Here is a 141,829-nt window from a genome sequence, read left to right as displayed (position 1 = left end):
CATTTGCTCTTCACTAGGTGTGAGAGCCATGCCCAGTAGAGGGCAGTCTATGCCTGGATGGTGCCACTGCTGTAAGGATTTACTTTACCCAGGATGCCAAGTTACAGCTGATGTAGTTTAAAACTATGCACAAAGCTCTGTGGTGCAAGGACTGCTCAATAATTTGATACATTAACATCAACAATCTCAGTTATTTGGTTAAATAATTAAATGTCAAATAATCTCAAACAATTAACGCGGTTATTCACAAAAGGCTCCATGTCATGTAAAATCACCTTTTATAAGATTATGAGATTTTTCTGAACATTTAATTCAAATGAAAATTAAAGAGAAAGAAATGGTATTAAATTATATTAAATTATTAAATTCCGGTTCTTTGCATTCTTTACGGCCAAAAAAGGACACAGCTCAGAAGTGGTCTTATTACTTTAAAAATGATCTTTAATTTTACATATCCGGATATGGAGACTGAGCACACACAGAAAAGCCTGCTCACATCAGCCAGTCTCAAGCAGTACAGGAAGCCAAGTCATTTATATACTCGCTCTACGTCACATACACTTTAAGTTTCGATCAAATACTCTGCTTGGTTTCACTTTGCGCCTGCAAAAGCATGCTCTGCAAAAACATGTCATTTCCTGTCAGGACCTTTGGCACAGACTGTACTCAAAGTTGGGCCTTTCTTATAAAGCAATATAATCAGCATATAAGCATTTAAGATTATATATTTGTTACCTAACAGACCCCCTCTTTAACTAATTCTATTAGTTAAACTAATTAACTGACTCCCTCAATAACTACTGTTTACTAACAACAGATATAATTAGCTTTTCCTGGTAAAAGGACCTACTTATGTTTATCACTCTTTGGAAACAGCCTCTATTTTTCACCCCCTCTACGGGTAACATAAATCCAGTCTTTCTTGGGCAATTTACATAATATATCAATCCTGCAAACTATTCCTAAAATCCCTCTCATTACTCTTTATTACTTTTATGCTCACATTTAACCTTAACAAGCTTTTAATCTCCTAAACAACAAATTTTATTCAACTGTGGTGCTCTGTGCTTCTTTTGGGTGCCCCTCTCTGGTGGTTCCGTTAAATCTGGTGCTCCCTGGAGTCTCACCACCCCTGTGGTTGCTGTGGTCCCAAAATCTCCTGCAAAGGAAACAAAACACCTTTCCCTACTATGCCTCCCTCACTTATAATATTCATCAATTGTTCTCTTAATTATTCAAACTTGGTTCAAGCTATCATGTTCTAGGGTCTATCATTTATACATATATAATCTTCAATTTTATTCATTTGGGTAAGCTACACTTTTAACAACCTTTGACACCCTTTTAAGAAACTCTCTTCTTCTCTTATCTGATCATCTCAAGCACGTCCTGTACTCAACTTACTTCCTCTTTTTGACACATCTTATGTGTCACTGCGCAGGACCTTCTGGTATGAAGTTAGGCCCATACTCGTGGGTCCATGTAGCGTTAGCTGGGGGCAAAAAGAGGCCCCGACAGAAGTGGACTTGCAGAGACTGAAAGGGACAGGGAGCTGAAACTAACCAACAAACTGGCCACTCACAGCCAGAAGAAGAGGAGTTGCCACAACAACCCCCCCCCCCCCCCCCCCCCCCCCCCACACACACACACACACACACACACACACCCCTTCCCTTTTTTTTGGTCTTTTTTTAAAAGAAATCATTCATTGACAAGTTTTTCAGTTGCGGTACATCCACAGACATGCCACTGCACATCAGTGTGTTAGTTCAGACTGCCTGCAGCTACAGTCTCAACAGCCTAAGCCTATCCTCCACCTCCAGGTTACAGAACTCAGGTATATGACATCTCTCGTAGTGACATTTCATTCCCAGTGGTCTTCTCGATTGAACTGCGCCATGCTAATCAGAGCCGCTATGAATTCCCTGAGTGTCAGTGCTCTGTACCAAATAGTTTTCCCATCTTTTGCCAGAGCAGATCTTACTGCTGTGCTTGAACTGTACCTTTCTTTGCTGCTGATCCTTTAGAACATCCCTCTCCGTTCTCTGTGTGTGCCCTATCAGTATCCAGCAGTGAAGACTTCGAATGTCAAATGATCACAGAACTATGACAAATTTGACAAACAGCAGACCGCGTTCCTTTCTTATCCGCTGGTCTTGACAGCCGGCTGACAACACTTACCTTCTCCAGGTCGATCCTCAGCCCTCTGTGCTGTCAGCAGGTGTCCAGATCCGACATGCAGTGAACTCAGCTTTCAGCTTTTGATGTCCTTCGCCTTGGAATGCCCAGGAAGTGTTACTCATCACCCCACTGTTTGACTGCTTCAGTGTTCCTGTCATCTGGTCACCTGCAATTACACATGTGTCAGCTAAGACCCCTCAGTGCTGTCAGAGCTGATTTCACACAAAAACACAAGATAGCTGTAAGGGAATCGAATACAACGACTCCACCAAATCTTTCACATTTTCAGTCTTTAATTATGTTTTTAAAAAAGATGATGTGATATGATATGATACATCATTACATTTAAAGTTCTCCTAATATTCAATTACCACACACAACCAATGGGAATGGTCCCTACTTGGTTCCATCTTGGTCATCAGTGACTGTCCCTGGTTGATGATTTTTCTGTCCTTTTCATTTCTTGATAGTATGAGACAGACACACTATGCTGTCATTTATGTATAAGGATACACTGCTGAGATTGATTTATTTAGAATTCATTCATGCTTTAATAAATCCTTTGAGTCTGAGCTGAAAAAATACAACATTCAAGAGTTTTTAACATTAGAAAGCTAACTAACATTAGAAAGCTAACTAACATTAGAAAGATAGCTAATATGTGCCTGTCTGTGAGGACGATAACACAGCAAAATTGTTCAAATGGCAACAGTTACATTTTTATCAAAATGCAGCTCTGCCCACACACACGGACCAGGACCTCCTCTTTGACTCCCATCACCCTCTGGAACACAAACTTGGAGTAATCAGGACCCTACACCACCGGGCAGAACATGTTCCCTCTAAGCCTGAAGGGAAAAAAGAAGGAACACACACACATAAAGGAAGCACTCAAAACATGTGGTTATCCTAACTGGGCGTTCATAAAGTCAGCAAAGAGGCACAGAAAAGAAGATCAGACACCAGCGAGGGAGGATAAGAAAGACAGACGCAACAACGTTGTCATCCCCTATGTAGCCGGTGTATCAGAGAAACTCAGGAGAGTTTTCTCCAAGCTCGACATCCCAGTTTACTTCAGACCCAGCAACACACTCAGACAGAAACTGGTTCACCCCAAAGACAAAACTCCAAAACACAGACTGAACAACGTGGTGTATGCTGTACAGTGCAGCGAGGAATGCCCAGACCTCTACATTGGAGAGACCAAACAGCCACTTCACAAGCGCATGGCACAACATAGAAGAGCCACCTCCACAGGACAAGACTCAGCAGTCCATCTGCATCTTAAGGATAAAGGTCACTCTTTCGAGGATGCCAATGTTCACATTTTGGACAGAGAGGACAGATGGTTTGAAAGAGGAGTGAAAGAGGCCATCTATGTCCACTGTGAGCGACCATCTTTGAACAGAGGCGGTGGTTTACGACACCAACTGTCTGCCATCTATAATCCAGTTTTGAGTTCCCTCCCCAGACGCCTTAACGCCCACTCACATCCTGGGCTATCTGACCTCAAGAAATCACATGACAAGGTGGGGCCAGGTTTCACAATGAGCTCACCCGAAACCCTGGCTGATTAGGTCCCACACCCGCTTTCACACCTTGGCTTATGTGATTAGAGGATCACCAGGGGGTCCTTTGTCCCTCCTTGGGGGGATACTCCCACTGAGTTTAAATCTGGGACTCTCGGCCATTTGACCTTAGAACTGAAGAAGCTTCTCGGATGAGAGGTGAAACGTCTTCAAGCAACTTAAAGAAGTCCAGACGCTTTTCTTTGCAAACTCCTTTGACTACGATGACCTGGATGACTGAGAACCTTCACAGACATTATTATTATACACACACACTGTCACAGTCTGGCTGAAGCAGACTGTGTGGAGTGAGGAGGACCCAAGTGCAGACACAAAAAACCCCCACTTTGATTCAACTAAGGACGAGCCGTTTATTTGTGGCTGGGAAAAGGTACAAAAGAAAAGGCAATGCATAGGTGAAACTAACTAGAACTAAACTGGGGAAACTAAATGCTAAACACAATAGACAAACAACAAAACCTTGAACATGGTAAAAACCTCAACATGGAAAAACCTGGAAACATGGAGGCATGGAAACATGGCATGAACTCAACAGACAACCCGACACTGAACAAAGGAGGACTTAAATACAAAGAAGGGTAATGAGGGAAGTGGAAACACATGGAGAACACAGCTGACACAAAATTAGAGATTAGAAATCAGACATACAAAATAAACTCAAAGTGCTGACACACACACACACACACACAAAGAAAAGAGTTACCGCAATGGAAGAAATCAATATTAAGCTTTAAACAAATATATATCGTGTACATTTCTTTACAATAGCAATATTAATGTGAACACAAGATAAAGGCTGCATTATTTCAGTTTAACCGAGGCTGTGACAGCAGTTACACACATTTATGCATATACAACCAATCATGTTTCAGGTAGTGACACCTTCCATACAAAAGCTAAGCTGTCCATGACTCCTTCTGTCTGTCCTCACTGCACAGAAAAACTCTGTGATTGTGTCTTCATCCTTAAATCAGTGCTGGATTTGCTTTTCAGACAGACTTTTCACCCCCACTGCTCTCACACTTTCTGGAGTTCCTGCTTTGACCCCGACTCTTGGCAGCTAGGTGCAGTTTTATTTCTGTGCAGCACTTTTTTACTGTGTGCTGTGTCAGGACTCAGGGAGCTGCTCTGCTTTTCTTCCTGGAATTTGACTGGCTATTTGCCAGAATATTTACAGAAGAGCTATTTTTCTTTTCCTTTTCTTGTTTATTTCATTTCTTTGAGATGCTGTTTGTGTCTCTGAGGCCACAAAACCATCAACACATCTGGCAAACTGCAGATGTGTGGAGAAAAAAATCCAACACATCTCTGATGGGCTGAGACAGTAAAACACTTCATGACTACAGATGTGAGGGCGATAGGTCTGTAGTCATCGAGGCTGCCAGTCTTTTTGGGGATGGGAATGACAGTCGAGGTAGGGGTGTCCTCAAACTGAGCAAAGAAGGTGTTGAGCTACTCTGTGAGTGTGAGGCTGCTGTCAAGAGTTGGGGGGTCTCTGTCCTTTGTAGTTAGAATTTGGACACCTCTCCACACCTAATGGGGGTTGTTGTCAGTGAGGAAGCCCTCCATCTTCCTGTTTGATACCCCTCCTCAGGTTGGCTCTGGCAGTGCAGAGAACTGTCCCTCCGCCTGAAGGCTGAGTTACGAGACCCGAAACCAAAAAACGTAATCGAAACCCTGGACTCATCGTCCAATGTTTTCGATTAGGAAAAACCCGGATGGTTTTGGTCTCTACACAACACTTTATGTAGAAAAGGACAGACTGAGTGAAGGTCTCCACGTCCTGCTGTTCGAAGATGGACCAGTCCATCAGATCAAAACAGTCCTGTAGCTGGAGGATGTTTTAGGGACCAGGGTGCACACACAACAAGGAAGCATGAGACAAAATACTGAAGGAATAAACAAATCAATAATAACAACAGAGCAGTGATTTCAAAAGTGCTCGCTGTGGTCCCCTGGTGTACTTTGAAGGCATTGCAGGTGGGCCAGTAATCACAGAAATTCAGTTTGAAATTACAACTATTTACAGTTACACATTTATATAAATATATTTATTTATATAAAAAATAAATTAAAACTGGTAATAGGAAGTGTTTAAATTGTGATATTACTCATTACTCTGACAACAGAGAATTCACAGCATCATGTAGGAGAGCAAAGTTATGATTTGTGCACTGTAGTGATGGTGGCTGGAAAAAAAGCATTTTTAAAACCATGTTGTTTGCAGAAATCTGGGACAGGAAATCATCATCTGGAAGGAAGAAAGTGAAATTCAACCAGCCAGCTGCTGTGACTGTGCAGGGATGCTGGATTCAGCTGTGGCAGGTTCACATTTTTATCAATAAAACTGATGCAAACATAGCTGATAGTAAGACTGGAGCCTTTGGTGAGCCAGTTGTGGCCCCCTGGCCATATGTTTGACACCCGTGTGTGAAATGCTACTGTGAAGCTGCTAATGGACGAGGGAAAGATGAATGTAACCACAGCTATAAGTTCATGCTAATATGAATTTATGTGCATGGTAACAGAGACCAACGCTGAAAAGGTGGCCTGAAAACCACAAAAACAACCAGGTTTTCAAAATGAATCTCACAATCGACGCTTCTTCCATCAGTCTTAAACGCACCATCTACAATTGTATGTCCTACACAAATCTAATGGCACAAATTTTGAGACTTTGTTTGTGTGACAGTGAATCACACTGGTTAATTATTTGCAGAGTAAAGTGATGTGCTGAAAGACTAAAAGATCCCTGAGAGCACAGGCTAATGAGCCTTTGTGTCTTCATCATTTTCCCCTGAATATAAATTTCATGCCACAGATGGTGGAAGTTTAAAATATTTCAAGTCAGTAAAATTGAACAAATTCTTCAAAGTTTTTCTTTCCTTTTCAGAGAAAGCTACTTTTGCAAAATAGCCCTTGTTAGAAAATTGACCTTGTGTGGAAACTGTAGAAGGACAACATAGCTGCAGTTGCCTGTTGCTCAGCAATTCAAGTAATACCTGGATTTGGTACATAGTGAGGGTGTGTGTGCACGTGTCTCTTTGTGTGTCTCTGTGTGCCATTAGAATGGCAAGTGTGTGTGCGCGTCTGGAGCTTGCTGGAGCCCTGGGACAAGACCAGGGTCTGACCTCTAACAAGGTCGGCTGCCTGTCTCCTCTGGGACTCCCAGCCTTTGGCTTTGAGTGCCCCAACTAGGCCCTCCCTCCTTCTCCTGCTGGGATGGGCTCGAGATATCGCTGAGATGTGTCGACTCAGGTCTTCAGTACTCATGCGGGGCTGTGTATGGCCCGGTTCTCCTGGATCCATCTCGGTCTGCCTCTTGCTCCTGGGGGCCGTTATTGCGACTTCCCTCATGTTTAAATACATTTCGTAACAAAGACACACACAGACTCTCATATCTTAGTGAGGACATCTAATTAACACTTATCCTAACCGTAAAAATGTATGCCTAACCCTAACGCTAACCTAACTGTAACACTGACACTAAAACCACATTTTGAGTCTCAAAAATGCCTCAAACTTGTGGGGACTGGCATTTTGTCCCCATAAGGGACTGATAGACCCCTCAAGTATAGCAGCATGCCAATTTTGGGTCCTCACAAAGATATATAAACAGGTACACAGACACACACACACACACACCACTAGAAGATTAGGGATGGGTATCGTTTAGGTTTTATCTGATACCGGTGCCAAATCGGTACTTTTGAAACGGTGCCGGTGCTTTAACGGTGCTCAAACCGGTGCTTAAAGAATGGAGAACACAAACTTTGTCCAAAAACCTCTTATGTTTTTATTTTTAGCAGTCTCTTTTTTTCTGCAAAATGATAAGAACCGTCCAGCCCCACGCACGGGGCGATCCGCGCTAACTCGCTAATGGAGATTTACCACACCCGCAGTAGATGTGCTCGGTGTGAGGTCTTGCACCAAGCTATCAAATACTGTGCATTTCTCTGCTTTTAAAAAAACGCTATGCGTCGCCAGGTCTTTCATCAGATTTGAGGTGTTACCTCCTTTGCACAGTATCACCTTAACCTCTTAAGCCCCAAAGGGGTTTCTGAGCTTCCTGCTCGAAAATGCAATGCCCAAATTTAATTGATTATTTCTCTGCAATTACAAACTCTGTGCTTACAACCTTGGTATCAAAATAAAGCTAACACTTGTGAAATTTCATCAGAGGTGTAAATATTGAAGCAGATATTAGTGTGTCAAAGTTACTGAGACTGGAACACAGAAAAAGAAAGTAGATTTTATCCTCGCCTATTTTTAAAAACTTTTTTTAGCATATAACCCTTTTAAAAATATGCCTCAGTTCACATTTCATTACAGAAATTCAGTAACCAACATATAAACATCATCTGTGCAAAGATTTATGTTTTTAAAGTGAAACAGTGAAGAATTACAGCGCTGTCAATACATGAATATCCAGACGTTGTACAAAAATGTCCAATTTTGGCACACAATTGGACACCATGCCAGTTGATTTTTTTTAGTTATTTAAGAGCAGAAATTAATTAATTTTATTAACAGGCCTAAAAAGACTTCTTTTTTAAAAAAATGCGTTTTTGAAGAATTAACCACACATTTACATGGTAATGGGCCTTTTCTGCCATGGAGCGCTTAATTGGCCTCTGGCCCTTTAAACTCTGAGGGGCTGTAACTTTGGTTTCTTTTGGTCAATTTGCATGATTGACACCTCTTTTTAATTGTTTGAGCCAATAGAATCACAGTAACGATGCCACGTTCACGTTACTTCAACCAATCAGACATTCCAAGGCCAAAACCCACGTGGGCCCAAATTTACTGCATATGACATCTGTCCAGTCACGTGTCTGTAGGTGGGTCTAAAATGGAGGTTGTTGACGGAAAACGGCTCTGATGCGGCTAGGTAGGCGTGGTAACTGCTGATAATCATGTGGCTACCGGCTACCGGCTACCGGCGAAAATAACGGAGGAAATCTGGACAGTAAGCCAATTTCTGTCTTAGCGCATTTGCGCCGCTGTGTGTTTTTGCGGTCTTCTTTTGCGGCTCATTCAGTGAATTTTGGTCAGAGGTCGTGTCCAAATTCATGGGCTGCATCCTCCTGAGGACGCATTTGTAGACCGATTACATCACAGCGGCACGCCGAAGGCTGTCCAAATTCGTAGACTCCTCCGAATGCAGCCGACAAATGCGTCCTCCTTTTCCCCAGATTCAAAGGATGGGTCGGGTGTGTCCTTCGTGGCCCACCATATCCCAGAATTCATAGCGCGGCCCAGCCAAACTCCAGTTTCCAGCAATGGCGGCTGCTACTAAGATTTAAAATTACTCTTATTAATCTTTCTGGGTCACAAAATAAACTTTTAACATATTTTCAGGCGAGAATGTAGCTGTGTAAACTTCAAATATCTGCTCGGTTTATCAAGGTATCGCATATTTGCAAAAGTGGTTCGATGTTTTCGGAGACGTCTGTTACCCACCAGCTCGATAGCTAGCCGAGAGCTCGAGGGTCACTGAAGCCATCAAGAATGGCACAACTCCCGGCACATCATTTTCAGATCACAGGTGTGTGACTTTCGCTACTCAGGTTAAATGTAATATATAAGTCACTTAGACAACCTAAAAATGTTATTGTTTGGCTTTTTTCAGTGTTTTATTTGTTCGTGAGTAAATCGGTTTGGCTGAGATTAAAGTTATTAGATTAGATAAAATAAAACTTTATTAATCCCCCGGGTGGTTTTCACACAGCTGAATAAACGTCAAACAGAAAACTGATTAAACAGAAGTGTGAGACGGTCGAGAATTTGCGCCAGCGTCCTGTTATATTTTAGATAGCAAGGAGCAGACGGCCGAGTTTATTAAACTCCACCGAGACAGCGGTGACGCTAATCAGAAGGCCAGAGCGTCCAATTTCACAGCCATTTACTTCCGGCCTACCCGACCTTCTGAGGACCCGGCCCACGTAGACCGCGAAGGCCGGGTCCTCAGGAGGATGCAGCCCATGAATTTGGACACGACCAGAGTGTGGTGAAACTTGGTGATTGGTGATAGCTCTGGAAGATAACCAGCCTATCTTTAGCCAGTTACATGAAGTCTGGAGAATTTCTGGTTCGCCTTGTTTGTTTAGCGGACTTGTGCGCATTTACATAACTGCTCGTTTAATCATGGCTTGTTTTCGTTGAGTTTGGTGGTTGTAGAAATGGTTTATATGACATTTTAGCTGAGATTCAGAGGTTTCTGTGGATACCACACATGTCTGGACTTATATTTCTCACCCCGTGTTATAGACGATTAAACGTGATCTCCTCCTTTTTGCTCCTGGTACCGGAGGCGTGGGGCTTAAAGCACTTGTTGCAGGCTGCTGAGTTTGCATCTTTTGCTGTGAAATACAGCAACACTTTTGACCGCTTTGCCTTGGGCATTTTTAATCTGTAGCTCTGCTCTAAAAGAACGTACGTACCTGGGCCCGCCTACTATCCTTGTAAAGGTAAAATGATTGGCTAGAATCCAAAGTGTATGACATCTCAGGAAAAAAAAAAAGCACAGACATAAAGCACCGAAATGTGCACTGCTTATCGGTCTGGTTACTACCGTTTATGTCAGTACCGGTGCCATCGATACCGGTACCCATCCCTATAGAAGATTGTTGATTTTTGTACCTGTGCCTGTCCTGCCTTAGACATTGTCATACTGTATACCACATTTAATGTAATAACTGGAATAACATGAATAGAAATGAAGAAATAAGCAGATAAAAGAAACACATGAAGAAGAGGGGCCTGTGGAGGATTCATAGAGCTGCTATTGAAAAAGCGAAATGTGTTTGGCACAACAGTGCGTTCAGATTATTCAGAAAGGATTTAAAAATAAATAAATAAGTGGATTTTCCCTCCATTACTACCCAGCTATTGTCATGACACAAGGTCTTTGCTAATGGCTTCATACTTTAACCACAGTGAGTGGAGTGAGATGTTAAATAGCATTCAAGGACACTAGAGTTGTTACTAAAAGTCACTGAATATCTTTCTCCTCGCTTTTATCACTAAGTGATTGTTGATTACTTGGATGAGAAAAGTCAGCCAAGATCATAAGCATGGTTTGATTTGCTCAATGACAAGAGGCAGAATATTTAAAGTGAATGAGCTCAGTTCAGATGCAGTAAGTGAACCTCTTGATCTATACTGCAAACAGCTGGTGTTTCACTGAAGCTGGTTATTAAAGCTCCGTGATTGAGCCTTGACTGGACCATGGAGGTGTTTTCTGTTCACGTTCAAACTCAGCTTTGTTTTCTATGTTTATAGTTTATAAGTCAGTCTAATTTCAAAGATTTCCTGGATTTTGTGAGCTGTGGGTTTGCGCACTACTGTCTGTTTTCCCAGGGACACGCTGAGCTCGCCTGCAGTATGCTGTGGTGAAGCCTGGGCGTTCGGATTCGGCCACAGACCTGTACAAAACCTCTCCCAAACATGTTTGCAGGGGATGCGGTGGTAGATGAAACCTGCTGTCCTCACAGTCTGAGCAAATCAAATCAGAGCTTTATCTTCAAAGTTATGGCCACAGGCCCTCATTGTGTTTCTTCAGACTGGGTTTCTGTGCTGTGCTGCTACGGTATTTGATTCAGCCGCCTCAGTGTGCTTCTGTCTTTGCAGGAATAGCACAGGTGTAATTTAGAGTACTGCATTTCATTTAGCAGAGCTGGCTGTGCACGCTGATGGTAACTGCCATGGCTCACACAGACTGTGAATGCGACTAAATCATTGTAAGGAAATTTTGCCCCAGCCTCTGCTGTTTTTACAACAAGCCAGGATATCTGCTTTGAAAAAGATTTGCTGACTTCGGGTAATTTTTGTAACACATTACATATATATGAGATTACATTTTCAGGATTACTTGCAGTAAAAAGCTGTGTGTATGTGGAAACTTACCCTATACTTTAACAGCCAGTTTTAACTGTTAGAAGACACAAAAGGAGGGAAAAATGGACTCAGTGGTCTGGACTGTTAATAATTCAGTTCACCACTGATAGACCTCCTGCACAAGGCTGAATACATAGTTGAGCAGTGTTGAGTCACTGCCACCTAGTGGCTGCTGTGGGAAAAAGCAGATCAGGCATTGATACAAAGTAACCTCAGAAAAATCAAATGAAAACGCAGAAAACTGTGAACTAAACGACTCGTGCTCTAGTTCAGGTGCCACAGAGCTTTTAGAGGCAGGAGCTTACTGTGCTGTCCAGTACAAGTGACGGATCCATTCTGTATGGATTGTGGATAACAGAAGAGATTAAAGCAAAAACCTCTTTTTCAACAAGTGTAACCTCTGGGCAGCTTTGTGTAAGCTGTTAATTACCACTCACATGCCAGGATCAGTTTAACTGACTGAAAGGAGGACACAAAGGAGGCATTACTGCTTGTTTCCTGGACAGGAGAGTGCTGGAAAGCTCGTGTAAGAGTGCCAGTATTTGAAAAAACGTGTGTATTATTGTTATTTAGAATAACACAACAATGCATAAATTGAAAATGTAGAATAGCAGAGTAACTTATTCTACCTCTATTTGTACTATACAATAACTTAGAAGCAAATTGTCCTCCATTTTTAAAAGCTTTGATTTGTTCAAGTTTCAACTTTCACGTTTGTTCATTTATATAGCACTTTATAAAACAACAGTTGATGACCAAAGTACTGTACAATAACATAGTCAAAGCAGAAGACATACCAAATAAAACAGAATATAGATTAGGAGAAAATAGAATCATGGAAAGAACAATAGAAACAACATTGGTCTCAGATTATTTGTTATTAATAGATTTTGCTGTTATCTAATAGAAAACAATACTCAGTCACCTCCAGCTCTAAGATCAGCGATACACACACATATAATACAACATTTTAATGTGAATAATTTTGCATATTGAGTATTAATACTACATGGATGCCATTATTTAGGTGGAAGTAGTAGTAGATGGACCTGTGGTATCAGTTTGAAAATCCTGGGTGACTCCTTCTTGGGTTGTCGCATTCACAGCCTCAGGTGTCCACCATGTGCCTGGCAGGGTGACAGTAATGCCCCATCAGCCTTTTATGACTGACAGGTAAAAACTAACTGATAGGTTTGTAGCATCAACCTATTTGCTGGAATGTTGAAGACAATGTAATTACACAGCAAAAGCATTGAACACCAAGTAGGCAAAGTTCGTACTCATGCATGAGGGAGACCGGACCGGAGCCAGATGTCGTTCCGCCCACTTGGCCTCCGTCAGACTCTCAGCCAGGTTCCCCATAGCACTCCTTTTATTGTGGTTACATGAATATGCATAGGGTCATTAACATATAACATCTTACATAGGTATACATGTGAACAAAGAATACCCGTGTGTGTGTGTGTGTGTGTGTGTGTGTGTGTGTGTGTGTGTGTGTGTGTGTGTGTGTGTGTGTGTGTGTGTGTGTGTGTGTGTGTATATGTGTGGGGTCAAGATGTGACCCCGTGAAGACTTCCCAAAGCTGGTGCCAGGAGTCTAGCGGTACATCTGAACAAAAGGCCCTTAGACTCAAACATATATACGCGTGTTTGTTATACCATATATCAGCAAGAGAAGATACGACCTCTCCTAGGAGGTGTGTGATCTATGCCAGAACACTCTGAAGAGGAGTGAACGCACTCCCCTCTTCATGCTACACAGAGTTGTTACAGACCTCCTAGGATGAGACATTCTTTCAATCTACAAATGATTATATACTTCTATGCATATATATGAGTAAATATTTCTAAGCATAAATGACAATCAACAATACAAAAACCTAACACTAACCAAACAGGACAAGAATTCAGTCCACAAACCAAAACTTCTGTGTCTGAAATCCAGGACCATGACAGTACAGGCTAATAAGATTGTTTCGTTTAGTGAGACATTTCTAAGATTTTGCTAATGAGGACATAATAAATAATTAACTATAACTATCCCGCACCAGGTCTAAAAACAGTTTTTGACCCAGTTTAGTCCAAGCTCCAGCTGTGGGACACACGGCCTCACACTGACGCTACAGAGGAGCTCATGGTCCACAGATCATCATCCCTCCTCCTTGCAACCCTACGCTGTGCTGCCATGTTTGCTTTTTAGAGAGCAGTCTTCCTCCTGATAACCCTTTCAAACAAACCACACTTGTCCAGTCTGTTTTAAATGTGCTGTCATGCACTTTCATCTTTAACATGCAAACTGGGACGGTAGAGTCTGAGCTGGAGTTTGAAGTTCATTGCTGATGCTTTTCCTCGTTGGTGTTGTGTCACACACACCTGGAAGCTCCAGACATGCAGCTGCTCACACTTGCTGGTGACCAGTTAATCAAATGTATGTGATCGCAGCACCCGGCTGCTATTCTCACTCTTAACTCCTATTGAAACAGAAAGGCTGGACTTTGTTTTTTCCAGGCTGCTTCTCCATTTTCTTAAATTATTTGTATGAGAAATTACTCTGAGATTGCATTTACCTTATTTTAAGACCAGATTACTTTAATTATGGTCTGATATGTAAAACCTTATTTAAACCTACACTTTAAAGAAACTTTCTGTATACTGTGTCGCCTTATTAGAAAGCTCAAATGTTTTGCAACTCCATTCAGATGTTTTTGATCAAAAGTTGCTCAGTAATGGCTCTCGTTAAGTAAAGGTTACCAACTGCTCCGGGAGCCTCTTACTAATAATGACAGATTGATTTTTATCAAAAGCTCGGGGAGAAAGCAAATAACATCACTTTCAAAGTAATTTTTTATTGAGCCCAGCTATGGTTGATTGGTTGGCATTTGGGCTGCATCGTTCACTTGAAACCACTTGGAATTCACTCATAATTCATGCACAATTAGCTCCAGATAGATAGCACCGCTTCAGCCGCCTGATAGCAGCTCTATGATTTATCCGCAAAGAATAGAACCTGGTTGTTTCCACCTCATTATTCACCAACACACACACACACACACACACACACACCTCTGTGCTGCACTAAATCTAATAACTCTAAAGTCCCCCTCCCTCAGACAGGTGTCCCACACCATATTATTTCCCCCACGTGTGCCCGCCTTGCCTCTCCGAGAGTATACTTGACATTAAAAAGTTTGAGAAGCCTGTAATTCCGCAGCCTTCCAATTCACACGCCGCCGACCTGATTACCCATTCAGTGTGAAATGACATTTTGAAAGAGCCCCGGCTCTGACAGGTGGCTCTTTGTCATCATTATTCCAGCGTAACACCCACTCAGCCCTGCTCACTGTGCTGTGCTGCGGCTTGTGCCAACTGTTCCCACAGAAAAAAAACTCACGGTCTCTCAAGACGCCCATACAAGCACACGCATATCGGATTGTTTAAATCAACACAGCCGGTATGAGGATGAAGTCCTAATCATCAGAGCAATTAGCCACCGACTCAATGAGAGCTTTCTCACAAATACATAAACAAACATAAACAAAGGTGCACGTTTGCACACGCAGCATCTGAAAATGAAACAAAATGAGGTATTGATTGGCTGTCGGAGGGGCAAACAACATCATTTATCCCCCGCGGGACGACACGGAGCACAAAGGAATCAATCCAGAGGAGAACGAGAGGGGAATACACAGACGAAGAGCAAAGGCCGAACAAATGACAGCAGGCTGGCAGTAAACAAAGGGTTTAGACTGAGCTGCACTGCAACACACAATTTCCTTTTGAACTTCTGACTTCATCATTTAGAGTTTTAAACTTTTGATTCGTAAATAATGACTTAACATATCGTACTTTCAGCCCCCTTACTTATCATTTCTGAGACGTCCATAAACAGTTTTAGAAATGTTTTATGGGACTTCTGTAGTTACCTGCTATAAAGATCTTTGACCACCAGGGGGCAGCGTTTACCAGAAAGGCTTAGCGTAATAGTACATGCAGTATTTTGTCTAACCTGTGTTTGCATGTGTCCATGCTTAAACAGTGATTCTACAGCTGGGAGAGGTCCTCTCGTGTCTGACAGCCCCACTCTGTGACCTAAGTTTATAAGTGGATGGAAGTGCGACTTGCTATGCCATCTTGTGGTATGATTTGGAATTACACAAAAGTGCAGCCCATTCCTCATTCAACTTCAGCCGATGTCTCACACCGTACATATTACTGAATGATATTTACTGACTAGAAGTAATAAATAGAGTCATCTTTTCATTTTAACTTCAACACTGAGCGTCTGCAAAGCAAAATTTAATTTAAAATATGCATTTGCACTGTGGAAGACTCCAACCTGAGCCGGAGACACAAAAATCCATCCAGAAAACAGAAGTGCTTATAGTCTGAAGCACATTAATATCACTGTGTGTCTCATAAATTGTAATTGGTAAATTAAAAAAGAGTGTTTTCATTTTAAGTTTTTAATGAAGTCCTCCTTTATTCTGAAAGTGGGTTCATATCCTGACTGCTTTCATTTTTACAGCAGATTTATATAAGAAAATGTGGTTGGTGAAGGGAGTTACAGCGAGGCACTGATGGGTCCCAGTATGTTTGTCAGTATTATTATTATGCAGATCCATCATTGTTAAGCTGCAACGGTGACTGCACAGCCGAGGCTGAGGTTCAATCTTTATTGCTCCGGTGGCCAGCTTGCTTTGTTGTGACTGGAGTACCAAACAGACTGCTGGAGTACTGAGCATGCAAATGTAATTGTTGAAGTCACGGTCATAGCTGTGAGATGCATGGCTTCTTAAAGCAGTTAAAGTTATTAATTTAGAAAGTCAAGTTTACTGCACTCACAGTTTTTTATGATTTTAATGGATAAAAACTCAAGTCCTAAATATATACTTTGGATGTATGAAATACAGTGCATCATGAATAAACACAATACGTTCATGACTGAAATTTTTATTTCACTTTTCCTTTGTAAAGTCTGAATCTAGCAACACAGGTAAATCTGATGACGTGACGACTTCAGCGACATTTAAAGTATTAGCGATCTACTTTATTTGGTGACCAATGCGCTTCAGCTTGTGGTCTTCATCAGGGTCATAAAGTCGGAATCTAGACAGATTTTTTTGGCCTTCTCTGATTGGATTAAACCTGCCAGGCCCTGGAGTAACAGTTTATGTTTGAGCGAAGAACAAAATGAACATGTATATGTAAAAGAAGTGAGCAGCTGAGCAGAAAGCCCTCTGCTGTCATGCATCACATCATATCCTCTGCAGAAGACAGGTAAGTGCTCTCTGCTGGAGCAATCACATCTAGTGGGCACACCTGTGTGAGGCTGCCTCTGTGTGTGTGTGTGTGTGTGTGTGTCCCTCACACTTGTATGGGGGAGGGGGGTTGACCTGTTGGGTACCTCAGTTCAACTTCTCATTAAAGAAACCTGATTGGAAACACCTGCAGTAGGAAGGACCTATAAAGACAACAGCATGTCCTGAACTCTTGACTCAGAAGCACACTGGTGTTTGGTTGGAGTAGCTGGTGTGTGGGGACTTGTGGATGTGTGAGTGCTTTGCATGCACAGTCCAGCTGGAGGGTTTGTGAGGACACAGCAAGTGCAGCTGCAGCAGTCATGGCTGCGTGGTTCCTAATTGCAAGGTACAATGTTTACATGTGCTTTTATGATCTGCACTTACTGTACTTGAATGTTACCTTTAGTCTGGTTTTATCTTGACTGTGTTTGTGCTGCTTGACAGGTTTTTACTGCTTTATGTTTTGAGTGATGTAGACTACTCCTCAGCTTTTCCAAGAGGTGAGCATGCTGAAACCTGCGCCAATGATGTTTATGAAATAACTTACTGTCTGACCTGAAGAGTCCAGCGAAGTCATGCCTGCACCCAGAGTCTGCAGCATCTCTTTAGAAAATACTTGATTATTCTACAGACTTATGTTGGAGCTTGAGGGAGAAGGTCTGACTGGGTACATGTGGGCATAGGAGATGCAGTAGCCTTGGTAAAAATTGTAATATTATGTGTAATAAAATCTAGAGCACATTAATAATTTGAGTTGTTGGAAGGAAAGGTTTAAGAGTCCTTTTTATTATTTAAACTGGTGCAAATTATGTAGTATGTTATCTAGACAGTTTAGGGTTTTGGTTTTGGTTTTTTTCCGCTCCCCCACTTCAGATGATAAAGTTCACTAAATCTGTACCTTTTCAGGACTTTACAGATCCCGGGGTAAAGCTGGTATGCTTAATGTTCAAATCAGCAGGTTTAATTCAGTTGAAACAGGGTATTTAAACAGACTGCAGTAAAATGAATTTACTGATTTGTTAATTGCACTACCACCCTTTCTCTGCATTTCTAATGTGACAGCTGCACACTTAGAGCTCCACTGCTTTAACGTCACAGCTGGGTTTTATTCAGTGGGGTAAACTCTACAGGTTGCATTTATGATGCATTGTAATCAGTCATCATAAGCGTCGCTGTTTCACTGGTGTTTTATTACCTTTTTACTCCAGTAATCACTTTAAAAGGTCAAGTTCTTCCCTGTTAAATTTGGAAAAGAACAATTCAAACTGGGTAACTGTAGATGGTATAAAAATGTGTGAATATTATGCTTTCTGTGAGTGGCTCAAGCAAGTGATTTCTTCTCTCATGTTAAAAGGGTATAAGAATGCAAATATCTTTGACACTGGCTTAAACTGAAGACTGAAGTTCTGTCCAAACAATGCTGACAAACTGAAGATGTAGATGTGTTTTCAGTTTTACCAACCTGATTATAATCTGCATTCTTACCCATGTTCTCTCTCTCTCTCTCTCAGCCACAAGTCCTGTGCAGCCTAGAGTATGGCAGGGTGGAAGAGGGGAACACGATGTGTATGGAAACCCTCGTCCTTTCCAGTACATGAGGGCTCTGAGGCCGACGGATCCAAAGATCTACCCTAATGTGCGTGATCGGGTCCAAGTCGAATCCCCGAGATCGTATCAGCCACGCTCTAATATTCCCACCCACAGATCCATGGAAACATCTCCGCTCCAGCCTCGAGCACACAGAAACCACCTTGTGGCCAAGCCCAGGAGCTTTGACTTAGCCCTGAGGATCCCTTTTGCTCATTCTCGTGATGGTGCTAATCCTCCTCGGTACGGACCGAGTGGCCTTATTATTGACAACAGTTTTAATAATCCCCGCAGACAGCATGGCCATGATGCTTCCAAGCTGGGCTACCAGTTCAGCTTATCTGTTCCCTTTTCACGTGGTTCTCCACGCCACCCAGGTGGCCACAAACATCACGGTGGACATCAACACAGGCCTGAGGAAGACTATTTGGGTCATCAAAGAGGGCCGGTTCATGTGCCAGTTCGTCCAAGGCCATACCCCGACGAGCATCATCGTGAGCATGATCGCGAGCATCGTGATGAAGGCCGCCCTGGGCGGGAGTTTGCATTTCCAGAGCCAGATGGACCAGAACACCCATCATGGCTGCGCCATCCTCAAAGATATGTCGACCCTTACAGTGGATACTACAACTCCCAGATGAAGCCTACGTGGAATGACTACTGGTGGCATTACCGTGGACCTCACTGGGGTCATGTAAAGCATCCATCTTCTGACCCTTGGCCAAATTTCCATCGGTCAGCTTCAGACTGACATGGATGGAAGAGACAAGCCAAACTCGCAGGGCACAGGTGGGTCATTAGTTTTCGGGTATTAAAACGTGGCATTTCATGATGGTTCAAACCTGTTCCTCACAAGTGTTTCCTCCTTTACAGCTTTACAGTGCAACAAGGATGATCTCCTGTATTTATCTGAAATAAAGTGTGAAAGCTCTCCTGCAGTTTCTCTTGTCTTCTGTCAGGTTGAAAGAATAGCTGAACACTTGGCTTGAGGTTAATCTTTCAAGAGCTAATCAAGATTCATGTGCTTGTAAGCAAGAAGCAACAAGTCTATGCCCAAATGTTAGAAAGCCACTGACTCTGCAGCTCATTAAATTTATGGGTGATGTGCATTTTGAGCCAACTCTAGCCCTCACTGTCACTAGAGCTGTAGCAGAGCCATTAAAAGTACCTGAGACTTTAGAATGAATCAGTAGTTCCATCCTTCAATAGTTGCTTGCATACAAACTTGAAATAATTTTGGAACTTTGAATGCCTGTGATTGCTTTTCATTAATCCAGTGAATCATTGTGGCTGAAGTATAAAATGGTTAAAGTATTCTTTGCTGGCAGTGGAACTAATGGTAGGGGAGGTGGCAGAACGTCTGTAAAGATGTGCTTGAGTTTCAGAGGGTTTTGTTGATAAAAGCTGGACTTCCCAGGTCTGCAAAAGTCAACAGCAATGCTAATTCCTTCAGTATTCAAATAGTTTGTTTTAAAGATGTTGAAGCACCACAGCATAAAGGGAATGTGCAACTGACCAGAAAAATGCTTTAATGCAGCAGTGCACTGGCACAGTGAACAGTCCTCTAGGCGACAGGTAAGTGCTCTGCAAGCGCAATCACATCAAACATGTGTTTGGTGGAATTGGTGAGCACAAACTGGTTTAAAAAGAAGCAAATGGAGTATTTTGATGTTGGTGCTCTTTTGTGCAGAGAGCAGCAGGTTTCTCCAAAAATGTGAGAGATCCACCTAGAACATCTGATCTCAAACACTGTTTGTTTAAAAAAAAAAAAAAAAGTGACTCTTGTGGCTAGGTGCACTGACTCAGTAGTCTGTGATACTGCACTGTGTAATATTTGACTGTTGACTCCAGCCTGTAGCCCCCAGTAAAGTCAATCTATAATTTATACTTCAGTGAGTCAGATGTTGCACTTTTTGCTAATATGTGTTTATATATGACTAAGTTTTCCCACTAAACTTTCTTACAGTCATAAAGTTTTTGCAAATGATTCTAACAAATCTGCACTCAAAGGAGTTCCGCCCATTTGAGGTGTCTTGCCACAACGCTAGCATATAATGTGCATGCTGTGTCGTCATCACCACACATATGACGCTTCCTTCTGCACTTTGTAATTGTTTTTGCTTCTCTTCCTTTTTGATACAGATGTGTATGGAGGACCACAAGAGCCACGCGCATCGAAATAAAATCGAAATAAAAATCTCTGTGCTTTAATAATGAATTGTAGAATAAATTCTGCAATTGTAAATTCATTTTTGAATTCCAATTTAATAAACTGCATTTCAAAATCCTTTTTCCAATTGCATTTCAAAATCCTTTTTCCAATTGCACTTTAATAAACTGCATTTTAAAATCCTTTTTTCAGTTGCACTTTAATAAACTGCAGTTCAAAATCCTTTTTCCACTTGCAATTTAATAAACTGCAGTTCAAAATCCTTTTTCCACCTACAATTTAATAAACTGCAGTTCAAAATCCTTTTTCCACCTGCAATTTAATAAACTGCAGTTCAAAATCCTTTTTCCACTTGCAATTTAATAAACTGCAGTTCAAAATCCTTTTTTCACTTGCAATTTAATAAACTGCAGGTCAAAATCCTTTTTCCACCTGCAATTTAATAAACTGCAGGTCAAAATCCTTTTTCCACCTGCAATTTAATAAACTGCAGGTCAAAATCCTTTTTCCACTTGCAATTTAATAAACTGCAGTTCAAAATCCATTTCCCTTTCCTGTTCGCTCCGGGATTAGCTGCTGGATTAGCTCCTGGATTAGCTGCTGGATTAGCTCTTCGATTAACAACTTGCTGGAGGCTATTCAAATTAGCCACACCGTGGGATGTAAGGAGCTCTCTGATTGGTTGGTCAGACACAGGCTGTCTGCCAGGCTGGATTTTTCTAGCTCATAGCTTCTCCCTGCTACGAAGCGTGTGTGCTTGTACAAAGGCCGTTCAGCCTCGGGATTTACACTCGGCTCGACACAGATATGTGAAGAATGAAGGGAGCCTGCAGCGAAACGGAGAGCCAACCTCTGACTGAGTGCCTGTCTACACAGTCTGACCACCTGTTGAAGGTAAGGTGCTAACGTGGCTAACGCTAGCATCACCGCACGTAGCCCCGTTATTTTAAGATCGTCTTAGCTAATGAAAGTTTTACGTCGCAGCTGTACGAGCTCGCTACGTGTTTTGTAAGCTGCTGTGCTCTTCACAAATAAAGCTGGAAGCAGCTCAGACTGTTAGAACCAGCACTGAGGCCTGTTACATTTATACAGTGTTAGAGCAACGGCTGCAACCTACAGCCTTTAAACTAGCGATTACAATGCTGACAGTAAACTCGTCAGTCCAGATGTTACCACATTACTCTATGGTACTTAGAGTTAAAACAACTGAGACAGGCTGATTAAAATAACAGCTGTCAGTTCTCTCATTCCTTATATCAAGACTGGAGATCACACTACTGATTTCAGTTCATTTAATATGTGAGAGCACAGATTCATTCTCAACTGGACATAAATGATGATCAAAGGTTGTATATATGATGAATTCATCAAATCCCAGCCTCTAACACAGCGTGCTGAATCTTAGCTTTGAATGTCCAGTATATTCTAATCAGTGCAATTTAAGCATTCACTGAACCTACAGTATCTACACCTGTGTGGCAAAGATACAGATAATGAAATTTAATTATTAATACAATATACATCATGAAAAATGAAAGCTGAAATTGATTCAGTTTAGTACTTTTCTCTGTATGCTCTGTGATTATAAAGGCCTTAAATTCTGTGATATATACTGTAAATGATGTTCACAGAGGTCTTAAAGTACTTAAATCACTGCTGATAGTCTGGTTGTTTACATTTTCACATGTTTTTGTGTCTGTAGGGCTGTTTGATGACGATTTGGACTCCTCTGGGAGATAAGGACACACCCACATCTGTTCCATACTGCAGCCATTGATGGTGTTACAGCTCTGAGTCAGCTTTGGGCCATCAGACGCACACACTGGAAAACCAGCACCTGGACTTCATGCAGGAGAGATGGCCTCAGTGATGTAGGTTCATAAGCGAGTTCAAACATTTCTGGCCTCTTATCACTTAGATTTTGAATGCATTTAAAGCAGGAACTGCACACTAGGGGTGGGTTTTAATAATCGATTCATCGATTAAAATCGATTCTGGCTTGGATAACGTGAAATCGATTCATTAAAATCCTGAATTGATTTTTTTAATATAAATAAAAATTTGCCCGAAACGCCAGAATCTCGAGTGAAACCTCACAAAATTTCAACAACCACCAAACAGCTAAGACAGTAAATGAGAGCAGGTACACGGATTCTGCACAAGGACGTAAACACACAGCGCGGACCCGCGGATCAGAATCAGTGAGATGTCGCCTTTCTCACCCGACGGGCGCTGCAGCTTTAAGCGTCTGCGCGCTGTTACGGGTTCGAAATTGAGGATGAGAGCAAAACAATGATAGTCCAGAAGAGGTCGTTCAAACAATTGATTTTAATGAATGCACGCTGCGTGGAGAGGCGTAAACTGCAAAACAGTTGTACATCTCTACCCAAAATACACTCTAGATTGCTTTTATAACATCAGGGTATTGTAACGCCCCTTCTTGCGTTTACAAGCACATAATTTGCATGTACAGAACATTCAGGTATTTTAAGAATTAAATGTAACATAGAGGTTCCTCCTTGTGGCATACTCTTCCGAATATGGTGATGACCTAAGGCCTTTGAGGTCACCATGGGCTGGACATCCTTCCGTCACCTGTAACTAGGCAAACTCAAATACCACAAGAAGCTGAATACATTCAGGCCTTTGCTCAGCTACTATTTTACTATACCAATATACTCAGCATATGAGTTATGATACATATATATTTAACTCAATCATTTTAAAGTAGTTATAACTGCACCTGTAATAAACATGTTAATATTTAATTATGATAACCCCTATACTATAAATTATAACATAATGCCAGCAGCTTCAATAAACACTTTGATGAAATGATAATTAATGCAATGATAAGATGATGGTTATGTAAAATAATCCATGTAATTCCACAGCGCATTCCCACGGACGGCAATCACTTTCTGGCACAACAACTGCACGGACACGGTCGGTGCTGAAAGCCGACAGCTCCCTGATTCTGATATTTCGGCGGGTAGCACTTTGTGTTCACGCCCTTTTTGCACTGATTCTAAAGCTGTTAGTTTTATCTCTCTCCAAACAATATTGACCGAACCAGCAGCAAAAGAAGATCCAAACTACGCTTCACATAAACATCGTCATGAATTCCCTCTGACTTTTACTGTTTTGCTTCACCCACGATAAAATCACACTTCATGCACAGCTCTCTCTCTCTCTGTGTACTGTTTTCTGCATTATTCGCTTGGTTGTTACGCACAACTCTACTGTTGTTTACAGCGCTGTCGGCCGCTGTTTTTTTTTTTTTTTTTTTTCGTTTTACATTCTTCTGAAAAGAAAACTGAATTTCTGCCGTTCAATACTGAACAAATTTAAACTTTTTAAAATTATGCAAAACGCTTAGCCGTGTCTGTAATAAAACCACTGTAACGTCAGAGGTAACGTTCATATGTTGATTAATGGTTTTCTTTCGTTTTTGATGTACTGCAGAATATTTTTATAAAATCCCAGGCCAGGAAAACCACCTTCATGTTTTTCTGTGTTTTATCTTCAGCTACTTTGACACAAAGGCATCTGCTGTGACGCTCACACCTTTGATAAAGTCTTGCGTGTGTCAGCTTACTTTTTATAGATACAAAAATATGTCAATATACTGATCTGAATTATATTTCTGACTGTCAAAATTTCCCAGATTCAAATCGAATTTAATCGAATCGTGGATCGAATCGATTCGGGACCTTGTGAATCGGAATTGAATCGATTCTAGAAATAAGTGACGATACCCAGCCCTACTGCACACCTAGCTGTCAAAAGTTTGGCAGCATGAGTACTGTAAAGTTTTGTAGGGTCCTTGTTAAAAATTCCACAAGCACCACACCACATTTGTCATATACAGTTCCATTTTGTACAGGACATTTTGAAATTATATATATATATTATATATTCTAGTTATCCACTTGTCAGTAATTTTTGAGTAAATGGATGTCACTGATAAATCAGTGGTGATTCACCTGCAAATGTTTTTAACAAACTTTGTTTTTTGTAGAATTCATCAGCAGCTGTGGAGAGAAGCATTTGAATATCTTCTGGTTCCACTTTTCCTTACCTGGAAGCTGAGGATGGCTGATTTCTGACAAGGACACAAACCTCAGTGCTTATCATGGGTGTTACATCCTCTGTGCAGCAATTCCAGAGAAAACAAGAGAGCAACGACCACTCATTAAGACCAGACAGAAATCTGTCCCTTTCTGGCAGCTGTGGAAACTTCCAATAAGAAAGTTTGCATTCTTAGAACAATGCTGGATCATGTGTGATGTGTCATATGAGGATATTACATTTTGCCTTAATTCTGCTCAATTAAGTGTTTTGATCGTTGATCCAGTATGGCAGCTTTGTGTTGTGCTGCAAGTTAAAACCCATTGTCCTCATGAGCACAGCATCTAACAACTCTCCTTAAAAAAAGTCGATTGACTTTAACTGGACACAATGGTTTCCAGTGGGAGATACATTCATCAGTCATCCGTGACACTGGAGAAGTCACCTGGATGAGTGATAAAACAATTTTCCATGGAAAATCAAGAGGAACTAAACTTTGTTTCTTTGGGCTCAATTTTGCCTGAGGCTGAAATTGAGCCCAAAATGTTTTCTTCTTTCAGAAGAAAACATTTTGCCAATAATCAGATAAAAAGATTGTTGAACCAGGTGGTATTCTCTGGAGTTTAAGACCAAAACTGAACTCAGTGAATTGACATTAGGCTGGAATTCATAAGATGAATAGAAATACTGCTGAAGCTGAATGATATATATATATATATATATATATATATATGTATATATGTGTGTGTGTGTGTGTGTGTGTGTGATCTTTTTTTCCCCCAATTCACCAGGTCTGTAAAGTTCAGTATGACTGTGGTACATGATACAAAAGAATAAATACAGAAGAATAAAAACTTTATGTGAATAACTTTACTCTTCTTAAAAATAACTCATAAAACAAGTAAATGTAAAAATGTGTACAAGTTAGAGACTTCCTCAGTAAGTTTACACTCTTTTGGAGTGATTTTAATTGTGTGTTAAAAAAGAAAGAGATTAGAGGTAAAGTAGAGGATGCAGAGTCCATCACTGAGGCCATCTCTCCTGCATGAAGTCCAGGTGCTGGTTTTCCAGTGTGTGCGTCTGATGGCCCAAAGCTGACTCAGAGCCGTAACACCATCCATGGCTGCAGTATGGAACAGATGTGGGTGTGTCCTCATCTCCCAGAGGAGTCCAAATCGTCATCAAACAGCCCTACAGACACAAAAACATGTGAAAATGTAAACAACCAGACTATCAGCAGTGATTTAAGTACTTTAAGACCTCTGTGAACATCATTTACAGTATACATCACAGAATTTAAGGCCTTTATAATCACAGAGCATACAGAGAAAAGTACTAAACTGAATCAATTTCAGCTTTCATTTTTCATGATGTATATTGTATTAATAATTAAATTTCATTATCTGTATCTTTGCCACACAGGTGTAGATACTGTAGGTTCAGTGAATGCTTAAATTGCACTGATTAGAATATACTGGACATTCAAAGCTAAGATTCAGCACGCTGTGTTAGAGGCTGGGATTTGATGAATTCATCATATATACAACCTTTGATCATCATTTATGTCCAGTTGAGAATGAATCTGTGCTCTCACATATTAAATGAACTGAAATCAGTAGTGTGATCTCCAGTCTTGATATAAGGAATGAGAGAACTGACAGCTGTTATTTTAATCAGCCTGTCTCAGTTGTTTTTAACTCTAAGTACCATAGAGTAATGTGGTAACATCTGGACTGACGAGTTTACTGTCAGCATTGTAATCGCTAGTTTAAAGGCTGTAGGTTGCAGCCGTTGCTCTAACACTGTATAAATGTAACAGGCCTCAGTGCTGGTTCTAACAGTCTGAGCTGCTTCCAGCTTTATTTGTGAAGAGCACAGCAGCTTACAAAACACGTAGCGAGCTCGTACAGCTGCGACGTAAAACTTTCATTAGCTAAGACGATCTTAAAATAACGGGGCTACGTGCGGTGATGCTAGCGTTAGCCACGTTAGCACCTTACCTTCAACAGGTGGTCAGACTGTGTAGACAGGCACTCAGTCAGAGGTTGGCTCTCCGTTTCGCTGCAGGCTCCCTTCATTCTTCACATATCCGTGTCGAGCCGAGTGTAAATCCCGAGGCTGAACGGCCTTTGTACAAGCACACACGTTTCGTAGCAGGGAGAAGCTATGAGCTAGAAAAATCCAGCCTGGCAGACAGCCTGTGTCTGACCAACCAATCAGAGAGCTCCTTACATCCCACGGTGTGGCTAATTTGAATAGCCTCCAGCAAGTTGTTAATCGAAGAGCTAATCCAGCAGCTAATCCAGGAGCTAATCCAGCAGCTAATCCCGGAGCGAACAGGAAAGGGAAATGGATTTTGAACTGCAGTTTATTAAATTGCAAGTGGAAAAAGGATTTTGACCTGCAGTTTATTAAATTGCAGGTGGAAAAAGGATTTTGACCTGCAGTTTATTAAATTGCAAGTGGAAAAAGGATTTTGACCTGCAGTTTATTAAATTGCAGGTGGAAAAAGGATTTTGACCTGCAGTTTATTAAATTGCAAGTGGAAAAAGGATTTTGAACTGCAGTTTATTAAATTGCAAGTGGAAAAAGGATTTTGAACTGCAGTTTATTAAATTGCAGGTGGAAAAAGGATTTTGAACTGCAGTTTATTAAACTGCAAGTGGAAAAAGGATTTTGAACTGCAGTTTATTAAAGTGCAACTGAAAAAAGGATTTTAAAATGCAGTTTATTAAAGTGCAATTGGAAAAAGGATTTTGAAATGCAATTGGAAAAAGGATTTTGAAATGCAGTTTATTAAATTGGAATTCAAAAATGAATTTACAATTGCAGAATTTATTCTAAAATTCATTATTAAAGCACAGAGATTTTTATTTCGATGCGCGTGGCTCTTGTGGTCCTCCATAGATGTGACTCTACAATGGGTTGTTTGAAAGGTTTCCACATCTCAGCCAACTCAAACAAAGCAGTGTATTTAAAATACAGAAAAGTTTTCCATATCTGTAAACAAAACCATCCCAGTGTGCACAAAGCCTCAAGCCTGCAAACCCCTTGCAGCCACGATCTAATGTTGCCAGCAAATGGCCAAAGGAAACTGTTCTAACCCAGCCTCCACCACAGAAGAATCTATCACCCAAACGCAAAAGCTTTGAATTTACCCTGAGAATTCATCAGACTTATCCTCATCGACTTATCCGTTCCCTCTTCATCTGTTTCTCGATCTCCCAATATCACAATGACCAGCTATGTTGACCATTCAATAAGTCAACAAAATCAAGTTCAGCTATGATTGGATCAAGGCGACCCTTCTTGAACTCTGCTAGTAGTAGTTACTCAGAAACACAGGAGCGGACTCATGAGCCAGGTCATGTAAAACCACCAAGTTCCACTCTGCATGAAACAGAGGCCTTTCTTCAACTATGAAACAACACTGCAATAGACTTTTGAGCCAAGTCGTGTTAAACAGAGCTAAAAGAGTCTTGCAGTTTTTGGCAAGTGCCAAAAGTGTCAGCATATCAGCAAGGGTGATAAAAGTACAGACATTCTAAAATTAAACACAAGTACAGCTACTAGTGTTAAAAAATACTCTATTAAAAGTTAAAATACTGAGTCAGTGTCTTTACTCAAAAGTAAACATGAATAGGCTCTGAAATGTGCTCAGAATAAGAAAGTAAAAGCTCTTTGGACACTTGTTCCTGACTAACTGAACCTTGTGCTATATTAATGTATTAATATTATTTATAAATGAGGTTTCAAACTCGGCTCGGCTTGAATCTGTTCAGTAGAAAATGAGTTAAAGGAAAATGAAAAAGGAATATGATGTTCTTTGTGTCAGGCTGGGATCAGCTGATCTGGGCTACTGCTGCTCTGAGGTTTACTGCTCTTTGTGGATTTACACAACCGAATTTAACAAGATGTCAGCAGGTGTTTTACGAGTTGTACTATTCCATCCTCTACACTGACAGTTTGTTTTTCCGCACGTTTCACAGCATGAGAAAACATAATGTCACATGTACAGATCAGTATCTCATTTAAAACCACGAGGCTTTAAATTTCCAGTTTATCAAGTCCCACTGAGCAGAGGTTAATGATAACGTCTCTTCTTCCTCTCCTGTCCCGTCTTACTTATTTTTCTGCATCTGTGAGTGAAGTTCGCTCCCTTTCTTTTCTCTCCCTGTGAAATACAGCAGCTGGACCTTTAGCTGCAACACGCTGTGTCACTGTGTTTGCTGAGCTGATAGAAACGCTGCATTTGAAATTACCTGACACTGAAAAACTGTTCCTCCCTTTATTTGTACTTTGTTACTTCAGTGTAAAGCATGTCTTGCATTTTTTTCTATATAAATCTCATATAGATAATCCCTTTATTTAAAGGTTAATGAGAAACCAACCCTTCAGGTTTCTTGACCATAGTCAGCCAGATCCAACACCCTCATTGATCATGTTCAGTTTCAAAACACCAAGAGCTGGTCGTGAGAAATATTGAAGTTAAGGGTTCAAGACGGGACGGGGGACATCACAGAGGCTACATTTATTTTTAATACGGGATCATCTTTTTTATTGTGGCTCCTGATGTCAATATAAGGTCTTTAATATAAAAAAATGTGTATGAAGTGTGTAAAATTCTAAAAGAAAGAAAACCCCACTATAATACAGCTCTGTACTTAGACAACCAGGTCAGAAGTTGGAATCAAATGTGTTCTTATTGTCCACATCCCCTCTGGGGAATAGATTCAATAATTCTATTATCTCAGCCAGGCCAATCACATCAAGTGATCGCACCTGTGTGAGGCAGAGTTTGCTTCAGCCCAACTTTTTATTAGGAAGTTAGAAAAGACACACACAGACAGACACGTGGCTTGGACGCTCGACTTTGAGGCTCGTGGGTGTTTGGTTGGAGGAGCTGGAAGTTGGGCCTTCTGGATCCACGGCTGACAGGGCAGCTGTGCATGCACAGTCCCGCTCAGCGCTCGTAGCTGTGAGGACACAGCGAGTGCAGCTGCAGCGGTCATGGCTGCTGGCTTCCTAATTACAAGGTAACACATTAAATATGAAACCAAATAGGTTTTATTAGGTTCATTTTCTTGAGCCTTTGTTTGTCTGGGTCTACCTTGACTGTGTATTTGTAACTGTTTAACAGATTATTGCTGGTCTGTTTGTTGAGTGAGGTGAACTACTCCTCAGCTTTTCCAAGAGGTAAGCCTGACTCACCTCCTGCTGTTTGGAAATGGGGCTAAAACTCTTCTTGTAAATAAGAGAATAGGCCTTTGTTAAAATACCTGTGTTACTATAACTGAAGAGTCCTGCAAATTTAACCCTGCCACACACGTGTGATGTTAAGAACTGAACCATTAGCAACAAATTAACAGCTCCCCTAATTAATCTAACACCAAACACTAGGCCTACGATCTGATACACAGCACTGACAATTCAAGCAAACTGTTCACTGCTTCATTCACATTGGCTTCATCTGCAGACTTACAGGCACAAGAGGGCTCTAAAAATCTAGAATTTTCTAGCAGCTGTCAACCAAACTGAGATTATTAAAGTGTGCTTTAACATGTATAGCGATGAACATGGGCAGGGTGTCTATGGAAGAAATCTCCAAAAGAAATCTGGCCTAAATCTTTTTTCTTTGTTTTTTTTTTTTTTTTTTTTTTTCAACCCTGCACAAATCGCTAAAGAGTCCTAACAATTTGCAGATGCAGGGGAGTGTCTATAAAGGGGACTCGAGGTGGCACTCTTCAGTCCTGAAATGTAATTTTTACAATCTGAATCTAATAAATAGTAAGAAATGTATGTTATTAATTTTTCAAATGTATATGGTCTTAAAGCGGGACAGTGTTCAGAGTATATCTGCAGTATTTTACTGCTATGGAGTATTTGAATACAGGGTCTAAACGCTCCACACTATTAAATATGAGTTGTCCTGTGTTTCATGTTATGCTGCTTAAATTGTTTCACAGGGAACTAGACAAGAGCCTTCTTTAAGCCAACTGCCAGGCAGGTTTATTCTTTATGATGGCTCATCTCTGCTTTGTTCTTGTTCCTCCCAGAGAAACCTCATTTGAAAAAACGGTAACGGCACCTAGGTGCATTTGGAAACTGTTTCTGTGCTGCTGATCACCAATTATGAAGTCAATTAGTTCAAATTTATTAGATTGTTGTTGAGATTCTAGAGATATGTTGAAAATGTATTTTTAATGTCTAAATTTTACTTTCTTCTTCTTTCTAACCTTTATTTAACCAGGAAGATCCCACTGAGATTAAAAACCTCTTTTTCAAGGGAGACCTGGCCAAGATGGGCGGCAGCAAGTGTCTCACAGTTGGAGAAATTACTCAATTAAACACAGGCAGCAACAACACACATGCAAAAATAAATGAAAAAAATAAAATAAAGATCAAATTCAATAAATTTCAAATAAAAATTCAGTTAAAATGACAATCAGTCTAATTGAAACAGTTGCATGTTATGGACTTGGCCTCAGGGATTCTTAGTTTAGATTTAAAAGCACTTAATGAAATGAATTCAGTCGTTTTCCAGTCGCTCTGCAGTTTGTTCCAAGCAGAGGGGCCTAAATGGACAAAAGCTCTTTTACCAAATTCAGTTCGGCCAAATGGAACAGAAAGCAACAAGTAACCATGCGGACGAAGAGAAAACCGACCAGCATGTTTCACTGCAAGCAGGGAACATGCATAAGAAGGCAGCAACCCAGTATTGCCTTGTGTATATAAAACTGTATAGATGAGAGTTCCTCTGACTTGCCAAAGCAGGCCGTCCTACCTGAGAGTATAACTCACAGTGGTGAGTCTGAAATTTACGGTTAGTGATGAACCTCACAGAAGCACGATACACAGTATCAACCATTCGAAGACATTGAGCAGAAGCATTCATATATAGAATATCTCCAGGCAAAAATGTTGCAGCAACAAGCCGCTTCTTTGTATTAAAAGAAAAATACAACTTATTTTGAAAATAAAATCTGTTTTAACTTCAGATGATTCAAGAGATTCTCTACATGTGGTTTGAAGGTGAGCAAGTCATCAATCAAGATTCCCAGATATTTATACGTGTGAACCAACTCTATTTTATTACCTGCAAGAGTGGTTACTGATGGCATTGTTTGGGCCCATTTCCTTGATTTAGAAAACAACATGAGCTCTGTTTTGTCTGCGTTGAGGACAAGTTTAAGCTGAAGTAATGACTCCTGGACAGCAAAAAAGGCTTTCTGCAAGGAGGCAACGGCTTGGACAAGAGTTGAACCCCAGCTATAAATAACTGTCATCAGCATAGAAGTGCAAGTTTGCGTCTGGCACATTTAGGCCAAGATTGTTTATGTAAATGATAAATAGAAGGGGCCTCATACAGAGCCCTGTGGCACTCTGTTGTGCACTGTAACAAATTCAGAACATAGACCATCAGATTTAATGCACTGACACACATTACTGAGGTAGTTTGAGAACCACGCCACTGTTCTCTCAGAGTCCTGACTGGAGGAGTCTAAGTTTTAAAATACAATGATCAACAGTGTCGAATGCTTTTGACAAATCGATAAAAGAGATGCACAGTGTTGCTTATCAAGTGCAACAGCAATATCATTTGCCACTCTCATTGCAGCTGTGATATTACTGTGATATGTTTTTTCATTTTTTTTTTTTCCCCCTAAAGCCTGATTGATATTCAGATAAAATGGCATTGGTGTGTAGAAACTCATTTAACTGCTCACACACAAGAACTATGGCACAGCACAGATTAGATATTGATAGATTTCCATACTGAGGGAATTTTATTCGTATCCAGTGTGAGGTTGAAAAGTGTTGTGAGAGGCTCTGCCACAAATTCAGCTGCCAGTTTCAAGAAGTAAGGATCTAGTAAGTCTGGCCCTGGAGATTTTCTATGATCTAACACTTTAAGAGCTTTACAGACCTCCTGCACAGAGAAATGAACAAAGTTAAATGGCTGACCAGTGTACATGAGACGGGATTAGGAGAGTCAAACAAAGAGCCAGAAGATATAAAGTGCTTGTTAAAGCAATTCATAATCTCCTTCCTGTCATAAACAGGAACAGAATCCTTAAAAACATAGGTGGGTAGAGCATGGGAGCTTTTAGTCACTGAAAGAAACTTAATGATTTTCCAGAACTTCTGTGGATTATTTAGGTTCTCAGAGGTGACAGACAAATAGCTGTCTGATTTAGCTTTCTTAACAGAGGAAGTACATTTGTTTCTTAGTTGTCTGAAAAGAAGCCAATCAGTAGGAGAGCCTTTTTTCCTAGCTTTGGCCCAAGCCAGGTTACGCTCATGAATGATATCTGCCAGCTCTGGGGAGAACCAGGGGTTTTCACTACCTTTTATCCTACATGTCCTTAATGGAGCATGTTTATTCACAATTTGCATAAACCCATCCCTAAAGAATGTCCATGCTAAGACTGCATCAGGGATCAATCCTATTTTCTTCCAATCATAGATGATAAAATGTATGGGGCGCCGTTTGTAAAGTGAAACATGCTGAAATTAACGGCAACATTTTTCCACATTTAGCTCAAAACCTTACAAATATTTTACTAAATGTTGTAAAAAATGACTAAAAGAAAAACGTGTTTTTGTAACTTTTTATATTTAAAACACAATTTTAAATGTTAAATCTAAATGTTAAATGTAAATATTATACTGCATCTTAAATGTTAGATCTAAATATTATATTTAACTCTAAATCTAAATGTTAAATCTAAATGTTACAGGAAACTAAATATTTAGCTAACATGCAAATTTATTGTACGGGTCACCGGAAATGCCAAAATAAAAGCTTTACGAAAACTTCCGGCACTAAAGTGTGCCGGTAGTGGTCAGGTTGTCTGCTCTCCCCTGGTATTCACTTCTCACTGCCATAAGTGGCTTCACTTCTTAACTACCAGCACGTCCAGCGATTTAGCTGAAATAATTAAAAGATCCGTTTTGTCGGCCATCCAAAGGTTCAGCAGTAGTTCATCCTCAGCAGCTGCAGTCTCCACTTCACAATCGTCGCATCGGACATGCTGGTAGGCAAGAAGTGAAGCCGCTTATGGCGGTGAGAAGTGAATATCAGGGAGAGCAGACACAACCTGACCACTACCGGCACACTTTAGTGCCGGAGGTTTTCATAAAGCTTTTATTTTGGTATTTCCGTTGATCCGTACAATAAATTTGCATGTTGGCTAAATATTTAGTTCCCTGTAAAATTTAGATTTAACATTTAGATATAATATTTAGACTTAACATTTAAAATTGTGTTTTTAAATATAGAAAGTTACAAATATTTTTACTAAAATGTTGTAAAAAAAATTACTCAAACATGTTTATGTAAGGTTTTGAGCTAAGTGTGGAAAAATGTTGCTGTTAATTTCAGAATGTTTCGCTTTACAAACGGCGCCCCATAAAAATGCTTGTTCATTAAAATGTTTAAGAGTCCTTTTAAAAATAATACGGTGTTGTGACTTGGGCACCTTCGTGTTTCTAATAACAACAACACAATGGTCACTTAAGTCGTTACAAAAGACACCAAGGATGAAAATTTTTGAGGACCATTTGTCAAAATCAAGTCAATCAAGGTAGACTTTTCGGGGCTTTTGAAATTTGGCCGAGTAGGTACATTAACCAGCTGGGTAAGACTGATAGAATCACAGAAAGATTTAAAATCATCTGAAACGGTTTTGAGCCAATCCCGGTTAGTCACCAGCTAAAACAAGCTCACCATAATTTAGTCTAGACAGCAAAAGGTTTAAAGAACGCAGAGCTTCTGTAGAGGCAGGAGGTCGATGGCACCACGCAACTGTTATGCAAAGACCCTTTGCAATATTCACATTCAGAGCCAAAAAGTCAATTTGTTTGCAAATGGATTCTGATAGGACTATTGTAGCATCAAATTTTGACTTAACATAAGCAGCAACACCACCACCTTTCTTAAGCCCATCGGTACGATAGATGTTGTATACAGCCATGCTAATATGTTCATCAGATATATATATATTTAGACAACCAAGTTTCAGAAATTAGAACAATATCTCAATCTGTTGATTGAACCCAAATCTTGATCATATCCATCTTGGGTAACAAACTGCGCACATTAAAATGAACAATCTTCAGCCCAGGTGAGGATTTAAATTCAGATGGTGTCTGACTACATTGCAGCTCAGGGCCTGGGCTAGGTCAAACATCACCAGATAAGAGCAGTATTAAGACAATCAGAAGTCTCTGCTTTGAGACTTTGAGTTTGACTTGTGAAATGTTGAAACTAAGCAGAATTTTTCATAACTAACTTTGTAATCATACAAAACAAGAAGGTTTTGAAGATGAGGTAATGTAGGTGTACATTAAATGAAGAATTAATGTATTGTCCAAATACATTGTACAGGATGTACAGCAGCATTGATGCATGTAGATCTGGGGACCATGTCTCGCAAAGTGAGCACACTGTTAAATGTGCTTGACTTAGAAAAATTGAGTGTCCCAAAGTCCCCCACAGCCAATAAGCAAAGTAAAGTTATTTAAAAAAGCCATTAACCCAAACACAGGATTGTTGATGCTGAATAATATATGTCATCAGGCTGCACAGACCTAGGATGGCAAGTAAGGTGCCAGCCAGAAGCTCAGGTTCTGGTGGCTTGCTAGCAGATGGCTTCTGCTAGCAATACATGCGCCAACGTGGTGTAGAGGGCTTCAATCAACAGCACAGGCCCCGATGTAATGCAGATGAGATTTTGCTAGCAGCACAGGCCCTGGTGAGGCTCAGTTGGTTTCTGCTAGCAGCGCAGGCCTTGGTGTGGTGCAGACGACTTCTGGTAATAGCAGAGGACCCCCCAAAAAATAGCCAACAAATTCAAAGCAGACATTCAACAAGGAGACATGCTGGTGCCATCTTGGTCAGCCATCTTGCCATCTAATCTTGCCGAAATTACAAATTACAATGAAACTGTATATTAACCTTCATCTGTTTTCTTTCATAGGCAGGAGTTTTGTGCAACCGAGAGTGTGGCAAAGTGAAGGAGAGGAGGAAGAAGTCTATAACTATGAGAACTGTCATCCTTTCTACTACATCAGTGCCCAGGACAAAACATCGGAAAAGCAGGGAGGTTTTATGGCAGCCCCTATCCATATCTGTAAACAAAACCATCCCAGTGTGTACCAAAAAGCCTTAAACCTCAAGCCTGCAAACCCCTTCCAGCCACGATCTAATGTTGCCACCAAATGGCCAAAGAAGACTGTTCTACCCCAGCCTCCATCACAGAAGAAATATCTATCACCCAAACCCAAAAGCTATGAATTTAGTCTGAGCATTCCTTATTTTGATCTTTTGGTCAGAAATGAAGGGGGGGATTTGGCCAGTGAAGGACATGATGGTGGAAATTATACTGCTCCTGTCTCCAAACCAGGCTTTCAAATCGATTTATCCATTCCCTTATCATCTGTTTCTCAATCTCCCAATATCCCAATGACCAGCTATGTTGACCATTCAGTAAATCAAGAAAATCCAGAGAACACTGAGTTTGTCAATTACGGTAACATAAAGCCGGAAATGCCACAATCAAGGCAACCCTTCTTAAACTCTGCTGGTAGTAGTTACTTAGATGCACAGGAGCAGACTTATCAACCATATTCCATCGAAACACAATCAAGTTCAACTCTTCTTGGATCGGCAAGACCTTTTCTAAATTTTCAAACACAGGAGCAGACTTATGGACCAGGTCACGTTAAACCACAAACTTCCACCCTGCATGAAACTGAAAGGCCTTTCTTCAACTTTGAAACACCACCACAAGAGACTTTAGAGCCAAGTCGTGTTAAACCCCAATCAAGTTCTGCAATAACTGGATCAGAATGGCCTTTCTTTAACTCGGCAGCAACACAGCACCAGACATATGAACCAGGTTATCTTAAACCACAATCAATTTCAGGCCCGGGAGGATCAGATTGGCCTGCTTTAAACTCAGCACCAACCCAGCCACAAACCTTTGAGGCTGATGGTATTAAACCGCAATCAAGTTCAACCCTTGGCACATCAGAATGGCCTGCCTTCAATTTGGCACCACCACGGCAACAAACCTTTGAGGGAGATGGTCTTAAACCACAGTCAAGTTTAACCCTTGGTGGATCAGAATATCCTGTCCTAAACTTGGCACCAATTCAGCAACAGACTCATGAGTCAGGTTATCTTAAGCCTCAATCAAGTTCAACCCTTGGTGGATCAGAATGGCCTGCCTTAAACTTGGCACCAACTCCACAACAAACTTTTGAGCCAGGTCGTGTTAAACCACAATCCAGTTCAGCAATAGCTGGATCAGAATGGCCTGCCTTCAATTTGCCACCAACTCTGCAACAAACCTTTGAGCCAAGTCGCGTTAAGCCACAATACAGTTCAGCCCTGGATGGATCAGAATGGCCTGCCTTCAACTGGGCACCAATTCAGCAACAGACTCACGAGTCAGGTTATCTTAAGCCTCAATCAAGTTCAGCCCTTGGTGGATCAGAATGGCCTGCCTTAAACTTGGCACCAACTCCGCAACAAACTTTTGAGCCAGGTCGTGTTAAACCACAATACAGTTCAGCCCTGGATGGATCAGAATGGCCTGCCTTCAATTTGGCACCACCACGGCAACAAACCTTTGAGGGAGATGGTCTTAAACCACAATCCAGTTCAGCAATAGCTGGATCAGAATGGCCTGCCTTAAACTCAGCAGCAACACAGCAACAGACTCATGAGTTGGGTTATCTTAAACTGCAATCAAGTTCAGCCCTGGATGGATCAGAATGGCCTGCCTTAAACTTGGCACCAACTCTGCAACAGGCTTCTTTACACAGGCTTCTTTAACTCAGTGTCAACTCTGTTCAATCTGTGCCCATTTCTGCCAAGACTGTAACTCACCATGTAAATAAATATACAATTTCCTTCTTGCATCTGATGTCATCATTTATATTTTTATACTTTTGACTGATACATCTCTGGTCCCTTTAGGGTAGAAATGACTTGGCATTCACTTATAATTTCTGAAATGTCCATTAGCGGTTTTAGAAATGTTTAACATTTTATAGGACTTCTGTAATTGCCTTCTACAAATATATTTGACCACCAGCAGGTTGCTTTGCCAGAAAGGTTGCGTCCTCTGTATTAAGAAATGCAGGATTTGATCTTCCATCAGGGCATGCTGTTTGTGTTTAAATAGTGATTCTATATTGGTTTCAGGTGTGGATGCCAGAGTGAGTGGTCTTGCCTTATTACAGCTGGAATGGGTCCACATTTCCAATCCCCTCACGGTTACTTAAATTTATAACTGGTAAGAAGTTTAGAAGTGGATGGATGGAATATCTAATAGATGTGAAGTGGTACATTTACTTGCTATGCTATCCTGTATTATAACAGAAAGGTGCATCCCTAGTTCAACTTTTGTGTGTGTGTGTGTGTGTGTGTGTGTGTGTTTACTGACTAGAAGTGATAATTTAGCCACTTAAATTAAAGTCAACTTTTAATTCATACCTAATTTGTACCTTCTCATACTGAGCATCTGCAATACCAAAGCTAATTCTACACCAGCAGGCTAAGGCAAAAAATGCACATTTACAGTTAGAATAAACATAAAGAGACTTTTTAATTCAATTAAATTCCATTTTATTTGTACAACGCCAAACCACAACAGTCACCTGAAGGTGCTTTATATTGTAAGTTAAAGACCCTACAAGAATACATACAGAGAAAAACCCAACAATCATATGACCCCCTGTGAGCAAACACTTTTGTGACAGTGGGAAGGAAAAACTCCCTTTTAACAGGAAGAAACCTCTGGCAGAACCAGGCTCAGGGAGGGGCGGGGCCATCTGATGACACCGGTTGGGTTGAGAGAAGGAAGACAGGATAAAGACAGGCTGTGGAGATTATTAATAACAAGTATGATTCAGCAGAGAGGTCTATTAACACATGAGTGAAGAAGAAACACCCAGTGCATCATGGGACTCTCCCAGCAGTCTACACCTATTGCAGCATAACTAAGGGAGGATTCAGGGTCACCTGGTCCAGCCCTAACTATATGCTTTAGCAAAAAGGAAAGTTTGAAGCCTAATCTTAAAAGTAGAGATAGTGTCTGTCTCCTGAATCCAAACTGGAAGCTGGTTCCACAGAAGAGGGGCCTGAAAACTGAAGGCTCTGCCTCCCATTCTACTTTTAAATACTCTAGGAACAACAAGTAGGCCTGCAGTGTGAGAGCGAAGTGCTCTAATAGGGTAATATGGTACTACAAGGTCATTAAGATAAGATGGGGCCTGATTATTTAAGACCTTGTATGTGAGGAGCAGGATTTTGAATTCAAGTCTGGATTTGAAGGGAAGCCAATACAGGAGAAATCTGCTCTCTCTTTCTAGTCCCTGTCAGGACTCTTGCTGCAGCATTTTGGATTAACTGAAGGCTTTTCAGCGAGTTTTTAGGACATCCTGATAATAAAGAATTACAGTAGTCCAGCCTGGAAGTAATAAATGCATGAACTAGTTTTTCAGCATCACTCTGAGACAGGATATTTCTAACTTTAGAGATGTTGCGCAAATGGAAGAAAGCAGTCTTACATATTTGTTTAATATGTGCGTTGAAGGACATGTCCTGGTCAAAAATGACTCCAAGGTTCCTCACAGTGTTACTGGAGGCCAAGGTAATGCCATCCAGAGTAAGAATCTGCTTAGATACCATATTTCTAAGATTTTCAGCGCCGAGTACAATAACCTCAGTTTGATCTGAATGAAGAAGCAGAAAGTTAGCGGCCATCCAGGTCTTTATGTCTTTAAGACATTCCTGCAGTTTCACTAATTGGTGTGTGTTACCTGGCTTCATGGACAGATAGAGCTGCGTGTCATCAGCATAGCAGTGAAAATTTATGCTATGTCTTCTAATGATGCTGCCTAAGGGAAGCATGTATAATGTAAACAGAATTGGTCCTAGCACTGAACCCTGTGGAACACCATAATTGACCTCAGTGTGGGAAGAGGATTCTCCATTTACATGTACAAATTGGAGTCTATTAGATAGATATGATACAAACCACTGCAGTGCAGTACCTGTAATACCTACAGCATGCTCTAATCGCTCTAATAGGATATTATGGTCAACAGTATCGAACGCAGCACTGAGGTCTAGCAGGACAAGCACAGAGATGAGTCCACTGTCAGAGGCCATAAGAAGATCATTTGTAACCTTCACTAAAGCTGTTTCTGTGCTGTGATGAGCTCTGAAACCTGACTGAAACTCTTCAAATAAGCCATTCCTCTGCAGATGATCTGTTAGCTGTTTGACAACTACTCTTTCAAGGATGTTTGATATGAAAGGAAGGTTGGAGATTGGCCTATAATTAGCTAACTCAGAAATATCAATTAGAGAAAAAGACTCTAAATGTTACTTAATATTACATCTGTGAGATGATTATGGGTAATTTTTTCTCTACTGGTTAAAATTTTATTTGTGAAGAAGTTCATGAAGTCATTACTAGTTAACGTTAAAGGGATGGTTGGCTCAGTAGAGCTCTGACTTTTTGTCAGCCTGGCTACAGTGCTGAAGAGAAACCTGGGGTTGTTCTTATTTTCTTCAATCAGTGACGAATAGTAAGATGTTCTGGCTTTGCGGAGGGCTTTCTTATAAAGCAGCAAACTATTTCTCCAGGCTAAATGATGATCTTCTAAATTTGTGACACGCCATTTCCTCTCCAGCTTACGAGTTATCTGCTTTAGGCTACGTGTTTGAGAATTATACCACGGAGTCAGGTACTTCTGATTTGAGGAGCTACAGTATCCAGAGTCATACGTAGTGATGAGGCAAAATTTGAGAGAAACCAGTTAAATCTAATAAGAGATTAAACTCCATGTTGAGGCTGTCATTTTTAGCATCTACATGGATGTTAAAATCACCCACAATAATTATTTTATCTGAGCTGAGCACTAAATCAGATAAAAAGTCTGAGAAATCAGAGAGAAACTCTGTGTAAGGCCCAGGTGGACGATAGATGATAACAAGTAAGACTGGTTTCTGAGTTTTACAGCTGGGGTGGACGAGGCTAAGCATCAGGCTTTCAAATGAATTAAAAGTCTGTCTTGGTCTTTGGTTGATTAATAGGCTGGTGTGAAAAATTGCTGCCACACCGCCCCCTCGGCCTGTGCTTCGAGGTTTCTGGTAGTTAGAATGACTCGGGGGTGTTGATTCATTTAAACTAACATAATCATCCTGCTGCAACCAGGTTTCTGTAAGGCAGAGTAAATCGATTTGTTGATCAATTATTAAGTCATGTACTAACAGAGACTTGGAGGAGAGAGACCTAATATTTAATAATCCACATTTCACTGTTTTACTCTTTGGTTCAGATGTGGATACTGTATTGTTCTTTCTTTGTGATTTTTTTGATGTTTATGTCATTTTTTCTTCTTCTTTTTTTTGCTGGTTTATAGTTTGTTTGCCTTGCTTAGCCACCACTAGCTTCCCTGATAGAAATGTGGCTCAACCTGTTCAAACCTGCCTGGAGATTTTTTATTTTGCATTTTTTCCTCATAATATATGTGATGAATTCAGTGCTGTTTGGTGCTGCAGCCATCGGAACTGATCATCACCACTCCAGCTGATGCTTACGATTCCATCAGAAACTTTGATTTTGCTTAAAATTCAAGCTTCACCACATCAAGCGGCACTGAGTGGATGAGAACATGTGGGAGATTCAGTGTCAAAGATTCGTACCAGCTGAACTCGTGGGGTAACATTTTTGAAAATGCTATAAAGAAAAATAAATATAATATAAATAAACTCTTTTCCTGCCACGATGCCAGGTCTCTGTTTGAAATGAGATTTTTAATCTTAATTAGATTTTTTTTTACCTGGATAAATAAAGGATTAATAAAAAATAATGCTCTGCTATAAGGCAGCACTGTACTGGGATAAGAAATAATGAAGTCCATAGCAGTGAAGGCTCTTCTTCTTTAGAACTTAATGGCAGCTAGTAAACCAACTTACAGCCACATTACTGCCACCTACTGGAGCGTGGATGGGAGAATAGCAGGAAAAAATAACTATGTTCTCTCCTTCAATCCTGTAACCGGAAGATATTGAAATAAAATATTTTGTAATTCTGTGTTGCTGTCCTAAACAAATTTCCCAGGTTGCTAAATAAAGCCGCTAATTTCTTCTCTCTCCCTCACACTTGTATGGGGGAGAGGGGTTGACCTGTTGGGTACCTCAGTTCAACTTCTCATTAATGATGAGATGATGATGAGATAGCCTTTATTTGTCAGTTGCAGGTCTTTTGCCCACAACCGCAACCTGATTGGAAACACCTGCAGTAGGAAGGACCTATAAAGACAGCAGCATGTCCTGAACACTTGACTCAGATGCACACTGGTGTTTGGTTGGAGTAGCTGCTGTGTGTGGACTTGTGGAAGTGTGAGTGCTCTGGAGCCACAGTTGACAGGGCACGTCTGCATGCACAGTCCAGCTGGAGGGTTTGTGAGGACACAGTGAGTGCAGCTGCAGCAGTCATGGCTGCGTGGTTCCTAATTGCAAGGTACAACGTTTAAATGTGCTTTCATGATCTGCACTTCCTGTACTCAAATGTGGACCTTTGGTCTGGTTTTATCTTGACTGTATTTGTGCTGCTTGACAGGTTTTTACTACTTTATGTTTTGAATGATGTGGACTACTCCTCAGCCTTTCCAGGAGGTGAGCCTGACTTGCATTTTGTTGTTATGAATTTTTCCAAAGCCTGTAGCAAATAACATTTTTGGCCTGTGGTGAAACAACCTGCTCGACAGTGATTTTATGAAACTATAACAACTTACTGCCTTACCTGAAGAGTCCAGCAAAGTCATGCCTGCACCCAGAGCCTGGAGCATCTCTTTAGAAAACACATAATCATTCCTTAGACTCAAGATTCCTGGAGAAAGTATGAAGGTCTTCAGTGGGTACATGATATACAGGTGAAAAAACAGCCTTGGGAACAGCTAATGTTCTAGAGCACATAATTAATACATTAGAAGTCTTTGAAAGCTGACTGTTAATGCCACTGTGTGACACTTAATGGGTCTGCAGCCTACCTTTTTAAGGACCAAACAGCCAATGGTTTAAAGTTCTGCCATGTCCAAATGTTAAATTTGGTTTGATTAGAGTATTTAAATGGATAAAATGTATCAGACACTGAGAGATGTCACCAGAAGACTCTAAAGAATTGAATCTTTCTGCTGCACACAAAGAGCTGTCTGATGCTAGAGCAACGTTAAACTGGAAATGGTGATTAGATCCAGTGGTAATACGAGGTATTCAAGACCAAACCAAAAAGTTCGTTCTGTTCATGAACAAGAAGCACTTTTTTGGGGGGGGGAAGCCAGGTTTTCTTTACCTAAACTGGCTTGACAACATCTAAAACTCCAGTTGGAGCTGACCGGTGTGAAGGTTTTTGGTGTTTTTGTATATAGCACATTTGCAACAGCTCATGCTGCACAAAGTGCTTTACAAACTAAAATGTGTAAAATGCATGATGATAATGCAATAAAAATATAAAAGAATGCTACAATAATACAAAAACATCTGAAGTAACGGTGACCTAGGCTATTAAAACTGATGTTTGGGTCAGCGTGCGCTGAAAGCCAGTCCATTAAAAATGTCTTTAGTAAAGATTTAAGATGTTCCAGTGTTTGTGCAGATCCAGTATTTAGAGGCAGGGGTGTTGAACTCCAGGCCTCGAGGGCCGGTGTCCTGCAGGTTTTAGATCTCAACCTGGGTCAACACACCTGAATCAGATGATTAGTTCATTACCAGGCCTCTGGAGAACTACAAGACATGTTGAGGTCATTTAACCATTTGAATCAGCTGTGATGGATCAAGGACACACCTAAAACCTGCAGGACACCAGCCCTCGAGCTCTGGAGTTGTCCACCCCTGATTTAGAGGCAGGGGCCTGCCACAGAAGGCTCTGTCACAACGAAATTTAAGTTAGACCGTGGAATGATTAACACTGGTTTTTAACTGGACCTCATACTTTCAGGAGCCTGAATAGAAGCTGGATCCTTTAAGGAAGCCAGTGTAGGAAGGCTAGCACTGGGGCTATGCTCCTTCCATTTCATACCAGTCAGCAGACAAACAGCTGAATTTTGGACCACCTGAAGATGGTAAATTGAGGACCGGTCCAAACCAAAATGGAGAGAATTGCGCTAGTCCAAACTGCAACTAATGAACAGATGGAAACAGCCAAATCCTCTTTATGGCACTGAAAACTAACTCTTTGTAAAGTTTTAAACACAATGAAGCCACTGACAGGAAAATGTCAGTTTATGTAAATACTTTTGCAAAGAAACTGAAATGACTGATTCTAGAATCAAATTTCACTTGCTGGGCCTGCGTCCTCATTTTAGGTTTGACAGTGTTTTTAGTAGATAAAGGTGAATAGCTTGGACATGAATAGAGCTGCGGTTTGGGGAAGGCCTTGAAGGGGACCGGCGGTGGCTCCCGGGCCTGGCAGATCCCCGTGTACTAAATGGAACTGAAGAAGATAAAGAATTGAAAAGGGGAGGGTGGGGCGGGTAAATGAGAATGAACAGCTTGTAGAACTGTGGGAACGTATATGGATAAGAACCAGAAGGCGCATGTTTGGAGGCATGGTCCCGCTCCTGAAATTCCGATACTTTGTCCTTTTAAAGTGACTTTAAAAGCAGACTGTAGCTCAACAAGTAGAAGAGAAGTTTCTGGACCTCAACATGTTCCCCAGAAAGATTTCTAAATGAGTAATTATAGGTTAAGATAAATCTGCATCAGTATACTGTCAAACTGTAGATGCTTTTTCAACCTGATTATAATCTGCATTCTTACCCATGTTCTCTCTCTCTCAGCCACAAGTCCTGTGCAGCCTAGAGTATGGCAGGGTGGAAGAGGGGAACACGATGTGTATGGAAACCCTCGTCCTTTCCAGTACATGAGGGCTCTGAGGCCAACAGATCCAAAGATCTACCCTAATGTGCGTGATCGGGTCCAAGTCGAATCCTCGAGATCGTATCAGCCACGCTCTAATATTCCCACCCACCGATCCATGGAAACATCTCCGCTCCAGCCTCGAGCACACAGAAACCACCTTGTGGCCAAGCCCAGGAGCTTTGACTTAGCCCTGAGGATCCCTTTTGCTCATTCTCGTGATGGTGCTAATCCTCCTCGGTACGGACCGAGTGGCCTTATTATTGACAACAGTTTTAATAATCCCCGCAGACAGCATGGCCATGATGCTTCCAAGCTGGGCTACCAGTTCAGCTTATCTGTTCCCTTTTCACGTGGTTCTCCACGCCACCCAGGTGGCCCCAAACATCACGGTGGACATCAACACAGGCCTGAGGAAGACTATTTGGGTCATCAAAGAGGGCCGGTTCATGTGCCAGTTCGTCCAAGGCCATACCCCGACGAGCATCATCGTGAGCATGATCGCGAGCATCGTGATGAAGGCCGCCCTGGGCGGGAGTTTGCATTTCCAGAGCCAGATGGACCAGAACACCCATCATGGCTGCGCCATCCTCAAAGATATGTCGACCCTTACAGTGGATACTACAACTCCCAGATGAAGCCTACGTGGAATGACTACTGGTGGCATTACCGTGGACCTCACTGGGGTCATGTAAAGCATCCATCTTCTGACCCTTGGCCAAATTTCCATCGGTCAGCTTCAGACTGACATGGATGGAAGAGACAAGCCAAACTCGCAGGGCACAGGTGGGTCATTAGTTTTCGGGTATTAAAACGTGGCATTTCATGATGGTTCAAACCTGTTCCTCACAAGTGTTTCCTCCTTTACAGCTTTACAGTGCAACAAGGATGATCTCCTGTATTTATCTGAAATAAAGTGTGAAAGCTCTCCTGCAGTTTCTCTTGTCTTCTGTCAGGTTGAAAGAATAGCTGAACACTTGGCTTGAGGTTAATCTTTCAAGAGCTAATCAAGATTCATGTGCTTGTAAGCAAGAAGCAACAAGTCTATGCCCAAATGTTAGAAAGCCACTGACTCTGCAGCTCATTAAATTTATGGGTGATGTGCATTTTAAACTGCCTCTAGAGCTGTAACTGAGGCCATTTTACAATTATTGCAGGCTTGACACTGAATCAAGTGTCCCGTCTTTCAGAAGCTGCTTTTGTACAAATTTACAGCCACTCCATTTTAGGTAGAAACTCCAATCTGCCATTGAATGACACTTCAGTTGAATTTCTGCTCTGAGGAGTCTCAATCTGGGATCGCTGCCTGCCAAGACAAGTTTACCTTCAGCGCACCCAAACTGTCGGTTTTGGCAGTGTATCGGCTGGTTTCTCACTTACAGCTTGAAACCTGTTCTCCAAGATGGTTCTTGGCTGCAGAGGATGACTCTAAAGTTTTCTCCCTGGTGAATGATGACAAGCAGGTTTTGGGAAGATGATTCTAAGGGGTAAATAAGACCTGTCCCTTCCTGAGCCTTTATCAAATGCAGTGGAGCACTGAGGTGTTTCATTTGGCAGTTGCTGAAAGAAGACTTTCTGCTTCACCCAGTATTCTGATTGGCTGGCCTTGGCTAAATCCCTTTTAGGAAAATATGCAATCCTCAGATGATTACAGTATTCACCAATATGTTGCCTCTAGACGAGCCCCTAAAATTGAGGCTGTTCAGTTGGAGTCTGCCTGATGTGAAATCAAACGCTGCAGGCTCTCAAGCTTTTAACACCTGCCACACCACTACTAGCATATCATTCAAGAACCTTGCATTTTCCTCCAAATCAGACTCGAAAACCGAAGTGCATTGGATCTAAAACAAAACTGTAAGTGGTAGTCTGGTCGGGTACCAGTTTCAGCCCTGTTAGAGACAATGGGCAAAATCCTGATTGGCCTAGAACTGGCAAGATCTTGAGGATCACATTTGTGTATGGGTGAAACAATCCATTTACTAGAAGTCATCCCTTGGAGATGGACAAATTTGACGATTTACCACCACTGCTTACCATGAGAAATGCCACATTGTCAGCAAACAGCTCTTAGGGAGTTCCATTATTGGTGAAAAATAGAATTTTATGCCTATCAAGCTGTGCTGTCATTGGAGTTTCTTTTATTTTTAAACTTGTCTTTGTGTAGATAAAACAGTGGTTCATCTGTTGTGCTCGGTGCCTGTTTTATGCTTGGCTGATTTGTAGGTCAGGTTTAAGTGGCTTAACAAACGAAGTATTCCTGTGACAATGGTCAGGTGTGTCCATGGTGGGGGGGTTTCACACCCTACCGACCACACAAAAAATCAGATCGGGTAAAGTTGTTTGGGGGTTTTTTGGGGGGGGGGGGTTAAATTAATTTTCTGTCATCCAGCTTTGGTGAGCCTGTGTGAACTTCACCTCACTTACACCTCACAGGGTAAAATCCCAATGTGTCTTATTCTTCAGCCAGGGTGGATCATCTGCCTCCATCTCCTCCTATCCCAGCATCCGTCTCTTTCACTCCACCCTCTGCTTGTCCTTCATTACATCCATGAATCTTCTTTGAGGTCTTCCTTTTTATTACCTGGCAGCTCTATTTTTCACATCCTTTGTGAGTCTATCCTCTCTCTCTCCTCTGTATCGGTGTGTACAGCGGGGAAAAACTATGAGGTGCCGTAAGGGACATTACTGAAACTCTCTCACACACACTACTGAAAACCAAGAAGATTTCAATTGAACAGGAAGGTATTTTAGCTGCACAGGAAGGTGAGGAAAAACAAACGACACATTAATGCACAGCTAACACCGCGGTGATGTCTACAACAGTCTGTTAGAGGTATAATTGAAAAATCTTTTGCCTTCACCAGTGACTATCCAAACATTGTTGTAGGGTAGCAGCCTATTGCAACAAGTCGGGACATCCTGGCTATGCTAGCTGCCCGTATAATCTGGAAAGACTGTGACTGACAGTACCTCATCTACAATGAAATTACATCGGATCCTTGTCATTTTTTTACATACATTCTTTGTTTGAGGTGAGAACCAATGAAGAAGATGTTGAAAGATTTTTTACATGTGCTCTGCAATGTATTGAGGCGCTCCAAAATGAAAATTCGGACAATATCAGACAAGAGCGGCTTTATAGAGAGCTAGATGATCATACACGAACTCTATCAGAATTTCTTGCTGCTGTATCTCGATATGATCCTAATAATAGGGTTGCCACCAACCTACTAGGATCCTTGCATAGATGCTTTTGCAGCTTGCTACATGAATATGATGCTAGACAGAGATCTGCTTATGTGACCCTCAGATTGTTACCCCCAACCACTTTGAGTGGTCATCCTTGTCGGCCACGATACACTATATCTGCTGAACAGATTTCTCACTTTGTTTCCATTGGTATGACATGGCAGAGAATTGCATCATGCTTTGGAATAAGTCGAAGAACCCTGTACAGACACAGACAAACTTTGGGAGTTAAGCCATTAAGCTATGTGGATATTTCAAATCAAGAACTGAATGGCCTTGTGACGGATATCCTACAGAACACTCCAAATGCAGGGGAAGTATATATTCTTGGGAGTCTGAGATCTCGTGCCTTAAGAGTTCAACGTTGGAGGGTCAGACAAAGTCTACAGGAAGTGGATCCTATTGGACGTGCATTTAGACGTCGTCATGCGATAAGGCGAAGGATCTATAGCGTTCAGGCCCCCAACCACTTATGGTAAGTTCACTGGTTTGAAACAAATGTTCAGGCCTTGTGTTTAAAAGACAATACATCAAAATTAAAGGTCCTTCATTCAAAACATTACTGAAGTTAATCTATATGATCAGCATAAGGTAATAATAATAATTTTTAAAAAAGCAATAACCAAAAAAAACAGAAATTGCTTTAAGTATGTCTGTGAAGATTCTCAGTCATCCAGGTCATCGTAGTCAAAGGAGTTTGTGAAGAAAAGCGTCTGGACTTCTTTGAGTTGCTTGAAGACGTTTCACCTCTCATCCGAGAAGCTTCTTCAGTTCTAAGGTCAAATGGCCGAGAGTCCCAGATTTAAACCCAGTGGGAGTATCCCCCCCAAGGAGGGACAAAGGACCCCCTGGTGATCCTCTAATCACATGAGCCAAGGTGTGAAAGCGGGTGTGGGACCTAATCAGCCAGGGTTTCGGGTGAGCTCATTGTCAAACCTGGCCCCACCTCGTCATGTGAATTCCTGAGGTCAGATGGCCCAGGATGTGAGTGGGCGTTAAGGCGTCTGGGGAGGGAACTCAAAACTGGATTATAGATGGCAGACAGTTGGTGTCGTAAACCACCGCCTCTGTTCAAAGATGGTCGCTCACAGTGGACATAGATGGCCTTAAAGAAGTCCAGACGCTTTTCTTTGCAAACTCCTTTGACTGCTTTAAGTATGTTAAATATTTGGGGGGATTCATAGTGCATCAATGTAGATGTCGTATAATGTATATACTGCTGTGTTGTTTAATCCTTTATTTCACGTCACAATTTTAATCTCTAACATCGATTGTGCCAGGTAAATGTAGTGTGGAAAAAGACATTTTATGCCACTGTGTGTGTGTGTGTGTGTGTGTGTGTGTGTGTGTGTAAGCACGTGTGTGTGTGTGTGTGTGTGTGTGTGTGTGTGTGTGTGTGTGTGTGTGTGAGAGAGAGAGAGAGAGAGAGGTGTGGTGTTGTTGAAGTAAATGTACAAAATGGTACCTCTAGTTTTTGTTTAAGTGCAGGGTCAGGAATTCACTACTAAATAATATGAACAAACGAGGAACTGTAGTAATGCTTTCTGATCTCTCAACAGGCATTTTGACGGCAACCACAAGTTGATTAGATGGCGCTTGGTCCTGCATGGCTGTGTTGATGGCTTCAGCCGAACTATCATATACTTACGTTGCTTATCCAATAACAGAGCCTCAAGTGTCTTGTCATTATTTTTGGAAGGAATACAAAACTTTGGTTTGGTCATAATTCCAGATACTGACATCAACATAAATGAGACTGCAATGAACATAATTCAACACGTGAATCCATTAGAAAATGATGGAAATCGTGGAATAGATGTGTTTTCTTCACTTTTACACCTTCTACATTGAATTAAATATTTTGCAAAAAATAAAAAAATATAAAAAAAACATTTCAGAAAACATATCTGATCGAAACTAACATATTGAAACCATTTTCTTTAAAATGATAAAATGACAGCTCTGTTGTCAAACAGAAACTGACACAGGCAGAAGAATAAACAGACACAAAGACAACCAAATCAAAAACAGATGCACATACACATGAAATGAGTAAAGTGAGACAAATTTTGTATATTCAAACTCAACAATCTAAATAAACTTCTGAAGTGCTGTTAAACAATTGGTATCTACCTGTATTAATCCTGAAGAACAATCACTTCTTGTCAAACTGATGTCTTAAAACATCAATTTGACCGAGGCAGGTAAATTTGGAAATATTAAAACCTTAACAAGTTAATACTCAATACTCACTTTGAATCAGTAGAGAGACAAATACAAAAGAGAAACACGCAAACTCCTCCAGCATATTGTGTTCATACCCTGCCAAAGCCGTAAGTGTTACCTAATGCAAAATCAAACTTCTCCTTGAACAGCTGGTATGAAACATGTAGTGGCAGCCTAATGCAGTTAACACACGTGTTGGCAAGAGGGAAAATTGGTGTAGAAGAGAAGTCGTCGTCTCCTCTATGAATGAACTCAATCGAGGGTGCTGGAGAAAAGCCAATAGGTGGCACCGCAGTTGCTCCAGTTGCAAAGGCCAATATCTTCTGTAATTTGGAAGGTCCTTCTTCTTCTGCATAAAACAGAGAAGGAAAAAAGTGTTATAAGGTTATTTCACTCACTGACAACATAAATTGTCAGTGAGTATTAATCTAAAGCAAGAATCTTAATGACTGTTATTGCAATGACTATAGAGCATGCTTTTCATCTTTCAATAGTCTCAAAGAACTATGTAAAAATGTTACTACAACCAAGAGGGTAATGTGGTGTTATTGTTATACGAGTATGTTATTTAAAATAAAGATTTCAGAAATGCTAACCTATAAATCGTTACATCTATTTATTGTGCACTAAAGTGACAATTACCTTCTGCATCTTGGAGATAGTCTCTCCAGAAGGTAACAACCATCTCCTCGGCAGCTCTTCTGTTGCTTCCTTCTGGAGATAGATGAATGTTGAAAAGATCATCCACCTGGTCAGCAGTCAGCATATGTGTATAGCAGAACAGAGGGCGAAAGCTGTCTGGATGCCTTCTCATTTTGTCGAGAACCCCAAGAGTTTTCAGACCTTCACAAAATCTGGATAAACAGCACAAAGAAATTTTATTCAATAATTCTGCAATTTCATGCTTCTAAGTTAATTGTATATTATCAATTTGGCACAATCAATTATACTAGGTTATTAACTGACCATTTTGATTAATAGGTAAGATTTTTATCACCATTTTAATTAATCTGAAAAACACAGAATACCCAAATACCTTTGAAATGGACCTTGAACCCTGTGGATGACCTGAAACATGACAATGACATGTACCAGCAGATCCCTGTCTCTTAGTGAACGCAGAGGCCTCAGGCATCCTGCATTGGCCAAGCAATCAAGCAGAGGTTCTTTTGACTTCTCAAGGTCCTCAAGGGTTGTACTTTGAGATATCTAGCATCAGAAAGAGCAGAGGAAGGGCTTGTTATGGAAGTTACTTAGTAGTCTTATAACCTATTAGAAGGAACCCAGCCACTAGTGGTCTACACAATCACAATATGCCCAAGCATACATTGGAAGTCAAATGACTACACATATTTTTTTTAAATATGTTTACAATGTGCTTAAAAAAATAAGAAAATATACTCTTTTGTCTACCCTTATCTGCTGAGTCTTAGTTTAATACAGCAGCAACATATAAAAACTTGGCATTCAGCAATGGCCAGACTGATCCAGATAAACATTCCCTGCAAAAGAAAACTGGAACACAAACTATTTCAAATTCACTATAAGATTTATAAAATAAACATATAGAGACCTTTTTGACTTTTTCGAAGAGTTCCAGGTCAGCTTTGTCTTCCAGGGCTGGATTTGCTGAATTTCCAACCAGAAGAGAAAATACTGCTGGTGACAGAAAGTTAGGTGGTGGACCACCATGTACCAAGCTCACTGCAATGGCTCTGCCAGAGATGTAGTACCAGTCCCCTCTGAGAGCTGCAAAGCAGCAGAACAAAAGGAAAAGCAAAATTGTCAGTAATGTTGCCTGTAAAAATAAATATCAGTTAAACAGTTCCCACTATTAATGTTAGAAAAATAGGTAATTACCAGTACTGTCAAGAGCCAAGTTCTTGCAGTTTTCTTTCCCCTCAAACATGGCTGACCTGGCAATGGTGTCCATCAATAGTCTCAAGAATTCCCTCCTTGGCCAGCCTAAATCAACCCCTTCCTCATTTTTCCCCATATCATCTGAGAATTTCACACAGATCATCAAGTTGGGATCATAAGATAGCCTCTGAAAACACGCAAGGCTCCCTCCCACACAGCAGAGCGATTTATGTTAAATTTGCACTGCTGTTTTGTGCTAATTTTGCTTGATAGTTCCAGCAGTATCTCTTGAACAGGGACTTTTTCTGCACTAAAAAAAGAAAATAAAACAGAAAATAAAATATATCAGCCACGTAGTCATGTTACAGAATTCGAGAATATGCGTCACACTGATCATAGAGATTTAAAGCTTAAAAGTTTTATATTGATTTGACAATTCTGGAAAGCTATAATCATGTCTCAAACTCAAATTCTGTATGTTTGTTACTCACATCTGATTCTCCAAGCTCGCAATTATAGCTTGATTTAAATCCTCATCATCTGAAGAATCGCCAGAAAGTGATGCCACGAGAGTTAAATATGAAGAATAATCTTCATCACTAACACTGATGGCTGGGATGTCTTCACTTCTTGCATTGAAATCTCTGCTGTGACTGCTTGTGCTAGGTTTGTCATCACTTCTTGCCATGTAGCCTTCATCACAAATGCTGTTCCCATCACTTCCTTGCTTTGCTCGTCGCCTTTTACCAACACTCCTTCTAATACACTTGGTCCCAGTATCATCTTCTTCATCACTGCTAGTGCCAGGGTTATCACCTTTAACATGACTTCTTAACCTTGTAGTGACTTGGCTGCTCATGTCTTGTTGGATTTTTGAACTATCAACTTCAAAACAATCATCGTCACTGTCCTTATCAGTTGCACAACTGCTTAATGCTGATTTGGAGCTGATGTAAGAAGGATCTTTGTCTTCATCTGATTCACTCTTCAACAGAGAAAGACCAAAAACATATATCAAAAGCAAGTAATTATAGCTTATCTTAAAAAGATTAAAATAAGAAATATCCATATTGATTGCTCCCAAACACTTATTTTAAATAAATATATTCTATTTTGCTAGAAGCCCAATTGTTGACATGTTTTTTCCCAAATCGTGATTCTTTTTCATTCTTTTAGGAACTAATAAAAGTGTCCTTGATGGCCTTACATAGAGGGCTTTGGTTTTAAAAACCTTTAGGATCAGCATCCCATTCAGCTCCTGACCATCTTGGAGCTTTGGAGACACCAGCTTATTGCCACAAGCCATTAGAAACTCGAGGCTACAAAAAATAAATAGGGACAACAGCAATTGCTAATTAGTTAAATATTTTAAATATTAGTTAAATATTTTATTATATACTGTTCTGTGTGTTTGTGTGTGTGTGTGTGTGTGTGTGTGTGTGTGTGTGTGTGTGTGTGTTTGTGTGTATGCTGTTATGACTTTTAAATTCTACTGGTATAGTCCATATGTTTTAATAATGATGAATAATAATTTAAACTTCTTTACTTTGGTATATTATCTTTAAGTACAAGTCATTACATGGATACACACAGTAACAATAAACAATAGTATTTTACCTGACATCCTCTGGAATGCGTTCACCAAAGCTTTCCTTGATGTGTTTCACGACAGTTTGGTTGTCCCAGGTCTTCTGGAATTCAAAAGCATTGAGGATGTGCCCATGTTTGTGTAACCATAATTTTGAACCTTGTTTGCACACTACTCCCCATGATGGAGTTGGAAGTAGTATAACATCTTTGTTGAAATGGTCATGCTGCTGTGCCATAGCTCTGAAATATAAATATAACTATTAGATACCATAAACAACAGCAAGTGATAACTAATAATACTGAGATGCAGACAGCAGAACACTAACACAAAATTGTTGTAGTTAGGCAAACATAAGGGTTAATTTTATATATTGTATTGTATTCTGTATCTGCCTTGGTAGGGTGATAGTGAGTGGCAGTCTGTTATTAAATTAAATTAATTAATTTATATTAATTAAATAAATTACATTAAAATATTGGAAACTTTGCCATTATAGGAATATGTTACACTAAGGTATTGCAGTACATAGGAGCCAGACTTACAAACGCTTTGCGACAGCGCGTAAAAAAAAAAAGAACGAAATAAAATACTGTTGGTATTTTAAAATACAACACAGTGACAACATTGCGTGCAAGACACGGTAACTTTTGCGGGAATTTTTTGCAACTGACCCTGTGACATATGCAGTTCTGGGAGTTCGTTTCTTAATGTACAAAATATGGAATGGTAGATGGGATAAAGCAAGTCTGCAAACCGATTTACTAAGGCTTGATACAAAATGAACTCAGTGGTTTAGAAAATAGCGCGCCCGTAAAGCTAACTACACCTATGAGCTGTGCTGTTTTTCCCCATTTAGTAAATCTGGCCCTCAGTATAGTCTTAAATATCAGACTATTACATATGGCCCTATTTCAGGCAAGTGAATACAAACTCATTAAACTTTGTAACTACCTTTTTCTTCTGGTGCCTGATGTCCAGCTGCCGAAGCATTGCCGAGTTTGATAACGTGGTGCAGGTGCACATTCTCTCCTGACTGTAGACGTCACTGGCATGGGCAAGCTGCTACGCTGACGTGAGGGAAAGAGGGATGTTAAGTGACTATCCAGTCCGTCCACACAGGTACTTGCAACAGGTTGCTTCCCCACGACTGTCGCATTTAACAGAGTTCTGATGGTCTCTGCTGAGGCTAATATACTGTTGAGTAATGCGGCTGCTTCACTTAGGCTACTAGCAGGTTGCTGAGTAGACATCTATGTAGTGGTTTGAAGTGTACCAGTTTTTCCTTCACTTTCCTGGTCTGGACACAACTTCCTGTTCTACTGAAATGTCTTGGTTTTCAGTTGTGTGTGTGAGAGCGTTTCAGTAGTGCAGGGGTCGGCAACCTGTGGCTCTGGAGCCGCATGCGGCTCCGCGTGGTTTGGGCAAATAAATTAGAAGTATTTAGCTGAAGTGTATTTTATTTATGTTAGTTCTTTTTAACTCGTAGTTCTAAATTGGAAGATTATTGTGATATTGAAATATAAAAATAAAATTATATTCTATTATTTTTTCATCGCTCAAAATAAGCGTCACACTCGCGGAAGCCGGTATTCCCGCAGAAACGCCGTGCATTTATCGAGACTTTCAACCCCAGGTAGGCCAATTATGGATCTTCGGATCCACATTATGTCAGCAGCTGTTCTCCACCGTGAACTATGTTAAAGACAAACACCGTTCACGCCTGACAGATGACAGACAGCTTACAGTCCTGCGTAAACTGACTTCGTATAGCCCCGATTTGCGGACTCTGTGCGCAGAGGTTCAGGAGCAGAAGTCCCATTGTAAACAAATCACGGCAGACCCGACGATGTTTCCATGAGCATGCTTTTCAGCATCTCTTTATTGAGCACTTTTCACACACGGTTGCTGTACGCATACAGCCGGCTGTAGCTTTTCAGCTCACAGCTCGACATACACCACCAACAACACAACAGCACAGATAGCGCAGACTTTAAGGCGGCGAGGCGTGATTGCGGGTGTCGCTCAGGTGCGTCTGCCTCCCCTGCAGCGGCGCTGCAAACCACGCCCCGCCGCACGCATTAACCAGGTAAAATACATATTTAGGCAGAATTTTGCAAATATCTATTTTTCATTTTTCAGCAGCATAGTGCTTTTTTCCAATTATTTTTTAAGAGTCAGGTCAAGGCTCCAACAGCCCAAAGGCGATATAAGGGTGGCGGCTGACAACAGTTTTTGTTTGCTACATGGATCATTTTAGTTCAGGTTGGTGTCTTTCCTTTTGTTATATTTCTTTAAGAGTTCAAAATGTGTTGATTACAAAAATATAATTTAATTTTCTCTGTAGCACTTCATGGATTTCATAAGCAGCACACCTTAGTTGTTCACACACAGCACAAAGATAAAAAACAATATATACAGTGTTCTCTTCATTTTAGATGTCAAAAAGTATTTGCGGCTCCCAGAGTTTTCTTTTGCGTGGAAACCGGGTCCAAATGGCTCTTTGGGTGTAAAAGGTTGCAGACCCCTGGTGTAGTGTGTGTGAGAGCTGAAATTTCAGTAGTGTGTGTGAGAGCGTTTCAGTAGTGTGTGTGAGAGCTGAAATTTCAGTAGTGTGTGTGAGAGCGTTTCAGTTGTGTGTGTGAGAGCGTTTCAGTAGTGTGTGTGAGAGCGTTTCAGTAGTGTGTGTGAGAGCGTTTCAGTAGTGTGTGTGAGAGCGTTTCAGTAGTGTGTGTGAGAGCTGAAATTTCAGTAGTGTGTGTGAGAGCGTTTCAGTAGTGTGTGAGAGCGTTTCAGTAGTGTGTGAGAGAGCGTTTCAGTAGTGTGTGAGAGAGCGTTTCAGTAGTGTGTGTGAGAGCGTTTCAGTAGTGTGTGTGAGAGCGTTTCAGTAGTGTGTGAGAGAGCGTTTCAGTAGTGTGTGTGAGAGCGTTTCAGTAGTGTGTGTGTGTGAGAGCGTTTCAGTAGTGTGTGTGAGAGCGTTTCAGTAGTGTGTGTGAGAGCTAAAATTTCAGTATTGTGTGAGAGAGCGTTTCAGTTGTGTGTGTGTGTGAGAGCGTTTCAGTAGTGTGTGTGAGAGCGTTTCAGTAGTGTGTGTGAGAGCTAAAATTTCAGTATTGTGTGAGAGAGCGTTTCAGTTGTGTGTGTGTGTGAGAGCGTTTCAGTAGTGTGTGTGAGAGCGTTTCAGTAGTGTGTGAGAGAGCGTTTCAGTAGTGTGTGTGAGAGCGTTTCAGTAGTGTGTGTGAGAGCGTTTCAGTAGTGTGTGAGAGCGTTTCAGTAGTGTGTGTGTGTGAGAGCATTTCAGTAGTGTGTGTGAGAGCGTTTCAGTTGTGTGTGTGTGTGAGAGCGTTTCAGTAGTGTGTGTGAGAGCGTTTCAGTAGTGTGTGTGAGAGCGTTTCAGTAGTGTGTGTGAGAGCGTTTCAGTTGTGTGTGTGAGAGTGTTTCAGTAGTGTGTGTGAGAGCGTTTCAGTAGTGTGTGTGAGAGTGTTTCAGTAGTGTGTGTGAGAGCGTTTCAGTAGTGTGTGTGAGAGCGTTTCAGTAGTGTGTGTGAGAGCTAAAATTTCAGTAGTGTGTGTGAGAGTGTTTCAGTAGTGTGTGTGAGAGCGTTTCAGTAGTGTGTGTGAGAGCGTTTCAGTAGTGTGTGTGAGAGCGTTTCAGTAGTGTGTGTGAGAGCATTTCAGTAGTGTGTGTGAGAGCGTTTCAGTAGTGTGTGAGAGAGCGTTTCAGTTGTGTGTGTGTGTGAGAGCGTTTCAGTAGTGTGTGTGAGAGCGTTTCAGTAGTGTGTGAGAGAGCGTTTCAGTTGTGTGTGTGAGAGCGTTTCAGTAGTGTGTGTGAGAGCGTTTCAGTAGTGTGTGTGAGAGCGTTTCAGTAGTGTGTGTGAGAGCGTTTCAGTAGTGTGTGTGAGAGCTAAAATTTCAGTAGTGTGTGTGAGAGCGTTTCAGTAGTGTGTGAGAGAGCGTTTCAGTAGTGTGTGTGAGAGCGTTTCAGTAGTGTGTGTGTGAGAGCGTTTCAGTAGTGTGTGTGAGAGCGTTTCAGTATTAATGTCCCTTACGGCACCTCATAAAAAACGGTCTACTCTAGACTTTGTCAGATATTAAAATTTTATTCATCTTTCATTAACTTTCTGAACATAGCTTGGAAGCTTTTAGAGCTGTATCCAAAAATGTTGTCAAGCTGATTAACAAACTCCGTACATGCGCGCTCACGCTCACAGGTGTACACACCGGTGCTCACACACACACTACACCCTTTTTGACTCCTACCTCAAAGCACACTGTGCGCTGTCGATCAACGTGCTGCACAATAATATTCAATATTTAGTATTTACTGTTGTATTCACATAGATTATCACGATGATGTTGTTTGTTATATTGCTCTTTTTTTTTTTTGCTTCTTTTCTCTTTTTTCTTTCTCAACAGGTGAACCAGGTGATTGATATATGTATTTTTTGTCTGTTTGTTTTGTTGGTTTTTATTTTTTTGCCCCTTATCACCGTTCCTCTTCCCCACTGTTTTTCTTTCCCTCTTTCTTTCTCCCTTTTCTTTCCCCCAGTCATGTCTGTCCCGTGTGTAGCAAGTGAAAATAAAATAAAATAAACAATAAAAGCAAAGGTGAATCAAATACACCAATACGGCAAGGCTGGGATGGTCCATTTGGTAAAGTAAATCCGTTGGGCATCGTTCTTTGCCTTTAGACAATAATTCTGATGGCAAAAGAACCAAACGGGATAGGCAAAAAACAAACAAACAAAAAAAAAAACTCCGTACATGATGTGTTCTGTCCCTTTACCATTTCCTGTTCAGTGTTCATTTATTTCTCTTATGATTTTCTCAATAACATCAAAATAAAAGCACCCAGGTTCACTGTGTGTATGTTGCAGCCTTGCCTTTACAATCAAGTCTCTATTTTTTATTTCCTGGCTTTGCCGCAGCTGACAGACCAACTCATCCTCCTTCAGCTGTTTGTGAATTTCCACAGCCAAATCTGGTTGTGGTGATACTTGCAGGTTCTTGTAGAGTGTGCCTTTGACCAGGCAGGTAGATTAGCTTCAGTTTGTGCCTGTGTTTGAAGACTAATCAGCACATTCAGTCAAGCATTGTTACCTCGCCCCAAGAACAATTCAGCAATTTAATCTTAAAGTATCTCCAGTCTTTTCTTGTTTGTTTGTTTGTTTGCTTTTTAAAAAATAAAAAAAACATATATTTGATAATGCCAGTTAGCTCTGCTAGATTTGTCTTTAATATGGCAAATTTATTTTATTTTGGCTCTTGAGCTCAAAGCAAGACCTTTAATATTAGTGTCTTATTTCATGTAAAACTGTGTATAAAGTGCATAAAACTGTAAAAGGAAAATAAACCCACTATAATACAGCACTGTACTGTAAAAGTTGGAATCAATTGTGTTCTTATTGTCCACATCCCCTCTGGGGAATAGATTCAATAAGTCTAATATCTCAGCCAGGCCAATCACATCAAGTGATCGCACCTGTGTGAGGCAGAGTTTGCTTCAGCCCAACTTTTTTAATACACACAGACAGACACGTGGCTTGGACGCTCGACTTTGAGGAGCTGGAAGTTGGGCCTTCTGGATCCACGGCTGACAGGGCAGCTGTGCATGCACAGTCCCGCTCAGCGCTCGTAGCTGCGAGGACACAGCGAGTGCAGCTGCAGCGGTCATGGCTGCTGGCTTCCTAATTACAAGGTAACACATTAAATATGAAACCAAATAGGTTTTATTAGGTTCATTTTCTTGAGCCTTTGTTTGTCTGGGTCTACCTTGACTGTGTATTTGTAACTGTTTAACAGATTATTGCTGGTCTGTTTGTTGAGTGAGGTGAACTACTCCTCAGCTTTTCCAAGAGGTAAGCCTGACTCACCTCCTGCTGTTTGGAAATGGGGCTAAAACTCTTCTTGTAAATAAGAGAATAGGCCTTTGTTAAAATACCTGTGTTACTATAACTGAAGAGTCCTGCAAATTTAACCCTGCCACACACGTGTGATGTTAAGAACTGAACCATTAGCAACAAATTAACAGCTCCCCTAATTAATCTAACACCAAACACTAGGCCTACGATCTGATACACAGCACTGACAATTCAAGCAAACTGTTCACTGCTTCATTCACATTGGCTTCATCTGCAGACTTACAGGCACAAGAGGGCTCTAAAAATCTAGAATTTTCTAGCAGCTGTCAACCAAACTGAGATTATTAAAAGTGTGTAAAAGTATCTTGATGTAGTTTTCCGATTAGGACAAGGTTAAGAGTTAGACCCAGAGAGAGAGAGAGAGAGAGAGGAAGCTAATGAAATAATCCACATGTTACTGTTTTACTCTTTGCTATATTGCAACATTGTTTTGCTATACAGCAAATGCAGGGGAGTGTCTATAAAGGGGACTCGAGGTGGCACTCTTCTTCAGTCTTGAAATGTAATTTTTACAATCTGAATCTAATAAATGATTAAATATTGTCAGTGACATATCAGTGTAAGTAAATAAAGTTTAAAAAAAAATCTATATTCATTTTTCAAATGTATATGGTCTTAAAGCGGGACAGTGTGCAGAGTATATCTGCAGTATTTTACTGCTATGGAGTATTTGAATACAGGGTCTAAACTCTCCACACTATTAAATATGAGTTGTCCTGTGTTTCATGTTATGCTGCTTAAATTGTTTCACAGGGAACTAGACAAGAGCCTTCTTTAAGCCAACTGCCAGGCAGGTTTATTCTTTATGATGGCTCATCTCTGCTTTGTTCTTGTTCCTCCCAGAGAAACCTCATTTGAAAAAACGGTAACGGCACCTAGGTGCATTTGGAAACTGTTTCTGTGCTGCTGATCACCAATTATGAAGTCACTTAGTTCAAATTAATTAGATTGTTGTTGAGATTCTAGAGATGTCATTGTTGACGATGTATGTTTAATGTCTAAATTTTACAATGTAATTTGTACATTAACCTTGATCTGTTTTCTTTCATAGCCAGGAGTTTTGTGCAACCTAGATTGTGGCAAAGTGAAGGAGAGGAGGAAGAAGTCTATAACTATGAGAACTGTCATCCTTTCTACTACATCAGTGCCCAGGGCAAAACATCGGAAAAGCAGGGAGGTTTTATGGCGGCCCCTATCCATATCTGTAAACAAAACCATCCCATTGTGTACCAAAAAGCCTCAAACCTCAAGCCAGCAAACCCCTTCCAGCCACGATCTAATGTTGCCACCAAATGGCCACAGGAAACTATTCTACCACAGCCTCCATCACAGAAGATGTATCTATCACCCAAACCCAAAAGCTATGAATTCAGTCTGAAGATTCCCTTTCTTGATTTCCTGATAAGAAATGATGGAAAGAATTCTCCCAATAAAAAACATGAAGGTGGAAATGATGCACCTGCTGTCTCCAAACCAGGCTTTCAGGTCAGCTCATCTGTTTCCTCTTCATCTGTTTCTCAATCTGTCAACACCCCAACCACCAGCCATGTTGTTCATTTGGCAAGTGAACACAATCCAGAGAGTCCTGATTCTGTAAAACCAGAAAAACCAATTTCAGCCATGATTGGATCAAGGCAACCCTTCTTAAACTCTGCTGGTACTGGCAATACAGAAACACAGGAGCAGCCATATCCCATCAAACCACAATCAAGTTCAACTTTATTTGGATCAGGAAGACCATTTGTAAGTTTTGCAACACCCCAGCAAGAGCCTCATGAGCCAGTTCATGTTCAGCCAAGTTCATCTCTGGCTGGGTCAGCAAGGCCTTTCCTAAACTTTGGGACAACACACCAGCAGACTTATAAGCCTGTTCATGTTAAACCACCAAGTTCAACCCTGACTGAATTAGAACGGCCTTTCCTAAACTTTGGAACAACACGACAGCACAGTTATGAGCCCTATCCAGTTAAACCACAATCAAACTCAGCAATAACTGGATTAAGGCAACCCTTCTTAAGCTCCGCTGGTACAGAAGCACAGGAGAAGCCTTATGAGCCATATCCCATCAAACTACACTCAAGTTCAACCCTGGCTGAACCAGCAAGGCCTTTACGTTTTGCATTGCCACAGCAAAACATTCATGAGCCAGTTCGTGTTAAACCAACAAGTTCAAACCAGATTGGAACAGAACGGCCTTTTGTAAGCTTTGGAACAACACAACAGACTCGTAAACAATATCCCATTAAACCCCAATCAAGTTCAAACCTCGTTGCATCAGCAAGGCCTTTCCTAAGTTTTGCAGCACCACAGCAAGAGACCTATGATCTATTTCACATTAAACCACAAAGTTCAACCCCAGCTGGATCAGAGCGACCTTACTTTGGAACAACACAACAGCAAACTTATGAGCCATATCCAATTAAACCACAATTTAGTTCAGCCATGGCTGCATCTGCAAAGCCTTTCCTGACCTTTGCAGCACCACAGCAGCAAGCTTATGAGCCATTTCATATTAAACCACAATCAAGCTCAGTTCGGTTAACCTCAGACTGGCCTGCCTTAAACTCTGCAGCTGCACGTCAGAATTATGAGCCGGTTCATGCCAAAATACAATCCTTTGACACTTGGCCATATTTTCGGGACAGGCCAACGATGTCTTCAAGCCAAATGAGAGTCCAAAGACAGGACTCTGCCAGAAACAAACTCGACAGGAAAAGTGACTACCTAAAACTTTTTGATGTGGCTGGAAGTGATGGTCATAACGAACTTGCTTATATTTAACAAGTTCAGGCTCAAGGTTTTAAGTCTGCAAATGTCAAATACTATCACAGTTCATCCCGTTGCTTCTAATACGTTTTTCATATCCAGCAACAGCAGGCAAGCCACCGGCCCTTCCAATGTTATCACCAGTGACAACCAGGATACCAACCCAAACGATCTGGAACCATTTGCATCCCCACCTCACCTCTGTTCATCCAACCTAACAAGACCTTGATGACAGCCTTGTCAGTTCAGTTGGAAACAAACATTACCTGATGTTTAGGTGAGTCACTACATTCTTATGATTTGGATAAATTTGTGAAAACTGGAATAATGTCTGAATCTCTTGTCTTACAGTTATGCAATTGAACTGAAGAGGTGCTAATCTGTCTTCTCGTGTGAAAGTGCCCATGCTCCATCCTGTTTAAGTCTTTTGATTGGCTGCTCTCATAACGAAACGGTGACAGTCATGTCTGTGCACTACAAACCAAAAGCAAGTGTCAGAGCAAACAGGAATATCTAGCTACTTCAACCTCTTAAGATGACTGAACTCTTTCTTTGTTTTTTTTAATCCATGCAAAAACATGAAGTATAGATTTGGCTCTTACAGATCGTAGCTTGCCATGTTTGTGGCCAGGTGCACTGATTTTTAGAGGTCTAATCTTGTTTCCTGGCAGCTTCACAGCAAAAAGCCTCCAGGATGTTATGACAAAGCTGCAGCCGAGCACAGTGAAATCAACCTATAGTTTGTTCAGACTGTATAAATGCTGAGGTGCAAAGAGGCTGTTTTCATCAATGTTTTTGCTGGAGCTTTGAGATTAAAACGCTGACATGTTGTTGCATTGGCACTGCATCACTACTAGAGCATTAATCTAAGATTCTGTGAAGGAGGCGGATCTGGAAACCTCAGAGGGTTTCCATGATTGAAGTCGCAGTCTACAGGCCAGAGAGCAGCGGTCTGGCTGGCCAAGAGTCTACCACCATAAAGCATCTAGATTAGTTGAAGGCAGGTAGAGGAATGTAGTTTTTCTGTTGTTTCTTGCTTGTTTTTTGTTTTGTTTTGTTTTTAGTTTTAGTCCCTGCATTAGCTCAAACTTTAATTACCAACAGAGTTGTAAATGGTACATACTCAGCTGCGTGATTGTTACCATGGTTTATAACCCTTAGGTCACCATCTTGTAGTCTGACCTGTGGATTAACCACTTATGGAAGAGTGTCACTGATTGTTTATTTTCAATGTTCACTAGCTAGTGAAAACTGGTCACTCATCCTTTTTGGTCTTTATAATAGTACAATTGTATTGAGTGTAAAGCAATCCTCAGAATCACATTTCATGGTTATATACTGGCCGACTGTAAAACATTTCATGCTTTTAGTTTTTCTAAAAGTCACTTTATGATCTTACCCTTTGTAGGAGAAGAAGAAAATTACAGTCCCCAAATCTAAGCTCAAGGTTTGTTTGTGGTTTTTTGTTTTGTTCCCCCCCTCCCCCACTATATCCCTAAAACGTGGTGGGTTTTTTTGTTTTTTTGTTTTTATATAAACGTTGCATTACATTATTCCACCACTGGTGAGTTTGGTGGGGCCCTGAGCGAAAATTCACAAGGAGACCCTTCCACCAGTGTCATCATTATCTAACACGCCAGTGTGTTTGAGGGGGGGATTGATCACTCAACTCTGTCATGTCTCGGTCAGCAGACTTGGACACACTAGACTGCTCTGCTAGTTAAATTAACAAATATAAAATGTTAAAGCAAAAGAGAAATATTGTGGTACTGGCTAAAGTTATTCAAATGTCTCTTCCACAGATAAGGCTAGAAGCATTTAGTTATATTTAACCTTTATTTGCGTCACTCACCACTGTCTTGTGCTTTTTTTCCACACTCCCAGAAAGATAACTCTTCACTTCCATGGAGTGGCTTTTGCTGTCTTTAACATTGTCTAAAGGGAATCGTGTGTGATAATCATAGTGGGGGTGAGTGGAATCAGGTGGGGCCTCCTTGGGAGCTCAGGTCTTTCCCACTGCCACTGCAAACTTTGCACACTGCCTCCATGAACCGGGATCCCCAAGCAGTTGCCTGGTGGCATGCCTTCTGTAGCTCACAACTGAAACGATGGCTAAGACTAATGTTGTTAAATGTTTCACCTGCTGGTAAACATAATCATTTTCTGTCTTCAAATTTAAATCTCTGAAGTAAATCTTTTGGCTAAACTATTAGTGGAAAGCATTGGTCTTGTATTTGGAATATTACCACAGTAATCTGTTCAAAATGTGCTGAGGCTCAGTGACGTCAGCACAGTCAAATGAACAAACGAGTGTTCAACATATTCGGCTGATAAGGTCTGGCTGAACGAAAACTTGGAGAATTATGGAGGGTCCTGCAAGGATGCCGCACTGTGGCAAACCCCCACTGCTGTGGCTTGAATTGGCTTCTTAACAGATGAGCTGAAGGAGGTCGGCATTTGCACTGATTTAAATTTTTACTCTTAAATAGCTTACTTTTTCCCTTCTAATTGCAAGTTGGTAACTTTGCATTTTTTGAAACAAATAATCTGCTCGTACACAGTATTTTATCAGAGCGGGGAATAGTGTTGAGGTACCCATTTTGTCAGCTGCAGTGAGAACAGTTCAGGGTCTTTGTCAAATCTCAGACTGCACGTTTCTGAGGAGTCTATCGTATTCAACAATGAGGAGAACTCACTGGAGTAGTGGAAGGAGCAAGTACATCGAGAGGAAGAGGAGGAAACGAAGGACTCCCGAGCAGCTCTTGAAGTAAGGTTACTGCTGCTTAGTGTGCTGGAAAATCACCACCCACTCACACTCATTTTAATTGCCCTTTTAAAATTGGCTGACTGTAGATTATTAGAGGACTTTACTTTTTTCACTGGGTTCAAGAATTGAGGACATGAATATGACATATTTACATCTATGTCACCAGACCATATTTTTCCATTGAAAATAACTAGTCTGAGTACTTGTACAGTTTGCCAGTGTAAAGGACACATCGGGCATGAATGAGAGGGAAACAGGTGTAACAATGAAGCTGCAAGGAGCAGGGGGTGGATGAGTTTAAATACCTGGGGTCCAACGTCCAAAACAACAGACTGAGTGGAGAGGGGAAGAGAGCGCAGGCAGGGAAGCATGGGTGAAGATGAGTGCCAGGGGTGTTTTGTGATGGACTGAGAGCAGCAAGAGTAAAAGGAAAGGTTTATAAGATGACAGTGGCTCTGAGAAGTTAGGATTAGAAATGAGTCCTCAGAGGGACAGCTTGGAGTCAGAGAGGTCAGAAATGGTTTGCACATGTGCGGTCGAGGGAGAGTGAATATACTAGACATGTATACTATCCAGACGTGGTGAAGGAGGACGTGCATGTTGGCGTTACAGAGGAGGGTGCTGGGATAGGATGAGACTGAGGAAGATGATCCACTGTGCCCCCCCTAAAACAAGCAGATGAGGGAAAAGTTTGTTGCTGCAGTATCACGTTTGAAATTCATTACAGTTGTGGGTTTTCCTCAGTAGAATCAGTGTAACTATTTCCTGATGAGATCATCGTTACAGGAGGCAGTGGTTTTGTTCCCTCAGTAAGGAATCAAATGATAAAACAAAAATGATCAACTATACATCAAAATGTCAATCAGGGCAATCAGCAGAATAAAAAACATCTTGTGAAAGAGTCACGTTTATCTGTCCAGTTTACCTTGGTGCAGTCTATGCCAGGGGTGTCAAACATAAGTCCTGGGGCCCAAAATTACCCCGGCAAAAACTCCAATATGGCCATAGTTTCACAGCGTTTCCTATTGATATATATATATACGTCACCATTACCATTGACACAACACCTAATAACAGAATTGAACAAAGTTGCTTTTTTTTCCACTATCGATCACATAAATGTCATAATTTTTGTTTTTATTTGGAAAACAAAAGCAGACTTTTTGTGAATTAATGAAAACTTATATTCTATAATTAAAGATGGCTCTTACCATGAAAAAGCATAGAAAGTGTTTGTGTGACTGGTGAACCAGGCAGGTTGTGTAAAGCACTCTGAGTGCTCGGAGTAGGAAAAACTATATAAGAACCATTTACCACTTACAAGAACAGGCTAGACAACGAACTAGCAGAACTTTTATTTTACATATTTAATTTTACTCTGTTGCCCCACAGTGTAAAATGAGTTTGGTTATACCTGGTCTATGGGAACATGGCGGTGCTTAAAAGTGCCAGTTGCTGCAGTGCCATTGAGCACAGCAGTCCAGCAGGAATTACAACCTCTTCCTCTTCCCTGCACTTACTCTAAAAGCTGCATGTGTTTGAAAGGGACGCGTGGGTCAGCGTTAGCAATAGCATTGTTGTAAATGACAAAACGAAGGTTAATTAAGTAGACGGTACAGATTTAAACAACATGCGGGGCTTGGTTACAATTTACCTGAACACTGAAGGACACTGCAGTTATCTCAGATTTATATAAGAGAAAACGGATAAACCAGAGCTTTAAAACCAGCTGGGTGTCTGTTTGTTTTTCTGCTTCAAGGTCAGTTATTTAAAGTGCAGAGCTGCAGCTGCCGAACACACAGCCCAGCTTAATTATTTAACTGTTTTAAAAAGGAAGAAGTAATTCAGAGTAATGAGCCTCCACCTTTAAGTGGAAATGGGTCTTTTCTTTGTTACCAAGGTGTCGTAACAGCACGGTTCAGCCACAGGCAAAAACCAAGAAGTTTAATTCTGGAAAAATAACCAGGTGACGTCACAGTGATGTCACCAAAGTTACTCTTACAGCGCAAAACTTACGAGCGAAAAAAGAAGTTAGTATTTCAGTTCAGATTCTGTGTTATGGTGGTCAGAAAAATGACAGAATAAGTCATTTGAGCAAAATAAATGTTTCAGGTGACGAAGCTCTGCAGCTCGAATATGACGAGAACGTATGAGGAAGTCAGGTGACGATGTTATACTGTGACAAAGCAGGGTGAAGGTGCTGGAGGACTGGGGTGGACCGTGAAGTGTAACAAAGAGATGCAACAAGTTAAATCTGTCAGATTAACAACTGTTTGCATCCTTACATGAATACATGTAATATGAGTTAATCTGGTTTATTCACAACATGATGCAGAGTACAGAAGAAAAACCAATACATCGATGAAGTGTTAATACTATTGTTTCTGAGGATGGGTTGGTTAAGTTCAAGGTTTGCAGCAGCAAAACTTCTGAGCATTAAACTAAAAGTTATGCATATTTTGTAACAGTGTTGGGTGTTTGTTCTATAATGTTTCCATGTGAGATACTCGTGTGGTGGTTGATAAAGTGACGATTCTCTTCTAATCCCAGATTGTTCACATTAAATTGTTGTAAAGCAAAGACAAAAAGGATCTGATCTTCATTAAATTTGGAAAGATGAAACATCACTGTGTTTCTTCCAACACTAGAAATTTTGTTGATTTTTATTTAAAGGATCTCACGCAACAAACTAAACGGAGACAAGAAAATTAAGCTGACTTTATTTGAAGATCGTTTTTAGTTGTCGTCCATCATGCAGTAGTTTATTCTGAAGTACAACTTTTTTTGTTTTTGGCTGAAATATGACACGAATCTCTGTGAAGGTTTGCATTAACCATAGCTTGTATGGACAGCCTGTGACTTTGAAACAGTGAGGTTGGTATTTGTTACTGTGGGGGGAACAATAACATTCTTCCAGAACGTTTTCATAGGGGTGGCCTTATCGAGGCACCTGGAAAAACAGAACAACGGAGCGGAGGGGAGGGGAGGGGGTGATGACGGGAACTTGTGAGAGGCATACAAAGTGCACAGTGTGAATGACGACAATTCTATAAGCAGGAATTAATAAGTAAATGTTTCAGCTCATTGTAGGCTGTCTCTCTCTGTCTTCCGCTCAAGTTTATTAAAATTATTACCAACATGGGACAGTCTTGCCAGGGGGAGCCACTGGGAGGGCCAGTATTTGGGTGCTGGCCAGTGCCCTCCTGAACCCCCCCTTTGGTGACACCCCTGTCTTCCAGTAGACATTTCCATTTTGGGGCAAGCACCTTTATGTTGCTGTGAGGAGTCACCAAGAAAACAAGAAGACCTTTCACAGCGATGCATGCTGTCTCTAACTCGGTCTTTTAGCCAAGATATCCAAACAAAATATCCAGATCCAGCCTTTTTTTTTTTTCTTGTTTCTTGTAAATTTAAAGTCTCAGACATTAGATATTTATCTAGATTTTTAGGGCACAATTATTACCATATTGGTTTGATACAGAGAAACACAAGTGAAACTGAAATGTGACTGGAAAAGTTATGATAATTTAAAGCTCTTTCATGCCCTGTTGTCTGATTTAACTGTCAAGGTTACGCTGCAGGTGCGTGTTTGTCTGTAATGATGCTGTTTTACATCTTAACCAAACATCCCCTCAGGAGATTACCAACTTCTCGAAACTGAGCAATAAGAAGTACACACAGGCTATAAAATCCCCCACTTCTGGTAACTCCTCCATTATTTGAGCTTTTGGAAAACTTTGAAGTGTTGAAGGGCGTTGCGCATGTGACTCCATAAAAATGGAACAGTGTGTTAACTGGCCCTGCACAGTCCAAAAGGGGTTGACCCTGTAATGTGAAATTGTCCGTGTCAGGCTTAATAGGTTGTGTAATAAGTTGTTTAATTGTTCACTGAACTAGCCCTCTACCACAGCTTCAGGCTCTTCCTGCATAGTTAAGGTCAAATATAAAACCAACCCCTCCTCATTCATCTTGAACTACAGCATGGCCCCAGCACCTTCACTGACTCAGAAGCTGGGATAGGACGCTCAACATCGGCTCACTTTCTTCACTAGACTCGTGGTCGCACACATTTTCAAAAAAGATAATTCTGCTGTTCTGAATGGAGTTACAAGGAGCCAATGATGGCATTCGCCTGGCTGCCTACAGAGCCAATCTCCCTGCACCAGTGGCTAATGGTAAAGCGACATCAGGAGGCTTTGACTCCGATTACTACACGTGTGATGGGGATGGCAGCAGTGTCGCATCTCGCGTATCTGTTGATCTAACTGGCTATGAGACTATGGATGCCCCGCCGCGCTACGACTTCTATGCCAACACGGAGGTGTGGGGCCGACGGAGGCAGTTCAGGCCGTCTCTGTTCCAGCTGCACGCCGGCCCTGAGGTGAGGAATCTCTTATTTATTTAATTATGAAAACTAAGAGAGACGAACTGAGTTTGGTTTTGTGTCTTGAACAGGATGATTCCAGACCTCCCATGTATGAAGAGACAACAGCTGGACAGGCAGGAGGGCAGGACAGCTCTGAGGAAGATGAGGATGAGCAAAAAGAACCGCCATCTGAACCCACACGCTTCGGATGGGTGCAGGGGGTCATGGTAGGTGGAGGCGATTTTTCTGCTGCTGTTTTTGAACTTGGAGCAATTTTGAATCTCCAGATATGTAAAGTTAAGATGGTTTCCTTAGACTTAAGGTTGAAGGTCTCTAAAGTGGCATTTGTCTTTCAAAAAATTCTGTCTTCCCTTCAACTTCATTCAACTTAAATAAACGAGGAATTAGAAAACATTAAAATCTGAAACTAATGCTAATCATTTAACTGTCGCCTGATTTTACACGTGAAGCCGTGAAAATGTGAAATTGTTTCTCAACATGTTTGCATGTTTTTGACTCTTGAAAAGACACCTTGAGGCATTAAAGGGTTACAGAGTACATTCAACAGCTTATTGTTAAAGGAAATTAAAAATATTACCCATGTGAAACTTTAATTTGCTTTAAAAACCAAATTTCCTCTTACTAGTGAGGCCAAATCCCCAAGGTAGTTTGATGACGATTTCATATTTGATGCACTTTCTACAAGCTCACTTTCATCGTGCATGTAGGCTGGGACAGAAACAGGACTTTCACTGGGCCTCGACAGTGATGCCGTTGATGATACTTAAACAGACACCAGCAGGCTTTACTCAGTGTTGCGTCTGTTCTTAGATCCGCTGCATGTTGAACATTTGGGGAGTGATCTTGTACCTGAGGCTGCCTTGGATCACTGCTCAGGCTGGTATAGGTATGTCCAATGACAGCATCCTTTATCCACGGCACATTTCCCAGACGGTGAGCATCCGTCACACTCACGGTGTGTTTCCCTGTTCTCGTCAGGTCTGACCTGGGTCATCATCCTGCTGTCCTCAACTATAACTGGGATCACTGGTCTCTCGACCTCGGCCATCGCCACCAATGGCAAAGTCAAAGGAGGTCGGATTTGATCACTGCCACATGCAAGAGCCTAGTTCTTTACTTTTAATGCTGCTGATTCCACACACAATGCTCACTTTTTTAATCCACCCCCTCGTCTGCAGGCGGGACCTACTTCCTGATCAGTCGCAGCCTCGGCCCAGAGCTCGGTGGGTCAATCGGTCTGATCTTTGCCTTTGCGAATGCTGTAGCTGTGGCGATGCACACTGTGGGCTTTGCTGAGACTGTTACTGACCTCATGCGTGTGAGTAGCATGCCGTTTAATACGTGCGCGTTTATAAAATACAGTAAATAATGTCTGTTCATTGTCTTTACTCGTGAAATTTCTTGCCATCAGGAAAATGGAGCCGTCATGGTGGATCGAACTAACGACATCCGCATCATCGGCATCATCACGGTGACATGTCTGCTGGGCATCTCAATGGCGGGCATGGCCTGGGAGTCAAAGGTTAGCTTATCCAGTTATATGTGACACTATGGTAAGCTGCCATAGTGGTTTGGATTTAAGTGAATAGAAGATTCGTCGCTGATTTGTGTATTCAGGTTATGAAGCCAGAGTCACTAAAAGGTCCAGTATTTGCAAAGATCATTAAAGGAACACAAACTCTTTTTAAAGCCATCTCACTCTTTCACATATTAGCAGAGGGCTCGCCCTCTTCCTCGTTAGCATGTTGACGCTAGAGTGTGTGATAAACTCGGGTTTGTTTATAAAAAAGACACTAAGTCACAGCCGCCAGTGATGAAAGACTGAGCCACACCTCAGCAATGGAAGTAACATGTTTCCAGCCTGGTGCAAAAGCAGCTAATGTCCCCTTCAGATTTTTATAACTCACCCACATGGAATTTGGTAACTCAGCGGTGTGGTTGTCTTAAATGAAAGGTGTTCATTTAGCACAGGCAGGCTTAGCTCCTGGGTGTCGCCTCCGTTAGCTCAGAAGTTTGCGTTGCAGATTTGGTGGGTGAAATTTGAGATTTGAAATTTGAAATTTGAAATTTGAGATTTGGTGGGTGAAATTGTCACATTTTAATGGTCTGTTTTCTGCATGTATGGGTGTGTTTATGCTTGCTAACCAAGCTTTCATGTTTCAGTCTCCACCACCTTCATTTCCGGCTCAATAAATAATCTAATTAAATTAAAAAATACAAATTCAAAAACTGAAAAAACTGAAAATGCAAATGTTGAGGCAAATATAGACTTGACTTTAGCCTTTTAGCCAACCAATCAGCAGACCGCTCACATTTATGGGTAGTACATGTTTATTTCCAAGAAGAGCTTTTTATTTCAACTTGGACACATAATCGATATATAACGATGTGACTTTGTCCATCTTTTGTTTACAGTGTGTGCATCTGCATGTTTACAGCCTATTCTTCCTCCCACAGGCACAGGTTCTCTTCTTCATAGTCATCATGGTCTCATTTGCCAGTTACATTGTTGGAACAATCATCCCTGCTTCACCTGAGAAACAATCCAAAGGTTTCTTTAGCTACAAAGGTGACTATGCAGTGAGCCAGTAGTACAGTTTACGGCAGTTTATCGCTGAGCTCTCCTGTAAACTCACTCTCTTCCCTTTAACAGCAAATATCTTTGCTACAAATTTTGTACCCGACTGGCGAGGGCCAGGGGGCAGCTTCTTCGGCATGTTCTCCATTTTCTTCCCCTCTGCCACGGGCATCCTGGCAGGAGCGAACATCTCCGGAGATCTGAAGGTATGTTATACAAATGCTTGTTTGTTTGTTTTTAATCAGTGGGAATAATATACAGATAAGCCCGTTAGCTTCATGCACATACACACAGCTTTAAATTCAATTTACGTATGTTCAGGTTTTTAAAAACCTTTGTCGTCTCCTCCTCAGAATCCAGCGGTGGCCATCCCCCGAGGGACGCTGCTGGCTATTTTCTGGACCACAGTATCCTACCTCATCATCTCTGCTACCATTGGTACTGCACGCCCCTGGAAAAAGCTCTATTTTACAGTTGATACTTTTTTTATTTTATTTGCATGAAATAAGCTTACAAGCAAGTCTTGTAAATGCATTTTGCACCTGCAAAGTATCAAAACCACTTTTATTGCAGTTTCAGCAATCGCAGCTGTTTCCAACACACTTTATCATAACACACACACACATGCGGCTCTATGTGCATCATATCACAGTAATAGTTTGCTTTATGCAACAGCTCTCTGATCACACACAGTTTTCCTTCTGTGGGAAACTAAAAAAAAAAGCAACCCTCTGTCTTTGTTTCCTCCCAGGATCCTGCGTGGTGCGCGATGCGTCTGGCGTGTTGAACGACACGCTGTCTCCCCTATCAACAGGCGAGGAGTGTGTCGGTACAGCGTGCCAGTATGGCTGGGACTTCAGCGAGTGCATCAACAATAAGACGTGCGTCTATGGGATCAGCAACTACTATCAGGTCAGCACTCACTCACACAGAGAGAAAGGTCAGTGCTGCATTTTCTTCCTGGTCATCATGGAACCATCAAGGGCCTTTCTCAATATGCGTACTTGTGCGTACTTGCGTTCTCGTGTACTCGTGATACGTCATCAGTTGGAGACCAAGTACTGTTCCAATTCAAAGTACGCATCAAGCCGAGAACGCGAAAAAGTCCCGGATGTGTTCTCGCTCCGCCTGTTTTATCGAGCATGCATCGGTGGTGACTTGTGTGGACTTGGTACAGCTAAATATCCCAGAATGCATTTCGTCCAAAACTCAAACGCGGCAATGGCGGACGAGCGGGGCTAAAAACTTTTAAATATTACTCTTTCTGGGTCACAAAATAAACTTTTAAGTTATTTTCAAGCGAGAATGTAGCTGTGTAAACTTCAAATATCTGCTCAATTTATCAAGATATCATATATTTCCAAACGTGCTCCGACGTTTTCGGAGATGTCTGTGACCTGCCAGCTCCATAGCAGACAGTGAGGTCGAGGATTATTAGAGCCGGCGAGAACAGCGGACTCCCGGCACATCGTTTTCACCCCCCCCGGCGGTCTTTTCGCTACTCAGGTTAACAAACCCCAGCAGCTGTCTATAGTATTGAGTGTCCACTAAAATAGAAATAAAAGCGTTCTAACGTATCACCTGCTTGTTTTTATTAAGGTATGTACACGTATGTACATGTACACTATTTTTATTAATAGAGGTTTCACTACTGAGGTTAAAAATGATATATAAGTCACTTAGATCACTTCTAAATGTTAATGTTTGGTTTATTTCAGTGTTTTATTTGTTCCTGAGTAAACCAGTTTGGCTGTGATTAAAGTTAAGCTTCATAACATGTTACTCACAGTTAAATTAAGAGGGGACGGCAGTAAAAACTCCGGACCTGTGACATCATCACGTACGCAGGTGTTCCAATTGTACAAATCGCGAGTCCGTGCTCGCGTTCTCGGCCAGTACATACTCACCGAGAACGCGAGTACGTACTCGCATACTTGAGAATTGAGAAAGGGCCCAAGTGTCTTCTACCCTAGGGCTGGGTATCGTCACTGATTTCTAGAATCGATTCGTTTCCGATTCACAAGGTCCCGAATCGATTCGATTCAATTCGATTCGATTTGAATCTGGGAAATTTTGACAGTCAGAAATATTATAATTCAGATCAGTACATTGACATATTTTTGTATCTATAAAAAGGAAGCTGACACACGCAACACTTTATCAAAGGTGTGAGCGTCACAGCAGATGCCTTTGTGTCAAAGTAGCTGAAGATAAAACACAGAAAAACATGAAGGTTTTCCTGGCCTGGGATTTTATAAAAATATTCTGCAGTACATCAAAAACGAAAGAAAACCATTAATCAACATATGAACATTACCTCTGACGTTACAGCGGTTTTATTAGAGACACTAAGCGTTTTACATTTTGCATAATTTTAAAAAGTTTACATTTGTTCAGTATTGAACGGCAGAAATTAGGTTTTCTTTTCGGAAGTATTTAAAACGAGAAAAAAAAAAAACAGCGGCCGACAGCGCTGTAAACGACGGTAGAGTTGTGCGCAACAAGCAAGCGAATAATGCAGAAAACAGTACAGAGAGAGAGAGAGAGAGAGCTGTGCATGAAGTGTGATTTTTATCGTGGGTGAAGCAAAACAGTAAAAGTCAGAGTGATTTCATGACGATGTTTATGTGAAGCGTAGTTTGGATCTTCTTTTGCTGCTGGTTCGGTCAATATTGTTTGGAGAGAGATCAAACTAACAGCTTTAGAATCAGCGCAAAAAGGGCGTGAACACAAAGCGCGGACCCGCTGACAGATCAGAATCAGCGAGCTGTCGGCTTTCAGCCCCGACCGTGTCCGTGCAGTTGTTGTGCCAGAAAGTGATTGCCGTCCGCGGGAGCGCGCGCAGCCGCTTAAAGCTGCAGCGCCCGTCGGGTGAGAAAGGCGACATCTCACTGATTCTGATCCGCGGGTCCGCGCTGTGTGTTTACGTCCTTGTGCAGAATCCTTGTACCTGCTCTCATTTACTGTCTTAGCTGTTTGGTGGTTGTTGAAATTTTGTGAGGTTTCACCCGAGATTCTGGCGTTTCGGGCAAAATAAATTTATATTAAAAAATCGATTCAGGATTTTAATGAATCGATTTCACGTTATCCAAGCCAGAATCGATTTTAATCGATGAATCGATTATTATAACCCACCCCTATTCTACCCTGACTAAGGTGATCCAGTTCCTCCTGCTGCCACTTGGGGGCACTACAGTATAAAGCTACCTTTCCTGCTCTCTGTCCAGAAACACACTTTACTGCTTTTGTGTATTTTTCCGTTTTCCGTTAACCAGCCACAGTAGGTCACCTTGTAAACACAAAGATGTTTCTGCCCTCTGAGTGTATTGAGTGAGCATATTTCTGTCTGCAGTCGATGAGCATGGTGTCAGCCTTCGGCCCTCTCATCACAGCTGGGATATTTGGAGCCACCCTGTCATCAGCTCTGGCCTGCCTGGTGTCTGCTCCCAAGGTCTTCCAGGTACATGCACAGTCCATCTTCACGGTGACTTACTCCACAGGTCGCAAAGTCTGCTTTAAAGATGAAAGTCCCTGGGTGTCTTCTTTCTTGTAATAATGTGTTTTTAATCTAACTTTGTTTTCCCCCCTCACAGTGTCTGTGTAAGGATCAACTCTACCCTCTCATTGGCTTCTTTGGCAAAGGTTATGGCAAGAACAATGAACCAATCAGAGGATACTTTCTCACATATATCATCGCTGCTTGCTTCATCCTCATCGGTGAGTCTTTGAAAGAGTCAGAGTCGTGTAATATCTGAATGTGCCGTATGTAAAAGATGCCTCGAGCTCAGCATTTGTCAAATAAGATGAGTTAGAGGTATACCCAACACGGTCAGAGGGCAACAAGCGAATCATAGATGCGGCAATCAAAATGTTTTTGACAAACTGGAGGAGTCTCCCCCTGCTGGCAGTTAGAAAGAATGCAGTTTCAAGGCACTTCTGCATTGGCAACAGTGTGTCCACCTTTCATCATTAGTACTCCCTGCAGTTTGGGTTTTAAATGTCAGTATGGGAGTGACATTTAAAACAGCAGGGACTACTAATGATGGGTAGCTGCTGAGAAAGTTTCCTAATTTACAAACTTTTCCGCTGCTTTCATCTAATTAAAAAAAATAAATGTTTCAACACCTTTAGAAATACATGTTATTTCATATAATTGTATTAAATATGATATTTATAATAAAATCATACTAACCATAAGATAATTAATTGGATATCAGTTAAAGTCTCTTTAATCCCTTTAGTCAAATTTATGTCATCTCCTTAGATGAAGCTACATTTCAATAACATTTAATAAACCGGCTGCAGAGAGAACGTTTTAAAAAGAACTGTTTTACACATTAAATGCAGGTTCTGTAGCTTTACAGAGCCCCATAAAGAATCAGTAAGATGTTTGAATAAGAACATTTGCTTTGTAAAGAGTCTGCCAAGTTACCAAATGTACAGAACAGTACATGAAATCAATCAATTTATATATTTGTAATGGCATATGCTCTATGAAGCCCAAAGTCAGCCAAGTACTTAAGCTTGCCTTACTGTTGATATCTGTTAATGCCAAATCAAAACTGTATGAAGTTTTTAATTATGCCATCAAGCTTTTTCCTTGTGGCTTCATATTAAAAGCTTTTTTCACGTGAAGCAATCACAGAAACAGACAAATCCTCTTCTCTTTTATTGCATCACCAGCTGAGTTGAACACCATCGCACCCATCATCTCCAACTTCTTCCTCTGCTCCTACTCTTTGATCAACTTCAGCTGCTTCCACGCTTCCATCACCAACTCACCAGGTAAACAGCTCAGAGATGGCAGAGCTGACTTTAAATTAAAAAAAAAGATCATTGTATATAAGAATAAATCATCATCTCAAATTAAAATATGAATATATGTTAACTGTGTGTGTGTGTGTGTGTGTGTGTGTGTGTGTGTGTGTGTGCAGGTTGGCGTCCGTCCTTCAGGTTCTACAGTAAGTGGCTGTCGCTGCTGGGCGCCATATGCTCCGTGGTGATCATGTTCCTCTTGACGTGGTGGGCGGCCCTTATTGCTTTTGGCGTCGTCTTTATTCTGTTGGCATACACACTCTACAAGAAGCCAGGTAAACACACACACATACTCTCTCTCATACACACACACACCGTGTAAAAACAAAGCCACACTGCTGCTTCACTCCCTCTCTGCTGTGTTTAGATGTGAACTGGGGCTCATCAGTTCAGGCGAGCTCCTACAACATGGCTCTGAGCAAGTGTGCAGGCCTCAACAGCGTAGAGGACCACGTCAAGAACTACAGGTGAGCCTCCCCCGTGTCTCTTTCTATTGTAAGGTATACACCCCAAACAGCTGAAGATCCACTAAGCTCACATTTGATGAACTTACCTTTAAATCTGACATCTAAATTTGAAGGTTGGATGAGTGTTTTTTGAGATCCTAAATGACGTTTCCTCATCAGTCCAGGGGATTCTTTTTTTTATGCACTTCGCAACAGTGTTACCATTTTTTTATACTAATACTAAAGTTAGATCAACGTTTGAAGTGCAGTAGTTTAAAGTTTGCTTTGAGTGACTTTATCAGCTCTTCAGTTATTTTCACTAACCTCATAAATACATGGGATGACATTATGGCAACGGTGGGGAGGAAGAACGCTTTTAAAGCCAAGCTTTTTTACTTCATGTTCTAAAATTGATTCACTGTTTCTGGAACGATTGATGCTTATTTTAGAACTTCTTCTGGATTCATGAAGACATGAAGTCTAGTTACTTTTTTCAGGACTGCAATGACCTTGGTCACCAAGGACATGCCCCTCAAAAATAAATGGTACAGTCTAGCTTAGGCACCAAGATACAAAAAGCAGATTGGGGCTGATAGAAGTTTATTTAGTGATTTTCCAGGAAGAGAAAAAACGGAATACATGAGACATGAAGAGTAAACTGCTCCGTATTTAACTCTAACACTTTCAGGCCCCAGTGTTTGGTACTAACGGGCCCTCCCAGCAGTCGCCCCGCCCTGGTGGACCTCGTCAGCTGTTTCACAAAGGATCTCAGTCTCATGTTGTGTGGAAATGTGTTAACTGTGAGTTCTCCCACTGATCGCACAATAAATCCAAACAATAATCGGAACAATGATGAAATGTTTGAAATCTTGCTCCCATCCTCCCCATGTTTCTCAGGATGGTCCCACTCCTTCAGTACTGGAGAAGACAATGAATGACAGTCACCTGAACTGGCTGAACAAAAGGAAGGTCAGGTCGTTCTACAGAGGAGTGGTGGCTGCAGATCTGCAATCTGGGGTTAACGTGTTGCTACAGGTCAGGGCTGAAATAGTGTAATTTATAGTTGAGATGTATCAGCAGAATTGGGCTGAGGGGGCAAGCCCACCCACAGCGCAAATGCTGCCCTTTTGTAGTGACTGAGGTCTGAAACACACACCTGTAAATCCTCACCTGCTCGTGTTCTGAATGTCCACCAGGGGGCAGGTTTGGGCCGTATGAAGCCAAATGTTCTCATCATGGGTTTCAAGAAAGACTGGCGGAGTGACACACCTCAGGCTGCTCACAACTACATAGGAATAATGCGGTAAGCCAGAAAAACGTTTATGACCAATACTGCTGATAGAGTCTTGCTAAAAGTGTATTATTTTTGCAATATTAAATATTTATTGCTTAAAACCTGAACCTCAGTTCCATAAAAGGCCACCCGGCCAGCTAAAAGGTGCGAGTGTGTGCACATGGTCATTCATTTAAATGTCGCTTTCAGTGATGCGTTCGACCTGCAGTTTGGTGTGTGCGTGCTGAGGATGAGAGAGGGATTAGAGGTCTCCAATCCATCTCAGTCACACGGTGAGAGCCTCCATGCATTTTACAGCAGGCTGCACATCAATGAACCCGGGAATGCTGCAGCCACTGCTACGTTCCCGTGTCACTTTGCTCTCGGCATCAACAAGAGGCATGCTAGGATGTGCAGTCCACATTTATCCATCATCTTTTAAATAGCTGCCTGAAAATAAATTAATGTGCAAAGAAATTTCTTCTTTTTGTTTCAGTTAATCCAGGCTTTGACGGTGGACCAGAGAGCATCAACAGCATCTCTGTTCCTTCCTGCGTTCAGACAAGCCCGACATGTATGTAAATGCAGGATAATATCACAGACACACAGAATATGCACGCATCAGTACCCAAAGACCCTCTATGGTGTCATTTAAATTCTATAAAACACATTGTCTGTTTGCAGCTTCTGTCTCCATCGAGCCCGAGCCTCAGCATAGTACACAGTTTCAGAAAAAACAGGGAAAGAAGACCATCGACGTGTACTGGCTGTCTGATGATGGAGGTCCGAGTACATCTCCACTAGTCGCCTGCTTTATGTCTTAATTCAAGTTTGTCCACAGACATTTACTCCTCGTGTGTGTGTGTGTGTGTGTGTGTGTGTGTGTGTGTGTATTCCAGGTCTGACCCTGCTGCTGCCTTACCTGCTGACCCGCAGAAAGCGCTGGGCCAAGTGTAAGGTCCGAGTGTTTGTGGGAGGAGAAGCAGAGAAAAAGGACGAGCAGAAGCAGGAGTAGGTATCATGCACAGGTCTACAGTGTGGACATGTCCTACTAATGTCCCTGTGAGGAACAGCTCAGGCTTCAGACTGCTCTCAGTGCTTCGCTTCACAAAGTTTCTTTCTTCTTTTGGAGTTTTTCCAAATGTCCAAATCATCTCAGGAACGCAGCACTTTAAAGTCAAACTGTAGTTTGTTTTTTTAATAGGTCAGTAATATAAAAATTCTCTTACTGTCAGGCAATTTTTGCTATTTTCACCTGTAAAATTGAACAATATTTCATCATGATCAGTCTATATTCCATCAGAAAGACTTACTTTGTTTTCCCAAGAAACGGGGAAATGCAGTATATGGTCTGACGTCCTGCATTCTCGCAGACACGGACTACACGCTGTTAGACGTGTGCTCACTCCAGCCCCACGTTCTCTTTCCAGGGTGTTGGAGCTCATCAAGAAGTTCCGTCTTGGTTTCGATAGTGTCGAGGTCCTTCCTGAAATCAACCAGCCTCCTCAGCAGATGAAGTAAGCTTGAAGATGAGAATGAAGGATGGATGTTTGGGAATGTGAGCCAAAAAAGCTGCTGTCAGCTTACATGATAAGAATCCTGATCACTCAGTTTTTTGTTTTTTTATTTTAGGTTTTTTTTGTGGTACATGAAGTAAAATAGCCAAATCACTAACTTTAATCTTTTATAATATCCTCTCCCACCCACCAAACAGTTGTTGTGAAGAGCCGGGAAGAGTCTATGAGGACTGACTCACTTTTGAATGCGGCCTCTAGTGGCCATTAGACGAACTGCAGCTTTTGGCACTGCGCTGACTTTAGAGATTGTTGCTTGTGACAAAGAATATATTTGAACACAGTATTTCGGAAAAATCTTTAGATAACTGTGTTAAAATTTCACTTCATCTATGAGCTGCTGCATCTAAAAAAAATAAAAAAAATATTCAATTTAGCAGAATTTAGGAGTTTTATTCTTCTAAAACTAATTAGTTTTACATTTTCTGCTCAGGTGTCTCAGATTTGAACAGAAATTTTTTGGTTCAGAGTTTGAGCATATATAGAGTGATATGAAGTTTTAGCTTCCCTATTTATTTATTTTATAATGTGTCTATCTCAGACTACAGCTGATTTATTTAAATGAAAAATGAATTTGAAAGACTTAAGTAAAAGATGTCTTGAAAAGTACAGTATGATATGTGAAGCTAAAATTTAAAACCAGACAGTTGAACAGAAGGCCCACGATGATTTGAGATGGAATAACTCCAAACTCTGTCTCTGTGTGCTTCAGTGTCCATCAGTTTGAGAAGATGGTCAGTCGCTTCAGGGTGGATACAAATTCTAAGCCGGACTCAAATTCTGGATGTGCAAGCCAACATCAGGAGCCCTGGATGATCACGGACCAGGATTTCGAGAAGAACAAGGCCAAGGTCAGACACAAACTGATCAAATATGTTTAAACCAAACCAAAACATTTCTTCTTTCCTCGCGCATCCTGTCTTAATCTGAACGTTTCTTTTTTTCTGTGGAATTCAGTCTCTCCGCCAGATCCGTCTAAATGAGGTACTGCTGGATTACTCCAGAGAGGCCGCTCTCATTATAATGTGAGTAGTTCTTCTGCTTTTATTAAATAAAATGATGGTAAATGCTGAGTTTGCAGGTGTTGCAAAGCTCTCACCTGAGAATGTTTCAAGCTCATTGTTACTGGGTGAAAATCAGCTGTTTGCTGTTTTTCCTGACAGCACCATGCCAGTGGGGCGGAGAGGAGTGTGTCCCAGCACACTCTACCTGGCGTGGCTCGACTTTTTGTCACGTGATCTGAGACCTCCAGTCCTTCTGGTCAGAGGAAACCAGGAAAACGTTCTCACCTTCTACTGCCAGTAGCATCTCCAGTGAGACCAATGGACATATATGAAACCAGTTATCCTGACATTACAACACCTTTCAGGCCACAGAAGACATTTATTTTTCCATAGATTTATTTCTTGTAATTTAATTTTCAGGTATTAGTGAATTGTAATTTCTTCAGTAATGAGCACATGAAATGATTTGTTACATTTTGATTAACTCTGATCACAAAAATTAGTGAAAAGATGTCTACTGTACAGTGTCCTCTATGTTTATCAGTTAGGGTCCCTTCATGCTAATGTTGCACTCTCCACTTCATAATATACAATAAAAAATAATAAATATAGCTAACATACACATTCATGGGAATATGAGGTTGAAATAATTATGCAAGTCTTTGTTTTTGATTGCATTTGACTTTTTTTAATCTTTCTATTTATGGATTTGTGGCACAGGAGCAATGGTCTCCTATAGCTTTGCCATCAGTCTAATTTAACTTTGTAAATAAAGTCTTCAGTACTCTTTTTAATATTAAGGTACAATATTAAGGTAATGAGGTACAATGGGAACACACGGTATCACATCATGTCCTTGTTGTAACTCTCTTGTGGTTAAACCAACGAGCTATGTAATAAATCGATCAATAAATTAATAAATACTTGTATTTGTAAGTATATGCATATAATCAAAACATGATACAGTATTAAAAATGTTTAAAGGTGCTGTTATCTGGTTGTTTTTTCACAACAGTATTTATATTCCGATGTTTTGCTCAGATATGTCGTTAACATCTTGTGGCTCCGTTCACTTTTCTGGATAAATCTTGTGGGAATATGTGAAAGTTTACAGCTGATGTAACAAGCCTGATGTAACTTCAGCTCAGATAGTTTTGCTTCTATTATCAGAGACGGAAGCTCACATGAGCTCTCACTGTGCTGTGCTTTTGCCGTTTTAGAAAACGGCAAAAGCAAAACCTTGAAAGCTCACAGGAAGGGTACAAAAGAAAACATACAAATGTTTCACTTTGGTGGTGTGTGTTCGGTTTTTGCTTGGACTTTATCCCGGGTCTAAGCGCGTTTATCTCTGCTTTTCGATACCTTATCAAATGGCGTCGGAGTGTGGGTTATTCCTAAATAAACGATCTTTGGAAGCGTAATCAATAACTGCGCATGCTCAAACTGTGAATATTCTGCAAACCTCCACGTCTGAGCACGAGCAGACGGTAGCCAATCAGGAGCGGCCACAGTGTGTTTGGAAACAACATTCCTCCTCTAAAGTCCCGTATGAGGACCAGCGGAGACACTTCTAGATCCACCCAGGTCACCGCAGTTTCTCTTTAACATAAAACGCACTTTCCCCCGGCCGTTCTTCGTGTTAGTGAGTCCAGCGGGTCACGGAGACATCCTGTTTTTCTAGCTCACACACCGCCATTACACCCGGAGCTCGAACCGACAGACGGTAAAAATGGATGCAGGAAATTCTGAACAAAAGACGATCACTCTCATCATAAAGACGCCCAACCAGGCTCAGGAGGACCGGACCATCGAGGGAGTGAGCCTGCAGTGGACCATAAAGGAGCTGAAAGCGCACCTGTCCGCTGTCTACCCGACCAAACCGGTGAGTTTACACAGAGAGCGGCGGAGCTATTCGCGGCTGTGCTGTGGAATGTGATGAGAGTAAAAACGAGCTGTCAGCCATTTCCCGGGTCACGCGCGTGTATATGCGCGCGCTCACACGAAACCAGCACAGCGTGCCTGCGAGTCACACGAGCTCGAGCTCGCAGTCACGTCATTTTTTCTGTTTAATTAATAAACTGATTGAGTGACACACCTGCAGTGAACACGTGTTTATGTCTGTCTGTTGTTTTGGTACAGACGATGGAGGTGTTTTTGTATCTCTCTGTAGATATGTCTCTGAAATAAGTACAACTTCACGGGAACATTCGTGTTATTCAGACCACATCCAGAGGTGTGTCTTGGGCAGGGGGGCTGCACATGTCAAACATCAGTTTTGGACAGGGAGCAGAGAAGGATCTACGCTTCAGTGGAGGCGTAGTGATGGCAGCTGTAGCCAGGCAGTGGACTGAAAATGTTCAAATGAGGAGCCAGGTTTCGGTCTGTTTACCCAAATGTTGTGGGAACTTGGCCATGTGTTTCTGGTTACGAAATGTTCTCATCGAAATCAAAGGGGAGGTGAGACAGAGAGGGTCTTCATCTTCTTTGATGAAAACAGTGCTGTGGTAGGCTCACAGCACACAAACACTTTTTCAGCTTTAATATTGGGACATCCCCTGATATGTCTCAGATTGCACCGTAGAGATGATTTACTGCAGCCTGGAACCTGCAGTGAATAAAGTGTCATCTTTATTCTTTCTTTTGATACTAAGAATTCTTTTTTTTTGTTGTTGTTGTTTTTTTACTACAATTAGATATCATTTCCAGGTGTCAATTATAAGTCTGTGTGATCTACTGTAAACAAATTACTCGACTTTGGCCATATTTCATGGTTTCAGTTTAGTACCTTAAAAAAAACAAGCTCCCCCACCAAACCCAAAGCAGCAAGGAGATCTGATCCGTTACTGACTTTATTCTTGTTTCGTCTCCAGGCTGTGAGTGACCAGAGGCTGATCTACGCTGGCAAACTGCTGCCTGATAACCTGCACATTAATGGACTCTTCATACAGGTGTGTATGACAGCACGAGCTTTCATGTCAAGTGGTAAATGTCACAAGCTGATTATGTGCCACTATGCTGGAGACAAACTGGTGGAAAAGGGCTGCTTTTATCTCGCTGCTGCTTGTAGGAGAATAAGGAAGTACACAGTAGTTACTGAGACGTGTGAAAGGGCTGTGCCACAAAAACTAGGACAGACTATTTCATGTTTTTTTGTTCAAGAATCCCAGTAGAGGCTCATACTGCCTGAGCAGGCATGATAGATGTAAGACAATACCAACCGTGCACAAAGGAGCTGTCAGCCATTTATTCTGTGAACCAATCAGCATAGAGCTGTAGAAAACCTGCGCGCAAGCTTTGGAGCTTATGCGGCCTTGATTTTGTGGGCCTGTCCCCACTTCATTATAAAGTAGAAAAACAAAACAAAGCTCATCTTACTGTCTGTCAGCGTTGGGAGCAGCCGGGAGGAACCACTATAGAAAAGAGTGCAACAGAGGGACAGCTCAGACTGAGAAGGTTGAGAGCTGAGGCTGAGATGGTTTGGACACGTTCAGGGGGGACAATAGCAGATCTGTTGGACAAAGGATGATGAAGATGGTGCTGCGAGGTAGGAGGAAAAGAAAAGGACCTCAGTGAGGATTCATGGCTGTAGTGAAGGAGGCCAGGGATAGGGTGAGATGGAGATATAAACTGAAATTTCAGTTGTATACAGCACAATGCCACTGTAACGAAACAAAATAACCGTGGACTTTTTTTTGTTTGTTTGTTTTCTGTAAAAATCACTGATTTGGCATAGTTTCAGTTTTTTTCCTCCCATGGTCATCCACAGTTTGAGAACCACTGGCTACACTGAGTAGACCCAAACCCAGCAGAAGAGCTTCATACCGTACCAGAGCCATGCTTCCCTCACTGTAAGGGTCAAGAGTGCAGTTTTTTTTCCTTTCATTTGTCACTGGTTATCAGACACACACACACACTGCAGTGAAAGGCCACATGCAAAAGCATGCAAAAAGAAAAAGTCACAACCTGGACACTGTCGCACATAATGGCTTCATTATTTCTGAGAAAAAGATTCCACAGAAGCATCAACAGCATAAACAAGTTGGTTCAGTTCAGTGGCTTAAATTAGCATAGGTGAAGGCTAGCAGACCCTTATCATCTGCCTGATATGGCACAAATAGAGATTGACAGATGACGTGACTTTCGCGCATTGCATGTTGGGTACCCGTGGCAACAAAATCAAAATACTGCATCAAGCGCTAGTATTTCCAGCACCGGTAATCATTATTCTGTGGTTTTAATCCCTACTTGCATTTTATTTGCCCCAAAAACAGTTATGTACAAAACGACGGAGAACACAGCAGGTCCGTACAAAGACAGACTTGACGAAAAGGCAAAAAAAAAGGACGAGGAAAAAATCAAAGGAGTGAAAGGGTCAGACCCGTACGAGCATACAGAGCGGAGTAAGGACGTCAGCGTGCTGCCCAACTTTCATCACAGACATATTTATTATTATATGGTCCTAAGTGTGAGTGCAGACACTCACAAGATGTTTATTAACTTCAGATCCCTGCAACAAGCCCAGGTCCAGTTTACTTTGGTGATTTGGACTATTCCATTTCACAGCTGTTGTTACATTCTTTTCCTTTATCTCCTGTACAGGCCAACGCATCTATTTGTCGTTTCAGGTTGTAGTATTACACAACATTTTCAGATCTAATAGAAATAACATGAGTGTTTCGTAATTCATTCAATTTATTGTCTTTATTTATAACTGGCATTATTGTTTCATTCTATTATAGAATCTTACCAGAAAGAGGCAAAATTGTAAAAATCCATCATGCTTTATTAGCTGCTTCGGTGAAAAACAAATCAACAATGCAAAAAAACCTCAAAAACCATTGCAAAACAACATACTGGAAAATAGTTATTCATCACTTGGGCACATATATGCAGGACGTTTCGTGGCTGTTTTGATATCGCTCGCTCTCTTAACCGATCAAATCTGGCTGTGGTAGCAGCTTTAAACTCGGTCTGACCCAGGCTGATAGAGGTGCCCGGTCTGGATCGCATTCCTGCATTTTGTAGGCTGGTTTTCCTACAAAACACAACAAACATTAGCCCGCAAAGCCACAGTGAACAAAGCAGCATAGCGCAACGAATTCAATTCAAATCAATATAAGACTTATTTACATCAACAATTATGTTATGATAAATTACGTAAAAACTACAACAGAAGACTTACCTTTGTGGAAATGCTTGGAGCAGACTAACATGTGAGCTGGAGTGTTCTGGGACGTTATATTTGGTCTTCCAATGGCTGCGATCCAGGCCACCCGCTGGGTCTTTGTTACTTCGGAAACACAGCTTGAACAATTTCTCTTCCACGACGTAATCCGATAACAACCGATCTCTTTACCCGTCGGCTTCCCGTGGCTGTCATGCGACCGGCTATTGCAGTTAATAATACAACAGCTTCTTGCCATTTTTTGTGTTTCTTTTTATCGCTGTGTAACTTTTCATGTGAAAGCCTGCGTGCACTAGTACCACTTGTCACGTGTTCCCAGAATCCTTTGCAGTTTTACCCCGGAATGACGTCACATTTTCAATCTCTATAGAAGTCACCGTGGCCACGCCCCAAATCGTACGTTCAGGTTCTAAAAAAATTCACCCCACTCAGAGTTGTTATAAAGGAGGACACGGTCAGTGCAGGCCAAAACATTTTTCAAACCAGGCGGTAAACATGCTTCATAATCAGAGTCTGTGGGATCGACACAGAGACGACGTTAAGTGGCCTCCAGAGCTCATACGTTGGTTTAATTTTGCAGCCTTTGAGGTTCTCAAAGTTTAATTGGGGTTCATTCAGACACAAGTCTGTATGTGTTGGGTGGATGTTGGGTGGATGTCACATGTTGTTTAACTGTTTTACCTCCACTTCCACAGACGGACTCAATTCCCACACTGCACCTGGTGTGTGCTGTTAGGAATCCTCCCCAGGGACCACTGGGAGCCAGACCCAAGGTGAGAACACTTTAGAAGTAACACCCAGTGACTTTTCTCTAACATCAGCACGTTGCTTCAGTCCTGCTGGCTTTATAAAGACCTGCGAGTTCACAGTGAAACTCCTGTTGGTGAGGTATTTGAATTCTGAGCTCCTGTAAACAAAGCAGCTGGCTTCATGTCGCCCTCGTGTCCCTACATTTGCATACAGGCTAGTTTCACACACAGCGTCCTTGTGTGCGGTCTGTTACCGTCCTCGTGTCTCAGATATGATACGTGGCAGAGGTCAACAGTGTAGTTTGCACCTTAAATTCTTTTCTAAATATTTTGGAAGTTTTGTTGAATTTTCAAGGATATTTTCAGGCTGACTTAGTTTGGGCTCTGATGATGACAAATTCCAATCAAGAAATCAGTGTGAGGTTTTGTAAGTAACCTCAAGACACTCTGGTCAAATTTAGAGCACTGCAGATGTGCTTCTTCACCTCCGCCCTTATTGTTGCCCCGCTGTGTAGTGAAACTGTTCTGCTTCAGCTGTTATCTACCAGAAGTCAGCCCAGACACTAAAGCTGGCATGCATTACTTTCAGTACACTTCCAAGCCGGAAACAAAGCTGCAGAAACAAAATGTGGTAGATCAGATAACACAGGTCTCAGCAGATGTTTCTTGCTGGGGATTTTTTGTTTTATTTTGTTTTATATTTTTTTTGTTTTTATTTTGCAGAAAAAATGACATCAAACTCTTCTTCCCTTTGCAGGCCAAAGAGCCACATTCCTCCAGTCCACAGCCCACGCCAGCCCAGACTCCCAGCCCACCAGAGCTGCGGCAGAGGAGGCCGACCTCTGCAGCTCCAGCCCACACACAGACTCCAGTGTCTCCTCCACAGACTCCTGTGTGGCCTCCTGCTGCCATGTAAGCAACAAGCATGTGTTTCAGTGTGCTTTAATCCATTGTAACGGTGTTTGCACTGTCAGAGAGAATGACCGCTATGCAGCCAAACCACTGAACATTTTTTATTCACCTTTAATACAATACAGCTATGACTGCTCACCGTACAGTAAGCCATCGCTGACTTCCCTTCTCCACTTCCCCACTGGGGGAATCCCAGTTTCAAAACCAAGTGGCCTTCGGTTAAACTAACCTTTTAAAAGTTGAAGAACAGTTGAATCCTGATCATGTGATTTCTCGATCTTTGTTATTGTTTGTCAGCGACATTCAACAAAACCCCCAAAAGCTGAACTTAAAAAATCACCAATCGTGATAAAGATGCGGAACATGGAAGAACCCACAGTGCTTTGCAGGTTGTGCTTTCTGAGTGGCCACTGTTTTCTGTGTCAGGCTGTATTTAAATTGCAAGCATGTAGCTGCTTTTAAGGTGGATTAAGGTATAATTTGTAGTTCATTTCATTTAAGCAGTGCAGAGTACTACCTCTGGAACCAGTATCAAAGATCACTGTTTCAGGAGCTCACAGCAAACAGCAAAGTGTTTTGAATTTTCAAAAGTAACCACCAACACATAGAGATGGGTGACTGTAGTTCCTGGAACCAAGAAGACTGAAAATAATCAAGCATAGCTGAAAAATCAGCTGATGTTAGTCGGAGCTCCGCTGACACCGCTCTACACATACAATTACTAAATCTCATATTATTCATCTTATTGAAGCTGCTTTAGTTTACAGTTGCTGTGCATCTGCAGGCCGCTTTGCAACCCACCATCACTCAGTGCTTGCTCTGCTTTGTACGGGACTCTTTCTGCTGCACTCCACGTATGGGACTGAAGGGAAACGCAGTCCCAGCACAGAGATGTTCTCTCATGTATAAACGACTGCAGATGTCAGAAAATGATTTCTGTTTCCTAAAGAGAAGCAAAGATTAACAGTCTCGTGTCATGTCCCCGGCAGGACTGGAGCTCCTCTGATGACCCAGCCAACCTTTCCCACCTACTCCCTGTACAGCCCCCAGCAGCTGCTGTGGCTCCAGCATGTCTACGCTCAACAGTATTATATGCAATAGTGAGTTCTACTTCGCATACTGAAGGTTTTACACCCACAGCCACGTCTTGTGTTTGTCTGACTACTCTCTAATTCTCACTTTCCCACCACCAGCCATGCAGCTTTAGCAGCAGCAGGCAGCATTCCCACAACAGCTCCAACTATTGGCCAGTACCCTCCTGTTCCCGCCCACCAAGTACCCGTCCCTGCCCCGCTAGCTGATCAGAACCCCATCAACAACCTGCCAGCCAATCAGAATCCAGTGCAGGATGGCGCTTTCATCAACCCCGGGGCCAACCAGAACATGCGGATGAACGCTCAGGGCGGAGCTGTTGTGGAGGACGAGGAGGGCATGGAGCGCGATTGGCTGGACTGGTTGTACTCTGCTGCAAGATTCGGAGTCCTGATGATGATCGTGTACTTCAACTCCAACCTGAGCCGCTTCCTGCTGGTGATGGGCACCCTGCTCCTCATGTACCTGTAAGTGTGCAGCTGTGGGTTCAGAGAGCTGCTGTAATCACTAGATTTAACTCAGAGGGCTCAGCAAAAGTCTGGTTTTCTGAGTTCTCCCTTTTTAGAGTCTCTTGGTGAATTGCACACCAACACACTTCGCCCATTTTAAAGCCCAGCAGCCTGTCTGACTCACAGACGGAGCCGATGGGCGTGTATACACAGAGCCTCGCCTTCAGGACATGGATCCTTTAAACCTGTTACACCAGCAAGGGGAACAAAAAAAGATCCCTGTACAGACTGATATAAGATGTATTCTGTTATATTTATTTGTATAGCAGACCTGTACAAATTAGACTCGAGCTGCTGTAAAAGCAGTTTTGGTAACACTTTGGTTACACTTAATATTTAATGGTATGTACACTAAAATAAGGCAGTAATGTCAGATTTTTAAGATAAGATAAGACTTTATTGATCCCACGACGGGGGAATTTTTGCGTTACCTCAGCTCAGGTACAGATATCAGAAGGAAAAATACAAATAAAGTATAAACAAATAAAAAATAAGTAAGATAATACACTATATACAACGGTAGCATACACAGTATGTGATTATGGATATGGTTGTGGAAATATGCAAGACATAAACTATATAGACATAAACTATATAGACATAAACTATATAGCTTAACTATTCTACCACTGCTACAGAAAACAAATGAATATTTAAATTAAGCACTGCAGGTGCTTCAGTTACTAATTTCTTGGTAATTTAGTGGAAAAACAAACTATTTCTTTCTCAAGTATCCCGTACTTTTCAGGCGCAGCCTTATTATAGAGCGGCTTACCCTTTGCCAACTTCTTGGTATTGTGCAGGAAAGGAGACAAATATTGTGCTATAAATAATGTAAATTGTGATCTGAAACCCGTCACCTCTCAGAATAAAATAAACTTTTTCAATGATTTACTGTTAAAGTGGAACTGCATTAGAATTGCAGATGGTAGACCTATAATCTGACGGTAGACACGTTCAGAGTTAAATGAAGTGTCATTTCTTTTTTTAACATTATTGCTCTTTTGGGTCAACGAATATCAGTCATGTTTCCGTCAGTACTCGGTTTCTTCATATGTATTGACTCGTGTCCTAAGTGAGTCTAAACCACTGAATAAAGCCTGAACTTCCTCTTACTGAAAAAGCTTAGACCGCAGTACTTCCTCATGCTGCGAGCTGCCACACAATCATTTTTACTGCAATAAGCTTTGAAATATTTGCATCTCTCTGAGAAGGAGGGAGTTTCCAGGCTCAGCTGTGTACTGCTGACTTAAAGTCGAGTGATTTCATTAATGATGGCTGCACTGATAGCCATCGTGACGCATACGAGTTGCTGTTGACATCTATCGGCCGTGTTGGCAGGATGTGCTGACTCACTTCCTTTAAAAAGTTTTTCTTTAAATCTTAAAACTCTGGAAGCTGTTAAAGAAAGGAGCGCTCGCCGAAGGCTTAGTTTGAAGGGTTAGCTGCTTGTCGTGCTTACACTCTTATTGAGACTGGAGGGAGGAGATCACGCTGTCATCATCAGCCGTGCTGCTCAGCCCTCGGCCCACTTCCCTCTTGCTGACTGATGGCCTCCATCAGTCTGCTCTACAGCTCAGTTCTGTTTTGTTTTTTTTACTTTTAATCATGATGGTAGACTTTAAATCCTCACAAATGAGTTCACAGGTGTCAGCACTCAGCTGAAGGTTGACTGAAAGCATCACCTGCAGTTACAGGTTCTAATCACTTTTTAGTTTTTGGAAAAAAGAGAGAAACAGACAAATGGAGCTGCTCTGCTGTTTTAGTTTTGTTTGGGCTCATTTATGATAAATGGCCTGTATTTGTATAGCGCTTTACACAACCTGTCATCCACCCATTCACACACACATTCACACACTGGTGATGGCAAGCTACATTGTAGCCACAGCCACCCTGGGGCGCACTGACAGAGGCGAGGCTGCCGGACACTGGGGCCACCGGCCCCTCTGACCACCACCAGTAGGCAACGGGTGAAGTGCCTTGCCCAAGGACACAACGACCGAGACTGCCCAAGCCGGGGCTCGATCCGGCAACCTTCCAATTACAAGGCGATGTGATGGTGATGTCTCAATTTTTATGGCAGTTACAGCTGCTTTAATCAATATTTCATCTTAAAAATTGATCAAATATTTTTGAGAGTAGGTTTAAGTAACAATTATTACTGTATTTGTCATCCACACGTGTCCACCTGGTAAACTGAGTGGAGCATTTAGCAGCTCGGCGAGGCTCTAGACCAGCACTCACGTTGCTTTGTTGCCATGACAACTTTGTTAAGTGCTTAAATGTCTTGTGTAATGTCTTCAGCTTCTCATCTTAAGCAGAAATCTGATCTGACATTAAGTTTTTCTCAATAAATAACTCGTATCGAGTTCTGTGAGATCGTGTTTTCGAGCCCTGTGCTGTACCCAGCTGCCCGCTGCTGACCCCTAGTGTTCACTTTCAGATTTATCTAACTGGTGTTTTGGTGGTGCAGCAGTTCTCCTTAACCACAGGGAGCAGAAAATGGGGGGTAAGAAGTTTTGTTTTGCCACAGGCCTGAGCTCTTGATCCAGCAAATTGATGGAGACTAGCGTGCTGAAACCAGGCACTGGCAGCTCCATGGGGACATCACGGTGCAGGAAGATCCGACCACGATGTGACATCACAAGCCTTTGGAGCGTGTTTCAGGGTTGTAACACCCCTTGGATAGTTAGCTTTTCCTTGTAAACCCTGTATTTCCTGCCTTGTTTTCCAGACACACCGTCGGCTGGTTTCCCTTCAGAAGGAGAGTGCAGGTCCCAGAACCCAACCAGCTGCAGCCCCGCGAGAACCAGCAGAACCAGCAGAACCAGCAGAACCAGAACAGGAACCCAAACCTGAATCCAGTAAGAAACTCATCATTTTTCTCTCTTGTCCACCTTTCTTATGTTTGATGAAACTCCAGCTAAATGCTGCACACTGAGGAAAGACTGAAGAGTATGTTTTTGAAATGAGCTAGCAGAGGGACCAGGGTCAGGTTGAGTCTCTAACCTGCACACAGGCCTGGATGTTTGCTGTAGTGCTGCAGGCTCATGTGTGTGTGTGTGTGTGTGTGTGTGTCTCCTCAGGCTGGTGAGCACACCGACAGACAGCAGGACGAACCAGCAGCTGAAGGATCAGAGGGAGCGATGACAGCGGTGTTGGTGCCTCCTCACAGAGTGTCCGTCATGTGGACGGCCTGGGTTTTTTTCAAAACCTTCTTCTCCTCCCTGGTACCTGAGGTCCCTCAGGCTGTGGCCTAACTGAACATCTGGGACGGAGGACTGATGCAGACAGTTCCTGCTCTTCTGTCATCTCTGGAGATGTTTCTTGAAGCGTGGGTGGAAGGCGTTTACCGAATAATAAATGGACACAGACAGAGCGCTGCACCTCAGTGCTCTGAGTTCCTGTGTGACTTTGATTTTTCAAGTGAGCAGGAAGCAAACCACACCAGCACGATTCCCAAGAACTGCAAAAAATTTGGACAGAATCAAAAGATGCAAGACCTGAAAATATATTAATAAATCCTCCAACAGGATCCCAGCTGACCTGACCACATACATCCACTGCCTGCCACCAGCCCCCACCCTGATCGTTCCCTCCTTTTGTCCATTAAGCACAAAGTGGCAGCGGGAGGTGCCGATAATCCTCCTGAAAGCTGAAACTGTTGTGCCTAAAACGCTCTTCATGTAACGACGTTTACATCCACATGCCTTCTGATTTAAAATCATGTCTCACGCTGCGGTCACCGCATGGTCCGGCTCCATGAATCAGTATTCGGCTCATCCGAGGACGCGTGGGTGCACGGGTGTCTGTAACACTCAGACGGACTGAAATGTTCGCCTCCTCCAAAAGCGGCTAAACTTATCTTTTCATTGAATTCTTTAAAATCAGGGTGCTCAAAATTATCAGACAAGGATATAAATATAAAGGATTTCGGTTATTCATATATTTTGGGACCTTTATTTGCTTTCTTACACTCGTTATAGTTAATCAGAAACTAGCTGCAGGTTTGTCCAAACATCCACATTAACAGAAGTGGAAACGACACTTTACTCCTCATGTTATTTTTGGGGGGCTTTTCCCTTTCAGTGAGTGGCAACTGTGACCAAATACAATTTAAAATCAATCTGTAAAACAGTGATGGCGGTGTAGTTTAAAAATAAGTTTTGTAATTCTATTGTATGTACACGAAGCACTTTATAACATGTATCTTATGCAAAGAGAGGTTGTGATTTCTATTAATGCCGAGTGGGCTCATAACTGTTTTTATTGTCAGAGACTGGACAAAGTTTCATTTTAAAGTGTGACTTGATGTGAAACTGAAATGTGGTACGTTCCTGCTGTACCTGCCCTACTCAAGCCTCCCATCTGTTCTCAGTTTATCAGCTGTGCTTGTTTTGGGTTTTTTCTTTGGTCCTCAGCAGAGAACAAGCAGATGTTAATATCATAACAATGCCTCTGAAAAGAAGCAGCTTTTAGCAAAGAGGTTAAAGGTCACAGCCCTTCCTGTAATCCAGTCTAGTTTGCTTAGCGCTTAAGCCCCGCGTGTTAGCACTCCGGTTCCCTGTGAGGGGACGACGGTCGCTCGTGGGTCACAGTGTGTGATTGGAAATGTCATGTTTAAACATCTTTCCATTACAAAAGGATGAATGCTGAACTGTGTTTTCCAATAATGGATGCAATAAATATTCTTAACTTTAATGATTCCTTATCGTGTGGATTTGTTTCTTCTAATGTTTGTGTTTGAGTTTGATGACCGCACGTTTAAACATACTGAGGCTCAAGTCCCTGCAGAACACGTGTTAATGTTGTGACCTTTAGTAAACTATACAGTCCCCCCCCTGCATGTGCTGCCTGCAGGCACAGTCACAGTACAAATACATTGAAATTATAGGCTGAGCACAGCGAGCTAACAATTATATTTGCAGGTTATCTTAAGCCAAATGCAAATAATTCATACAAAGTAGAATCCACTAGTTAAAAACAGGCCAATGCAAAGTTTGGCTGGTCTCTAAAAGTTTCCTGCCCGTGTCTAAGGCGTGTAAGCCTCCTGTTATTAAATGGAATTTTAGTGTATTTCCTTCGAAATTAAAATGTAATCAGATACAAATACAGGTTATTGCACTAGAATAAGTCAGAAAAAATTATTTAGATAGTGCAAAGCAAGCAATGTTAAACCTTTCACCACCAGGTGGCAGTCTTCTTTTTCCAGATGATGTTATTGTTGCTGATTAACCTGATAATAAGTGTCCAGAAAATGCATGTTATAGCGCTGCCTCCAGAGGTTTCTGCTCCAGCTTCCTCCCTCAATCTAAACAGGTAAAGTGTAGGAGCTGACACATTACCACAGCAAGGAGGTAGCTGATCCACCTGGATGCTGGAGTTCGGCTGTGCAGGACAGGTAGCTACAAACAGACAGCCACGCTGGATCCTCATGCAGTAAGCTCTTCATGTTCATGTGCTGATAGCACAAGCACAGAAAGTTACCTGATGAGATAACTCGGATACGGTGATGTGGACTGATGAGTGATGTTTCTTCATTCATGCAGGGAAGAGATGGGAGCAGGACACACCATGGGTGGAGGCAGTGCGATGGTCTGGTGCTGGCATTCATGTAGATGTTGCTTTGACACTTGGTTTCATGTCACCAGATCATTGTCCAATTATCTGCAGAAGCTGAGAGCGGGCTACCTTTGTCCAGGTTTGGTGAACTTGTGCCTCCCACAGCCTCTCGTTTCTGTCTCAGACTCGTGTTTTTAGAGTGGAAGAACCAATCAATAAAGTCAGCTGATGTCACCGCACATAAAACACCCACACTTATTGATTCCTGTTAAAGGCCCCAACTAGATCAGTGCCCCCTTTGTTGTTACGTCCAGGCCCCGTCAGCTGTACCTCCCCTTTCGTCTCCTCTTACAGGGAGCTCCTGTTTCATTGTGACCCTGCATTTATTCAGGAACGCTGGCCCTGAATGTTAGTCCCCTGATGAGAGGAGGAAAGGCTGGAATCATTTTCAGAGGCTCCGTGTCCTTTTGCTCACTTTTAAGGCGTCTTTGTGGGGTATGTATGCAGGCAGTGTTGCCTTCTGCTTCTTGTTATGTCACAGTTTGAAAAGAAAGGGATGCATTCTTTGTCCTGCTGAAGAGTTCAAAACTCCAGAGTCTGTGCTCATACCTGAGGTGATAGGACAGGTTGGACTTTGATCAGTTTACTTTAAGGGGGACAGACCTGAGTCAGTGTTTGTCCTTTCAACAAGTCTGAAGCACACGACTTGTCTTTCTCTGTCAGCACAGATATCAGCAGCACAGTTTTCCATGTTCCCGATGATCCGTTAGTAAAGCCAGAACCGAGGGAACCAGGATTCGCCTGCTGTGCTCCGACAGAACCGTCCACAGGGTTAGACACCTCAGCCAGTTCTCAGAGAGGGAAAACCACCTCGTGCACGATGCCCAGCAAAGTCCCGCTGCTGCTGCTGTCTTTGCTGTCCTGGTTCGGGACATCCCACTGCTGCCTGCAGGACCCCGCTTCAGCCTACAGATTCACCGGAGCTGTGTGCCGGCTCACCTACCCCGCTGCTGTCGTGTGTGAGTCTCATTTGGATGCTTTTTTTTCCTGGAATTTATCTGACTCCATTTATTGATTTTATTGAATCATCCACTCAAGCAGCGACTTTATGGAACCAAAGAGCAGGAACAGAGTTACGATTTTATTCAAACACATACATTCAGTGAAGTTTCCCGGTTTCCCTGTTTGCAGTGAAATAGCAGCAGCAGCAAACTTTCTCAGCTTTAACATGAATGTTATTCAGTTCTTGGTCATCACGTGAAGTGCACGTGACATCTATCTGCCACAAACCTCAGTCTGGTTGTGTTGTGTTAAAGTTTCTTTTCTCCTCACTGATGTTTTAGGGTCTTAACAGATATTATGAAGTTCATTCATGTGATTATTGCAATTTGGTGCTAACAAAACAAAAAGATTAAAACATTTAAATGTAAAATGAGATTTTCTGTCACCCAGTTCTGAAGGTTTTACTTAATGGGATGTATTCATGTTGGCTCATCTGTCAGATTAGGTCACCACAGATCACAACCCTTTGTTTTAGAGCACATGATGGGTTTATATTTTGTTATTGTCATTTGTATTGAGAAACATGTAATCATTTGTGTTTAGAAGTATATAGTTGATGGCATATTGAAAGAATGTCTCATCCTAGGAGGTCTGTAACAACTCTGTGTAGCATGAAGAGGGGAGTGCGTTCACTCCTCTTCAGAGTGTTCTGGCATAGATCACACACCTCCTAGGAGAGGTCGTATCTTCTCTTGCTGATAAATGGTATAGCAAACACACGTATATCTGTTTGAGTGTAAGAGCCTTTTGTTTAGATGTACCGCTAGACTCCTGGCACCAGCTTTGGGGAGTCTTCACGGGGTCACATCTTGACCCCACACATATATACACACACACACACACACACACACACACACACAGGGTATTCTTTGTTCACATGTATACCTATGTAAGATGTTATATGTTAATGACCCTATGCATATTCATGTAACCACAATAAAAGGAGTGCTATGGGGAACCTGGCTGAGAGTCTGACGGAGGTCAAGTGGGTGGAACGACACTTGGCTCCAGGCAGGCCTCCTCATGCATGAGTAACACAAAGAACTTTGCCTGCTTGTGTCTTGTTTTTGCTGTGTAGCAAATTGTCCTGAACGTTTCAGCGAATAGGTTTATGCTACAAACCTATCAGCACACGTGCTTTTATCTTTGCAGTGAATGAGAAAACCACTAAAGTGATCGAGGCTGCTTTTCAACACGCCCGATACCCGAGCATGAAGGGGGAGAAGTCCCTGCTCTTCATTGGAAAGGTCATGTACGGCCTGGACAAGTGAGTAGACACACACATACATACACACTATAAACATATATGTGACACCCATGGTTAAAAAGCGTGTCCATTCTTCACCGTCCAGTTTGGAGATTCACAACCTGTCGATTGGTCAGAGCGCTTTTGAGCTGCATCCAGGTGAAGGCATCGCCATGGAGATAAGCAATGTGTCTGCAGTGTTCAAGGGCACCATCCAGTATGGATACGGCAGCTGGCTGTGAGTATGTGTGACCGACAGTGGCACGCTTCACATACGTCACTTTTTACAGTGTGGTAGCCACAGGTGCACACACACACACACACACACCCCATATGATCTGATCTACAGATTCTTAGAGACTACTGCACATTACCTCGCTGAATCATGTTACTGTTTGTCTGTCACAACCATTTAGGTAGGTCTGATGAGAAGTGTGGATACTGGACTCAGTGATGCTACTGTCAGGTGGCAGTTGTGTTTGGTTGTAGTTTAGCCACAAGCTGTACAATTTCCTGAAACATGTTACCTTTAAAACAAGATCAGAGAAGCAACACTGCTAATTTAAACCATAAAAAATCCAAATCCACGTTTGCATTAGAGAGCAGCCCTGGTTTTGTAGTGGGCTCAAAACAGGTTATAGTTTCATTGCTGAAGTTTTAACATGGGTCTCTATGGAGACTGACTTTCTTTGATGCTAATGCTCTTCATACTCCAACACGCCCAAAACTTCCAATTTAATTTGAGTGAATGAGTCTTCACTTTGGAATCAATTATTATTTCTCATTAATGCGATCACAGCAGTTGTATTTTAAACCTTGACACAGAGTTTAAATAAATGTCAAATAGCAGCAACATGGCTGACGAGCTAGGATAGCTTTGTTGTTTGTTTGATTGCTGCAGTTTGAGTCTGATGGGAAAAACTTATAGTTAACCTTTGCAAAACCACTGCACTAATACTTTGTTTTTAGCATAGATAGATAGATGGACTTTTGTGCATTTTGTGGGTGTTTTTAAACATTTTTTAGTTGAATTACATTATTTTCAGCGACTGGGTGATTACTAATTCTCAGGCGGTGAGGATTAGTAATCCCTCCTGTTTCCTGTGATCTTTGACCTTACTCTCATTCGTATTTTTCTTTTTCTTTAGCGTTAACTTCGGACATTCAGTTGACTTTGAGATTGACTCTCAGATTGATCTTGGAATCAACCCCAAACTTTGTAAGTACATCATGTACCAGTTTGTTTGACCTCTCAACAAGCCACCCCCATCAGCAGTCACCATTCCTGGGTTAGGTTTATGTTTTGTTCCACATTCATCTTGGTAGTTTTTTCCATTTTTTGATGCTTTATGTTTTAGCTCCATTAATTTTTATGTATTCAAGGCTTTAAGAAATTATCAGGGCTGAATATAAAAACATACAATGATCACATAAAATTCAATGGATTGTTAAGGTTTAGTAAAACAAAAAAAAATGGCATAATGGGAGGTCAGAGGAGAATGGCGAGCCTGCTTTGAACTGACAGGAAGGCAGCAGTTGTAACAAGTTCTAACCACTTGTTACAACCAAGCTGTGCAGAAGAGCCTCTCTGAACCTGAAGCAGATGTGCTACAGCAGCAGAAGACCACACTGGATGCCTTCCTGTCAGCTAAGAACAGGAAACTGAGGTGACAGTTCATACAGGCTCACCTAAACTAGACAACAGAAGACTGGAACCTCCATTTCTCCTGCAACATTCAGATGTCAGTGTCAGAATTTGCCATAAACCACGTGGATCCATCCTGCCTTGCATCAGTGATTCAGGTTTGTGGTGCTGTTGCTGTAATGGCATGTGTTGGGCCTCACTGAGCATTGTTACCTGAGTGTTCCTGCTGACCGTCCCCATCACAGTGCAGTCATCTTCTGACGCCTGCTTCCAGAAGGAAAACACACCATGTCACATCACAAAGCTGAAATAATCTCACACTGGTTTCTTAATAAACATGATGATGACTTCACTCTACTCAAACGGCCTCCACGGTCACCTGATCTCAGTCCTGAAGAGCACCTTCGGGATGTGGTGGGATGGGAGATCTTGGATGTGCAGTAACTGTCCGTATGGACCAAGTGAACGTTTCCAGTACCTTTTTGAAGGTACTGGCAGTTCTGATGGTGAAAGGAGATCCAGTCTGACACAAGCAGGGTCTACTTTATAATGTGTAATATTATTTCCACTTAAACAAACATGTGTGCCTTTAGTATAGGAAGAAACCCATGAAGGCACAGCAGACTGGTATCTTGGACAGCTACACTAAAATTAAAAATCTAGCAAAAGGCTGCCCCCTGGTGGTGAAAGTTTTAGTTATTTTTTTGAAGAGGTTAATTGTGTACAAACCCAGTCTATCTGCGCTGCTGCAGGGATTTAACGTGTGTCGTTTGTGTTGCAGCTTGTCGGCCTTAACCACACAAAATATTTACAGCCGTTTAACGTTCTACATGTGGGAATGTCCCACCCTGATTCTGCAGAAAGTTTTCCAAAGTTCATGTGTTGTTGGGAAATTTCACTGCTAAATGAGTTTGTTTGTTTTCCATTAATACTTTACATCTGTATTTATTCAAGATTTTCAAACTGTTATTAGTATCATTTTAGTTTGATGTCATTATATCCTCCACCACCTTAAAACGTGGCTGCTAGTGTATCGTGTGACATTCTCTTTTATTCCAGCTGAAACACAATGAAGCATCATATAAACACGTGCTGACTAGCTATCCTCTGTCACCTGTGTGTCCCCGTCAGACTGCGGTGATGGAAAGGTAGCAGCAGACACAACAGACTGTTACTTGAACTTTCACAAGCTGCGTCTGCACCTGCAGGGAGACAAAGAGTAAGTAACAGAACTGTGAATGAAGCATCTGCATCAATTTCAGTGTCTGACTGTTAACATTTTTGTGGTCAGGCCGAACTGGCTGAAGAAGCTCTTCACCGACTTCATCACGCTTACTGTCAAGCTGGTCATCAAGGGACAGGTGAGGGCGACAGAGACAGACCTATGATGTGCACAACAATGATTTTTGAGAAGAATAAAGCAGTGACAGTTGTCTTCTCAAATACAGATCTGTAAGGAGATCAACAAGGCGGCAAATATACTGGCTGACTTCATACAGGACACGGCAGGTACGCGAAGACCTGAAGGAAGAGTTTGAAATCTAGCATTAAAATCACTTTACTTTCCTTAAGCGTCTGTTTCTGTGCAAACTTGGCGAAATTATTGGTAACAAATAATCTCCTTCAAATGATGTCTTAGTACATATTTAATAGAAATGCTAAAACATAATGTGACTCTTTCACTTCTCGGCGGGTTTTTGAGTTGCACGGTACTCCTGCGGCCGGTCTTTTGATTTTGAGGTTTTCAGCTCTTCGCATCGATGTTCTTGTTCGATTAAGGTCAGCATAGGTCACTGTAGAACTCCTCAGAAAAGCCCGGCTCCTGCTATGTTTGTCGTTTCTTTGTATCATTTGTCGCTTCCAACTCGTCATAAACTGACAGTTTTCCAGGACATGTTGGACTACAGATCATTGAGGGCAGTCTGGATGTAAAAGTCTGAAACAGACTGCATACAAATGTTATCTACTGCCCTGGTCACTGAAGACTGTGGTCTTAACCTTCTGACTAAACAGACAGACGGGGTAGTGGAGTGAGTAATTAGTCCTGTAGAGTCAGTCACTCTGCCTGCCTCCTTTTTTATCTGTTTGAAATCAACGCTAAGGGAGTGCACATTAAAATAAGACAGGAAGACAAACTCTTTGAAGCTTAAATGGATATTTTGCTCTAGAATTCTTCAAAAATTTGATTTCACTGGGTTTTGAACAGATATTTAAGACAATGAAGCAGCTGTATCTTGATTTTGTACAGCGTCAGTTTTCATGTTATGGCTTATTTTATTTCTCAGTGGCAGCGAGTCATTGCTCAACTTCTCAACAACTTCTTCCTGTTGTCCCTGATCACACATGCCAAGAAGAATAGACTTCTTTAAATGATCATAACCTATTCAAAACAGCAGAAAGTGGGAAAAATGCTACGCTTTCCACAGTTTCCTATAAAGTTCTAGTGCAAACTAAATGCGTGCAGGCATGCCAGCAACACTTCAAAGGAAGAACATATGATTGTTTCAGTGAGATACCAGAGAAATCAGTTCTTTGGCCTTTAATGTGATCGACCATTTTTTGAAGTTTTCTATTTTATCCATGTTCTGAACATTACAGAGCAGTTCCTCACTGATGGAGACATCAGCGTGGACATCGGTATCACTGCTGCTCCTGTCATCACAGCAAACTACATCGAATCATACCACAAGGTAAATGATAGCTTTAGATACATAATTTAATACACAGCAGTGCTGGATCTCCTTTAAATGGTGTAATCTGCAGTAATTCTTCAGTACTGGAGGACATGTAGGGGTCTAATAATGATCTCGTTGGTCACTGTGGGGCTCCACTTCTTCCAGGGACTGACCAAATACAACAACAAGATTGCTGTCATCAATGAATCAGTTTTCCATCCCAGTCAGCTGACCGAAGACAGGATGATCTACTTTTGGATTTCAGGTTAGCAGTAGACACTCTGTTTATCTTTTGGATTTTGTTTTCAGGTAATTTACACCTTTGTGAAGTGAAATTCCACCAGGTACTATAGAAGGCAATGACCACGCTCCACTTTTCTGTCTTTTCTATACCCTCACCCCCGCCGGTCACAGCAGAGGGGTGGCCCTCCCTTAGCTCGGTCCTCCTGGAGGTTGTTAAAAGGGATTTCTTCCTCCCCACTGTTGCCAAGTCATCGTTAAAATGATAAATGGCCTCTATTTGTATAGCGCTTTACTTAGTCTCTATGGACCCCAAAGCGCTTTACACTACATTCAGTCATCCATCCATTCACACACTGGTAAGGGCAAGCTACATTGTAGCCACAGCTGCCCTGGGGCGCACTGACAAAGGCGAGGCTGCCGGACACTGGCGCCACAGGGCCCTCTGACCACCACCAGTAGGCAACGGGTGAAGTGTCTTACCCAAGGACACAATGACCAAGACTGTCGGAGCCGAGGCTCGAACCAGCAACCTTCCAATTACAAGACGAACTGCTAACTCGTGGTTAATATTGGATTATCCACTTGTTGGGGCTTTACAAGTTTCAGATTCATCCTTAGCTTTGGAAGTCTGCCACAAAAGAAAGGAACATAAGAAAAACAATATATATGTTGGTTAACACATAGATATGCTCAAGACAACCTGCTGGAGTTCAATCTGAGCTTCAGAATGAGCTTAAGAACTTGAGTGACTGTAAACGTGGTGTGATTTTTGGAGCCAGACGAATTGCCTGAGTATTTCAGAAGCTGCTGATCTGCTGGGATTTTCCCACACAAACATCTCTAGGTTCAGAAAATATCCAGAGAGAAGAGAAGAATGGCCAGATTGATTCAAGGCAGCAGAAACTGAAATAACTCTTCGTTACAACCAATGTATGCAGAAGAGCATCTCTGAACTATAAACACAGCAGAAGACCACACCAAGTGTCACATCTAGTCAGCCAAGAGCAGGAAACTGAAGCTAGAGTTCAAATCACCACACAAGACTGGAATTGGAAATTGGAAAACCAATTTTATTTAAATGTATTGAAAGACGTTTATTTGTACGTGGAAAGCTATTAATGCAAATGGTGTTTTGACTGCAGACCAGTTCTTAAACCCGATGCTCAAAGCAGCTCACCAAGATGGCCGCTTTCAGCTCAATGTCTCTGGAGAAGAGCTCACTGTAAGTACTTCAGCATGACATCAAACATTAGACAAAGATAACACAGGTGAACACAAAATGCACTTTCTACATGAAGGTGTTTATTATTTGAGGGGGGGGGGATCCCAACCTACCTACATGGCCCTGTGTGGAAAAGTGATTGCCCCCTACACCTACTAATTGGTTGGGCCACGCTTAGCTGCAACAACTGCAATCAAGCGTTTGCGATAACTGTCATTGAGTCTTTTACAGCTGTGGAGAAATGTTGTCCCACTCATCTTTGCAGAATTTTTTGTAATTCAGGAACATTGGAGGGTTTTCAAAAATACCACCCTTATGACCGACATTAAAGTACAGTAGTATACATCTATTTAACACCACATACAGTTTACACAAGAAAATTTAATTTCTTATATGAATGTTATTTAACTGTCATAAACAGGATGTGACAAGTGATGATAATAACTACTGTACTGCATTAAAACTTTCACAGCCGGTGAGATATCCAATCTTTAAGTGATGACATATGAACAAACTATTCTGCGTTTATTAAGGCTGTTTGGTCTTTAACATGTTTTAATGTTTTGTATCTTGTTCTATTTAATCTGAACAAGCCCCTAAAAACGTCAGTGATCCCTGTCGGCCTCTCTCAGTTTTTATTACCACTGTTCATTTTAAAGCTCAGTTTTTAAAACCTTGCAATGTAACTACAGCCCAGCCCATGCAGCAGTATATTAATGACTAACCTTATATTGCAGTTGTTCTCCTGACTGAAGTTTGGTCCGTTTACAGCATCCTGCCATGCGATTGCATTTGTCCCTAACCATCGGGAACCCTCACGTTAACTTTTATTAAGTGGAAAAAAGTTAGTGTTCATCCTCCAGCTTCACTCTGCTAATCATGCTAACCATAGCTGTGTAGCTAGCCGCCACGTAACACCTCATTATTGAAACTTAACGTAATACATAGTAGCTAGCCCAACTTCAATAACCCTACAAATGTCACTCCTGTTTACTTTCTTGTCTGAAGCATTCAGAGGTGGACTTGCTGCTGTTTTTTGATCATTGTCCTGCTGCAGAACCCAAGTAACGAACAGATGGCCAGACCTTGTCCTTTAGGATGTTTTGGTAGACAGCAGAATTGGTGGTTTCATTTACCACAGCAAGTCTTCCAGGTCCAGGGGCAGCAGAAAACCCCCAGACCATCACACTACCACCACCATGTTTTACCGTTGGTATGATGTTCCTTTTCTGAAATACTGTGTTACCTTTATGCCAGATGTAACGGGACACACACCTTCCAAAAATTTTCACATTTGTCTGATCAGTCCACAGAGTGTTTTCCCAAGAATCTTGGGGATTATCAAGATGTTTTCCGGCAAAACTGAGATAAGCCTTTATGTTCCTTTGCTCAGGTCGGGTTTTCATCTTGGTCTACGCAACTTTGTCAGGCAGGTCCTATTGGAGGAAGACTTTTTTACCCCTTAATAATAAACACCTTCATTTAGAAACTGCATTTTGTGTTTGCTTGTGTAATTTTTATCTAATTTTTAAATTTTGTTTGATCATCTGAAACATTTAAGTGCAACAAACATAGAAAAATATGAAATCAGGAAGGGGCAAACACGTTTTCACACCACTGTACATGCTTGAATCTTGAATATAATTTCAGACGCTCCTCAGGACAAACCTCTCTACTGCCATGCCTGAGTTTATTAGGAAGGTAGGAATGAAAGCTGCCTTGCAACACGTGTGCATATAATATATACTTTCTTAGATAGGACGTAAAACATTTTGTGTTTTTGTGTTCAGTGTCTGTTGGATTCAGCTTCCCCAGAGTTAAGACTGTGGAGTTCATCGGTTCCATATCTGAACAGTTCCATCTTGGGAACGACAATTTGGGTGCAGGCATCTGGACAGCTCCACTGTGAGAGTCAAGGCACACCAGTACTCTTCTTTCAGACGGTACTTTTTCACAGTGACAGAACATACTTTAGAGTTACTAGCTGCCTTTTCCTATACGGAGACAAACTGAGAAACACATCTAATTCTCAATAGTAAGTCTCTGAAAGGTGTTTAAAAGTGAAAACATAACCACATTGTGTCTGTCAGACCGTGCAGTGAATAAGAAAACTGTGGATTACAAAGGCTTCTTTGTGTTTGATCTTTGTATTCTTTGTCTTTGATGTGTAGAGCATGGCCGTAGATATCACAACTTCCTATGTTAACAAGAAAGTCCTCCTGCAAGGTCATCCAACAGAGTAAGACTGATACCTGACTTATATTTTTGAACACCTTGACTGATGACCCAGTTTGGTCCCAGCATTAGCTGTGGCCTAACATTTGGCTCTAGAATACTTTGGTATACAGAGGAGCTCGTGTGTGAGGTGTTTTTTAGTTTTTGCTAAGTGATTACTGAGACAGTGTAATGTGGTTGTATGTGTAACACACTGCGTTTTATACAATGACCCCAATACCAAGTTAGTGATCTTGGTATCAAAACAAACTAGTTCAGAATTTAGTTTAAAGGCAAAAGTGTTGATCTTAGTGAGTTGCTGTGCTGTCTGACACTAAGCTGTTAACAGCAGGTTCGAGCCCTTTAAATTGTTCTACTGTTTTCACCTAACTGTATGGCCATAAGTGTTAGACTCTGATATCTGATATAAAACTTATTTGCAGGTGTAATTTTGGTCAGTTTCTCTGTTGTCTCGAAAACTGTCCTTCTACGCCTGGTGTGTGATCGTGATCCTCTTTCATTTTAGGATCTCAGTATTCAGAGCTGAGCTGCCGTTACAGGATCAGCAGGTATGTAGTCAGAATAATACAAGTGTTTTTAACCTGCTCCATTTCCTTTATTTTGGATATTGTGGTTCGATTGTGCTAACTTTGTACCTTTTACATACTTTTTGGGCTGCTGTCAAACAACACGTCAAACTTCATTATGCTTTAAAAAATGTAATCACTGCTGAAAAAGTAATTTTCATAAATTCACCCTGAAAGCATTACAGATTAACTGTCTACTTTCCCTCAGTTTCTAGGACACACGTTAAAGTGTTATTTTAGATGTATGACAACCTGCACAGATATATTATTGTACATTATTACTGAATTGTTTTCTGATGTAAGTGTGAATAATTCAGTTTTCTTTTCCCATTCAGATTATTTAGTTCCCAGTTAAACTGATGCAGATCCTACTGAACATTTCCATTTTTTGATTAGATTATATCAGTAACCCTTCCCTTTGTTTCTAGCTATATGATGAAGCACTCGAGTTCATAAAGGAAGCTGTGGTGAAAATTGGAACTCCCAAAGTCCTGTCTGGTAAGAAACACAGCTCCTCAGCTCCGTCCTCAAGCCTTTCACATTATTATAAAGCTTTGCTAAAATGCATAAGACTGCATGAGTTTTATCATTACTACAGTACTTTACACCATGACGCTCTCAAAAACAGATCTGTAAGTGAAGCTGGATCAGCATGGACAAAATTATAGACTTTCTTTACCTAAGTAGAATTACAGATCTCTGTGTTAAAAATACTCCAGTAAAAAGTTGAAGTACTGAGTAACTTCTTTGCTCGAGTAACAATATTAGTACAATAGAATCAAACTGCTATTCCAATCTAAGTTCTAATTGTCACGAAAGCTTCAATCTGTCATGTTGGACACATGCAGTGAAGGAGAATTTTATAAAAACAACTATTTTCTGTTGCTACATTGTGGAGCGTGATTTTATCTCCACAACTAAACAGTAAAATCAGTCACGGGTTAGAGTGGGATTCAGCAGGTGGGCTAACCCTAACATCTGTCTAGTGCCTCAGCATAGAGAAAAGAATCACAACTCACAATGATTTCTAATGTGAACTTCAGTGGATTTTTTTTAGTCTACATACATCAGCTGACCAGCGGGATGAATTCACCAAGATGTAAACACTTTCACATGCCATCATGGTCGATGTCCACTCCCTACACTGACACTGTTTATACTGTCTTTGTTTTTAGTTTTAGTTTTTGCACACTTGGTTTTGTGCACCCATAATTCCATTGGACATGTACAATGACAATAAAGGGCTATTCTGTTCTATTCTGTTTTATTTTAGACCGAATGCACTTGGTATCAAGTTGGACCCCAGTGAATCAATCTAATCATCATCAGGTTAAATGTAACCTAAATCTGACAATGGGCACCACAGCTACTGTCCACCTGTCCAACACAGAGCTTTACTGTGAATTCACCACAGTACTGCACACTAATAGTGATGTGTGGGTCGCAAACGAAGCGGCTCTTTGAAGTAAACGACGCGAGGAGCCGTATTTTATTTTCTTTCTCTCACCCTCTCTCTCTCACTTTTTTTCACTTCACTCCACACGTGAGCCTTGTGTTTGCCGAGCAGAGGGGGAGGGGCGGTAGTTACACTCTCAGTAGCACAGGAACAGAGCAGGAGGGAGAGAGAGAATGAGAGCCAGGGACAACATCATCACATTAGAAAGGTAGAGTAATGAAAATGAGTGACACCAAGAAAAGAAGCAAAATCTGGAACCATTTCAATTTCATTGACTATACAAGGCAGAATGTAGAGTCTGCAAGAAAAGGATATCATATAGAGCCGGCTCCACAAACAACCTGCACAGGCACCTGAGAACTGTCCACCCATCAGTGCAATGGGAAGATAAAAGACAGTGAGTGGAGTGTGATATTAATGAAGGTGCCAGTGTGTCTACTGCAACTGTTAGACACACTGCTGCTGCTGCATCTACAGCATCATGCAGTACACCACCACAACCACCTAAACCAACCCAGAGCTCTATGAGACAGTTTTTGTTAATTTTTTGCTAAATTAGTTTAAAAAGAAAAAGCTGAAGAAAGAGCTATCTTACACGGCCAGTTTATTGAATAAGATCAAAGATCTAGATGGCAGATATGCATCAAACCCAGATCCTAACCTCTATACAGAACGTGTGAAAGTTCAAGCCAGTCTCAATTTAACCACCACCGCAACAGCTATGGTTCAATTAATTAAGACAAAGCAACGCTTTTTTGAATCCGGTGATAAGGCAGGGAAACTTCTGGGCTATCAAGCCCGTGCCGAAGCAACCTCCAAACTAATTCCAAAGGTCAAATCTGCCGCTGGCGACATAATATCGGACCCAGAGGGAATTAATGAAGTATTTGTTCGTTTCTATTCCAATCTGTACACTTCAAGCTCTCCACCTCTATCAGAAGAAACTCTCCAAAATATACATTTTCTAAGAATAGCTAGAGATCTGACGAAGGGATTAGGGGGACCAATTACTGTAGTAGAGGTACAAGAAGCCATTAAATCCTTAAACACAGGTAAATCGCCGGGCCCTGACGGTTATTCTGCAGAATACTATAAAGCCAATTCTGATCTTATGGCACCATTGTTGAAAGATATGTATAATGAAGCCTTTTCAAAACGTCAATTACCTAAGACTTTGTCCGAAGCTATTTGTTTAATCTTGAAAAAAGACAAGGATCCTCTATTGTGCAGCAGTTACAGACCAATTTCTCTTTTAAATATTGATTTTAAAATACTTTCTAACATTCTCGCACTTAGTCTACAACGTGTTCTGCCACAAATGATCTCTTCTGATCAGACGGGGTTCATGGCCGGCAGGCACTCATATGACAATTCAAGACGCCTCTTGAATATTATCCACACATCGTGCAACTCAATTCCAGAGGTTGTGGTATCTCTTGACACGGAGAAAGCCTTCGACCGCGTCGAGTGGAGCTTCCTCTATGAGGTGATGGATAGGTTTGGCTTGGGGGTTGACTTTATTCTCTGGGTTAAGCTACTATATTCTTCGCCATCCACCTGTATTCGTACTAACAACAACTTGTCTTCGCCTTTTCCACTTGAGAGGGGCACTAGGCAAGGGTGCCCTCTTTCACCCCTCCTATTCGCCATTGCTATCGAGCCTCTTGCAATATGGCTGCGTTCAGAGGATAGATTTAAAGGCATTACAAGGTTCGGTGTGACCCACAAACTCTCCCTTTATGCAGACGACTTGCTCTTGTACATTTCTGACCCTCTAAACTCATTCCCGGTGCTTTTTAACATACTGGACCAATATGGTACACTGTCAGGATATAAGCTCAATTATCAAAAAAGCGAGTTGCAACCCCTCAACTCCCTGGCCAGAGCTCTTCCCCACTCAATAGTGCCCTTTAAGTGGACAGAAACCGGATTTAGATATCTGGGGGTTTTATTTCCTCTTCTATACCTAAAATGATGAGGGAGAATTTTCTATCCCTACTAGACAACGTTGGGAAAGATTGTGACCGTTGGACTTCACTACCATTGTCAGTGGCAGGGAGAGTTAACCTGATAAAGATGAGTGTCCTCCCCAAATTCTTGGATCTTTTTCAACATGTCCCAATTCTTCTTTCTAAAGCATTCTTCGACAAGTTAGAAAAGATTCTGTCACATTCCATATGGGGAGGGAAACAAGCTAGAATTCGCAAGTCTATTCTTCAGTCCTCTAAAACTGACGGTGGTCTTGGTCTGCCCAATTTTAGACACTACTATTGGGCAGCTAACATACAAAAACTCTTACATTGGGTTCACAACGACCCCCCTATACCAGCCTGGGTACAAATGGAAACTGCATCTAGCTGTTACTCATTATCATAAATACTCAGCTCACCACCCCCTTTCTCTCCAACCCTTGTTGGGGAGAATCCAATAGCTAAGGAAACGGTAACTATTTGGCGACAGTTCAGAAAATACTTTGGGCTACTTGGACCGTCTTTGCTAACACCTTTACTAAAAAATTGCAATTTTGCACCTTCAAACACTGATGCGGCCTTTAGAGGTTGGAAAGATAAAGGACTTAGGATTGTTAAGGACTTGTACAGTCAGGACACCCTTCTATCTTTTGCTGACCTATCATCTAAATACGACCTGCCTAATTCCAATTTTTTTCGTTATCCTCAGGTTAGAGATTTTGTAAAAACGCAGTTCCCTCACTTTCCCAATCGGCCTCCAGAAACAAATCTGGATATCATCCTGCAGATGAACCCTCATCAAAACAGACTGATATCAGCCTTGTATAAAATACTAGATACTTTGGTTCCCAAATCCATTTCTCATACTAAGCTGAGATGGGAGGAAGAGCTACAGACAATCCTGCCAGAACAGCAGTGCGATTCTGCTTTGAAATTGATTCACTCGTCCTCAATTTGTGCCCGTCATGCTTTGATTCAGTGCAAGGTGGTCTATAAAGTACATTATACAAACGCAAAATTATCTAAAATCTATCCAACCATTAGTGATGCCTGTAGCAGATGTGGACTATCACCTGCCAACCATGTCCACATGTTTTGGTCTTGTTCAAAACTGAGTGCATTTTGGAGGGATATATTCGACACACTTAGCCAAGCATATGGCCAGACTGTCCCTCGTAACCCATCCTCTGCAATTTTTGCCATTCCTCCCAACTTGAACTTATCTGGCCCCCTCAAACAGGCTCTTTACTAGCTCGGAGGCTTATTCTGTTGAAGTGGAAGCTTCCCCACCCCCCAACTCATGATCATTGGGTGAGAGATGTACTCTTTAACTTAAAGTTGGAAAAACTTAGATTCTCTCTAAAAGGTTCTATTAGGAAATTTAACAAAATCTGGAAATCATTTCTCTTACTGATCAACACCATTACTTTACTTCCTGAGTCTGAAGTGAACTGAGTGAGGCTACATTATAAAGTTTGGATTTTTTTATTTTATTTTATCTTATTTTTACTTTATTTATTTGGTTTTCCTTTTGTTTGGTCCCTTTTTTGTTTTTGTTTGTTTTTGTTTTGGTTTTTTCTTTGTTTGTTTTTTTGGTTATGTTTGTTATGTGTATGGGTCTTGAGATATTTTTTTGTGTGTGTGGGCAGAGACTGGCTCTCTGCGGTGTCTTGTCTAGTGTGGACCTGGTAGGGGGAGAATTCGGGATGGGGGGGTTGGGGGTGTTGGAGGGTACAATGGACAAGTAGAATTGTAAATAGTTGCTTTTTGTATTTTATAATTTATATTTCACAGAAGCGAGGCTGCCATATCGCGCCATCGGCCCCTCTGGCCAACACCAGTAGGTGAAGTGTCTTACCCAAAGACACAACGACCAAGACAGAGAGAGCGGAGGATCGAACCGGCAACTTTCCGGTTACAAGATGAGCTTCCCAACCCCCTGAACCACAGTCGACAAGATTTTCCCAATCGTTTGCTCTTGCTGTCCTGTGAACAGCATCGGCGTGGTGAAGCCGGTATTACATGTTACATGTTGTGGGCGACCTTGGTTCAGGGGGCCTCACTTCTGTCAGTCTGCCCCAAGGCAGCTGTGGCTACAACTGTAGCTTGCCTCCACCAGTGTATGAATGAATAGTGGAATTGTAAAGCACTTTGAGTGTCTCGAAAAGAGCTATGTAAATCCAATCCATGATTATTTATTATTACATCTGTATCAGTTTGTGAGAGCAGGGATCCATGGTGTGAATTAGCCTTTTGTACAGTTAGTCTTTCATTTCCACTCTAAAGGATGCTTTTGTGGTTTGTGTTCCAGTTCTGGGAGTTGAGCTAACCAGGCTTCTGGACAAACAGGGATTATACCAGTTTGATCTCTTTAACCCTGAGGTGCTTCCCCGGGACGTGAGTCTTCTCGTTTCTCTCTTTCTCTTTCTGTATGTGTTGTATTTCTGCATTCACACAGCTTCTGCCTCTTCCTCACTCTCATGCTGCAGGGCTTTGTGGTGATTCAGATGGATTTTGGTTTCCCTCATCACCTCCTGGTTGAGTTTCTCAAGAGGACACTGCAGTAACCTTTAAATATCCGACCTGAGAGTGTGTTTAACACTGAAAACTCAGCTAGGACTGATGTGAGTCAGTTAGAACATACTTCTGTCAAGTTGTCGGTGAACATTTTGTTTGTTGTTGTTTGAATAAAATTAAATACCATGTAAAAACAGGCTTCTGCAGGTGATGTACAGTCAGTTAAAGATTGCTACAATTATTGTGAGACCATAGTTGTGTCCCAAAATGTAGACTGCATCCTCCTGAGGCCGCATTTGTAGTCCGATTACATCGCAGCGACGCGACGAAGGCTGCCCCAATTCGTAGACTCCTCCAAATCCGGCTGACAAATGCTTTCTCCTTTTCCCCTGATTTGAAGGACAGGTCGGGTGTGTCCTTCGTGGCCCACCATATCCCAGAATTCATAGCGCGGCCCAGCCAATTCCACTTTCCAACAATGGCGGCCGCTACTGCGTTTTAATATTACTCTTATTACTCTTCCTGGGTCACAAAATAAACTTTTAACATATTTTCAGGCGAGAATGTAGCTGTGTAAACTTCAAATATCTGCTTGGTTTATCAAGGTATCGCATATTTGCAAAAGTGCTTCGACGTTTTCGGAGACGTCTGTTACCCACCAGCTCGATAGCTAGCCGAGAGGTTCAATGGTCACTCCATTGGACTCCCAAACCAACCCAGGGCTCTATGGGACTCCCAGCGGACTCCCGGCTTCATCGTTTTCAGACCCCCTGCGGTCTTTTGCTACTCAGGTTAAACATGATATATAAGTCACTCGGATAACTTTAAAATGTTATTGTTTGGCTTTTTCCTGTGTTTTATTTGTTCCTGAGTAAATCTGTTTGGCTGAGATCAAAGTTATTAGATTAGATTAGATAAAACTTTATTAATCCATCGGGTGGGTTCCTCTGGGATTTTCACACAGCTGAATAAACATCAAACAGAAAACTGATTAAACCGAAGTGTGAGACGGTCGAGAATTTACGGCAGTGTCCTGTTATATTTTAGATAGCAGCGAGCAGACGGCCGAGTTTATTAAACTCCGCCGAGACAGCGGTGATGCATATCTGAAGGCTAGACCGTCCCATTTCACAGCCTCACACTTCCGGCCTTCTCGGTCTTCAAAGGACCCGGCCCACGTAGACCGTGACAGCCTGGTCCTCCGAAGGATGCAGCCTAGGTTTTGGGACACAGCTCTTGCCTCACCCGATCATGTGACTTATTAAGATCAACTGACACAAGATGTGAGTGTGAGTGAAAGAAGCCATCTATGTCCACTGTGAACGACCATCCTTGAACAGAGGAGGTGGTTTACACCTGTCTGCCACCTATAATCTAGTTTTGAGATCCTTTCCTAGACGCCTTATCGCCCACTCACAGCTTTGACAAATGCCCAGCTGGGACAACAACATTTACTCAGGGCTTTGTTGATGTGATGTTCCTCTGTTTCCCTGACAGCTGTATCTGTGGGGATGGTGTTCGCTCTGTGCTGGAGCGTCCTGTAGCGTACAAGCACATTTATTTTCACACTGGCATTTGAGACACTGTTCTGATAAGAAAATATAATCACAGGAATCTGTTATTCTGTCTGGAAATAGGAGTGGAGGATTTTATGAGGATGAAAATACACAGTTATTAACTGTTTTATATATTTTATTGTTTGTTTTGTACCTGTAAAGTTTAGTTTTGCTTTGGAGGACAGTCATTGTTTGAGAGATGCTGTAGAAGGACACAATACCTGCACCATGATCCAAGTACACTCGTAAACGACTGAACCTCAGACAGGAGTTTGGATGTTTTACTAGTGTATGGATTTTGTCATAATCTAATGCCCAAGATTTTTCATTAAAACCATTCATTCACATTCATATGCTGAGTAACGTGCTTTGTTGGTTAGAGTTCTCTTATAAAGTTTATTAATAACTCCTGTCCCCTGGTCTGATAGCAGAAAAATGTGTTTGGGCTGTAGCTTCACCTCTTAAAACACAACTTAATGTGATATTCTTTACTGACATCTGAACACAGAAACATGTTTTCAGTGCAAGAAATTCACAGAAGCAGTTTTAGTGAAGCTTTTTTATTCCAGCTTTCAGACAGCAGTCATACAGCCTTGGAGTCCTTTACCCACATGTTTTTCTTATATGCAACTACAACAGAGTTTACTTTTAGTAAACTTATACAAGTATAAAGTATGAAAAAATACTTTATACTTTATAGGTCAGATTTGGGGGTTTTATTGAGATGTGTCTCTCTCCATTTTAGACCTCTTTCAGCAGAAGGCCATAAGGACGGATGGCCCGTTTCACCATCTCCTGCTCTGTTTTCTCCGATAATCCAGCTGGGATGGGAACCAGCCAGTATTTACTGTTGTTGTGTTTCTGTCTATAAGTTGGGTTGATCCGATTCTGCAGAATCACTCTGTACTTCTTGCCATTATGAGCGGAGGTGAATGTTTTGGAATAAGGGATAGCCTCTTTGATGTAAGGAGTGGAATAAATCCCTCTGCCGTAGGCTTGACCCGGGCCTGGCTGTTACATAAAAGTGAAACATAATTTACATTTACAGTTACAATTTATTCTGGGCTAACCAATACCAAACTTAACACCACTATAACATTCACATCACCTGTATTTTAACTCTATGACCACATCATTATCTTCATTTCTACATATTTTCCTTTTGTGACTTTTAATAATAATATTATTGAAAAAGTATAACGTAGTCTAAACAAAGGCAGGAGTTCACTTGTTGTTTAATGTCAGCTACATTACATATAACAATCGTTTATTGTGTAGAATGTTTATTGTAACACAGTTTTATTGGACACAATAATGCACTAACAGTAGTAAGAATAAAATCAAACCTTGTAGAATCCTTCGATGATGCCCTCAGCACCTTCCTTTGACGTCCCGTGGTAGGACACGGGCCACTCCCCCGGCACTGACTGGGTGCTCCGGTACTGGGTTCCGAGCCATGCATTTCCATCATACTTGTTCAGGACCTAAAATATTTTCATAAAATAAAAAAGTGAATTTAAAAAACGGAAAAGCTTTGCAAAGTTTGGAGCGCACAGGTGCAAAACTCAGAACAAAAACATTGATCACTGTTGATGAATAAAGGAGCAAAAGCTATTAAAGCCTGTTCCTTTCTCCACAGGCGCCGGCGCTGAGGTGAGCTTTACGACTGGTGCTAAACTGGATGAACTGAGGGACTATGTTACTGATTTAGCATTACTGACGAATACTGTGATATATTTGATAATATTGATGATGACTGCCCAGATCTTTTACTGTGTAATGTAGTAGTATTGAAGTCAATCATCTGTGTTTACCTTGACGGCAAAGCGTTGCCAACCACATGGACGTTCGTACACCTCTCCACCTCTGTAATAGGTCTCCGTGTCTTTCAGCCCAGTGAAGTCGTAGTCAAACTTGCGGTCAAAGAATTCATCCTCATCGATGATATAAGTCTGTCCCCCTCTTGTCCTTTCATCAAATGTCAAGCTGCGGGAGCTTTCAGAAAGCTCTCCACCTCGGAGAACACTTTGAATCCTGGCAAAGTTGTTTCTTGACAGTGGGCTGTAAGTTAGCAGAAAAAGATGCAGGTTCAAAGCAGATTAGCTATTTCTTCATGTTATCATCAACAGACTGCATTCTGTTATAGAGGTTTACAATCTCTGGGTGAAACTAATCTTTCTTAAATTAAGACTAAAAATCGAGACTCACTTAGGGGTAGATTAAATTTAATCCAGCATACGATGAACAATGTAGAAATTTGAATTTAAAAATAACAAACACTCAAGGTCCTAAGTCACTGCCTATACCACTAAATAAAAAGACTAAATACATAAAGTTAAAACCTGCATTCAGTTTTGATGACTGACAAGAGTGACATTGATCATATTTACCAGGTTTGATCGCCACTCAAGACCGCAGAAATGAGCTGGTTTGCAGACAGAGTTGGTGCTGCAGAACTGGCCAAGCCTTGGAAAGCTACACTGCGTGCTCCAGATCTTAGTTTTTGAACTGAAGTTACTTTTGCATTGCAGATTACACCCAACGCTTCAAGTGCAACCTCTCTGTCAATCATCTTGAATTGGTGTCTTTAAGCTGCAGCTGCTCACTTCTTCCTACAAATGCTCTGGCCTATGTGAAAACTGAGCTCATATTTATAACACCTACTGAGTGATGACGCCGTTTAACACCATACCATTAAAAAATAGTTGCACAAAAGAAATTAGGACAAAGTATTTTCTTTGTGAGGCTAACAGCAGTAAGATAACTTTTTCTTTAGAAAGCGCGATCAAAAGGTCACTTCTCGGGAAGCTCTAACTGGCAGAGTTATTACTTTATGAAAGTGTTCTTTGGAGCGTTATCACACAAATAAAAAGACATCTCATTAAATTTGAATGTAATGTGTTGGATTTTGAACAGAGAAAAATGAAGAAGATTTACAACCTTTAACACAAACAAATAGACAAAAACTAACTGTAAGAAGGGTTACTGATGGGTTAAAGCTTGTAAGAAGAAGAAGAAATAGAATTAAAGGTAAAGAACACAATATATACTTACTTTTGAAACATACCTTCTAATAGGCTCGGCTAGTCTTCATTTTATAATAATACCAAGAAAAACACAAGTTTTCAAATATTTCATTCACAGTAGTGATGGCACTCAGGTTCTAATTTGTGGGGTAACAAATGGATGGAGACGTTTCTGAAATATTTCTACTTAAAAAAAATATCACAGATCAAGACCACCTGACGATGGAAGCCATTAGTCTATTAATTATTGCTGCTTTCAGTGAAACAGTGTTTTATTGAAATCTGAAATAAATTACTATTTTTAGTATTTTTGTGAGGTTTTAATTTGCAAAATGAATTTCAATGTGATGCGAAGTGGTCAAACAACAATACAGAGCACAACAGAAGTCTGCACAGTTTTAGACAAAGAATAATAAAAAGCACAGAATCATTTGTAGAGATAAGTTATCTACCCGCCATCAAAAAGATAAGGAGATTATTTAAGTATTATATAAGTCATGGAGCATTCCAGGTCAGCTTAACACAGACAAAGGCAGAATCTTAACACTGTCCATTACACAGTGTTTGTTCAAGTACTATGAATTTACACTGAACACATTCAGAACCTAATGTAACCACTGTATTTGCAAGAGTCTTTTAGCCACTTTATAAAAGTTCAATATTCCAGGCATTCCTCTTTAGTATTTTAATGTGAAATAATCTTGAAATTGCAACAGCTTACACGTAGCTGCAATGAGTGTTATGGGAAAGGAGCGGCTGCAGATCAGAGGGGAGCTGAGGTAGTTGAATGATACCGCTGTGCTCTGTGGGAAGTGGTGAAAGATTTGATCAGAGATTTTACTTAAGTACAAATACAGCAACATACAAAAAATACTCATGTAGGATCAGTATGTAAGTATTATGTTACTGTAGTAGCTGCTGGGTTTGAAGCAGGTTCATGTCCTTTCTACATAGTTTTATAAAAAGAGAAATCAGAGGAGTTATCAGGAGATTAATGAGAATTGAAAGAAGAAAAAACTTCTCATTCATTAATCAGCTTTTATTCTTTTTTTTCCTTTAACTTTTTTTTTTTAACTAATTAACTAAAAAAAACTCTGCTTGGGAGAGTGGGCCAACATTCCTCCACAGTGATGTGAATGACTGCCATTTTTCACAACTACTTGATTGCAATTCTTGACACACAGGGGCAGGTATGGTTGGACAGCACGTTCTCTAGCATATCGAGACTATCTCTCCACACCGTTACATATTCCATATGTACGGGGTACGATCCCCGTTGGTCGTGGTGTGTGGATACTTCTTTAAGACACTCAGGCACTCCCGGCTGCGCCCCACGGTCACGTATAAAACAGCTGTGCAGACGTGACACCGGTGATTGCTTGATCTCCACTTGTGTTGTACATGTGAGTGACTTCCTTTGAGAGTAGTGATGGGATTTCCGGCTCTTTCGGCTCCGAACTGGCTCTTCAGGTTGTTTTGTTGCTTTAATTAATTTATTATTAACAATAATATAAAATTATGCACAAAAGGAATTACCAATGTAAAAAAAAGTGGTTTTATTTATATATGTTTATACATAAATATATGTGGTGGCCCCTAGAGACAAAACACATAAGAAACAACTCCAAAAAGCACATACAAATTCCAAAACACATTTCTAGCGTTAACTGAACTTCCAAAACAGAGCTACCTAGATCACTTAAATTACACAATTGAAAGCACATGTGTATTGTTTGTGTATTTATACACAAGCACTCATATATATTCAAATAATTTAAAAAAAATGTTCATTTACCTGTTACTACCACACACCAAATCCGGTCGTTGGTACTTGCTGGCTTAATTGTGTAGCCACTAGGTAACAAAGCTCAACACTGCGCCTAGCATTCTGGAGCACTTCTGTTGTGTTTTGTACGTGCTTCTGAGTTTTTACGTGTTTTGGAGTTTGTACGTGTTTTGGAGTTTGTAGGTGCTTTGTCTCTAGGGTATCGTAAATATACTTTTATTTATTCACTCCACATAAAATGTAATAAATAAATCATATAATACAAAAACCAACTAGTCACAGTTCAACTTTTAACTATCTAAATTTTCAGCTTTTTCCTTTTAAACAAATTTAAAATGAAACAACACAAAACACTGCAAACCACAACACAATTAAATATAAATTAATGGCTGAACCTCTCACCCTGTCTCTAAGGGAGAGGCCAGCCACCCTTCGGAGGAAGCTCATTTCCGCCGCTTGTATCTGTGTCAATAGAAAATTGTACTTAGTAGTCAGTATAATCTTTTAATCATATACGTTTGCATATGGTAGAATACTGCATGTTGACCTTTTGATGACTTAGGCTGTTGGGTGGTGATGATGGGTTTAGATTTTATTATTGTAATTTGTATTAAGAAATATTTAACCATATATGCTTAGAGGTGTATAATCGATTGTGTAGTGATAGGATGTGTGATCCTTAATAGTCTGCAAAGACTTTGTGTGCATTCCAGAGTGTTCTGGCATTCACACCCACATCCTGGGAGCATGGGAGAGGACATACCTTCTCTTATGGTTTTATGGTACGATAAACGTGTCTATGTCTGTTTTAGGCTAAGTGCCTTTTGTTTAGATGAACTGCTGGACTTCCAGACCAGCAGGTTTAGGGAAGTCTTTATGGGGTCACAATCTGACCCCACACACACACACACACACATACCCACACACACACGCGCACACACACATATGCGCATCCACATTCCAATGTAATGAACAAACACACCCACTGATGTATATAAATAAAGACCAGGGCAGTGGCAGGGCGCGGGTCTCGGAGCCCTCACTTCCGTGCGAGTGCTCTGTGACTGCCCTTGCTGCAAGTAAAACTGTGTGTTTCTCCTCTCTGATTCGAAGCTGAAGAAGTGTCTTAGAATACATCTCTTGACAATCTGCGATCTCGTTCTTTCGGTCACTACCCACAGCTTGTGGCCAAAGGTATGGGTAGGGACGTAGATCGACCGGTACATTGAGAGCTTCGCTTTTACACTCAGCTCCCTCTTCACCACGACGGACCGGTGCAGTGTCCGGATCACTGCAGCCGCAGCACCAATCCGTCTGTCGATCTCCGGCTCCCTTCTCCCATCACTCGCGAACAAGACCTCGAGATACTTAAACTCCTCCACTTGGGGCAGGAACTCATCCCCGACCCGGAGTGGGCACTCCACCCTTTTCCGTCTGAGAACCATGGCCTCAGATTTGGAGGTGCTGATCCTCATTCCCGCTGCTTCACACTCACATGCGAACCGTTCCAGTGCGAGCTGGAGGCCATCACCCGATGAAGCCAACAGAACCGCATCATCTGCGAAAAGCAGAGATGAGATTCTGAGGCCACCGAAGTGAAAGCCCTCCGCCACTTGGCTATGCCTAGAAATCCTGTCCATAAAAATTATGAACAGAATCAGTGACAAAGGGCAGCCCTGGCGGAGCCCATCACCCACCGGGAATGAGTCCGGCTTATTGCCGGCAATGCGAACCAAGCTCTTGCAACAGTTGTATAGGGATCGAATGGCCCATAGCAATGGGCCAGACACCCCATACTCCCGCAGCACCTCCCACAGGACACCCCAAGGGACATGGTCGAATGCCTTCTCCAAGTCCACAAAACACATGTAGACTGGTTGGGCAAACTCCCATGCACCCTCAAGTATCCTTGAGAGGATAAAGAGCTGGTCCAGTGTTCTGCGACCAGGACGAAAACCTCATTGTTCCTCCTGTATCCGAGGTTCGGCTAGCGGACGAACTCTCCTTTCCAGCACCCTGGCATAGACTTTCCCAGGGAGGCTGAGGAGCATGATCCCCCTGTAGTTAGAACACACCCTCCGGTCCCCCTTCTTAAAGATGGATTCGGCTTGGCCTGTCTATACCTGTCAGCTGCCTCCGGAGTCCCACAGGCTAACCAAGCCCGACAGGACTCCTTCTTCAGCCTGGTGGCTCCCTTCACCTCTGGTGTCCACCGTTTGGTTCGGGGATTACCACCACGGCAGGCACCAACCACCTTGTGGCCGCAGCTCAATGCAGCAGCTTCAGCAATGGAGATGCTGAACATGGTTCATTCGGACTCAATGTCCCCAGTCTCCCTCGGAATGCTTTTGAAGCTCTGCCGGAGGTGTGCATTGAAGATCTCGCGGACTGGGGCCTCTGCTAGACGTTTCCAGCACACCCTCACTACACGTTTAGGTGCACCGGGTCTGTCCAGCGTCCTCCCCCACCACCTGATCCAACTCACCACCAGGTGGTGATCAGTTGACAGCTCAGCCCCTCTCTTTACCCGAGTGTCTAGAACATATGGTCGCAGGTCTGGTGATACGATTACAAAATCGATCACTGACCTGCGGCCTAGAGCGTCCTGGTGCCACGTGCACTTATGGACACTCTTATGTTCGAATGAGTTGTTTGTTATGGCCAAACTGTGATTTGCACAGAAGTCCAATAACAAAACACTGCTCGGGTTCAGATCAGGGAAGCTGTTCCTCCCAATCACGCCCCTCCAGGTCTCGCTGTCGTTACCCACGTGAGCATTGAAGTCTCCCAGCAGGACAACAGAGTCTCCAGGTGGACCACCTTCCAGCACCCCACCCAGGGACTCTAAGAAGGCTGGGTACTCTGAATTGCCACTCGGCGCATAAGCGCAGATGACAGTCAGGACCCATTCCCCGACCCTAAGGCGCAGGGAACAAACCCTCTCATCCACCGGGAAGAACCCCAACGTACCGGCAGCAAGCCGAGGGGATATTAGAATACCCACCCCAGCCCGCCGCCTCTCACCAGGGGCAACTCCAGACTGAGACAGAGTCCAGCCCCTCTCCAGGAGACTGGTTCCAGAGCCCAAACCATGCGTAGAGGTGAGCCCAACTATATCTAGCCGGTACCTCTCAACCTCACGCACTAACTCAGGCTCCTTCCCCACCAGAGAGGTGACATTCCATGTCCCAGTTGGGATGGGAGAAACTTCAGTATCTTCGATGTAATAATAATAATAATAACAATAATAATAATAATAATAAATTTTATTTATGAGCGCCTTTCAAGTCACCCAAGGACACTTTACAATAGGATAAAACACATAATAAAACAATGACAAAATAAGAACAATTAAAAAAAGCACAAGATAAAATTAACAAACAGTGGATTCACAGTGAATATGCAGATTTGAATGTACTATTGCTGTGACTTTTATTACTATTAATGAAGGCTACTTGCCACCGAGCTAACATTGTTAGCTGGCGTTAGCTGAGGTTAGTTCATAGACTGCAGACTGTTAAGCCGTTTGTCAATACTCATGTACGCGAGTCCGTACTCACGTTCTCGCTAGTCCAGACTTCGTAGGTTCACACGGGAGTCCAGACTTCCCGAGAACACAGCGCGATCGTTCCACAGTTGGAACGGCGGTGTACTTGATGACATCACAGCTCCATCCCCTCTTAATTTAACTGTGATTGTAGTCTAAGGAGTTCAGAAAGAAAAGCGTTTGGACTTGTTTAAGTTGCTTGAAGACGTTTCACCTCTCATCCGAGAGCTCACCCGAAACATTGGCTGATTGTGACCTACACCCGTTTTCACACCTTGGCTCATGTGATTAGGTAGAGGATCATTAGGGGGTCCATTGTCCCTGTTGGGGGGAAACTCCCACAGGGCTTAAATCTGGGACTCTCGGACTCCCATACTCCAACGCTTAAAATGTGGAAAGAAAGAATGATTGGGAATGTTGCATGCGAAAAGATGTTGGGAAAGTTACATCATGTGACGGAAGTTGCGGTGGAACAGTGGGACAATTTTTGCACCTACATGTCTACCTGACTTGGACATTTGAGCTTAATACAACAGATGTTAAAACCTCACTGTCTTTGTTTTGTTTTGTCTCGTTTTGTGTTTTGTTTGTTTGTTTCTTGCTTTTAGTTGCTGCATTTTTTGTATTTGCTGTTATAAAATGCAAAATCTAATAAATACTTGAATTATAAAAAAAAAGATAATCTGGGACTCTCCACCATTTGACCCTAAAACTGAAGAAGCTTCTAGGATGAGAGGTGAAACGTCTTCAAGCAACTTAAAGAAGCCCAGACGCTTTTCTTTCCAAGCTCCTTAGACTGCGATGACCTGGATGACTGAGAACCTTCACAGACAACTGTGATTAATATTTGCAATGGAAATTACACATGACAGAAAAAACTGTACATGATAGTAGTAGATTTTTTAAGAAAAAAAAAGCTAATTTTAAAAAGTATAAGCACTCATCTGTTTCATAATGTCAGTTAAGCACAATCACTACATGACAGAAACACAAGCTTCATCTCGCTTAATAAAAGTAGTGTACATGTATGCCTGAATAAAAACAAAGAAATGAGATGTTAGAACGCTTTTACTTTTATATTAGTAAACACTCAAAACTTCCAACAGACAGCTGGAGTTTGGAAGACAATTGAACAAATATTTAAAATATAATCTGATCATTTTTGGAGCACCCTTCAGGATCTCCACGTATTAACATGCTGTTTTTAGACTTGATGGATAGCATTACCAACCTGCTAGCTGCAAATAATCATGTTCAGTTCCACATGATTAACAGACAAAAGAAAACATATTACTGATACAGAAATAGTTTTCTATACGAGATCGTTGCAAAAAGTGCAGCCTTACCTAATGTCCACCCTGCTGTTACTCATGTTATATTAAGATTTAAAAATCTAGTTGGTATTGGTATGGCGAGTAACCCTCAGTAATAGTAATAAATCACACAGCAATAGTACATTCATGTAGTTGTAAAAAGCATGATAATATATTAAGTAATCCAAAGTATTCAGAACTTCAGAACGAAATACGTTAAAAAAAATACATTTGGGGGGCATGTAATCTGTAATCTGTAGTGGAATACATTTTTAAGAGTAACCTTCCCAACACTGCCTGTACAACACTCCCTTTGTAATGTTGAGGAATGGAAGTATTAAATGACATTAAAAGTAACACCTCATGTAAAATATAGCTACCTCAAAGTTGTACCTAAGAAGTGCTTGAGTGGCTCTCTATTACTACCAATGAGAGGCATACAGAACTGGATTATGTTGCTCCGAGGCATGGCAAGAAACAAATCAATGAAAATACGCTTCTAAAAAAATTAATGTGTGAAAGAAGTTTTATAAACATTAGATAAATTCAAACTGCTAAAAAAAAAGACAATTTAGATTTTAGTTCTACTGATCTCTGCACAGTCTTTGCACTCCTGCTGTAACCTTTCCTCTGTCTTTATCCAGTGTTATCAGCAGGTCACTTCTCAGGAAGCCTAACTGGCAGAGCTGTGCTGTAACAGCTGGCATGAAGCCTGTAAAGATATGAAGGGCCATTTTAAAGATTCTACTGAAGACCTTTTTACAGCTGGTAATACACATGTTCAGCATAAATCTGATCAGGTGAGAGCGTGTTATTGGAAAGGAGCGGCTGCAGATCAGAGGGGAGCTGAGGTAGCTGAATGATACCACTGTGCTCTGTGGTAAGTGGTGAAAGACTTGATCAGAGATTTTACTTAAGTACAAAGACAGAAACATACAAAAAATACCCCCTACAAGTAAAACTCAAACATTAAAGATCTCACTTGAGTAAAATTCAGGTGTCCTAAGTAAACTGTTTAAAAATTAGATGAAGTATTTAGATCATTAGAACTCGTGTTACTGTGGTAGCTGCTGGGTTTGAAGCAGGATTCATGTACTTTCTACATAGTTTTATACAACAGGAAACTAGAGGGGCTATCAGAGGATTGATGGATTCATTCATTGATTCATTAATCAGCTTTTAGTCTTTGTTTTGACCTCTATCATTTTTTTTGTACTGGTGAAGTATTTATGTGTTGTCAAAACATCACGACTCAGGAAGATCTACCTGGCAGAGCCGTGCTTTAACAGTTGGCATGAACAACTCAAGGGTGTAAAGATATGAAGGGCCAAACCCTTTGTAAATATCTGTAATTAAATTCACCTGTATGAAAGTTAACTGTGGAGAGTTACCACAAGAAATAAAAGACATTGCTCTCACGGAAATTTGAGGTTGGAACGGAACGGAATCCAACCTGTGCTGGATTCTCAACAGAGAAAAACGAAGAAGATTTTAAACCCTTTAACACAAACAAACATTTACAATTATCTGTAAGAAGCTTTACTGACAGGTTAGAGGATTAAGACATAGTCACAGTTACAAAACTGAGTGGTGACATTCAGGCCTTGATTCTAAAGTTGAAAGTAAAATCACCCAGTTTTGCACTGTGAAATGCACTTCACACACGCAGTTCTTTACTGCCAGAAGCCAAGTTTATTTTTATTTTCGTTTGTAGTGACAGTCTGTAGTCTGGACAGCTCCAGTCTCAGCTGATCCCAGCTTCCTCTCCGCTCCTCTCCCGTCTCACTAAAAAGGGGAAGGAAACCATCATCAGTCCAAACGCCATCAGCTGTTCTCACCTGCCTTTCCAGCACCGCCCCGTTGAGCTCACTGCATCACTCCTCCCCTGCAGCCGCGCCCGGGACCACACCTCCGCCACATACACATGATAGCATGTTTGTGGTCTGAGTTTGTACGACCAGAGCCGGTGTTGTGCCAAAAACTGATTTCCAGTATTTGCCAAACAATGATTGATGGAAATGAAACCATAAATGACTAGCTGGCCTATTATCTGTCAAAAACATTGCTCATGTATGATGAGTAGGGATGGGTATCGTTTAGGTTTTATCCGATACCGGTGCCAAACCGGTACTTTTGAAACGGTGCCGGTGCTTAAACGGTGCTCAAACCGGTGCTTAAAGAATGGAGAACACAAACTTTGTCCAAAAACCTCTCATGTTCAGCTGTTTTTTTTGTAAAAAGATAACAATGTTAGCCTTTTCTGCAGCTATAGGGCATATATGGTATCACTCTTGGCTGGAAGCAGTGCTTAAACAATGGAAAAAACACCAACTTTGTCCAAAAACTTCTCATGTTTAACTGTTTCCCACTTTTTCTTTGGTTATTTTAGCCTTTTTGGCCAGGGTGAAGGGAGCATCTGCCATCAAACAAGAAGACAGCCGCATGTAACTACTACGGTGTTTGCTAGTTCACCTTACATGCATTAATGTAATAACGTGGTTAGCGTACTCAACGTAAATTACACATGAACATTAAGATACTCACGCAGAGGAGAACGGCTGCTGCTGCCATCATCATCTGTCATCATTTCTGCTACACTGGCAGGGCTAGGGGCCAGGACGCTACTCTTCGGGTTTTTGGGTGATGTTGCCAACTCCGGGTCCGATAACAGGCACCACACCCGCTATCAAACACGGCGCATTTCTCGGCTTTAAAAAAACACGCTATGCGTCGCCAGGTGCGGATTCGAGGTGTTACCTCCTTTGCACAGTATCACCTAAAAGCACTTGTTGCAGGCAGCTGAGTTTGCATCTTTTGCTGTGAAGTACAGCCAGACTTTTGACCGCTTCGCCTTGGGCATTTTTAATCTGTAGCTCTGCTCTAAAAGAACGTACGTACCTGGACCCGCCTACTATCCTCGGAAACGTAAAATGATTGGCTAGAATTGGCTCAGGAAAAAAAAAACACCGAAATAAAGCACCGAAATGTGCGCTGCTTTTCGGTCTGGTTACTACTGTTTATGTCAGAACCGGTGCCATCATGGCACCGGACACCGGTACCCATCCCTAATGATGAGAGTAATGATTAGTCATTTTGAGCCAGAAATAACCTACTTCCACAAAGTAGAAGTAGCAATGACTTTATCCTTTATTTATCTGGTAAAAAAAAATTCACTGACATTAAAAGACGGGCAGCAGAAACTTTACAGTTCTATAAACCAAAAAGAACCAGATTTATTATAACGCAACTACAATAATGCAGCATCATAAAGATAACTGCAAAACAGGTTGTTTATTTATTTTATAAATAACCGATTCATAAATCATGCCCACTACAGTCTATTTACCAACATAAATAAACACATTAGGCATAAAAACATCAGAGATCAGTTTTTGGCTCAACACGCAGAAGCATGAACTAAGTGCCTGCTCAGGGCTCCCATCACCACTGCAGCGCCCAGGGGCGATAAACTTTTAAAATTATGATGATGATGATGATGATTCATTACTAATACATTTATTTTCTTAGTATGTCTTTGCATACATTAATTAGCTACAGATGATTATAGCTGATTTTACCTTGTTTCAGGTACCTCTGTTTGTTTACATCATCATTTATGTATTTGTTTGATATATCTGGACGTAGTGTTTTGTGGGAGAAACGTTTCGTCACTCATCCATTAATAGTAGAGTCTGGGACATGTAATTGATTACCATCAACATTGATTATTATGTATTGTTATTTTTGGGCAAGGAGAGCGAAAAAGATAAAACTCCCTCTCAGCTTGTTCATTACCAAAAATGGCCACCTTTTGTTTGCGTTCACAAAATGCTATAAGATTAATATTTATTAAAACATTTTTCTACTTTGACCGACTTGACTCTTTAAATTAGCACCAGTCCTTGTCATCAAAACCAAAACTTTATCTAAATTTATTCTTTTACCCTTTAAATGCCAGTTAGGTTCAAGATTCAAGAGCTTTATTGTCAGTACAGTAGTATACACAGTATACAGTGTACCGAAATGCTGTTTCACCCTAAGCCCCCCATGGTGCCTTTATAAATATGTAAAGGATATATCTCCAAGAGATATAAAACCAGGAATTACAAATAAATAACACGCTCTGAATTGTTCCACTGAAGGAACAATGGGCTGCCCATTGTTCCTTCAGTGGGCTGGTTTCAGTCATTATGCAAATGTACTGTTTATAAGGTTTGGGGAAACCTGCAGTCAGCTGAGACTGAAGAAGTCACTTGGATGAGTGACGAAACGTTTCTCCCACAAAACGCTACGTCCAGATGAACAGATTCAACTTTTGGAGATTGACTTTCCTGGATGATTGAGAATGCATCAAGACATTTGTTTGATATAATTTTATTTTATTTAATAGTTTATTTGATTTTATCACTGTTTCACAGATTTTTGCTTATTTTCATATGCAGCATATTTATGAGGCACTGTTTAAGTGAAGTTCTAGTTTTTGGTGTTTGTGTTTATTTAGACAGACTTTATTTAATCTCACAGCGAAATTTCATTTATTACAGCAGCTCAAGGGCCAGGGAGAAAAAGTGAATTACAGATATATAGTTATTATTATTATTAATTCAATTCAATTTTATTTATATAGCTCCAAATCACAACAACAGTCGCCTCAAGGCGCTTTATTATTATGAATAAATAGTTTACAAAAAATGCCAAAGTACTATACTCTGTACAGATGGTTACTGCAAACACCCAGATTTTTCTTTTTCTTCTCCAAAGCATCCCAGCAGGTCTCACTGCCGTCCTCTGAACCTTTCCTTTCAGTTTTACTGCATCTCTCACATTGCAAAAGATTTTGTTTCAGTACAGAGGTGGGAAGTAACGAAGTACAAATACTTTACTTGCTTGCTGAGTCAAGGAGGCCATTTACGTGAAAAGGGAAAGACCATCTCTGAATCGAGGAGGGGGCCTAAGGGTACATCTGTCACCATCTTACAATGCTGTGATTGCAGCCATTCCCCAACTCTCTGTGAATGGGACTCATGGCCATTGATCAGTGTTCTTTGATCAGTGGGTTTTGGTCAGTGATTGTTGATCAGTGGTCATGGAAATTTGCATAATTATGATTAAGGAACTGACCTCACAGCCCATTGTTCCTTCAGTGGGCTGGTTTCAGTCATTATGCAAATGTACTGTTTATAAGGTTTGGGGAAACCTGCAGTCAGCTGAGACTGAAGAAGTCACCTGGATGAGTGACGAAACGTTTCTCCCACAAAACGCTACGTCCAGATGAACAGATTCAACTTTTGGAGATTTACTTTCCTGGATGATTGAGAATGCATCAAGGCATTTAAACCTTATAATATGTCTTGGGTTCATGTAGCTGTAGTAAGGAAGTCCACAGTGATCAGCACCAGGTGGCACTGTGGGACAACTGTTATTGCAACATTGCTACTCTGCACTCGTCATATGTTGCCAGGACAAGTTTCTTCTTCTTCTTATTGTTATTATGATTATTATTGTTATTGTAATTTTCCAAAAACTGCAGCCAACAGTTTCTCCAGCAATGCCATTGTCCAATTTCATCTGTCATCAGCATGATATTTTGCCCCCTTTGAACTCCCGCTCACTGGATATTTTTTCCATTTTGGACCTCCTGTGAACCCAGGAGGCTTTACTGCATGTGTGCAACTGCAAAATCCACCATCCAAAAATGCCTGAAATTGTATCCTGTTATAGGGCGTAGAATCTAGTAGTGTTGTCATGCTGGTTGTTATCGCCGACACATCCAGGGTCAGTTTTGTTGCTACTGTCTGTATCTGATTTACCAAAAGCAGAAGTTGTAGATGTCAGCTGTGGGGACCCTGGCAGAATTCAGTCAGTTTGATTGGTGGTTGTGTTTAGGCACTTTTATTGTTGTTTGTGGAACAAAAATGTTTTTCTGCCTCATTTGTGTTTGCGTCCATGATTCAGTATTTAGGTTTATGTTTGGTGCATCTGAAGTTTATTGCATTTGACAGATAAAAGCTTCATATAAATGTTCTGTTCCACTAATGAAGGCTTCTTGCATTGTCCCCATTGTTTTATTAGCTCTAAACAGAGCATCCAGGCTAAATCTCCGCCCCTCACTCAACCCGCCTCCAATGTTATTTTCTTTAGGATGTGGAATTGTACATAAAATCAATATCAGACTCCACCTGCAAAAAGGCTCTCAAAACACAACATATATGTGAAATTTTTTGTGAATTATTTTTTCACCCCTGGTTATTTGTATTCATGTTCTATTCTCTTGTATACTTCATCTGTGTGTATGTTGTATACTCACTGTTTGTTCAATAAAGTTCTTGTTTAAAAAAATGTATCCTCTATTGCAATATTTTGGAATAAAAGGTTTATAGGATGTACTTAAAATAGATAAGAACAATCGACTTTGACAGTGAAAACTAAATTGCGTTTTTGTTACTATTGATGCTGCTGAGAAATAAACATGGTTCTAATTAAATGTTTTTCAACCCTCTGGGTTTGTTCAAAAATCCCTTCAGCTTGTTCGTGGACAAAAGTGTCCACCAGCAGATTAGGTCTGTAATTTTTATTAGTTTTATGGGTTTTTTGATACTTTTTCTGCATAAAGTTTTTTTCACAAATATAAAATAGTCATTACTTTTGATATTTTTAACCCTTAAAACAACATTTTTTTGGTACAATACACTTGTTGGAAGAAAACCTCAAAACTCACCATTTCATATATTAGCAGTGCTACTGGAAATTCTTGTGTTATTAATAGTAGAGTCTGGGACATGTAATTGATTACCATCAACATTGATTATTATGTATTGTTATTTTTGGGCAAGGAGAGCAAAAAAGATAAAACTCCCTCTCAGCTTGTTCATTACCAAAAATGGCCACCTTTTGTTTGCGTTCACAAAATGCTATAAGATTAATATTTATTAAAACATTTTTCTACTTTGACCGACTTGACTCTTTAAATTAGCACCAGTCCTTGTCATCAAAACCAAAACTTTATCTAAATTCATTTTTTTACCCTTTAAATGCCAGTTAGGTTCAAGATTCAAGAGCTTTATTGTCAGTACAGTAGTATACACAGTATACAGTGTACCGAAATGCTGTTTCACCCTAAGCCCCCCATGGTGCCTTTATAAATATGTAAAGGATATATCTCCAAGAGATATAAAACTAGGAATTACAAATAAATAACACGCTAGGTTTCGGTAAAATTAAGGGATAAAAAGGTACTAATTACTAACTATACAATTCTATACAATACTATGATGGTAACTACACAATATTAACTGTATGATACACAAAGATAAACAAAGACAGAGACAATACAAAGTGGAATGTGCAGTAGGGATTGAATACCAGTTTCAAGTTATTATTGATGAGACATGACAAAGACGTGCAAAATGCAAAATGTGCAAATATAATATAATTTAGGTGTGTGTGCAGAACTATGTGACTGAGTGTGGAAATAAGCATTTTGTTCCCAGGTCCAGTTTGTATTTGTGGATTTGTGGAAGTTCTTGTTGTTTTTGAGTATTGTAGGTGTTTGTAGAGGTGTATGTTTATATCAGTCCTTTTGTGGTAGTGAGTTGGGGGCTCTGACTGCTTAGGGGAAGAAGCTCTTGCAGTGTCTGGTCGTTACGGTTTTAATGCTGCGAAACCGTCTGCCAGATGGAAGGAGGGAGAACAGTGCATGTGAGGGGTGGAGAGTGTCCTTCACTATGCTGTTCGCACGTCGGATGATGTGCCTGTCATAGAGTTGGGAGATGGATGTGAGAGGGCCTCCAGTGATCCTCTCTGCTGTCCTCACTGCAGAGACTTCTTTTCAGTGAGGGTGCAGTTCCTGTACCAGATACTGATGTAGCAGCAGAGGACGCTCTCAATGGTTCCCTGGTAAAATGATGTGAGGATGGGAGGAGGGAGACTGGCCTTCTTCGGTTTCCTAAGAAAGTGAAGACATTGTTGGGCTTTCTTCATGATGGTGGTGGTGTTCAGGTTCCAGGAGAGGTCAGCTGATATGTGCACACCCAGGAACTTCACACTGTTGACCATCTCAGCAGCAGATCCGTTGATGTGCAGCAGTGTTGGTCAAGTTACTTGAAAAAAGTAATCAGTTACTAATTACTGATTACTTATTTTCAAAAGTAATTAATTACTTAGTTACTTAGTTACTTTTTAAAAACACGATTTACAACCTGAATAGGTGATAAAGCGATAGATCTTTCAGCCCAATTCTACTTTTTCTGCATAATCCATCATACAAAATGTAATCAAATGGAAACGTCTCTTTTTAAAACTTGTTTTATTAGTTTTAATCTTTTAACTTTATGCATCAAGCAAAAATTTAATTATATGCAACATTCTCTGACTGGAAGAAATTTGTTTAACATTTAAACCTATTTTCTGCACATTCCAGCACATAAAATAAAATATGTTTTTGTGTTTACACTCACTCTTTCAAATAGATGCAAGTAAAACACAGCAGAAAATAAATAAAATCAAAGACTCAGCGGTCCTGTTGCTCTATTTTCACCTGTAAAGCAGGACTGGGGTAGGCGGAGGTTTACCCTGGTGCAGGTGCCGCGGCGGTCAGTGGAAGAATCCGCGAGTTTCTCTGTGAGTTTCACATTACATCGTAGTACACTCGGTGCTTGCTTGGAAGTTTAGGGGTTTTTGCCCTCCTGGGTTTTAAATGCACCTTAGAACACACATACATCAACACTACATATGAGCGGGTGGAGGGAGGTTTGGAGTCTTCCTACACCCCCGTTCTCTGCGGCCTGTTGGAGCGGGGGGGCTAGGAGGAGGAGTTGGCCGTCCAACTGGGGTCTGCTGCTGCGGAGTCGGGGCAGTCTGCTTCTCCCCACCGCAGGGAAAAGGGTAACACCACCTGGGTCTGGGCGCAGTTTCCCCATCCAGGGGCAAGGGTACCTAGACCCGGGGCTTAGAGTACGCTTGGGGAGTGTGATTGTATGTACAGTGTCTCTTTATGTCTGTCTCCACGTTGGGTGAGTGTTGAGTAATTGTATATGAGAGCATGAGGGTGGGAATGGATGTTTGTATCTGTGTGTGCCTGTTTGTCTGTGTCTATATGTCAGGTTGGGTATCAGACGCCACCTCTCTGGGGACATCTCAGGCCCTCCAAGGTTTGGAGGCCCATCTCCCCCCACCACTTCCCCTGCCGGTGGCAGACGCCCTCAGACATCGGTGCGTTGGTGGTTCTTTGTGTCCGGGGGTGGGCGCCCAGGTACCCACCGGCCCACTCCTTGGCGGCTGCTTATCGGGGCATGGAGCCTGGGGCTCGCTCGGGCCACTTCGGGGATGGGGTGCCCTTGGCCTCTCGGCCCGGGGCTCGGTCACTCAGGCACAGCTGGCTGCCGGCGGAGCTCACGGGCACGTCACTGCAACCCCCCTGGCTTCTGCTCCGCGGCTGCTGAGTGACCCCTCATCTGGGACTCTCCTCAGCTCTTTCTGGTATAGTGGCGCGGCTGCCCCTCTGTTGGTCTTCCTTGGTCTCTTGTGTTCTGAGGGCCTCTGGATGTCTGGAGTCTTGATCTCCTCCATACCTGCTTCATGCCCTGGAGGACGGGGCAGTGGCCCCCCACACCCTCTAGCAGATCATTACATGAAGGAACCTTTTAAAAACAAGCGCGTTCATGCTCACAGGTGCACACACGGGTGATCACACACAAACTACACCCTTTTTGGCTCCTACCTCAAAGCACACTGTGCGCTGTCGATCTCACGTGCTGCACAATAATGTTTAATATTTAGTATTTACTGTCATATTCCCATATATCATTGTGATGATGTTTATTACTCTCGTTTTCTTCTGCTTGCTTTCTTTTTTCTTTCTCAACAGGTGATCCAGGTGATCGATATATGTATTTTTTGTCTGCTTATTCTGTTGGTTTTTGTTTTTTGCCCTTTTTCCCTGTCCCTCTTCTCAGGGTTTTTTTTTTTTTTTCTTTCCCTCTTTCTTTCTCCCCTTTCTTTCCACCAGTCAAGTCTGTCCCGTATTCAACAAGTGAAAATAAAATAAACAATAAAAGGTGAATCAAATGGACCATTACGGCAAGGCTGGGATGGTCAATTTGGTAAAGTAAATCCGTTGGGCATCTTTCTTCGCCTTTAGACAATAATTCTGATGGCAAAAGAACCAAACGGGACAGGTTAAAAAAAAAAAAAACAATCCCTTATTTGTAAATATTTCCAAAGATTATTTTCTCCTATCAAACCATATTTTTGGGTTATTTCAGCGAATGACATAAACACTCCCCCTGAGTAAAGATCACTTATCCTGTGTATGCCTTTGACAAGCCATTCCTTCCAGAACACCATTTTTCTCCCAATCTGTACAGCAGTGTTGTTCCATAGTGAGGTATAAGGTTGTCTTAAATGAGAGGCTCCACACATCTTGTGCACCTCTACCCAGACAGCTTTAGAATACCCGAGCACTGGGTTATTATGAAAGTCTTGTCCATTAATTGCTGAGCCCTGTGAGAGAACATCCAAGGGTGTAACAGGGCTCACTACTTCCTGTTCGATCTTCATCCAGCTCAGCTCAGAGTCCGAACCTGTCCAGTGCTTGGCCAGTCTTGACATTTCAAAAGCTAAATTATACAACTTCACATCTGGGAGGGCCATTCCCCCAATGTCTTTAGCGGCCCACATTTTCTTTATATTCACTCTTGGCTTCTTGTTATTCCACAAAAAATCCTTAATTAGCTTCTCAAATTGACTAAATATATGTAAAGAAATTCTTACAGGTAACATCATGGAAACATAATTGAACTGTGGGGCCACCATCATTTTAATCACATTAATTTTACCCGACAGTGTAAGATTCAATTTACCCCATTTATCCAGATTTGTTTTTATCTTTAGAAGAAGAGGTTCCATATCTGAAAGCATAATATCCTCCAGTTTGGGGTTTAATAATATTCCTAAATACTTCATACCTGAAGGTAAATACTTAAAATTGAATGGAGTAATGCATCTAGAATGACATGATGCTGATAGTGGCATACCTTCCGATTTGTCCCAGTTTATCTTATAACCTGACAACCTTGAAAATGACTCAACACATGTGAGTAGCGCTGGTCACTCAATTCCTTTAACTTTAAATATGTTTATATTGTCCATTCTGTAAAACAGTCAGATGTCTATTCATATTAATGTACAGAATTCACCTGCTTGCTGCTACTACTGCACATTCACCCAGTGTATATACTATATATATAATATCTATATTTAGATATATATCTATATTTAGATATAGATATATATCTAAATATAGATATTTTTTTTTGCACATGTCGAGGAGCGTGTCAGGATACATTTCACTGTGTGTTATACTTGTATAACTATGCATGTGACAAATAAAGAACCTTGAACCTTGAACCTTAAATGGCTAAATGGCCTCCTCAACATGTCTTGAAGTTCTCCAGAAGTCTGCTAATGAATTAGTCATTTGATTCAGCGACCCAGGGTGAGACCTAAAACCTGCAGGACCCTTGAGCCCTGGCGGTCCTCACCCCTGCTATATGCCATCTTAAAATGTGCCACGCTACAAGGTAAGAGTCCCCTTTGTTGTGTCAGTTAGTGACGGAGACATATACAGGTATTTGCAGCAAACTATAATTGATTGTTCTTTTCTCCTAACTTTAGTGCAGCTTGTAGACTAAAAATATAAATGAAACCGTTAACATTAAAGTTAACAGCTGGCTGCTTTCACCTTTACTTTGTGCTAGATTCCTCTTCATCAAAACATCATTGCAGACAAATAAGGTCTCCATTTACCTGACCTATATATCATCATCTCTCATTCTATTGGCTGTACCTTCATGATGTAAACAATGATGTGCATGCAGCGCAGGAATCATCTCCAGCTGTGCAGCCTTACTGTGTTTGCTGTGAAATATTTAAAGAGATCAACTATTTTTCCTCTTAATGGAAAGCATCACAAAGTCAAGGAGTGTCTCAAAGGCTGAGACGAGCTGAGGCACGAGTGCAGGGATCATTAACCGACAGACTGAAGCAAAAGGAAGATTTTAGTATCTGTTCAAAAAAGAAATCGAGGGCCCAAAAACAGGAACTGAGATCCAAGCGTGCACGACGCCTGTAACTGACCTAATTGCTCATTATTACCTTCAGATTACCAACACACACCACAGGAACGTCTTTTCACTGAGGGCCACTTCCTGTGTGGATGAAGCAAACAAACAGCTGGTCTGCTCAGATGTGATTGGCTGGAAAAAACGTCATTTATTATTGACACTTGACTTATTTTCCTTATCACACCTGAGTCTGCTGTTGTAAACATGCAGAGATGTGAGGTGTATGTGACTGAATTAGCTTTTTAAAAGTGTCAGGTGAAACATCTACAGGACCTGTTTTTCTGTCTTTACTCTTAGACAAAGAGAGAAACTGGAGGGGTTGTTACTGCTCTGCCCCTCACATCAAACTGGACTCTGAACTAAAATTAGTTTAAACAATTGGTTAACATTTCTGTTTTTACGTTTGACTACGCACGTTTAGCTTCATTTCTGGAGTTCCACAATGGTAAGTGTGTTTTATCCCTGGTATGAAAAATGTTCAGCTGCTGACGGGACAGAGTTCTTTGGAGTCATGATGCAAAAACAACCTTTATCTTCACGGCGATGTCAGACAGACACACTGAACACTGATTCTGAGGAATGCTTGACTTCACAAACACAGATGAATGTGTGATACTGGTTGTTGCATAATCACAAAGCAGAACATGAACATATTTCAGATTCTGAACACCAGCAGTCTTCTTCTTCTTCCTCCTGCTCCCTTCAGGGGGCGCCACAGGAGATCATCATCCTCCATCTCCTCCTATCCCAGCATCCTCCTCTGTCACGCCAACCCTCTGCATGTCCTCCGTCACTGCGTCCTTTCAGGTCTTCCTCTTTTCCTCCTGCCTGGCAGCTCCATCTTCATCACTCTGTCCAGTATATCCACTGTCCTTCATTCCCTGCTTGGTCATCTCTTTTCACTTCCTGTGTCATTGTCTTTTATTTTCTTATCTCTAGTCTATGTCAGAGCGCCTGTTTCCAGGCCCCATCTGCGTTCTCCAGTTCCTTGTGCCTTTGGATTTTCTCCCTTTTGGACTTTTCACTTTTGCCCATTGGGACTTTGTTTTGTTTTCTCATTGTTTGTCAAATCTCACCTGTTTTCCATGTCTGCATTTTCACATCTAAAAGTGATATTTGAGCCAATGTCAGGGCCCGTAAAGAAGTTTAATCACTAATTCAGCTTCTACCAGGTTCTGACTGTGAGCCTCCAGCCTCAATTACACATACAGTCAGGGCAGATGGCCCCGCCCCTCCCTGAGCCTGGTTCTGCTGGAGGTTTCTTCCTGTTAAAAGGGAGTTTTTCCTACCCACTGTCGCCAAAGTGCTCACTCATAGGGGGTCACGTGATTGTTGGATTTTTCTCTGTATGTATTATCGGAGGGTCTACCTTACAGTATAAAGCACCTTGAGGCGGCTGTTGTTGTGATTTGGCGCTGTATGAGTAAAACTGAACTGAACAAACAGCATTAAAACATAAAACACAGATGATTAGAGCTCATAACCAAAGCCAGTGCAAAGAGTGCCAGAACTCTGCAGGGCCAAAAAACCTGTAGCTGTGCAGTGATGTAGGTCAACGTTACCTGCTGCTTTGACAGTGGTATTTCCTCCTTTTGCTCATGCTATCTGTAGATGCTGAACACCAGCTCACACCTCATCGGTCTTAACATAATAAACAGATTTAACACAGGTTGCTAGGCCTGTCACTGTATGCTAACACAGATATTTCAGATAAATCACCCTGAAAAGGCCCAGGAATCCTTCATCCAGTAAAACTGCTGCCTCTCTAACTTTGTCTTCCTCAAATTTTTGTTTTTTAGATGTGATTATCCTTGGCGGTTGTCTCCTGGTGCACCTCTGCACTGCTTCCACTCTGCCTTCTATTTTCTCATTTTATGTTTTGATTTGATTCTTCTCTGAAAGTGCCAGAGCACTTGGCTCTTCTTTTCTATGCTCAAGTGCTTTCATCTAACATTCACACTCAGATGGATGCATTGGAGCAACTTGGGTTGGCCAACCAACCTTCCAGTTTGAAGATGACCTGCTCTGCCTTTTGAGCTACAGCCACTGCATCCTGCAGCACGTTAAAGGAGTTGCAGGATTTTCATGCAAGAACTGGCTGTGTACTACACGTGACAACACTTCTTCACTTTCAGGCTTTAGACTATGGTGGCAAGACAGAGCTGCCTGATCCTTCCAGAAGCTGAAGGAAGACTGTATCGTAAGAGGAGAGGAGATTAAAACGAAATGGACGGAGAGGAACCAAAGACAACAAATAAGGGAGGACTTCTTGACCACATGGCGTATGTCGAGGAACCAGCATCCTCCTCGTTGAACGCTGGTACAGGCAGGAATAAACATGCTGCTGTTGTTAGACGGCACCATAAATTCTACTATATAACAGAAAAGACTCTTATTCTGTTAATGCACAGCAGCAGCCACCTGTTGATTCAAAGGTTTTATTTAGACATCGGCTGCTTTTTCACTCATTTTCAGTCCGGTCCTTGTACCTGACCATTTTCACAGGAATGCTTCCTGTGTTTGTTAACCCACTTAACACTGACCTGTGAATCATTCAAGCACAAGAAGGCTCCTAACTGAAGAGGTCAAACTGTGTTGCATCCATAACAGGCAACTTAACAAAGAAGCAATTTTCAGTGATTTCTCCAAACACTTTACCAGCAGAAAAAACATCATTTGTCCTCATTCTGATAGTTCAATCTAAAACAAATCTTAAAGATCTACATTTCTGCACATAGAGAGAAGGGTTTTCACTTCCTAACTTTAAGTCTTATTACTGGACCATCGATATAAAGCTCATGAAAATGTGTTTACCAAACTATAAAAGTCATAAATGACTTCAAACATAGTTTATTTGAGCATTGAAGCATGATATATTGGAATAGATGTGAAAATTCTTTTTGAAAAGATTTTCAAACTTGGTAAATGAAGTGCTGTCTTTCAAGGTCAAAATTAAAATGATGAGAGCAAAACTGTAGCCAAGAATTTAGTGCAAGTAACACACACCATTTCTTTTAATCAGCAAATCGAACATTTACACTACAGGACAGAGCCATTTATGTTACGGCTGTAGTAAAACCATATTCATGTTCGTCTGTTTAGGTGAATTTGAAGCCAGATATATGCAGGAGAACAGACTCAGAAAAGGAGGGTGTGGAGCAGTGTTTGAGCTAAACTGTCACTTTCCAGTAAGAATTACCAGGTGTGATCAGGAATAGGTGCACATGTCTGCGTGTTTCCCTCCTGCAATGATGCCATACTGAGAGAATGCTGACCAACACTGTGTTTGTGCCTTTTAGTTGGCTAATATACTATATTCTATACTATATACTATTGTAGTTAGATTTCAAAGTTCACAAAATCATTTGAGTTTTCTTTTTTTTTTCCAAAACTTAGTTTAATGACTGGAGGTCTGCTATTTTCCTCTGACACAAATTTATGCAAAGTTCAATCAAATATAACTTTTTTTTCATTAAAGTATTTAAACCTTATAATATCTCTTGGGTCCATGTAGCTGGAAGTCCACAGTGATCAGCACCAGGTGGCACTGTGGGACAACTGTTATTGCAACATCGCTACTCTGCACTCGTCATATGTTGCCAGGACAAGCTGCTGCTGCTGCTGCTGCTTCTTCTTCTTCTTCTTCTTCTTCTTCTTGTAATTTTCCAACAACTGCAGCCAACAGTTTCTCCAGCAATGCCATTGTCCAATTTCATCTGTCATCAGCATGATATTTTGCCCCCTTTGAACTCCCACTCACTGGATATTTTTTCCATTTTGGACCTCCTGTGAACCCAGGAGGCTTTACTGCATGTGTGCAACTGCAAAACCCACCATCCAAAAATGCCTGAAATTGTATCCTGTTATAGGGCGTAGAATCTAGTAGTGTTGTCATGCTGGTTGTTATCGCCGACACATCCAGGGTCAGTTTTGTTGCTACTGTCTGTATCTGATTTACCAAAAGCATAACTGCTGGCGGGTCACACTGATGGAAACACGCATCACGCCAGGGCAAAAGCTCCCTCTTTGTGTTAACATTCCTCTAAACTGCATTCTCCCCACACTGGTCGCCTCAGTGTCAGCAGTGGGAAACAACTCTGTAACAATGACTGTGGAACTCCTGATGTTCAGTGTCAGTGAAAGATTTGGAGGTCTTTAACACTTGCTGGGATTTAAAATGAAGTGCAAATGACGAAGAGTCACTTTTATGTTAAGATAATTTGCACATCCCATGGATATTCTTTAAATATACAACGGTAAAGCACAATCATTGTTAGGAACAGGCCAGCCAGTTACTGTTTGAACCGAATCCAGCTCTGTCCCAAGGTTTTTCTCACTCGTGTCTGCTGTTTACCTCAGCTGTCAATGCCGGGTGAGGAGTGCCCACCTTTATTTAGTGAAACGAGTCTGATACGAGTCAGTGAGTCAGAGAAGCTCACGGCAGCGATAATGAGGCTGATTGTTGAGGCTATGCTGAACTTTCCTGTCAGCAATCGGTGCTGTTTTTGTTGGTGTTAGCTTCTGTTAGACGACATAAGGTAGTGAATACATTTGCGTACATGAGAATGTAATCAAGCTGAGTGTGAGAAAAGAGAGAGGGACTTTTTAGGACACTTGTAACCTGCTGTTGTTGTTTGGCCAGCTGTTGTCAACTCTGGGGAATAAATGATGCATGTTTTCATGTGTTGAGCCCTGCCTTTAGTTCAGGAGATGAGACGACATGAGGAGCAAGAGGATGACATTTTTTTAAGATGTTGGTGGCAGTGTCTCTTTCCTGTTTTAATTTCTTTGGTGAAGGAGTCGCCTTCTCCAGCGATAAAACACACGTATAATGCTTCATATCTTGGGTCTGAAGGTGCAGGTGTGTCTGAAGGCATTAATGGAAATGTAATTTGCCTCCATTGCACACGAAAAAATTCCCTTTATGTTGCAGAGGTGCAGTCTCTGGCTCAACGGGGCGTTGCCGGGGAGGCAGGGGAGAACACAGCTGGTGGCGTTTGGTCTGATGACGGTCTGTTCCCCTTTTTTAGTGAGGCAGGAGACGAGAGAAGCTTATTGGAGAAGCAGAGACCAGTGCTGAGTGGAGACTGTTACACTGTGTGTGTGCAAAGTGACAATAAACACTGACAACTGCATACGAAGCCATTGAGGGTGTGCGTGAGTCTCACAGAGTAAAAATGTTAAAAATGTCAAAAATCCCAATAATGCGAGATCGCATCACATTTCACTCCATTTGGAGTATTTGCAGACTGCTGATTTGGTAATAAAGAAGAAAAGTCTCCATGCTTTGGTGTCATGTTTTCCTGACTTTAGGACCTACCAAGACAGAAGCAAACTTTAAACTGTTTGGTTGGAAGTGACATCAAAAAAAGATACTGGTTTAATTTTTCTGTATTCTCTGCTTTATTATGAGCTTGTGGCTGTGATGCTTGGGCAATACATATTTTTAATCTGAACTAAATTTGTTGTGCAGTGAGTCAGCTGTGTGTATTTTGCATCAGGGCAAAGAACAGAGCTAACTTCTGGTGATGAATGCTCCAAAGAGAGTGAGCTGACCCACATAAATGATGCACACCATAATATGAACCAAACACATGTAAACAGGCTCCCTCTGTGTTGCACAACACTTTATTTAATCAGCTGCTGTCAGAACTGCAGTGCTGCTTACTGATGGTAAAGAAACACCACACAGTTGAGTTTCACATTTATGGAGAGGTTTATTGTCCTAACTTCCAAATGTAGGATCTGCTTTAAGCCTCAAACTCTCAATTCCGTTATTTGTTATATTTGATACATTGTAGCTGTGTCATCAAACTGAGTTGCTGTTATTGGCAACATGTTGATGCTGGCTAAGGTGATATTGATTTTGAAAAGTGCTGTAGCTGGGCTGCTCTGAGCCGAGTATGACTCATCACTGTTCTCAGGGCAACGTTCCCTCGTCTCAGCCTCCATGATCTCAATGAACATTGTACATAAATCTGTCCCGTCCCTACTGTGCCAAACACTCTGCTGCATTCAAGAAGGAAGAACACAAAAATGAAAAGAACGTAAAAGTAAACCAAGCAAAGTCACGTATAAAGTCGTGAATGATCATCAAATCTTAAAGACCTCACTACATCATTTTAGTTATGTAAACGGATAAAAAATAATGTTTCCTGGGATGCAATGCCAATCTTCTAACTGGGAAATCTCACTTTCTACTTTTAATAATTCAAACTTTCCTTTTTGATAAAGCTTAGAGTTCGGGCTGGATCAGGTGACCCTGAGCCCTCTGTTCTACAGGCTCGGACTGCTGGGGGACTTCCCATAATGCAACTACTGCATATCATGAACCTTTGTCATCTCTCTCCTATAGTTGGTATTTCATCCATGATCTCTCTGCTCTCTTTTCTCTCTTCATTTTCTTATCCATCGCCCCGTCTCCGCCCTCCTTCAGCCT

General features: G+C 41.5%; 8 protein-coding genes across 14 annotated transcripts; 6 read left to right on the top strand and 2 right to left on the bottom strand.

Annotated features, from left to right (window-relative positions):
* The first annotated feature begins 17,148 nt into the window (after positions 1–17,148).
* LOC100696156 (uncharacterized) lies at positions 17,149–19,493 on the top strand. The gene is made up of 4 exons (XM_003439525.5): positions 17,149–17,314; positions 17,413–17,468; positions 18,480–19,344; positions 19,429–19,493. The coding sequence occupies exons 1-3, from the start codon at positions 17,289–17,291 to the stop codon at positions 19,304–19,306; spliced, it is 909 nt and encodes a 302-aa protein (XP_003439573.2). The 5' UTR covers positions 17,149–17,288; the 3' UTR covers positions 19,307–19,344; positions 19,429–19,493.
* Positions 19,494–29,584: 10,091 nt separating this feature from the next.
* LOC100695896 (uncharacterized) lies at positions 29,585–45,676 on the top strand. 4 transcript variants are annotated; one of them, XM_013265764.3, is made up of 4 exons: positions 29,622–29,832; positions 29,937–29,992; positions 44,663–45,527; positions 45,612–45,676. In XM_013265764.3, exons 1-3 carry the CDS (start codon positions 29,807–29,809, stop codon positions 45,487–45,489), a joined length of 909 nt encoding a protein of 302 aa, XP_013121218.1. In that variant the 5' UTR covers positions 29,622–29,806; the 3' UTR covers positions 45,490–45,527; positions 45,612–45,676. The 4 variants fall into 4 exon arrangements, with proteins under 4 accessions (XP_005449249.1, XP_005449248.1, XP_013121218.1 ...); XM_003439524.5 differs by lacking the exons at positions 29,622–29,832; positions 29,937–29,992 and adding exons at positions 42,152–42,345; positions 42,445–42,500; XM_005449191.4 differs by lacking the exons at positions 44,663–45,527; positions 45,612–45,676 and adding an exon at positions 35,779–37,726 and having other exon boundaries at positions 29,589–29,832.
* Positions 45,677–49,369: 3,693 nt separating this feature from the next.
* LOC109202775 (G2/M phase-specific E3 ubiquitin-protein ligase) lies at positions 49,370–52,186 on the bottom strand. Of its 2 annotated transcripts, none has more exons than XM_019360895.2 (5): positions 52,077–52,186; positions 51,790–51,965; positions 51,253–51,425; positions 50,859–51,070; positions 49,370–50,565 (listed from the first exon to the last, which is right to left on the bottom strand). In XM_019360895.2, exons 1-5 carry the CDS (start codon positions 52,147–52,149, stop codon positions 50,306–50,308), a joined length of 894 nt encoding a protein of 297 aa, XP_019216440.1. In that variant the 5' UTR covers positions 52,150–52,186; the 3' UTR covers positions 49,370–50,305. The 2 variants fall into 2 exon arrangements, with proteins under 2 accessions (XP_019216440.1, XP_025764287.1); XM_025908502.1 differs by having other exon boundaries at positions 49,370–50,562.
* A 27-nt stretch (positions 52,187–52,213) lies between these two features.
* LOC109202774 (uncharacterized) lies at positions 52,214–54,785 on the bottom strand. Its single transcript, XM_019360894.2, has 5 exons — positions 54,619–54,785; positions 53,694–53,906; positions 53,284–53,395; positions 52,568–53,061; positions 52,214–52,386 (listed from the first exon to the last, which is right to left on the bottom strand). Exons 1-5 carry the CDS (start codon positions 54,717–54,719, stop codon positions 52,239–52,241), a joined length of 1,068 nt encoding a protein of 355 aa, XP_019216439.1. The 5' UTR covers positions 54,720–54,785; the 3' UTR covers positions 52,214–52,238.
* A 4,416-nt stretch (positions 54,786–59,201) lies between these two features.
* Positions 59,202–66,279, top strand: LOC102077083 (protein piccolo). 2 transcript variants are annotated; one of them, XM_025908501.1, is made up of 6 exons: positions 59,202–59,361; positions 59,466–59,521; positions 60,636–62,300; positions 62,453–62,627; positions 63,759–63,797; positions 64,235–66,279. In XM_025908501.1, the coding sequence occupies exons 1-4, from the start codon at positions 59,336–59,338 to the stop codon at positions 62,566–62,568; spliced, it is 1,863 nt and encodes a 620-aa protein (XP_025764286.1). In that variant the 5' UTR covers positions 59,202–59,335; the 3' UTR covers positions 62,569–62,627; positions 63,759–63,797; positions 64,235–66,279. The 2 variants fall into 2 exon arrangements, with proteins under 2 accessions (XP_025764286.1, XP_013120585.1); XM_013265131.3 differs by lacking the exons at positions 63,759–63,797; positions 64,235–66,279 and adding an exon at positions 62,702–63,570.
* Positions 66,280–68,975: 2,696 nt separating this feature from the next.
* Positions 68,976–82,182, top strand: slc12a3 (solute carrier family 12 member 3). Its single transcript, XM_003439377.5, has 26 exons — positions 68,976–69,498; positions 69,573–69,710; positions 70,315–70,390; positions 70,483–70,578; positions 70,683–70,822; positions 70,916–71,026; positions 71,962–72,073; positions 72,158–72,288; positions 72,436–72,520; positions 72,834–72,994; positions 75,435–75,542; positions 75,676–75,799; positions 76,766–76,867; positions 77,017–77,172; positions 77,265–77,364; positions 78,032–78,143; positions 78,241–78,378; positions 78,540–78,646; positions 78,827–78,909; positions 79,113–79,190; positions 79,301–79,399; positions 79,516–79,627; positions 80,047–80,133; positions 80,903–81,041; positions 81,148–81,215; positions 81,354–82,182. The coding sequence occupies exons 1-26, from the start codon at positions 69,217–69,219 to the stop codon at positions 81,493–81,495; spliced, it is 3,087 nt and encodes a 1,028-aa protein (XP_003439425.1). The 5' UTR covers positions 68,976–69,216; the 3' UTR covers positions 81,496–82,182.
* Positions 82,183–82,665: 483 nt separating this feature from the next.
* herpud1 (homocysteine-inducible, endoplasmic reticulum stress-inducible, ubiquitin-like domain member 1) lies at positions 82,666–94,342 on the top strand. The gene is made up of 8 exons (XM_003439522.5): positions 82,666–83,076; positions 84,065–84,142; positions 87,075–87,152; positions 87,886–88,040; positions 89,030–89,140; positions 89,234–89,599; positions 92,376–92,505; positions 92,728–94,342. Exons 1-8 carry the CDS (start codon positions 82,924–82,926, stop codon positions 92,899–92,901), a joined length of 1,245 nt encoding a protein of 414 aa, XP_003439570.1. The 5' UTR covers positions 82,666–82,923; the 3' UTR covers positions 92,902–94,342.
* Positions 94,343–95,515: 1,173 nt separating this feature from the next.
* Positions 95,516–112,472, top strand: cetp (cholesteryl ester transfer protein, plasma). 2 transcript variants are annotated; one of them, XM_003439521.5, is made up of 18 exons: positions 95,516–95,698; positions 95,932–96,222; positions 97,418–97,532; positions 97,618–97,749; positions 98,660–98,730; positions 100,288–100,375; positions 100,448–100,517; positions 100,605–100,665; positions 101,755–101,846; positions 101,997–102,096; positions 103,217–103,296; positions 104,947–104,997; positions 105,087–105,239; positions 105,468–105,535; positions 106,037–106,079; positions 106,526–106,595; positions 111,835–111,920; positions 112,013–112,472. In XM_003439521.5, the coding sequence occupies exons 2-18, from the start codon at positions 96,084–96,086 to the stop codon at positions 112,088–112,090; spliced, it is 1,497 nt and encodes a 498-aa protein (XP_003439569.1). In that variant the 5' UTR covers positions 95,516–95,698; positions 95,932–96,083; the 3' UTR covers positions 112,091–112,472. The 2 variants fall into 2 exon arrangements, with proteins under 2 accessions (XP_003439569.1, XP_005449242.1); XM_005449185.4 differs by having other exon boundaries at positions 95,927–96,222.
* Positions 112,473–141,829: the final 29,357 nt, after the last annotated feature.

This window comes from Oreochromis niloticus, linkage group LG7 (genome assembly GCF_001858045.2).
Source record: "Oreochromis niloticus isolate F11D_XX linkage group LG7, O_niloticus_UMD_NMBU, whole genome shotgun sequence".
NCBI classification, from domain to species: domain Eukaryota; kingdom Metazoa; phylum Chordata; class Actinopteri; order Cichliformes; family Cichlidae; genus Oreochromis; species Oreochromis niloticus.
The sequence above is the reverse complement of the archived record's forward strand: the minus strand, read 5'-3'. Positions and strand labels throughout refer to the sequence as shown.

What these genes read in the sequence shown, in the direction of transcription:
- LOC100696156 (XM_003439525.5), top strand. Translation starts at nt 17,289, where the DNA reads ATGGCTGCGTGGTTCCTAATTGCAAG. An exon ending in GCGTGGTTCCTAATTGCAAG is followed by an intron (nt 17,315 to 17,412) that starts GTACAATGTTTA and finishes GCTGCTTGACAG; the next exon opens with GTTTTTACTGCTTTATGTTT. An exon ending in CTCCTCAGCTTTTCCAAGAG is followed by an intron (nt 17,469 to 18,479) that starts GTGAGCATGCTG and finishes TCTCTCTCTCAG; the next exon opens with CCACAAGTCCTGTGCAGCCT.
- LOC100695896 (XM_005449191.4), top strand. Translation starts at nt 29,807, where the DNA reads ATGGCTGCTGGCTTCCTAATTACAAG. An exon ending in GCTGGCTTCCTAATTACAAG is followed by an intron (nt 29,833 to 29,936) that starts GTAACACATTAA and finishes ACTGTTTAACAG; the next exon opens with ATTATTGCTGGTCTGTTTGT. An exon ending in CTCCTCAGCTTTTCCAAGAG is followed by an intron (nt 29,993 to 35,778) that starts GTAAGCCTGACT and finishes TTTCTTTCATAG; the next exon opens with GCAGGAGTTTTGTGCAACCG.
- LOC109202775 (XM_019360895.2), bottom strand. Translation starts at nt 52,149, where the DNA reads ATGGACACCATTGCCAGGTCAGCCATGTTTGAGGGGAAAGAAAACTGC. An exon ending in CTTGGCTCTTGACAGTACTG is followed by an intron (nt 51,966 to 52,076) that starts GTAATTACCTAT and finishes GCTGCTTTGCAG; the next exon opens with CTCTCAGAGGGGACTGGTAC. An exon ending in GTTCAAGGTCCATTTCAAAG is followed by an intron (nt 51,071 to 51,252) that starts GTATTTGGGTAT and finishes CTGTTTATCCAG; the next exon opens with ATTTTGTGAAGGTCTGAAAA.
- LOC109202774 (XM_019360894.2), bottom strand. Translation starts at nt 54,719, where the DNA reads ATGCCAGTGACGTCTACAGTCAGGAGAGAATGTGCACCTGCACCACGT. An exon ending in TCAGGCACCAGAAGAAAAAG is followed by an intron (nt 53,907 to 54,618) that starts GTAGTTACAAAG and finishes TTTATATTTCAG; the next exon opens with AGCTATGGCACAGCAGCATG. An exon ending in TTAAAACCAAAGCCCTCTAT is followed by an intron (nt 53,062 to 53,283) that starts GTAAGGCCATCA and finishes TCTCTGTTGAAG; the next exon opens with AGTGAATCAGATGAAGACAA.
- LOC102077083 (XM_025908501.1), top strand. Translation starts at nt 59,336, where the DNA reads ATGGCTGCTGGCTTCCTAATTACAAG. An exon ending in CTCCTCAGCTTTTCCAAGAG is followed by an intron (nt 59,522 to 60,635) that starts GTAAGCCTGACT and finishes TTTCTTTCATAG; the next exon opens with CCAGGAGTTTTGTGCAACCT. An exon ending in AAACAAACTCGACAGGAAAA is followed by an intron (nt 62,301 to 62,452) that starts GTGACTACCTAA and finishes TTTCATATCCAG; the next exon opens with CAACAGCAGGCAAGCCACCG.
- slc12a3 (XM_003439377.5), top strand. Translation starts at nt 69,217, where the DNA reads ATGGAGTTACAAGGAGCCAATGATGGCATTCGCCTGGCTGCCTACAGA. An exon ending in TTCCATCACCAACTCACCAG is followed by an intron (nt 76,868 to 77,016) that starts GTAAACAGCTCA and finishes GTGTGTGTGCAG; the next exon opens with GTTGGCGTCCGTCCTTCAGG. An exon ending in AAGGACGAGCAGAAGCAGGA is followed by an intron (nt 79,628 to 80,046) that starts GTAGGTATCATG and finishes TTCTCTTTCCAG; the next exon opens with GGTGTTGGAGCTCATCAAGA.
- herpud1 (XM_003439522.5), top strand. Translation starts at nt 82,924, where the DNA reads ATGGATGCAGGAAATTCTGAACAAAAGACGATCACTCTCATCATAAAG. An exon ending in TTAATGGACTCTTCATACAG is followed by an intron (nt 84,143 to 87,074) that starts GTGTGTATGACA and finishes CCACTTCCACAG; the next exon opens with ACGGACTCAATTCCCACACT. An exon ending in CACTGGGAGCCAGACCCAAG is followed by an intron (nt 87,153 to 87,885) that starts GTGAGAACACTT and finishes TTCCCTTTGCAG; the next exon opens with GCCAAAGAGCCACATTCCTC.
- cetp (XM_003439521.5), top strand. Translation starts at nt 96,084, where the DNA reads ATGCCCAGCAAAGTCCCGCTGCTGCTGCTGTCTTTGCTGTCCTGGTTC. An exon ending in CACCTGCAGGGAGACAAAGA is followed by an intron (nt 100,376 to 100,447) that starts GTAAGTAACAGA and finishes TTTTGTGGTCAG; the next exon opens with GCCGAACTGGCTGAAGAAGC. An exon ending in ACATCGAATCATACCACAAG is followed by an intron (nt 101,847 to 101,996) that starts GTAAATGATAGC and finishes CACTTCTTCCAG; the next exon opens with GGACTGACCAAATACAACAA.